This window comes from Wolffia australiana, chromosome 2, assembly GCF_029677425.1.
Source record: "Wolffia australiana isolate 7733 chromosome 2, ASM2967742v1".
Taxonomy (NCBI): Eukaryota; Viridiplantae; Streptophyta; class Magnoliopsida; order Alismatales; family Araceae; genus Wolffia; species Wolffia australiana.
In genome coordinates, this window is record NC_135836.1 from 16,110,049 (window position 1) to 16,240,632 (window position 130,584).

At 41.9% G+C, this 130,584-nt stretch overlaps 11 protein-coding genes and 1 pseudogene across 13 annotated transcripts; 4 read left to right on the forward strand and 8 right to left on the reverse strand.

Moving 5' to 3' along the window:
* Positions 1-8,968: 8,968 nt before the first annotated feature.
* Positions 8,969-10,021, reverse strand: LOC144716375 (uncharacterized). Its single transcript, XM_078591493.1, has 2 exons — positions 9,292-10,021; positions 8,969-8,997 (listed from the first exon to the last, which is right to left on the reverse strand). Exons 1-2 carry the CDS (start codon positions 10,019-10,021, stop codon positions 8,969-8,971), a joined length of 759 nt encoding a protein of 252 aa, XP_078447619.1.
* Positions 10,022-28,785: 18,764 nt separating this feature from the next.
* Positions 28,786-30,867, reverse strand: LOC144716376 (pentatricopeptide repeat-containing protein At2g17210-like). Its single transcript, XM_078591494.1, has one exon. The coding sequence runs from the start codon at positions 30,865-30,867 to the stop codon at positions 28,786-28,788; it is 2,082 nt and encodes a 693-aa protein (XP_078447620.1).
* Positions 30,868-30,922: 55 nt separating this feature from the next.
* Positions 30,923-40,801, reverse strand: LOC144716992 (putative galacturonosyltransferase 3). Its single transcript, XM_078592296.1, has 8 exons — positions 40,683-40,801; positions 38,420-38,487; positions 38,210-38,267; positions 33,563-33,700; positions 33,305-33,400; positions 32,915-33,231; positions 31,894-32,839; positions 30,923-31,201 (listed from the first exon to the last, which is right to left on the reverse strand). Exons 1-8 carry the CDS (start codon positions 40,716-40,718, stop codon positions 30,923-30,925), a joined length of 1,938 nt encoding a protein of 645 aa, XP_078448422.1. The 5' UTR covers positions 40,719-40,801.
* Positions 40,802-44,522: 3,721 nt separating this feature from the next.
* On the reverse strand, positions 44,523-48,611 carry LOC144716994 (putative serine/threonine-protein kinase PBL7). Of its 2 annotated transcripts, XM_078592300.1 has the most exons (6): positions 48,023-48,611; positions 46,357-46,554; positions 46,141-46,292; positions 45,889-46,078; positions 45,429-45,823; positions 44,523-45,359 (listed from the first exon to the last, which is right to left on the reverse strand). In XM_078592300.1, the coding sequence occupies exons 2-6, from the start codon at positions 46,472-46,474 to the stop codon at positions 45,051-45,053; spliced, it is 1,164 nt and encodes a 387-aa protein (XP_078448426.1). In that variant the 5' UTR covers positions 46,475-46,554; positions 48,023-48,611; the 3' UTR covers positions 44,523-45,050. The 2 variants fall into 2 exon arrangements, with proteins under 2 accessions (XP_078448426.1, XP_078448425.1); XM_078592299.1 differs by having other exon boundaries at positions 45,889-46,554.
* Positions 48,612-48,749: 138 nt separating this feature from the next.
* Positions 48,750-50,774, forward strand: LOC144716993 (glycosyltransferase family 92 protein At1g27200-like). Its single transcript, XM_078592297.1, has one exon. It carries the CDS (start codon positions 49,008-49,010, stop codon positions 50,691-50,693), a length of 1,686 nt encoding a protein of 561 aa, XP_078448423.1. The 5' UTR covers positions 48,750-49,007; the 3' UTR covers positions 50,694-50,774.
* Positions 50,775-61,527: 10,753 nt separating this feature from the next.
* Positions 61,528-65,933, reverse strand: LOC144716995 (uncharacterized). Its single transcript, XM_078592301.1, has 9 exons — positions 65,253-65,933; positions 64,417-64,450; positions 64,251-64,329; positions 64,076-64,121; positions 63,884-63,982; positions 63,034-63,102; positions 62,670-62,961; positions 62,435-62,583; positions 61,528-62,327 (listed from the first exon to the last, which is right to left on the reverse strand). The coding sequence occupies exons 1-9, from the start codon at positions 65,667-65,669 to the stop codon at positions 61,692-61,694; spliced, it is 1,821 nt and encodes a 606-aa protein (XP_078448427.1). The 5' UTR covers positions 65,670-65,933; the 3' UTR covers positions 61,528-61,691.
* A 1,934-nt stretch (positions 65,934-67,867) lies between these two features.
* LOC144716997 (HMG1/2-like protein) lies at positions 67,868-69,212 on the forward strand. Its single transcript, XM_078592303.1, has 8 exons — positions 67,868-68,024; positions 68,133-68,191; positions 68,271-68,375; positions 68,465-68,522; positions 68,590-68,634; positions 68,709-68,789; positions 68,864-68,950; positions 69,029-69,212. The coding sequence occupies exons 2-8, from the start codon at positions 68,142-68,144 to the stop codon at positions 69,047-69,049; spliced, it is 447 nt and encodes a 148-aa protein (XP_078448429.1). The 5' UTR covers positions 67,868-68,024; positions 68,133-68,141; the 3' UTR covers positions 69,050-69,212.
* A 106-nt stretch (positions 69,213-69,318) lies between these two features.
* Positions 69,319-69,944, forward strand: LOC144716998 (WUSCHEL-related homeobox 8-like). The gene is made up of 2 exons (XM_078592304.1): positions 69,319-69,442; positions 69,507-69,944. Exons 1-2 carry the CDS (start codon positions 69,334-69,336, stop codon positions 69,752-69,754), a joined length of 357 nt encoding a protein of 118 aa, XP_078448430.1. The 5' UTR covers positions 69,319-69,333; the 3' UTR covers positions 69,755-69,944.
* On the reverse strand, positions 69,844-87,176 carry LOC144716996 (RAD3-like DNA-binding helicase protein). The gene is made up of 28 exons (XM_078592302.1): positions 86,797-87,176; positions 86,643-86,715; positions 86,477-86,552; positions 85,490-85,554; positions 85,354-85,398; positions 85,171-85,271; positions 84,951-85,092; positions 84,683-84,744; positions 84,531-84,613; positions 84,364-84,434; positions 81,603-81,690; positions 81,440-81,512; positions 81,277-81,369; positions 77,544-77,652; positions 73,771-73,864; positions 73,607-73,690; positions 73,367-73,523; positions 72,949-73,142; positions 72,790-72,834; positions 72,640-72,668; positions 72,442-72,563; positions 72,248-72,295; positions 71,925-72,049; positions 71,717-71,835; positions 70,857-71,649; positions 70,695-70,754; positions 70,486-70,563; positions 69,844-69,970 (listed from the first exon to the last, which is right to left on the reverse strand). Exons 1-28 carry the CDS (start codon positions 87,149-87,151, stop codon positions 69,941-69,943), a joined length of 3,414 nt encoding a protein of 1,137 aa, XP_078448428.1. The 5' UTR covers positions 87,152-87,176; the 3' UTR covers positions 69,844-69,940.
* Positions 87,177-88,199: 1,023 nt separating this feature from the next.
* LOC144717001 (protein EXORDIUM-like 5 pseudogene) lies at positions 88,200-89,162 on the reverse strand (annotated as a pseudogene).
* Positions 89,163-89,467: 305 nt separating this feature from the next.
* On the forward strand, positions 89,468-98,100 carry LOC144716999 (uncharacterized). Of its 2 annotated transcripts, XM_078592307.1 has the most exons (15): positions 89,468-89,486; positions 89,603-89,726; positions 89,842-89,981; positions 91,936-92,899; positions 93,380-93,580; positions 93,674-93,903; positions 94,590-94,664; positions 94,992-95,063; positions 95,336-95,434; positions 95,546-95,617; positions 95,830-95,944; positions 96,479-96,547; positions 96,786-97,116; positions 97,385-97,502; positions 97,589-98,100. In XM_078592307.1, the coding sequence occupies exons 3-15, from the start codon at positions 89,862-89,864 to the stop codon at positions 97,985-97,987; spliced, it is 2,865 nt and encodes a 954-aa protein (XP_078448433.1). In that variant the 5' UTR covers positions 89,468-89,486; positions 89,603-89,726; positions 89,842-89,861; the 3' UTR covers positions 97,988-98,100. The 2 variants fall into 2 exon arrangements, with proteins under 2 accessions (XP_078448433.1, XP_078448431.1); XM_078592305.1 differs by lacking the exon at positions 89,468-89,486 and having other exon boundaries at positions 89,530-89,726.
* LOC144717000 (DUF1995 domain protein, putative (DUF1995)) lies at positions 98,019-100,722 on the reverse strand. The gene is made up of 9 exons (XM_078592308.1): positions 100,344-100,722; positions 100,183-100,270; positions 99,902-100,018; positions 99,410-99,492; positions 98,943-99,057; positions 98,617-98,708; positions 98,456-98,521; positions 98,281-98,374; positions 98,019-98,200 (listed from the first exon to the last, which is right to left on the reverse strand). The coding sequence occupies exons 1-9, from the start codon at positions 100,628-100,630 to the stop codon at positions 98,081-98,083; spliced, it is 1,062 nt and encodes a 353-aa protein (XP_078448434.1). The 5' UTR covers positions 100,631-100,722; the 3' UTR covers positions 98,019-98,080.
* Between the last annotated feature and the right edge of the window lie 29,862 nt (positions 100,723-130,584).

Consider the following 130,584-nt stretch of genomic DNA (forward strand, 5'->3'; position numbering starts at 1 on the left):
CCAACTTGATGACTGATTATTACAAGTACCCTCTTCGGCTTCGATCTCTTCTTACGCTCGCGACCGCAGTGTAATCAGCTGCACCATCACCTCTCCTCTACAGTTTGGAGAGAGCAGGAAGAAGGAAGAGGATGAAGACGAGAGTTCGGTACGTGGGTTCTGGTGAAAGGAGTGAGGAGAGCGGCGAGGGTAGACTTAAAGATAAGGAGGTCAAGAAGCTGAAACCAGTACCGTTGCGGAGGAGACGCAAGCCGAAGCGGGAGCGCGGACCGGAGCTGATATCAGACCCTTGCGGCGTGTGTGGGAGGAGATTTGAGTCCCAAAAAGGGCTTTGCGGACACATGAGGACGCATCCTGGAAGACCGTGGCGGGGGATCTCTCCTCCGGAGGGGATAATCCTTCCTGAGAAAGCTCCTCTTCTCGACGACGCCGGGGAAAAGTCCGTCCTAGAAGCGGCTCGCGGCCTTGTTTTGCTTCAGAGAGGGGCGCGAAGCGTCGTCGACGGCGGGTATCGGTGTTTGAAGTATAGAAACCTGAAGCTGTATCGTTGCAGCCGCTGCGATAAGGAGTTCGACTCGTCGCGCGGTCTGGGAGGGCATATGGCTGGGCACGCCAGAGAGGAGAAGGCTGCCGCTAAGAAGGCGCTCGAGGAGCAGTCACTGGGTTCGACTTCCGTTGCGGAGGTCCAGTCTCCTTCCTCGGAGGATTCTTCCGTCCTCAGTTTCGACCTCAACCTGCCGCCTCCGGTGGAGTCGCCGATGCTCTTCCAGGACGATAATCACGGCTTCCTGGACTAATTCTTGACGTTTCATTCTTTTGCGCTCCCTTCTGACTAGGTTTTTCGTGGACTGTTTTCTTTGGTTTGCTTCTTACATGCCTTCTTTAGGTTCCTTTTCATATCTCGAACAAGACGATAATTTGAGAAGCCTTACCTGAGGTAAGTTACCTCTTTCTGAGAAGAAGGATGAATAATCTTCGATAGTGGTCATCGCGAATATTGTAGTGATAGATTTTTCAGAGATTCAGTCTCCTTCCTCGGAGGCTTCTTCCGTCCTCAGTTTCGACCTCAACCTGCCGCCTCCGGTGGAGTCGTTGACGATGCTCTTCCAGGACGATAATCACGGCTTCCTGGACTAATTCTTGTCGTTTCATTCTTTGGCGCTCCCTTCTGACTAGTTCTTCGTGTACTGTTTTCTTTGTTTTGCTTCTTAGATGCCTTCTTTAGGATCCTTTTCATGGCTCGAACAAGATGATAATTTGAGAAGCCTTACCTGAGGTAAGTTACCTCTTTTTGAGAAGAAGGATGAATAATCTTCGATAGTGGTCATCGCGAATAATGTAATGATAGATTTTTCAGAGACGTCCGAATTTTAGATAAGTAACGAAGGTCATCAAGACCTTATTGTACTCTGAAAAGACAGGCAAATCAAGATCTCTGGAGGCCACGGCCGAGATGCCAATATCCGGAAATATAAATGTAAATGTAATATGTTAGAGCATTTTTTTTATTAGAGGCTTCCAATTAATATTACACTTACTGTTCCATACTTGTCTGGCCAAGTATAAACTGGGCCCAAAAGAATGCATCGCTGGGCCCAATATGAACATACTATTCACTTTAAAGTCACGAAGGGTAGAGTGCAGGTTTTTTCAGTTTACAAATTGTTCAAAACAATTTATACTATTGTAAACTTCTTATTTTTTCCACATGGGACAATAATTTCTCATTAATTAAACAGAATGTGGATATCAGATATCGTTATCTGGATACCAATTTTCAGGAAAGATTTAAATCTGTGATACCAGCCATCAGATTTTACTATCTGATATCAGCTTCGAGATCCAGTACTGGCACTTGCCATGCCAGGCCTATGATATCCATTCCAATATCTTGTATCATATGAATATTAGATATCCGTCTGACATCTGATATCTGGTATCTGAAACAACCTCAATTTATCAGATATCAGATATTGGTTGTCTGGTATCTGGATATCGGATGGGTGGTCACTATGTCTACACCAACGAAGGATGACAGAAAAAATCAGAGATTTATGAAGCTTTTACTTGAAAGAGTCGTCCTCACCCTAGCAAATTATTATGATAAATACTAGGTAAATATAAATTCATTTAGGGAATATGGAAATGAAACAAAGAATAAAAAATATGAGTGTGCGCTATTCCTTAAACCAGTATTGGGAATTCTTCAATCCTAAATCTAACCTTCTATCACACTCCAAATCCAGTGCCTAGCTACCCACATCCTATGCCAACTAAACCAGGCCATACATCCCACCAAAGTTTAATTAATTTTAACAAGTCCATCTCAGCTCTACTTCAGTCCCAATTTTTCTCTCTCCAGCCAAATATTTCTGAAAATGTATCTCTCCAACCCTATAGAGTAAACTTCAATATATATCTCTCATAATGTCATGATAAAATTTTTTGATCAACAATAAGCAGTATAAATTGATAAAATAATCCAAGCTATCTGTACTCAATAATCTATGAATCCTCTCAAACATTATTCCCTTATGAATATCTATTTTTGTCAAGTACATATATAAGTATAGATGTCAATTCCTGACTTTTACTTATGGTTTATATGATCATTCTTTCTATTTCACTACATATACTTTCCCTGTAAAATATATAGCTTCAATTACTCCAATTTAAATTTCCTATTTTATTAAATATTCCCTACTTTCAGTGTAGAATCAATCTTATTTAAATATCTGTTGAAAATTTGTGATTTTTAAATTAACTCAATGTCTAGGATTCAAATTCATCTCTCTCTACATATAATTCATAATTCCCCTTTCAAAATTCACTAAATTCCATGTAATCGTATCTTAATTTATACTTATTAGGGTTAAAATAAAATTTACCTTTGTATTTAAAGCCACTCGTAATATGAATTCAATCTATTAATACGAGCAAATAAATATTAATCTAATGTGATGCCTATGACTTATTATTTTACTCATTTTCCACTTAATATAAATGAAATCAAATGTTCCAACCTTTTTATTCCCATTTCAGATTGAAGCATGACTCTCTGCTATTATATTCTTAAATAATCATGAAATTAAAATTTATCATTTCCTTGGAGTTGATTTTCATAGAGAAATTCCCATTCATCTTTATCTTCTTCAATATTTTTGTTGACTTCAGTAATATTGCAGATTAATCTGGAAGGCATGAATTTTATTAAAAAAATAAAATAATGTCTACATTAGATTACTACAAGAAATATCTACTATTGAAATACAAATTATTGGAGCTTCACAAAGAGGACAACATCATTTATGTTGTCATCATAGCTACTTGGGCCATGGAGAAAAAAGACTTAATGATCTTGTGGAATCAGAGTTTTGCCTGGAACAAATGTTTCTAGTCAAAGGTGATACATTTATGGAGAAATCTCAAGAACTTACTTACTTGAGCTAGATAAGCATATCATTGAGATAACCACATATCCTAAAGTCATTGAAAATGCTGGGGCAATGTGTTCTCTAGATGGAAAACTCTCATAGAAGATTATTTGTCTGCCTAGAAAATCAGTGTTCATAGATAACTATCAAGAAAACATTTAAGATAAAATATAAATTATGCCATCTCCAAGTATAGATCATACAAGAGACAAAAAATGAAACGTAATTGACATTCCAGTGGCAAACCCCACTAGGAGTCAGTTTTCATTAGGCAAGAACCAAACAACTGAATGACAAAGATTCCCCTTTACAGTCACTGAAAGAGCAAATAACATTTTTTGAGATGATTCCTAATGCAACCTTGCAATTCTAATCACAATGTGTATAGTTACTTCACTGAAAATATCTTCAATCTTCATCTCGCTAAGTATGATAACAAATTTCGAAATCCTGTGATTGATCTCTAAGAAACTTCATCTAAGTGTATCTAAATTTCCATTTCCATTTTGATCATTCACTTCCTCTCAATCACCATTTAAGTTATGTTCCCACATGGTCAAACATAGTAGATATCTCAACCAATGACTACATCACAAGGTATTGGATATTAAATTCAAATATTTTTTCAGTATCAAACTATTAAAATAATTTCATTGACTTTTAAGTTTTTATCAAGTTACTCTTCAACTTATATATAATCAAATTCGTTTCTTTTATATTAGTACAATTTGAAGAAACTAGATGCCAATTACGATCGACAAAGACTGAATGATCATGGCACTCAAAGTCAATCTCCTAAAAATTCATATTTATAATATTCAAGGTATAAATACAAGAGTTTAATATCACAATGAAAAAAATTGATGAATATAATGAATAGAATGATCACTAATCAGATAAAAAATAATGACGAATCTAAAGTTAAAATCTACTCAATCATTGTTGCCAATTTTTAATGTAAGATACGTCACTTAAATTTGAAAAAATGAAATAAAAGTGGATTCAATGAAACAACTAATTATTAAATATGATTAAATCAATCTAGTTCAAGCAATAACATATCAATTTATGTAAATTAATTAATAAAAAAGTGAGACAAGTAAGACATAACTATTTTTATAACTTAATTCAGAAATTTTCTATTAAAGATATATTAATAACTAGGTTTAATAATAAAAATCTACTCCGGTTCATGTATCAGAAAACATACATGTAGTTATGCCAAGGGTGATGGAAATACATGTGGCCGACAAGCCAATCACACATTCCACATCTCATTCCATATTCATTATAGTGCGTGTGTAATGATTGTAATGAAGTCCATGAATACATGATCAGACTTAGTGGATTATGAGGAGATCATAATACGGAGATCACTAGTCTTCAAGCATGTCTTCTAAATATTCCTATTCGAAGGATACTCGAGAAGGACATCGAAGTATCCGTATAGAATAGCACGATTTAGCCTCAGTCATATGATGAGTATGGGCGTTCCCATAGCCATTAGTGTGAATAAACTAAGTATATATAGTGGGCGCTCTTTAGCTGAAAGAGTTCACTGAACAGATCCATACGAATCCCTGAATGATATTATCCTGAAGTATAAATTAGGTTGATTCACCTCATGGTTGTGTAAGTGGTCCTTAGACCTGAAACACCAAAGACAACTTGTGGATGGACAATTTTACTTTGACTATGACCTACGTGTTCCAAATCATGGGATTCTAAAGAGTCATAGTTTGGTTGCATCAAGAAGTTTGCGAGGATGATTGAATGGTCAAGATGGGATCATCTACCCTCAATATAAGGGGTGTTTGCTCAAGGAAGATGGTGCGATAAAGTCCTTGGCTAAGGTAGTGAAATATCGGAGAAGAGTTCTCCAATAATTTTTGAACTCATCAACACTAACTCAGGTAACTGATTAGGGTTTGAGAGTTGACCATACCCTAAGTCGTCCCAAGAGTGTCAAGTTGATGCGTGACTATACATACATGGTAATTTACGAAAAGTAGGTTCCATGAGCGAGTCTATACACACTCTTTTGTATATACTAGAGCACAAGGTGTAGCATGTCATGCCACGTGCTGGGGACTCAACCTATCGATTGGGTTAAATCAAACTGACATTAATTAATCTAAATGATTATGCAGTTAATTTATCTAGAAGGCCAATAAAGGTTATTGGGCCATTTGAATTGTGTCAGATCTTGAAGAGGAGTGGAAGGAGGCAGAGGAAGGGTGCTCCAGCCAGAGGCGGCGCTTGAGAGAGAGAGAGGGAGGAGAGGAGATCTCAAACTGAAAAAACAAGAAAAATGGATAACTCAACTGTGCGGCTAGGGTTTGGGGCTTTAAATGCCCCCTCCTTTAACATTCTCCCACGTGGGAGACATTTTAAGTGGCCTCCCACGTGGGAGGCTTTCATTAAATGCCCCCCCCACGTGTGACCACTTACTCACTGGTCACACGTGGGAGACAGCCTCCTTGCTCCTGCGCTGTCACCTGAAGAAATAAGGGGGAATGAGAGTAACAATGGGCCTCCTGGTGGGCCACTTATAAACTGTGGCCCACCTACACTGAGGCAGAGAGTTATTAAGGAAGAAATGGAGGATTTCAGGCTCATTCAACACCCCCCCGCAAGCTAGGCGTGGACGTTGACCATGCCGAGCTTGGACACCAATGCCTGAAATCTCGACGTTGGCAGAGCTTTAGTGAAGATGTCCGCTGTTTGCTCCATCGATGGGACAAACTGGGGCCGTATGACCCCTCTGTCAATGTTCTCGGTCAGGTAATGACGATTCAGGGCCATATGTTTTGTTCGGTCGTGTTGAACCGGATTTTTGACAATTGCAAGTGCTGACTGGTTGTCGCAGTAGAGAGTAGTGCCACTTTCATCGTAGAGCGCAAGGTCTTCAAGTAGATGTTTGAGCCATCTGCACTCGGAAACACCCCGTTTCAAAGCCCGCAATTCCGCCTCGGCACTTGACAGAGATACCTCTTTCTGCTTCTTGCTTCTCCAAGTGACCAAACTGCCTCCTAAGAAGGTGCAATAACCTGATGTGGACCGGCGATCAACCAGGGAGCCAGCCCAATCAGAGTCTGTAAACGCCTCGAGCTTAAGTCCTCCATTGCGCGTGAACAATAGACCCTGTCCGATGCTGAATTTCAGATACGCCAGGATCCCGTAAGCTGCTTGCTGGTGGATTTCATAGGGCTCACTCATAAATTGACTGAGTAGGCTGACTGCAAATGAGATATCCGGCCTGGTATGGTTGAGGTAGATCAATTTTCCTATCAACCTCTGATAGGATTGCTTGTCCACCGGCGCCCCATCATCTCCTTTCCCAATCTTCATACTCGGATCTAGTGGGGTTGCTGCTGGCTTGCATCCCAACTGTCCTGCCTCCCTGAGTAGGTCCAGGTATATTTGTGCTGACTCAGGGGAGATCCCAGTACTGAGTGAGCTACCTCAATTCCCAAAAATATTTCAACTGCCCCAACTCCTTCATTTCGAATCGAGTGGACAGCGCACCACTCAGCCGCTGAATTTCTTCTGAATCACTCCTGATGAGGATGTCATCCACATAGACCAGTAGAACAGTGATCCTTCCACCAGAACCGTGCTTGATGAAGAGTGTATGATCTGCACGAGATTGATGGTACTATAATTACAAAATAGTCCCGGTGAATCTGCCGAACCATGCTCTAGGAGACTGTTTTAGTCCATAAAGAGCCTTCTTGAGTCTGCAAACGAGATTTGCCTTGCCTGGTTGTTGATAGCCCGGAGGAGGTTGCATGTAAACTTCTTCTTCTAATTCTCCGTGAAGGAATGCGTTCTTCACGTCCGAATCGCAGGATTCCCAGTCACTTTGCTGCCACTGCAATGAGTACCCGGACTGTGTTGAACTTTGCCACTGGGGCAAAGGTTTCATCATAATCCACACCCTGTGTTTGAGTGTAGCCTTTAGCAACCAATCTGACCTTTAATCTCTCCAATGTCCTGCTACTGTTAAACTTTGGAGTGAACACCCACTTGCACCCAACTAGCCTCTTGCCCTTAGGAAGGTGAACAAGTTCCCAGGTTCCATTCTTTTGTAGGGCAGCCATCTCCTCATCCATGGCGGCTTTCCATCCCGGATCTTGAAGCGCTTCTTCAACTCGGGTTGGAATCGCGATGCCTCCCAGCATGGTGAGGAAACTTTTGTATTCTCTTCCCAACTTCTCATATTTCACATATTGCCCAATTGGGTATCTTGTGGTCGATCGACAGGCCCTCACACCTTTGCGTAGTGCAATTGGCCATCCAAGATCATCCTGGATTGGCTCGCAAGGCTGTTACAATTTCATCTTCTTCAGCTGGCACATCTTGCTCTTTGGACTCTTCGATGACGATCAGAGGATTCTCGGAATCTTCCACTTCTTCTTCCCGGGCAGTTCTCTCCGGTCTGCTATACTCTCCTTGTCGGATGTCATCTGTTCACTTGTGTTGTCGGATGGTTCGCCCCCAACATTTTCAACTCGCGTCTCGGAAGGGACAAAAATTGTAGTCCGCTTGAAATCTCAATTGCTTGTTGTTGTGGGTGAACCTTCATTTCTGAGACTAATTCTGCTTCGTTGAAGGTAACATCGGCAGACACATAGAACTTCCTGGAGGGTGGATGGTAGCATCGGTATCCCTTTTGGTACCCGAGTACCCCACAAAGACGCACTTCAAAGCTCTAGGATCTAGCTTCCCGGCAGTCTGGTGAACGAACGCGCACACCAAGATACGGGCTGGCAGTCCTGAGAAGAGTTTGAGCCTGAACTCAGCAGTTAGCAAGGCCAAAGGTGACAGATACCCAATGACTCGCATCGGAAGTCGGTTAATCAGATGAGTAGCAGTAAGCACTGCCTCTCCCCAATAGCTCTTCGGGAGACTCGCATCAATCAGCAAGGAGCGCGTCACAGCAAGAATGTACCCTGCACGCCGCTCTGCCAGTCCGTTCTGTTGGGGTGTTGACACATGATGATTCATGGATAATTCCGTGACTTGAAAAATATGATTCCACCGATGAGTTGAAGAATTCAGTCCCATTGTCGGTTCTGAATCGTCTTATCTGCTTCCCAAATTGTGTTGAAATCAGCCGGCAGAAGTTGATCAGAATTTCAGGCACCTCTGACTTTGTTCTCAACAGGTAGGTCCACGATGCCCTCGTACAATCATCCACAAAAACTACGAACCAACGACAGCCGGTAAGACTGTTCGTTGGGCACGGGCCCCATACATCACTGTGGATACGCTCAAAGGGTGACAAGCAACGGTCTTCAATCGATTTAAAAGTTGAACGACGATGTTTAGCCACATGACAGGCTTCACAAAAAAAATTGTCTTCCAAAAAACCCCGAAACAGAGTGGGGAAACAGTTTTTCAGCAACTCAAAAGGGGGGTGTCCCATCCGCCGATGTAGACGCATCACCCTCTCCTCCACGGGGCACTTTCTTCTCGCCACTAAGCACTTCTGTGGAGACGCCTCGAGGAGAAGTAGTCCACCATCTCTTCTAAAGGATGAAATCCTCCTCCCGGAAACCTTTTCACACAAAAAACAGTCGTCACTATCAAGGACGAATCTCCACTTGTAATCGTCAACTAATTTTTGTAATGAGATAAGATTTGCTTTAAGGTCTTGGACGTGTAGAGCCTTCTGCAGGGTTCCAAGAGAACCAATCACAATGTCACCGATCCCCTTAACTGGTAGTGACCTTCCCGCAGTCTGAACTCGGTGGGGCCCTCTTGTCGGCATGTAATCAGTGAATAGGGATCCCTGTAGACATGTGGTCAGTAGCCCCTGTATCCGCAACCCATTTTGGGGAAGAGGAATTACCTGACTGAACTAGTGAAGCCGAACTCAATTTTTGCTGAACTTCCTCGACTTCGGGACTCGCCACAGCTCCACTAGGGGTCTGAGGTAGTGACGAGACAGCCATAGCTCTCTTCCCGGAGTTCTGATTCTTCCAGGCAAGTTTCCAACAGTTTTCTTTGGTATGGCGCCGTTTCTTACAGTAATTGCAGAAGAGTGCATCACGGCTATCTTCTCCCTCACCCGTTGCCGATGTACTTGGCTGGAATGGGCGTGCTGTCCTGTTCCCAGCAAGGTCTGTCCGACTCTCCGGCCTCTTTGTGAGCAGTGCAGCGGAAGTCTGCCCTTGTGAGTCTGAGGTGACCCCAAATTGGCTTTCGGCTTGCAAAATGGCGCCAATTGCTTCCTCCAGCGATGGTAGCTTCTCCCTGTGAAGGAGCTGACTCCTCACAGACTCGTATACGGAATTCAGTCCCATAAGGAACGTGAAAATCCGCTGTTTTAGTATGTACTGGCGCTCCACCGACTGAGGATTCTGCGTGGGCCACAAATGATCGATTTCCCTCCATATCGCCTTCAGCCGAGAGGAGTACTGTCTAACGTTCTCACTGCCCTGTCGTGCAAGGGTTTCCTGAACCTTCAACTCATAAATCTGCCAGTCGTGTGACTGTTCAGCAGTATATCTCTGGATCTCATCCCATAATCCCTTGACTGTTTCGCAGTACAAGAAATCCCGTCTCATCTCAGGGGTCATAGACCGCAACATCCAGCCCAAGATAAGCGACTCCTCCGCTTTCTACTTCTTGAAGTCCGGATCAGTAGGGTTTCTAGGAAGATCAGTCAAGTGATCCCCCAGAAAACACCCATAGACCGTCAACGTCACCATTTTTGACCACTCGAACATATTTCCCCCGTCAAATTTCACTTCGGCTGGGGGAAATATAACTGCAGATCTTCCAATCTCTGAAACATCGGCCCCAGTTTCTGCAACTCTTGCCGCAGACCCTTCACGACTGTCTTGAATCATCTCAGGACAACTCTGGGAGGTGCTTGCATCTCCAGAACTTGACATTCTTGAAGAAAATTGAAAGAAACTTGGAGAGACTTTGGGAAGGATTCCTTCTCACTGCTGCAGATGCTGCAGATTGCTGGAAGAACCTTTCTAGGGTTAGATCCCAGGCGAGGAGGGCAGGAATTCTTCAAATATTTGCTGAAGATCACAGATCGAGCCCTTTTAGGGTTAGATCTACAGCAAATATGCTCCTTCAAAACGTTGTAGAGGTCGATCTCCACTTAGAACCTAGCTCTGATACCATGTCAGATCTTGAAGAGGAGTGGAAGGAGGCAGAGGAAGGGTGCTCCAGCCAGAGGCGGCGCCTGAGAGAGAGAGAGGGAGGAGAGGAGATCTCAAACTGAAAAAACAAGAAAAATGGATAACTCAACTGTGCGGCTAGGGTTTGGGGCTTTAAATGCCCCCTCCTTTAACATTCTCCCACGTGGGAGACATTTTAAGTGGCCTCCCACGTGGGAGGCTTTCATTAAATGCCCCCCCCACGTGTGACCACTTACTCACTGGTCACACGTGGGAGACAGCCTCCTTGCTCCTGCGCTGTCACCTGAAGAAATAAGGGGGAATGAGAGTAACAATGGGCCTCCTGGTGGGCCACTTATAAACTGTGGCCCACCTACACTGAGGCAGAGAGTTATTAAGGAAGAAATGGAGGATTTCAGGCTCATTCAACAAATTGTTAACTAGATTGATACATGGCCAAGAGGGTCACACACAGATGGTCTTTTAGACGTTGGAAGATATACTTAAGTGTCGGGGGTTTCTATAAAAAATACCCACTTTGTATAAATAGGGGAAGGCCCTGAATGAAATTCACCCAGGCCGGAATTGTTCAAGGGCCTTCCCCTTCTTCTCCCTTCTTCCCATGACTATTGTCCATTTCTGATGCGAACAGGATGGCATAACAATGACGATGGAGATTGAATGTGGCTCGTCAATGAGAAAGAGGAGATCCGACGTGTCGAGGACAGGGTGGATACTTCTTGAGGGTGCACACATGAGCCTCCACAGGACTCATTCGAGGATCAAATGTATCACGGATGCGATTAGTGCACATGGTCTTCATTTAATGATTTTATTGATGTCGTTGGATTCCGTTTGCCTTTTGTTGCTGATCGTTTGATTTGTCTAACAATATCAAGGCCTCTAGAACCCAACAAAGGGAAATGGGCAACCTCACTCCACATATTGCCTTTGATGGTGATGCAATGGCTTTTGCAAGATGAGATGCTCCCCCTAAATGGTTAGTGATCTGGACAGTTAGTAATCAGCTTGTTATTGATGCATGAAGCCCTGATGAAATTTGAATTTTATAGGGGATGAATCAAAGCACTGTCTTCATTTTAATAAGCCCTAATAGAAAATTGTTGACCTGAAAATGAAGAAATTGACTCTTACATGTGCCAACTCAACTAGGCCAATACCAACATGATTATGAAAAATACTATGACTTATCAATTAGTTAAGTTGAATAAATCAAACTTCATAAGGGAAAAAAAATCCTAAAAATAAAAACACATCCACCAATCTCTAAAAGATAGAGTATCAATTATAATGTTATGTGTTATGTCGTTGTTTACAAGTGAAATGATATATTGTTTATATCTAAAAGAAAAAAAACTTGGAAATTTGATTTACAGTTTCACTCGAGAAAAAAAAAGCAATTTTCTCATGGAAATTTATTTATAGAAGTGAAATTTTTTGAGACTTTAACGTGGAAATAATATTTACATATATGTACTTATGTCATGGCATTGAAAACATTAAAAAAAACTAGAAAAAATCCTGGAATGGGTAAGATATTTCAATGTTCTGCAGAATAAAATTATTATGAAAGTATTGCTTTGAAAAAGTGATTTCATAGAATATAATAAAATCACAATATTAAATCCTGAAAAGTAAAATTAATGAGGGGAATCAATCGGCCTTGAGTTCTAGGAAAGTGGGGAAGAGAAAAAGTTTAAGAATTTGAAAAAAAAGTGACGTAGATACTATACAAAAATTGATTACATTGTATTGGATTTTACGGTAGAGATTTGATAACAGATATGTCATGTATCTATACTACTATAATAGGAATTGGTGTACCCTTCTGGCCTCTGATTAGCTGACAAAAGAGTGAGAGAGAAGAGAGAGAGAGTGAGAGGGGCCCCTCCCTGCCACCACCCCTCCCCCGGCCTCCCGCGCCCTCCTCTCACACCCCGAGAAAGTGGTGTACCCCGCCCTCCTCCCACGGCCTCCCACGCCCCCTCCCCGCCGTCGTGCCGCCCTCCTCCCCCGGCTTCCCGCGCACCCTCCCTACCGCCGCCCCAGCCCTCCCCCCGGCGCCCACTTACTTCCCGCCACTACCCCCTTCCCCTCCCCCCTCGCCCCCTCCCCGCCGCCACTCGAGCCGGGTGGAGGTCGAGCCGCTCGAGCCAGTGGAGCCACCCCAGGGAAGCAGGGAGTGGGGGCGGTCATCAGCAAGAGAGGGCGGCAGGCCGGCTGGCGGGGGGAAGGTGGGGGCGCGACGACGGGGAGGAAGCGGGCAGCCGGGGGGAGGGGCGGGCTGGCAGCGGGGTGGGGCACGGGAGGCCGGGGGAGGAGGGCGGCGCGGTGGCAGGGAAGGGGCGCGGGTGGCCGGGGAGGGGGGGTGCGGCGGCAGGGAGGGGGCGCGGGCGGCCGTGGGAGGGGGGGCACGGCAGCGGGGAAGGAGGTTCACGGCGGCGGGTAGGGGTGTGGGCGGCCAGGGGAGTAGGGCGGGGTGGCAGGGAGGGGGCGCAGGTGGCCGGGGGAGGAGGGTGGGGCAGCAGGGAGGGGGCGTGGGCGGGCGGGTGAGGAGGGTGGGGCAGTAGGGGGGAGGGGGGGTGGGCGGCAGGGGTAAGGGTGGGGTGGCTGCTGGGAGGGGGCGCAGGCAGTGGGGAGGGGGCGTGGGCGGCCGGGGGAGGGGCGGGGCGGCGGCTGGAGGGGGCGCAGCCGGTCGAGGGAGGGGTGGGCCGGCTGCTGGGAAGGGGCGCGGGTGGTCGGGGGAGGGCCGGGCCGGCGGCTGGGAGGGGGCGGCGTTGCGGCGTGCGCACATAACCATGCCACACAGACCCGTGTACGGTGTACGAATATTCAGTGGGGTGCGATGTGTGAAATTGGTACACCCTTCTAGATGCTAATTGGCTGACACAAGAGAGAGAGAGAGAGAGAGAGAGAGAGAGAGAGTGATAGAAGCCCCTCCCTGCCGCCGCCTCGCCCTCCTCCCCCAGCCTCCCGTGCCCTGCACAAAGGCACGAAATTTGCACCACACCCCGCACAAAGACACAAAAAATTATCTAAAGTGACCATTGTGAGCAGGGCCCACTAGTATGAGTATATCTGAACAAATATGTTGGGATTAGAGGTTGGGCAACCAAGATTTATTTTTAATGGGTTTTTCCCATTAAAAATATATCTTAAACTTATTCAATAAATTTTTACCGATCTGATTGAATTAAAAAGGCCAGGTCTATGCTGGACCAAATCATGTTGGGTTAGTTTGAGATACGGAATGGCACGTCCGGAACGTGACGCCCCGGATGTGATGGGACGGATGACGGGTTCTGACGGATGGTGACGTGACGACCATTTCGTCACATCACCATCACGTCACTCGTCCAAGGTTTTTCCCAAAATTCGTCACCGACCCGTCACTCGTCCTCGCTTTCTCGTTTCGTCATGTCACCGTCACGGCGATGGCGTCACCGTCACTAGTGACGTGAATTAAAAAAATTATCATATATGTTATATGATAATTTCTCCTTCAGAAGGAGTCCTTCTCAATCGCTCCCTCTCCTTCTCACAATCTCACCTTACGATCTCTGGATCACTCCCTCTCCTCATTCCTCCCTCTCTCTGTCCCCCTCTGGATCACTCCCTCTTCCTCTTCTCTCTAGATCGCTCCATCTCCTTCTCAATACATATCTCTCTCTCTGTCTCTCTCTCGATCCCTCCCTCTCCTTCTCCCTCTCCATTTCTGGATCTCTACCTCAGTCCCTCTTCCTCTCTCTATTTCGATCGTTCCCACTCTTTCTCCATCTCTATCTGTGTAAGTAGTTTATTTTTCTTCTCTCGCGCGGACCGGGATTTCCACGTAGTGCTGGATACTAGATTGGGGGTCGCGATCAGCCTTCTGATCTCTCGGGGTATCAATCAGGTAATTTCGTTTGAATTTCATTGTCCTTTTATGCTTGAATGATTGATCGTCTCGTTTGTTCGCTGTTTGTATTTGTTTGCTCAATTGTGCTGTTTGCTGAATAACAAGATTGAATGTAGATTGAATGATTGCTCGTTTCTCGTTTCTTCATCGGGAAGATTTCCATTCTATGGTTTTCTACACCCCCTCCCCATTTGCTTCACTGATTCAAAGACAACGCACGTACATATCAGTTATTTGTTAAGTTAATTTTTTATTCTGTTGTGTGATAAACTATACTCATTTTAAAAAATGCTGGTCAACTATAATATATTACTTGATTAAAAGAACTTGGCAATATGTTGTCTCTGATAGAGTCCCAATTAAAATGAGTTTCATTTACCTTCTTCTAAATACTTCCATTGTAGGAGCTCAATTTGTTTAATATCCTGCTGATTTAGATCAAAACAAGTTCGCCAGATGTTTTCAGAGTATTTCCAAAAGAAATAAGTTCTATTTTTTTCGGACTTTTCCAATTACTGTAAAGTAAATATTATTCTTTGCCTTATTTCGTGAAGGTTGGAAATCTAAGAAAAAGGTCCACATACTTTCGCACATAGTTGATTTAGAGCAAAACTAATAGGCGGGATATTGTCAATAAACACTCCTTTAGAGGTATGTTTCATCTATCTTTCTGTGTCAATCTAACATATAGAGGTATGTTCCATGATCTCCCATAAATAGATGTGAATTATAAATAGAAAGGAGAGAAATAAATTTACTCGTTATCTATCCTTCCATATTACAAGAATAAGAAAAGAGGGTAGAGGGGAGAAAGAGAGGAGCTGTAGATTTTCAAGCTCTCTCACTCTCTTCTCTCTTCCCCTCTACTCTTTCTTGCTGTCTCACCCTCTCTACTCTCTCTTGCTCTCTCACCCTCTCTCTCACTCTGTTTTCACTCTCATTCTCTTCTCTCCTCCACTCTACTCTCTCTCACTCTGTCTTCACTCTCACCCTCTCTCTCACTCTGTTTTCACTCTCACTCTCTTCTCTCCTCCACTCTACTATCTCACTCTGTTTTCACTCTCACTCTCTTCTCTCATCCACTCTACTCTCTCTTGCTCTCTCACCCTCTCTCTCACTCTGTCTTCACTCTCACCCTCTCTCTCACTCTGTTTTCACTCTCACTCTCTTCTCTCCTCCACTCTACTATCTCACTCTGTCTTCACTCTCACCCTCTCTCTCACTCTGTTTTCACTCTCTCTTTCCTCCCTCCTCCCCCCTACTCTCTCTCTCTCTCTCTCCCTTTCTCTCACTCTGTCTACCCTCTCTCTCACTCTGTTTTCACTCTCACTCTCTTCTCTCCTCCACTCTACTCTCTCTTTCTCTCTCACCCTCTCTCTCACTCTGTCTACCCTCTCTCTCACTCTGTTTTCACTCTCTTCTCTCTTCCCCTATACTCTTTCTTGCTGTCTCACCCTCTCTACTCTCTGTTGCTCTCTCACCCTCTCTCTCACTCTGTTTTCACTCTCATTCTCTTCTCTCCTCCACTCTACTCTCTCTCACTCTGTCTTCACTCTCACCCTCTCTCTCACTCTGTTTTCACTCTCACTCTCTTCTCTCCTCCACTCTACTCTCTCTTTCTCTCTCACCCTCTCTCTCACTCTGTTTTCACTCTCACTCTCTTCTCTCATCCACTCTACTCTCTCTTGCTCTCTCACCCTCTCTCTCACTCTGTTTTCACTCTTCACTCTCTTCTCTCTTCCACTCTATTCTCTCTTGCTCTCTCACTCTCTCTCTCACTCTTTTCTCTCTTCCCCTCTTCTCTCTCTTGCTCTCTCACTTGCTCATCTAGTTAGTTGTCATTTTTCTATGGAAAACTGTTGCGAATGCCTTATAAGTACTTGTCAATTTCATTAGACGTTTGGGAAAGGAGATAAGTTTCATGGCTTTAGGTGCAAATTTTAAATCAGAGATGAAGCATCCATATCTTTGAATTATACGCTTGTGAAATGTTGAATCTTCTGTGAAGTGGTATGTTTTTATGGGTGCATAAACGAGTTCGTTCACCTGTTTCCCTAGGAAATAGTCCGCAATGAGCAATCCAAGTAGCGACGAATGCGTTGACTTGGCCGTAGAGTCCTCGGATGAGGACATACTGGAAATGACCCTACCGGTGGTACGGCCATCACATCCCAAACGTAAAGGGAAAGCTGAAATATTGCTTTACTTCACGGAGGTTGGGTCAGGCGTGTGGGCGTGCCTACTATGCCGCGACCAGAAAGTTGACCCATTGCGGAATAGATTGAAGCGGCATAAAGACGGGTCTACGAACGTCTTCTAGAGACATCTGGAATGCATTCATACCAGAATATACCACGAGATGAAGGGGACTAATCTCGATCAACGTACAATAGGTGAGGCGTACGGGAAGAATGGTGCCGTCAAGAAGACGTTGGAAAAGACTAAGGAGATTATAACGCAGTTCGTCTATCTCATAGACTCCCCATGGGCTATAGTAGACAACGTGGGATTTAAGATTATGTGGAAGTACGCCACGGAGATGACAGTTGATCCGCCGGGTTCGAAGGCAATAAAGGATGCAATGTGTAAGTTATATGGGAACATGAAGAGAAAGCTTAACAGTTATTGGAGAATGTCCCCAGGGTCTCCCTAACGGTTGATGCATGGACCGTCGAGAATTCCTGCGGTCTTCTCAGCATCACGGTTCACTAGGTGAACAACCGGTGGGAACTATGAGAACGTGTACTTGCTATACGCGAGCTAGATGGCAAACACATCGGCGAGAATATGAGCGCAATAGTGATCCAAGCGTTGGAAGACTTCGGCTTGAAGACGAAGGTCAACAGCTCCTACTCTGGCTTCAATTTAGTCTCGTACTACCGTATTGAAAGACTAACAATTTTATCATCCAGGTTAGTTCAATCACTACCGACAGTGCATCAAGCAACGGCCGGATGATAGCACTGCTCGCGAAGGAACTCAAGCCTATTAATGACATTTCACTGAGGACCGACATGTCCCTTTTGCTGCCCACGTGTTGAACATCATCGTCCAGGCTACACTGCAGTCATTACATGTATCAGTGAGCGCACATCCTCCTAAGACTGCTGATAGCAGCGCAACGGATGCAGCGTATGAACCTGATTACGACGCTGATACATACAATATGGACACCACACAGGAGCCTCTGGTCAGTCATGCAGAAATGGTCAGCTATGATAGTGGCCTCGTCCTGGGAGATGCAATTGCCCGTGTTCGGCAACTAGTGACGAGCATCTGAGCATCGACACAACGAAGACAGCAGCATGTGAAGACGTGCAACGACATGGGGAAGAATCACAACCAACTGTCGTTAGATTGCCCGACGCGGTGGAATAGTACGCATGATATGTTGCATGTTGCATTGGAGAAGAGAAAAGTCGTCAATTTTATGGCGTTACAGATCATGTCGGTGACCAATAAGGACATTAGAATCTCACGTGAGGAGTGGGAAATGTTGGCGGACTTCTACAACATTTTAGGGCCCTTTTATCGGACGACGAATTACGTGAGTGGCTCGAAGACAGTGAGAGTCGTGGAAGTGATCCGCATCTTGAAGGCGCTGATGCGACTTATCGACACAATCTTGCTGAAGTTTGATATGTCTGCAATTTTTGCATCGGGAAGAAGGATGACGGCTGCACAAATTGCATCCATCCGTAAAGCTTGTGAGAGCATGAAGTCAAAGATGTTAAAATACGAGAGGATGATTTCCAAAAACCGTGCAACGACGACAGCTGCAATTCTGGACCCTTTCAACAAGGGAGCATCGCTTGATTCTAGCGGCATTCAGGAAGCACTTGCATTTGTCCGCCGCCTTATGCCCCAAAACGGTGAGCAAGATGTAGCGACCCCGAGGATGAGGACTAGCTCGCAGAACTTATTGATGGCGTAGCACCATCTAAAGAGAAGGAACGACGAGTACCAACTCCAGCCGAGGAATTGGAGGCGTATCTGCAATCAAGGGAGAGGAAGGACAACGAGACAGCATTGGGATGGTAGGCGCATATTGGGGCACGAAACTACCCACGGCTTTCTACACTTGCGCAAGAATTCCTCTAAGTATGTGCAACCAATGCCCCAGCAGAACGTTTATTCTCCGCGGGACGTGCAGTTGTCACTTTCAAGGGAGCCCGTCTTAGTGTTGAAAGCATCGAGATCCAGGTTATATTGAAGTGTTGGTTACGTGCCGAGAATGCTCAGTTGTGCGACGGTGACAGGGTGGAAGACTTTCCTGACGATGAAGACTAGTGTAAGTCTTTACTCTTAATTTTTTTTTCAGCAATGGTCAATTTTTTTTGCGGCGTAACCAATGGTCAATTTTTTTGGAGGATCGTCGATCTTGATGGGGAAAATTGACATCGTAAGTTTCTTCTAGCCGATTACTTATTCTCGTCGAAATTGATATCAAGGAATTATGTTAATCTTATAATAATGTAGTGAACTTTGAAGTGAAATTGTTAATTATTCGTAGTGTGACGCATGATCCGAGGAATATGAAACACAGACCCTCTGTCAAACCTCATTTTATCATCTGATTAACCACAATTCTAAACATGAAACCTTCAAATCTGCGGTCACTCCACCTAATTCCTTGAACATTTGAAATTGAATTGTTGCTTCACTAAATTTCTTTCTGAAGTGTGATCTGCGTTTTTCAGGAAATATATAAATCTAAAAGTTACTCAGCTGAATGAATGAATTATGAAAGTCATCTTTTTTTTTAACTTGAGGTGTCCCTTTGAAAATTGAATAGAAAAGTTATGTATGTTGGGTATCCGCAGATTCAGTCACCAAAAAAATTAACGCTGTACATCACTCAAGACGGGATCAAGACTTCCTTTTCTGTAAAGGTACGACCGTACGATCTCTGTTCAAAGTAGAAACACCATAGACTTTTTGAATTCTCATTCAATTAATCTCTTTCATTCGTTCAATTATGCCTCCGATTGCATAGCATGTGGAGAAGCCGGTGCAAAACACTACTCTTCAAATAACAGGAGCAGTTGGTTGGAGGCTTAGAGCATGGAGGAGAGTGGGCCTTGGTTCCAAAAAAAATGGGCTGACTATATATTTTTCCAGTTTCAAACTCCTTTTGTCATTACGTTATCTTGACGAAACGTCAAAACAGATTCCTTCCTCATATTCAGTTTCTAAAATTTGGCATTTTCTCTATCGTATACCTCTCTCCCCATGATGATGATTTTGATGAAGAGAAACTCTGAACAAAGTATAGTCATGGCGAAAACCGTAAATTTTCTCTAATCATTGTCGACAAAAAAATAATACAATTTCTCCAGTCCAGTGAAGACCCGTGATTTTTACTGTTAATAGTATCTTCTCTAAAAGAAAAAAAAACTAAGTACCGGACATAATGTGATCTTGATGATGGTTTTTCTTGGAATTAGAACATATATATCTGATAGGGACGGTGATGCTGGTCTATGGCATGGGGATCTACGAGCTGTTCATCAGCAACCTCAACAAGGCAAAAATCTTCTCAAAGAGATCGAATCTGCTAGGGCTTCTCACCCTTCAGGCAAGTGAATTCTCGCCAATCATACTCTGTAGTTTGCTTTAAGCGTAGACTTCTGTAAAAGAATCCACTTGTGTCAATGCCTCAAAATATACGGTCTCTACAGTTTTTGATCCCAGAGAGTTAAACTTTTGAATCCTTGAAACAAAGTCCTAGAAATTTATCAGTAATTATGTTGACTGTTAGTCGTCCAACAAGATCAAGCCTCATAATGAATAGAGACTGTTGCCTCCTAATCTTCGGGTAATGACCTGTTGCAGATTTTTTGTTTTATTTTCTTAGGTAATAAACTATTGGTATCTGAAACCTGCTAATCCTGTTCTTTTGTTCCCACACGTTCATTGATATTAAAATATTATTCAATTTATTAAAATGTTGAATGTTTTACTTTCGCTGGTGTGTCACTAAATTATTCAATAAATTAATAAATTAATATATTAATATGACTTCTTGACGACTGCGTCAACATGTTAATTATTACATTAATTATTTCACATTTCTTAAAAAATTCAAATTAGTTGTTAACCTGCATATAAAAAATATATAAATGTCTCCCTTTTTTGTGAACAAAATTATTCATTATATTCTTTAATTTTCAATCAATAACTTAATCTACACTCGAAATTTTAGGTCAATAATTTGCATATTAAACCATATTAAACCATACATCTCATTTTAAACTTTTTTTTTATGGCAAAAATCACGGTGCCGGGTACGTCCAACCCTAGGTTTGTGCTCGTAGTCCGATCCAGTCGTGCCCTGGATGCCACCCAGGGGTTTTTATTTGTAAAGTGTAGTGTTTTTCAATGTTTCTGGGCGTGGATCGAGTATATATATCCCAATTACACTCGGATCCCACTCGTCCACGCCCATAGTTAGGGAAAAGAAAAGATACATGAGTGATACCTCGCAGATGCTCGAGGAAGTGTGTTCGTCGTCGTTTCTCCGGAGCGGTTCCACGAGGTCATTGTAGCGCTTGGTGGCGCTCTAGTCGGTGTGGTTCTTCGTCGCCGTCTTCATGTGTGCTCGGAGTGGACGGAGTGACGCTCTAGTCATGGCGGGCGTGGTCCACGCCTCGTTCGCCAGCGTTCCAGGCGATCCTCCAATCCCGCGGGCCGGGCGTCGCGAGGAGGCGGCGTATGCGGAGGGAGGGCAAGCCAAGACGATCAAGCCGATGACATCCTCGGGCCATGGGCGGAAGCTCCTGCCAAGAATAGAAAAGAGTGGAGTGGGTGGGAGCGTGTACCGCATGGTTGGCGAGGGCATCAGCTGTTTGGTTTCCCTCTCTCAGCTGATGACGAAAGCACGCGATACGCGAGCGGCACCGCATGATGTCATTCCACGCTCGACGTAGTCGCCACTGGGAGCATGTGCCTGCACGAAACATATCTACTAATATCTGTGAGTCCGATTCCACGACGATATTATGAAGGTTCCGTTCCTCACAGAGGAGGAGACCATCATGTATCGCCATAGCTTCGGCTACTGTATTAGTTTGTACGCCATAAAAAGAAGCGAAGGCAAGAAGGAGGCTCCCTGTGTGATCGCGGAGGACACCTCCGCCCCCTGCTGGCCTTGGGTTCCCTTTCGCCGCACCATCCACATTCAATTTGAGAAAGCCTACTGGCGGTGGGAGCCAATAAACTACTCGATACTGGATGCGGGTGGCGAGGGGGGTCACCGGGATGCCAATAGAGCGGAGGAGGTCGCATGCAAGTGGTGATCGGCTGTCTCACGGTGTGAGGAGAGGCTGAATGCGTCGAAGCCACAGCTGAACTCGACGCCTGATGTCCTCAGCTCGCATAGGTGTACCTGCAAAACGAGATGAATTTCGCCCTTTCCAAATCTCTCATAGAAGATAAGCTATGGTGATGGGGAGGATGGGGCTCCGTGCAGAGCGAGTCGGCGAGAGGATAAACTTGCTGAAACACTCAGACGATGTCAAAGGACGAAGACAGTCGGTGATGAGATGCCAGCAATCCACTACCGTCTCGTTATGGAAGAAAAGATGATTTATCGTCTCTGTGTGCGGGAGAGTGGGGCAGCAGTGGCAGCGCGAACTAAGAGAACAGCCTATCCGAGCCACTCGGTCGTCAGTCGGGAGGCCTCGGTGGAGGAGTCTCCAACGGAAAAAGGAGACACATGTATGGATCGCCGGATGCCAAATGCGCTGACCCCAGTGCTGTGGGGGAGATTTCACACGGAAATGCTCCCAAGAGGAACAACACATGTATGCTCCCTGGGGCGTGAGTGTCTAGATGGCACAATCAGGACTAAGGTCAAGAGGGGTAGTCTAGACCTCGGATAAAGTGGCCAAGGGAAGGTCGTGCTGCTCCCATAGGTGTGGTGTGTTGCTTCTAAGCAATCACATCGTGAGGCGCACACTGTGTGGTACGAACTGAGGATGAGAGGCGAGCGCCGCATCAGCATGCCAGGTGTCATACCAAGCGCTTATGTCGCCTCGGCCGATGTGCCAACGAGTCACGTGACTCATCTCAAGCCAGTGGCGCTGCCATGTCCGCCATCTTGGTGCCCCGAATATCAAGCTCGCGTCGGGCCCATTCTTTGTATTTAACTAAGATGAAACTCCCCAATGGGGAGTGGGTGGTACTCATACGCCATACCAGTTTCTTTTGAAGCATGTCTTGGACATCCGAGATGCGTCTGATCCCTAGACCCCCTTCGAGCGTCGGCCGACACACTTTCTCCCAAGAAACCCAATGGTGACGTCGCTCCCCCTCGAAATGACCAAACCATAGGAAGTGTGCACATAGGCGTTCGACAGAGCGGAGAACCGTAAGTGATAGTGAGTGGACCGCCAAAGTGTGTAGAGGGATACTCATGAGGACATGTTGTATTAGTTGGATGCGGCCTCCAGGGGAGAGGAAACGTAGTTTCCATCCCTCCAGTTTCTTCCTTAGCTTGCCTAGCACGGCATCAAAATAATGATGACGAGCAGGGCCAAGAAAGATAGGGCATCCAAGGTAGTCGAATGAAAGCTGTCCTCGTGAGTATCGTGTGGAGTGCTGAATGATCTCAGAGCGCCTCATAGTGGTGGAAGGGCCCACAATAAAGCTGCTCTTCGAAGCGTTGACGAGTTGGCCGGAGGCTTGCTCGTACGCTGTAAGGACACTCATAAATTCCTTGATGGATTTTTTAGATCCATTAAGGAACAGGATGGCATCATCAGCAAATAAGGAGTGAGAGATGATCGGGCAACCCCTCTTTGTAAAGTACGGTTGGATGAGGCCTTGGTTGATCGCCCGTGTGAGCGATCGGCTAAAGACCTCCTCCATCAATATAAAGAGGATGGGTGAGATAGGGTCACCCTGCCTGAGTCCCCGCGTAGCCTTGAAAAAGCTGGTGGAATTTCCATCCATCAAGAAGGAGAAGTGATTCTCCCTGATGCAAGCATCGACCAGTGCGATGAACGCATCCGTGAATCCGAAGCGGCGCAACACTTCGAGGAGGAAGTTCCACTCAACTCGATCAAAGGCTTTCTCTATATCAAGCTTGATGATGACGTTAGAGCCCAGAATATGAGTGTCTATCAACTGGGCTAGCTCGTGTACTAGTGTGATGCTGTCATGGATCTGTCGACCCTTGACAAAGCCACACTGTTCTGGCGAGATAAGTCTATCAAGGAAGCGTCCAAGTCGGTTTGTAATGATCTTTGATGCAACTTTATAGCATACATTACAAAGACTGATCGGACGAAAGTCACGGAAGGAAGTGGGGGTGTCCACTTTCGAAATAAGCGCCAAAAAAGTGGATTTTCAACTCTTTGCGAAGACTTTACGTTGGAACGCTTCCTTGATAGCTAGGACCAAGTTGGTGCCTACCACATCCCAGCACGCCGTATAGAATTCTGTAGTGAAGTCATCGGGTCCTAGGGCTTTGTTACGGCCCAAGGAGAACACTACCTCTTTGATCTCCGCGCGCGTCGGGGTAGCTAGCAAAAGTGCATTTTCCTGGTTGGTCACTAAGGGGGGGATGGAGGTGAGAATATCCTCGCTCATAACAGTGGACTGCGAGGAGAGGAGGGAGTGATAGTACTCCACGCCTGCACCTGCTAGCTGGATAGGGTCCTGGCCATGCGTCTCGAGGAGGGTCGTATAGTTTGGGCGGGCTCTGTGACGGATCGAGGCGTGAAAGAAACGTGTGTTCCTATCACCCTTCCGCAGCCATTGGATAAGCAATTTTTGGAGATAAAAAATCTCCTGTCGTCGCATAGCATCCTCCAGCTGCTCTCTAAGTCGTAGCTGTCGCTCCCCCATGTCATATGTCCAGCACTCATGTAGGTGACGGTCGACATCAACCAATTTCCGTTTAAGCTCCTCTACCGGGGAATGGACGTCTCCAAAGACATGGCGGTTCCACCATTTGAGGTGGAACTTGAGGTTGCGCAGACGGTAACTAAAGTTTTCCATAGGTGACGTAGAAATGGAACCGTGCCAATGACTACGTACATATCTATGGAAATCACTATGCTCTAACCACATGGTTTGGAAGCGGAATGGGGGGCGGCGGATCCGATGACTCGAATCCGAGAGGAGGAGAATCGGTGTGTGGTCCGAGTAAAGTCTCAAAAGGAACTCTACCGTGAGAGTGCACTGCATCAATGCGGAGCTATTCGTGAAACAACGGTCAAGCCGTTCGTATATACGCGCATCCGCTTGGCATTCATTGCACCAAGTTCACTTCTCCCCGGTGGTAGGTGGTTCCACTAATGAAGTGTTGTGAATAAAATCATTGAAGGCTTGCATAGAGCGTAGCCGAGGAGGGCGGCCCCCTTTGCGCTCGCTAATGTCCCGTATGCAATTGAAATCTCCGGCTATAAACCAAGGGAGTTCAACTAGCTGCGAGTGAGAGTGAATATGGCGGGCGAGTTCTTCCCAGAGTGTCTCCTGCTCAATGTGTCTATCCGGAGCATATACAATGGTAAGTAGATAAGGCTTTAGGGAGCACAGCACGTCAAAAGTGACGTATTGTGTTCCTTCGGCCAAAAGTGCGATCGAATAATCTCGCTTCCAAAGAAGCCAGAGTTTATTTGATGGATGGCAGTAAGTATGATCCATCCCAAGTTTCCTCGTGATGGTTGGGGACTGATCCGATGTAAGCATCGGCTCTAGTAGCCCCACGATGCCTAATCTATGCCTAGTAATAAGGGTAAGTAGATGGGTTTGGGTGAGAGGGTTACCTATCCCTCTACAGTTCCAAACAAGACTTGGAATCATAAGTCTATCGGCTCGCGTGACGCACCCGAGATCGGGTGTAGTACGTGCGGCGTGAAGGTGGGGGTGATGCATGTGAACGGCGTCTCGAGCCAGGAGGGGTATCCACATCCGAGTCCTTGGAGAGGGAGATATCATCCTCCGCCCCGGTGGAATCCCGACTGCTAGTACTACTAGCACTGTCCTCCGAGCTAGTGAAAGGGGCTTGACAGTTTGTCAAGCGTTCCACTTGTTCAGAAGGAATATGCGATGGGTGGAGGGCGGGTGTGGGGGCGGGGGAAGGACGTGGAGGGTGTGGAGGGGTGAGGGAGGGGGCGGGAGCGGGTGTGGATGGTGAGGGGGCGGGAGCGGGTGCGAGGGCGGGGGGGGGGATGGCAGGGGCGAGGGCGGGAGGGGAGGGGCGGGAGCGGGTGCGGGAGGGTGGTGGGGATGGGTGCGGGGGGTGATGGAGGGGGGGGGGGGACGGATGCGGGAGCAAGGGGGGGAGAAGAAGAGGGGTTGTGTGTAGGAGTGTAGGAAGGACGTGGTGACGGGGAGGATAGCGAGGCGATAGGTGTGGCAGAAGAAGGCGTGGGGAGCGGGGCAGGTGATCGAGGAGCGGCGGTAGATCGGGTGGGGGAAGAGGTGATGCTAGCCTCGGGGGCATCGGGGACCATCAGTAGGGCGAAAGAGTTCGAGGTACGCATGTCCTTGCTGACCTCCTTACCCTTGCTAGAGGAGGGAATTCTAGTGCATGATGGGGATTTGGGGCGCTTCTAAGTACCCTTCCTCACCCACTGGGAAGTGGCAGGGGCAGGCTTAGCCACTGGGGGCTTGGTGGGCCCGCTGGGTCGTGGGGGCGGGGGTGGTGCAACAGTGGGCTGCACCGATGTAACCACAGGTCGGGAACCGGGAGGCGGTTTCGTGCGTCGCCCCTGGGTGTCGGAGATAGCGGCTGCAATATAATCATCGTAGGCCAAGGACGGGAGGTATTCCTCCTCCGTGGTGGTTTGTGTCGCCTTTTGGTGACATGTATGTAGGGTGTGTCCTAAGACAGTGCAGTGTGTGCAAAACCGCGGGAGGTTTTCATATACTACTGTCTGTCAGATCATCTCATCCCCATTCCGGATCAGTATCATGCGGTGTAGAGGGGTGAGTAGGTCGACCTCGACACATACCGGGGCATATCCAGGACGGCTAAAAAGTTGGACATCTTTGTCCGCTCGTATGAAAGTGCCGACCGTACTAGCTAGAGATTTTAAAGTCGCGGGTGTAAACAAATGTGGTTGCAGGCCAGGAAAGCCTATCCACACCGGGATGGAATGGGGAGAAACATCACGTGAGTTCCCTGACTGCTCGGTCACCCAGCGAAAGGTATGCATCGTGGAGTCCTTGATCGTCCATGTCGTACGGCTCCAAGCCCGTCGAAAGTCATCCTCCAGCTCGAAGCGAATGAGTACACTCCGGTGATTCCGTGCTCTAATGACCACCGATCCAAGGAAGTTGCCGGGTGCTGCGTATACTCTCGTGATGTCATCGATGAGCGGCCACTTCGTCGCGAACCGCCCTATCAGCGTGTAGGCAAACGGCGCTGCCATACGTGTTACCTCCTCCTTGGAGAAGGTAACCAAGCGAACACCCTCTGTGTCAATATAACCCCTAGGGGGGATCGAGTTATCATAAAGAGGGGGAAGAGTAGGCTTTGGGAGTGAGGTAGTGGGTGGTGTATGTGTGACGCCCGCCACCCTCGCTGCCCAAGTCATACTCGGGAATGATTCTATACTGTTAGTAGTGACCGGCTTGGGGGCCTCGTTCACCGGGCTAGGGTGGACATGGTCTCTCGGGTCCGGACGATGTGAATGTATGGAGGTGAATGCGGTACTATGGTTGATCAAATCACTCTGTTGGTCAACGCCGTCCGTAGTATCAAAACGAACGTCCCGCCTCAAGTTAGTCGCATTTTTGCAACGTTAACCGAGGGGTCAACAATGATCGCTTGGTTAACGTTGACCGTTTGGTCAACATTGACTGTTTGGTCAAAGTTGACCCTTTGGTCAACGTTCCCCGGTTGGTCGACGCTGACCGTTTGGTCGACGCTGACCGTTTGGTCGACGTTGACCATTGGATCGACGTTGACCGTCTGGCCGACATTGACCGAGGGGTCGACGTTCACCGTTTGGGCCTCATTGACCATTTGGTCGACATTGACTGTTTGGTCAACGTTGACCATTGGGTCGACGTTGTCCATTTTGTCAAAGTTGACCGTTTGGTCAACGTTGACCGCATGGTCAACGTTGACCGCATGGTCAACGTGGACCATGTGGTCAGTGGTGATCGAGGGGTCGGCAGGGATCGGATGGTCGGCGGCCGACCGGTTGACTCGGTGGACGTTGGCCGAGTTGACCGGTTGACTCGGTCAACGTTGGCCGAGTTGACAGGTTGACTCGGTCGACGAGGGGCCGAGTCAACTTGGTCGATTCGGTCAATGATGACCGAGTCGACTCGGTCAGGTTTGACCGAGTCGACCTGATCGACTCGGTCCCGCGTGACCTGATCGAACGAGTCGACCGGGTCATTCCCGACCAGGTCGACTCGTTGATGAGTCACCGAGTCGACCGGGTCGAGTCAGTCGTTCGCGGCTTTACTGGAACGTTGGTCGCGTGCTGAGTCATCCCAGTCGACGTGTTAAGCACGCCAGATGTGGGGCTCCGCTTGTCCCGCTGGCTTCTCGACGTGCGTGACACGTCAGGCGGCCAGCTAGGATCCGCCGCTGACTCAGCGGCCCGCATGGGATTGTGGGCCGCGCTCTTCGTTTTTTCTGATTTTTTAGGCGAACGATGAATAAAACGAAGATTTCACATGACAAAAATATACGAAATGTAAAACTGAACGTACCTTAAGATTCTTCGTCTCGAGACGAACAATTCAAGCCCGAATTTCGCACGATTTCGTGTAGTATATCGTTCAAATTTCGAAAAATAAAAATGGGAAATGAAAAATTACCTTTGTACTTCAAATTTCTCCAGAACGAGCTATACTGATCTGTTTGAGGCGATCTTTGAGTCGATTCCAATAGATTTTAGCCTTCCGAATCCAATGGGACCAGTTTCAGCTCGATCCCAGTTCAGACGAAAAAGTTATGAGCAAATCGCCGATGTCGGTAATGAAAGCAATCATATATTCTAATCGTTGGATAGCTATTGCTTTTAGCACAATACATGAACGGCTAGTTGTGACAAGTTAAACAATTTAGTCACTACCACCTATTTAATAATAAATTATAACTGTATTAAAATTCTGTCACGGAAGGAATATTCATCACGTCACTTGTCCGGGCCACCCCGTCACCGTCACAGTTAATCCGTCACCGTCACGGCCGCTCTGATTCGTCACCGTCACCATCACATCATCCGTCACGTGACCATCACGGTGACGGGTGACGTCACGGATGACTGACGACTGCCGATCCCTAGACTTTGAGAATCGCGTTGTCTTTACTCTATCTGTCATCTCGGATCTCGTCCGGGTCTCCTCTGATAGACCGATGAAGGCCCAAGACAGCCTCTCGGATCTCCACCGAGCGAGGGTGAGACCCATCGCGGGCGGCGAACCGGTGCAGCGCCCCCTCCACGCAGACCCAGCTCAGACCCGGCTGCACCCGCAGTCCCTTCTCCCTCAGCACAGTCTTCATCCTGGCAGAGCCATCGCTGAGCCCGCCCAGCGCATACGCTTGCGCCGCGAGCACGTACCCGGCCGCCCCCTCCTCCACCTCCACCAACCCCGACAGCGCCCTCTCCCCCACCTCCCAGTCGCCGGAGCTCCTGCACGCGCTCAGCACGGCGCTCCACGCCCCCGGCCCCACCACCCCGCCCTCCTCCAACGCCTCCGCGGCCCAGAAAGCCCGGCCCACGAGCCCAGCCCGCGCCAGCATGTCCACCACGCACGACCAATGCTCCGCCGACGGCTCCACTCCCCCCTTCCCGAACACGTTAGCGAACACCGTTAGCCCCTCCTCCACCATCCCCGCGTGGCTCAGCGCGGACAGCAGCGACAGCACGGTGACCGCGTTGGGCGCCACATCTCCGCTGTCCATCTCGCGGAACAGCGCCAGCGCCGCCGCCGCCCTGCCGTTGATGCCGTGGGCTCCGATCATGGCGCTCCACGTCACCACGCTCTTCGCCGGCATCCCGCGGAAGACCTTCTCGGAGGCGCCGATCTCGCCGCACTTGGCGTAGGCGTCGAGCAGCGCCGTGCCGAGCGCGACCTGCCCGGCCAGGCCGCTTCTGTGGGCCGCGCAGTGGGCCGCGCGGACGAGCTTTGGGTCAGATAAGGCGGACCCGGCCCGCGCGAGGCCCAGCAGCACCACGGAGTTGGGCCTCCACCCCGCGAGAACCATCTCGCAGAATAGGGACACGGACTGGGCCGGCTGTCCGCAGCCCAATAGACCCAATATCATCGTGCTCCACGACACGAGGTTCTTGTTCCGAGTCCCCCGGAAGAGCCTGAACGCGAGCTGTAAGAGACCGCCAAGCCGACAGTACGCCTCCAGGATCGTGTTTACCAGCGGGGCGTTGTCGTGGAGGAGGGAACGGCGGACGGCCAGGCCGTGGATGGACCGGTACTGGGCCGGGCCCAGGCCGGGGTTCTGCAGGAGGCCCACTAGAGTGACCTCGTCTACGGCGAGGCCGGACCGCTGCATGGCCCGGTACAGCGACAGGGCCTCCGCGGGCCGCTCGCACCGAACAAGCCCGGAGAGGAGGCTGTTCCACGAGACGAGGTTCTTGACCGGCAGCTCGGCGAAGACGCCGCGCGCCGAGTCCGGGTCGCCGCGCTTGGCGTACGAGTCGACGAGGGAGTTCCCGAGGAAGGTGTCGAAAAGCCCCCGGCGGAGGGCCTGCGCGTGGACCGTGCCGGCGGGGCCGTCGTCGAGCCGGGCGTAGGCCTGGAGGAGGCTGACGAGAGTGAGCCCGTCCGGCGCCGGGCCGCTCCCCCGGGCCATGGTCCGGAAGCAGTCCACCGCGGCCGCGGGGTCGTCGCCGTGGGCGAGCCCGCCGATCAGGGCGGTCCAGGAGACCGCGTCCGGGCGGGGGATTTCGTCGAACAGCCGCCGCGCGGAGCAAGCGCGGTCCGACTTGGCGTAGCCGGTGAGCAGCGAGTTCTGCAGCGGGAGGTGACCGGAGACGCCGGTCTTCACTGTCAGCCCGTGGTAGAGTTCCAACGGGCCGCCGCCGAGCTTCCAGCAGGCTTGCAAAGCGAGGACGAGGTTGCCCAGGTTGGGCCTCTCCCCGGCGGCCCAAGCCTCGGCTAAGAGCGCCAGGCCCGAGTCGGAAGCCCCCCCGGAGAGGAACCCGTGGACCGCGGCGTTCCACGTCACCGAGTCTCGGCGGGGCATGGAGAGGAAGACCCGCCAGGAGGAGTCGAGCAGGCCGCACTTGCTGTAGAAGCTGACCAGCGCGTTGGCCGTGGAGACCCTCGCCATGTGGCCGCCTTTCACGGCCCGCGCGTGGGCCGCGGCGCCGGGCCTGGCGCACGCGGCGGCGGCGCAGGCTTTGAGCAGGCGGGGGAGCGAGGCGGAGTCCATGGCGTGGGCCGGGGGGTGGGTTCATTGAGTCGTGGGGGGGGGGGGGGTGCGGTGGTTAATCGAAGGCGGCGCGACAGGCGCGGATATGGGGGTTGGCGGGGTTCACGAACCTGGACCAGTACTTGCGGAACCGGACGATGGCCAGGTCCAGCCAGGGCTTGTAGTTGCCGTTGTAGTGAACCACCGCGGCTCCCTCAATCTCCTTGATCTCCACGCCGGAGTCGTAGCCCAGGCCCAGTACGTGCCAGCTCCGGTCGAGCGGGTACGTCAGGTTGTAAAACGTGATCAGACCCGGCGGCAGAGACCCCAGCTTCCACAGCGTGCGGTCTTCATTCTGTGTAAAACAAAGGGCCACTGTAATGGATATCCACAACTGTATAGTTCCGGATCGTCCTGGACGTGGACGATGGACGAGACGGGACGAATTTCATCCATTGTACACAGTAAGTTCAGAGGACGAAGGACGGGACGGTTTTTAGTCCAACGATTAAAAAACCATCCCGTCCAATCATACCGGGACGGTTTTTCGCCCCGTCCAGGTCTCCCGGGACGAATTTGTGTCCCAAAATTTGTCCCGGACGAAAAAAACCCATTTTATATTTTTAATATAGATTTTTTAAAGTTTTTAAAGAGAAATATGGAGGAGAGAGAATGCAAATGGACATATGTACAATTATTCTGAGCGGTGTCAGTTTGCCCATGCAAACAAACACAGGGATCTTGATGCAAATTGTCATAGTGAGGCCACGTGGTGAGATCTCAACTGGCGGATGTAAAATCCGGGCGGATTTTCGTCCACATCCATCCGTCCATCGTCCGAGACCTCCGGACGGACAGGTTTTTCACCCCACGGGACGAAAATCGTCCCGTCTGGTGGTCCCCAGGACGAATTTGTGTCCCAAAATTCGTCCGTATCCTCGCACAGGACGATTGTTTCGTCCCGGGACGATAAAATAGTCCTGTCCGCGTCCCTGAACTATATTCACGAGTCAAAGTTGCATTTGTTTTTTAAAAAAAAAAATTTACCTGATCTTGCCAGTAATGGTAGATTCCGGTGATGTTCTTTCTCCGCCAGGTCTGCAGATCGAACAAGTTCATCCCGAAAGCCCAGCCGCACGCCCTCGGACTGAAGTTCTTGGAAATCAGCGGATGGGAGAAGTTGAGATACGTGTCGAACCGGTGGAAGCTCTCCTTGCAAGTCTCCACCGCACCGTTGACCAGCCCTTTCATATCCACGGACCAGAGAGGGGACAGATCCTTCTGGACGACCACGTCGTCGTCCAAGAACAGAATCTTGTCCAGCTTCGGGTAGACTTCGGGGAGATAGAAGCGGAGGTGGTTAAGCATGGAGAGATACTTGGGATTCCTGTACTTGAGATTGTCGTGGCCGTCGGAGAGAGACGACGGCCGGTCCGATTTGAAGTAGTATTCTTTGATCCGGGAAGATTCAAGCTGCCGAAGAACAGAGCAGTAGGACGCGTTCAGCCACTTGAAGGTGTCGATGTTCTCAACGCTGACGGTCACGCGCGGGGGCGCGTTGACCAAGAACCACATCCGCATGGCTGCGAAGTTCAATCCGTCGGTGACGATGTGAAACACGTGTTTCTCGGGCTGCTCGGCGTGTGATGCGGTTGAGTTGACGACGACTGATGTGGCCAGCACGTTGTCGGAGAAAATTGCGTAGTGGTAGAGGCTGCGATCTTCGAGTTTCTTGGAGTTTGGCATTTCCTTGGCCGCGTAGCCTTGAGAGTAATAATCCGTCGTCAGCCGCAGAGAGAGGCAGTGCAAAGGCTTAGGAACTGTCTTTGCAGCGAGTTGGGTCAAGAATGAGCTACGCCTTTTGACCGCGATCACGTTTTCTTCCTGGTATTGGAGCATCGCTCTTAATTTTCTTCCCACTGTTGAGCAACTGTACAGCTTGTCTTTGGCGATTAGGAGAATACTCCCCATCTTTTTCGCCTGTTCTAGAAATCTGTCCAAGATGGATAAAAATGGGTTATCTTGAGAGGCGATTCGGTGATGAGTTTGAGTATCGTGAGAGGATTACCCGGGTTTTAAGTCTGCGTCGGAATTGGCTTCTCCGATTGAGTTTCTGCTGGCCTTGATGTGTTTTAACAGAGACTTGTACAGATCGGGGTCATTTTTTGAATGGGCGATGCTGGCATACGCCTTTGCCATTATAATCTGATCCTTCATTAGTTTCAGAGTGGCGTCTGGTTTCTGGTTCTCGTACTCCCTCCGCCACACGCTGTATCTCCCCCCCAACCTCTTGTCGAGGTCTTTAGAATGGGCGACTGCCGGGGATTCTCTTCCATGCGCAGCCAGATCAGCTGCCCTCTCGATTTTCCTTGCTTCCCGTAATTTCTGCGCATGAGGATAATAATTTGTCATACCATTTTCTATTTGCCTAAGTTCCAGGATGAGGAGTGCAATCTACCAGTCGGAGATGCTTCTGTGGACTCAAATCTTGCGTCGCGTGTCCATCACCATCCTCTGAACTTCCCATAGTGGATGGCGACGACCATTTTATCTTCTGGGATTTCAAGATTAATCAACAGCGTCAAAGATAGAGTCAGCTTGAATTAGCAATAAGTACTCCAAAGTTGACTACAGAAAGACATGGTTATAAAATCGAGGACAGAAAAATAGCCACGAAAATGTCAGTTTTTATTCTGACTACACAGAATCATATTACCTCATCCTCGTCTTTCGTTTCATGCCTTACATCTGAAGAACTCTTCCAGACCCAAGAGCTAGACAAGTCCTTGGACTTTATGGTGTACATCCTGTATGCGCCGGACGTGTCCGTATATGTTGCTGTTATCACTTTATCCTGCACGATACCAGATGAAAGACGGCGGCCAGTGAGATAAATAACGAAACAAGGACTCTGGACGGCTGTGAAACTAATTTTTCTCAAGTATTTTCTGATAAAGAAAGATGACAGAATTTTGTTGTTGATCGTCGGGGAAGAAAAGGAATAATATTGAGAAAAAAATACTAAAAGCAAAGACGAAAATTTATCCCAACGGCGGGTTTGCTGTTCAGGGCAGAGTTCAGAGATGTGGAATCTAATTGTGCAGTAATACGTAATTACTGCTGTAAAAATGATCGTGCTCAAATTCCTCATCTAATCTTTAAGTGGCTCCACGTACTTCACGAGAATCACGCTAAATGTACCAGGTTCAGAGAACCAATTGATTGCAACACACTACAATTAGCCAATGAGAGATCTTGTTCCAAACGAGAGGCAAAATGCGTTGAAGGACAGAATGAACTAGCTTTTTGCAGGCATGAATTCTCAGATCAAAAGACTCAAGACGATGTAGCACATACTCCAACACGTAATTTCATCCAACATTCGACCATTTTTCTTATTGATTGGTGACTAGTGACGGAGAAGAGTTGGCGTCTATCAACAGGTCAAGCTGTCTAGCCTGAACCTTATTCTATCACTCGGGTGCGATTGTTTCATTCTCTCCATTAGAAAAGGTGGAACGGGTCTTTGTTTGTTTATCAAGCAGCGAACTCTATGGCCAAAGAAGAAGTTATAAGGATTGGCGACCCTGGTCCCATGACAAGGGCCATGTATCTAGGAGAACGGTGGTACCGGCATCTTTTTCCCCAAATTGCATCACGAAATCTGTTTACGGGTCACAATATATACCAGTGGATGTGCTATGTACAGAGCATCCACAGATAAATCTTACCTAAAATGGAGGTCTGACGAAGATATCCGTTTCCCTGGCTCTTAGATTCCATGCTTCCTGAACTGAGTCAGTCCTATATGGACTATGATTCGGTAAATGAAATATGGGATATTGTACATAAACGATTTTCCAAGCGTGAAGATGAATCCAAGATGCCCGTTCTGGTGGATAGGTCAATCTGTCTCCTCCAGGGGCAGAGGACGGTTATGGAGTATGCAAATAAGCTTGAAATTCTTCAGAAAGAAATAGATTTCTGTCTCCTTTTCAAAATAACTCCGTAGAAAGAGAATACATACTATGAGATCGACTGTACAACTAGTTTAAGGGACTACATCTGGAGTTTAGACAAATCTAGCTCAACTATTCAACCATGAAAACACAAGCTCAACTTTCAGGACACTGTAATTAAAGTCAGAAATTACATACATCAATGGTAATTTTGGGTTGACCACCAAGTTCGGGTGCTCTTCCCTCTTTTCATTCAAAAAAAAAAAAATTAAAGTCAGAAATAAAGAGCACAGAATAGGAATCACCTCTAACGTTGATCAGAAAGTTGAGGTCCAAAATACTGCCTATGTACTCAAACCTCAACAAGGAAATCTCAGTTTTTCCAAGAATCCTCATGGTCATGAACCGAACAATTCAACTCGAGGACAGAAGTTACCACATAATAACAAGGATGATGAGAAAGACCCAAGGTTCTGCTCACATTGCAAGAAACCACGTCAAACCAGGGATACGGGTTGGAATCTTCATGACCGAACTCCTCAAGCAAACAGAGGGAACCATGTTACATAAGTCCCTATGCCTACCACTGAAGAGGATCAACAGTCTGACCAATCATACCAACCCAGTGATGTGGAGAGGCTTAAGGAAGAGCTTCACCAAATTCGGACTATGCTGAAGAATCATTCTGATATAGTTGGCCACTACGTCTATGGTCCATTCTGATATGCATCAATTTCCACAAATCTATGTCATCAAACTGCACTCTGGATCTTTGATTCAGCTCCTACCGATCATATGACACTAAATACATCAGCCAGCAATCATACAGTATGAACCATGTCCTAGCAATAGAAAAGTTCAAACTGTTGATAGCAACTTACTTTCAGTTACAGGAATTGGTACTGAGGATATTACACATGTTTTGCACGCTCCAAAACTATGTCTTAGATTAATCTACGTACAAAGTTTTGCACAGATTTCATCTTATATGATAATTTTTGATGGATTGATGCATTTCTCTCTGACAAGGTCAGGGACAGACGCATAGGCTAGCTAGACACTTCTCATGTTCAATGAAGCTAAGTTTTACTCCACCAAGGTACCAGCAGGCCCTGTGCCACACTCTCTTAGAGAAGTTCAAGAGTTGGGACCCCATGTTCTTCCTCATACATTGGATTCTTTTCCTATTTCTCTATCTGACAGGTCAGAATCAGGATCTTCTTCTCAATTGGTGCAACCTATAGTAGCTTCTACATCAATAGACCTATCTTCTAACCGCAAGATTAATACTAGTGTCCAACGAGCTCCTCAGGATGGCCAATTCCCTCGACACTTCACCAAACTACAGGCTTTCCGATAAGCGTCCATCTACTGATCTCATTCATCAGGAGACAATTCCATTTCTTCTTAGTCATATCTTAACTTATCAGCACATGTTCCTTGATCATAAAACGTTTTTAATGAATCTTCCCCAGGTCAACATTCATAAGTCACTTCATGAAGCTATTGCTCATCCTCAGTGGCAGCAAGCCATGGGTGAAGAAATGGAAACACTAGATGCAAACCAGACATGGGATGTGACCTTATTTCCTAACAGAAAGAAAGCTATTGGATGTAGGTGGGTCTATGCAATTAAATATCACGCTGATGGACAACTCGAAATGTATAAAGTCAAACCAGTTGCCCAGGGATATACTCAGAAATTTGGGAGTGATTAGATGGAGACTTTTGCACCTGTTGAAAAAATGAACATTGGCTGAATGCTGATATACCTTGAAACTAACTAAAATTGGGAGTTATTTCAGTATGATGTAAAAATGTATTTTTACAAGGAATTCTTAAAATGGAAGTTTATACAAATCCTTCTCCGGATATCCTATTCTCGTTGGACAAGTCTGTCATGTCAAGAATGCCTCGACGAACTCAAATAGTCACCTAGGGCATGATTTGAACAATTGACTTCAACTATTTGAAGTACCACCAAAGTAATGGTGATCACTCTCTCTTTTATCAACATACATCACCTAAGAATTTTGTAATCTTACTGGTGTACGTTGCTGAGATTCTAATAACTGGGAATGGTTCTGCTGGGATTACTCTCCTAGGAAATCAGCTTAATGATAAATTTGATATGAAAAATCTGGGTATCCAAAAATAGATTCTTGGCATTGAAGTGGCGCATACTCAGGGTATTATTCTCTCACAGCAGAAATATATCTATGATTTTATCCATGAGTCCAGTCGTCTTCAATGTCAACCACTCTCCACTCCAATGGAACTAGACTTAAAACCAAGATAAGATGAGAATGAACCTTATACTGACGAATCAACAGCTTATACAGTGACTTAAAACTGATATTTCTCTCCCATACCTGACCTGACATTTCTTATGACATTAATGTCCCCAGTCAATTTACAACGTGACCTAAACTCTCTCAATTGCAAGCTGCACACAGTATTCTATGGTATCTTAAGGGGTTATTGGGGTTAGCCTCTTAAAATGGAAGTTTACACAGTGACTAGGTTCTTTCAATTGCATGCTGCACAAAGTATTCTCCAGTATCTTATGGAGTTATTGATATGCTGTTAACGTTCCCACAAAGGGATAATCCTCTTTCCCCAGAAGTTTACATTGATTCTGATTACACAGGCTCACTGGTTGATCTTCGATCTACTACAGAATATTGTTCCCTCCTTTGTGGCAATGTTAGCACCTATATTATTCCCTCCTTTGTGGGAACATTCACACCTATATTGTTCCCTCCTTTGTGAGAACGTTCGCACCTATATTGTTCCCTCTGTTGTGGAAACATTCTCACCTGGCATAGCAAGAAGCAAAAAGTCATTTCTCTCTCCGCCGAAGCTGAATTTTGATCACTTGTAAAAGGGATTTGCGAAGCTATTTGGATAAAGGGGATCCTTTGTGAACTTCGGCTTTCACCAGCCCAACCTATTACCCTTTATTGTGACAATAAATCGGCCACCATTTTGACCCATAATACTGTCCAATATGACCGGACTAAACACTTTGAGATTAATAATTACTTCATCAAAGAAAAACTGGACTACAAGATTTAGTGCTTCCCTAAACTGGACCCCCATTGGTTGACCCAGGTAATGTTTGACTGATTCAGTGCTTCCGCAAATTTATTTCTTTTACGGTGCCATGTTAATATTACAAACATAAAATAAATATCTTATAGATTTACACAAAAATCTATATCTCGCCATACACTGCATTCAGCCCCCGAGAGATTTGGATAGCAAAAAAATATAAGTAAACAATCCCTAAAATCGAAAAAGTTCATGAAATAAGAAAACCAAGATTTTTTAATTGCAGAGGCATGAATTTTCAATCGTATAAGCATTGAAGAAATAGAATGAATGACAACATTCATATGAACCTCTTCATCTGTACAATCTTGACATGCGTGGCGACCACGATCATCATTCTGAGTTTCTCTGGAAAATATCAACATGATTTTAAAACAATTGGATATTCTTGTCAAAAAATTTCATAAGATAAAATCAGGTCAACTTATACAGCGGTTTATGACGCATCAGATGCCGATGAAAAATTCACATTCATTCCCCACCACAATTAAAAATCTTACATTTTCTGCGCTGAAGCCACTGCACGGAAACTGTATGATACGTCGCTTTGACTTGATAAGAAAAGGCCCTGAATGTTTTGGTATGAGTTAAAGTTGTGAAAAAATAAACAAGTCCCCTAGTTGGAAATAATCAAAATAAAAATGGGAAGCATAACAAAAAATTCAACGTTAACAAAATAGATGCCTTTGAAGATGAAAAAAAAAGAAGAGATAAGCACAAATCCAATAATGTTTGAAGTTTCTTCTAAATGCTAGTAGAATTATAGCGCCGGAGGTCGCTTTAATTACTCCCACTGACACTCATTTAACTTGGCCATTACGAGACTAAATCTACACCATATATCAAGATTTTTATAATAAGCTTCAAACTCGCATGTGGGATCTTCAAGAGTAATTTTCCTTCCATTGAGAGCATACGGGACCATCCGGATGAAATATATGAAGAACAAGTAAACCAAACAGCCAGGATTTTCATACGATTGGTTCACAGAGATGAAGACACCTAAAATAATTTAGAAGTCAGGAAACATTGATGACAAGCATGAGAGAAATTTTGTAGGCTTAACCGACCACGTCTATCTAATTTTCTCAATGAAACTTTTCTTCCATCAAGAGAGTGATTTTAGGAGCAAAAGGACGACATTGGTCACGAACAAGCAAACCCAACATCCATGTCTTCGAAGTGACAGATACCGTTTTCATATCATAAATTGATGTCAGGATAGGTTGACGAAGAGAATATGAGAAGTCCTTTGTTTTGGGGAAAATATATTTTGGGTGTGAGATTTAAGTTATATATAAAATCATTAACCAAGTTGATCGATGCAAATTCTTTGTGAGCTAATCATACCCCTTCGTGCACTTACCGTTAACTGCTCGAAGGCGTTTCGAACATAGAAAAGTCTCTCATACCAAAGCCTATAATTTTTTTCGGCTAAACAATATGATACGAATCTTCCTAAAGTTTACAAGAGACGAAATAAATCGATATTGACTATTACAGACAACAGTTATGACAGTTATTCACAGAAATCGTTGGAATCTTATTGGGTATCAAAACAGCTCAACAACACAACTGAAGTACCTGAAGAAGCACATGCAATTGAGGCATCCTTTCATGAAGAATCCAAGGGTGGCATCCAACAGACACCACCCTTGGATATGTTCGAAGAAGCAAATGAAGAATAACTGCTTAAATTGTGTAGTATAAATATGTGTAAGATATCTATGTATGAATTAGGAAAAGAAACTCTCAAGAAGAAGTGGGAGAATTTCCTAAGGCTCTTAAGATATCCTTAAGAGAGTGGGGGGGCGAGCCTTCACCTTGTGAGTTAACTTTGTAATTACTGTCTTGTATACTTGTAACAAGAGAGATAATATATTGTTGTATCTACTTGTTCTATTCTGAGATTGTTCATCGGAGAAGACTGTATCACAATACTAGCTTTCTGGCACTGTTCCTTGTTTAAGGCTAAATGCTCTTATACTCACCATCTGCATGGTCCCCGAAAAGAGAAATGCTAATTAAAATGGGTTGACGGCGACATCATTAACACTCACTAGTCTATCCAAGATTCAAAGAAGGAAGATCTTAATACAACCAAAGTAGCGTCCCCCATTTGAAACACATCCTATTACATTTGATTGAAAATTCTATCCTGAAGAGAAGCCATACAGTTCTGGTGAGTCGTCTCAAAAACTTGGATTGCATCAGCAGGACGTAAAACGTATTTAGAAGAATTTAGGTTCCACTGAATTGAATTGCCGAGGTATTTATGAAATAGGTAAACATCATGGTCTCCCCCTCGGGAGGATCATAAACGGGAAATCTTCCCCAGCAACTTGTTCCAAGAAGAGCATCTAACAAAAATAGGATGACGCGAAACAGAAATGGGCCAGATCAACGAGAAGCCCAACGGTGCTAGGGATCCAACTCAAAAACTCGGATCGCACCAGCACAGTCTTCAACAAGCAGGACTCAAAACTTCAGGAGACGAATAAAGATTCTAATAAATTGAATAAGTGAGATACATCGGAAAGAGGCAAATTTCAAATTCTTCCCATCGGGAGGATCATACACGGAAATATCCATAGAAATCAGTTCAAACAAGAGTACTTAACATAATTGGTTGATGCAAAAACAGAAAACGACTAGATCAACGAGAGACAAGATCCGGAAAAGGCACCGAACCTAGGCAAAAATTAATCATAGAACTAAATCCAGATAGGCCAAAAGAAAGATTATCGTCAGAAACAAACCGACCAGCAAGAGCAGAATCTCTCCTATTCTGATCTCCATCAAAACCAGATGCTCCTTGTCGGAGCTCGCGGGAAGCGACCGATTCGCGCGACAACTAAGTCAGCTCTGTCCCGACTTCCTGTCTCTTCAGCGCGATATCAGCACATCCGAATTAAAGGTCTATTCAATGGACGGCCAGGATTGTCCGCCAGGATCGGAGACCATCGTCTTTTAAATTCCTACATTCGGTTTTTTCCCGCGCTATTCATAACGGCTGTTCATTAAGTCTCGAGCCAAATCATAAGTTTCACCATCCTAAACGCACTGAACCCTTCAAATCAAGAAGATCAAGGAGAAAGAGGATATGGAAAGAGTGAAGAAAGAGAAGGTAGAACAGTGGAAAGAGAACTAGCCAGTGGCCTTTAGAATTGTTGTTATTCTGCACAATTATGGTTACATAGTATTTAAAGGGTAGTTTGTGATAAGTAATAATAGAAAATTACCTAATTTAATATCTATCATTATACCTGTCCTTCTATGTTCAATCCTATCTCTCTATATTTTACCCTATTTAGTTGAGTATAAGGTACTTGTTGATTTCGTACTAGTCTAATCCTATTGCCCAGAATAGAGCTTAAGTGTTGAGTTGAACTCCTATTCGATCCTATACTCCCCTTGAAGCTCATCAGCAGCGGCTGTGATGTAGAGCTTGTCCATGAGTCTAGTGAACTGAGACTTGGAGAGTGGTTCGTGAGAGCATTGGTTAACTACTGTTCACTGTCAGTGAAGTTGATCCAAAGTGTCTTGGCGGCTACTTGTTCTCAATCGAAGCAAACATTAATTTCTATGTGCTTCATTCTCGCACCAAACACTACATTTTCTGCCAGATTGGTGCCAATGTTGCCACACTAGAGAATCCCATGATGAATCAGTCGAGATTAAGAGTTCTTTGCACAAAGACTGAATCCACAAAACTTGAGCTATGGGATTCACCAGAGCTTTGTGTTCAACTCTGGTGCTTGATCGTCCAATAATTGATTGGTTTTTATAGCTAACGATACTGAGTTTCTTCCGGTACAAATCAAATTTGCTCCATCTGAAGATCGATCAGTTTGATCATCCGCCCGATCTACATCATGGGATTTTAATGACCTTTTCATGAATAATTAAAGCGTGAGGAATGCATCCTTTTGGATAGTGAATTAAATCTTAAAGTGCTTCCCAACAATAACAGCTGGGTGAATGCATCTTCTAGCAGGATTTTTCATTGCGATTGCTATATATTTTCCTGGTGAGACTAAAGTATTGAAGGGCACCAATGATTTTCCTATAGCGAGAATCATCAACTTCCTCATTTTTACTAGTGGAGGATGATGACAGTAAAATTGGGGTGGGCAATGATTTTTACTATGTTCCATATTAGAGAGTTGGGGTAATGATGATATTCTACAACAGAGACAAACTGTATCCGTTAGGGCGACAAATTAATTATGCCTAGAAACCATTTTACTACACCAAGGTTCTATATGGAAAATTTAACATGTAGATGCATTGGTAGTTTTTCAATCTCACTTAAATGGGAAATACATTATCAGCATGTCATCTACATAATTTAAAATAAAAATAGGCTTGGTTTCTATTTTTGAACCAGTGGAACCACTGAATTAAAGACACTGAACCACATTCTAGGTAATTATTTGAGAAAGTAAACTGACTTCTTTAGATAAAAGGTACTCTGGATAAATGGAATTTATAAAACCTGGTGGCTGTTCTATGTAGATAGTTTCTTGCAAATCTTAGTGTAAGAAAGCATTAGTTGATGAATCTTCCAATTACTCACTGTTATAGATATTCATAATGTAATTATGGTATGTTTGCTCGCAGGAAAAATGTTTCAGTGAAATTGAAACCATCTCGTTGATTAAATCCCCTCGCCACCAGTCTGGACTTGTGTCAATAAATATCATCATTCAGTCAACATTTCAATACAAACCCACTAGCAACCAATGACATGAGGATTTTTGTTTCTAGTGTCATTTTTTTAAGGTTTCAAATTATGTGGACGTAGCGTGCATCCAGTTGTTATCTCTATCTGCTTTTGTGAAGGATGCGGCTTATACTTATTTTTATATGGTTAAAACTAGACACTATAGCATTGGATTGTCTAATGGCTGAAAATTTCAGGTGTTTTTTGCGTTGTCTTATTATGTAATTCCCATATATTTCTAGATTTGGCTTCATATTGCAAGTATACTTCCATAAGATTTCATAGTCTAAGTTTAACTCCTGGCTGAGTCTTATCCAGGGTGCTAGATATGTCTGCAAGTTGTCTTTCCATAAATATTGATGGATGATTTTTTGTCCTTTTAGGATCAATTTGATCTTTGGCCATTTAACGAGTCATAAGCAATGATGGGATTACTAGGTGATTTTTCTAAGTTTTATGATGGTTATTCTTTTGAGTTATGAGTCTCTGTAACATCATATATTTTCCTTCTCGTTGACGAGCCTCGTTCAACCTCCGTCGTTGTCGTTATGTCGTCCCGATCGCATCCAGAGTGAAGAGAAGTCATGGGGAGAGGGGAGAAGAAGGGGAAGGCCCCTGAACAATTCTGGCCTGCGTGAACTTAGTTCAGGGTCTTCCCCTAGTTATACTAAGTGGGTAATTTTCATAAAAACTCAAAACTTAAGTATATCTTCCGACGTTCAAAATATCATTTGTGTGCGACCCTCTAGGCCCATGTATCAGGCTAGTAAATGATGCTAGTGGGTCAATAACCTTTATTGGCCTTCCAACTAAATTAACTATATCATCATATAGATTAGATAACGTCAGATTGATTTTACCCAATCATCTGAATTAGTATTGATGCATTCGGAAATGATTGGAGAACTCTTCTCTGATATTTCACTGCCTTGCTTAAGGACTTCATTGCATCGTCTTTCTTGTGTTGTCACCTCTTATACCGAGGGTGGACGATTCCATCTTCACCACTCAATCATCTTCGTGAACTTCTTGATGTACTTGAATTAATACCGTTTAGAATCCCATGATTAGAGACTCGTTGGCCAAAGTCAAAGTACAACCATCCGTCCACAAGACGTCTTTGGTGTCTCATAACCACTTACACAACCTTGACGTGAATCGACCCGATTAACAATTTGATATAATACCATTCTTGTTCTTCTTCTTCTTCTTCTTCTTCTTCTTCTTCTTCTTCTTCTTCTTCTTCTTCTTCTTTTCTTCTTCTTCTTCTTCTTCTTCTTCTTCTTCTTCTTCCTCTTCTTCTTCTTCCTCTTCCTCCTCTTCTTCTTCCTCTTCTTCTTTTTCCTCCTCTTCTTCTTCTTCCTCTTCTTCTTCTTCCTCTTCCTCCTCTTCTTCTTCCTCTTCTTCTTTTTCCTCCTCTTCTTCCTCTTCCTCTTCTCCTTCTTCTTCTTCTTCTTCTCCCTCTTCCTCTTCTTCTTCTCCCTCTTCCTCTTCTTCTTCTTCTTCTTCTTCCTCTTCCTCCTCTTCTTCTTCTTCTTCTTCCTCTTCTTCTTATTCTTCTTCTTCTTCCTCTTCTCCTTCTTCTTCTTCCTCTTCTTCTTCTTCTTCTTCTTCTTCTTCTTCTTCTTCTCCTTCTTCTTCTTCTTCCAACGAGAGAAAGGTGATGCGCGTTCAGGAGAGAGAATAACGGCGCGAATAGGGTTTGATTTGATATTCTCATGCTATTTATACCCGCCAGGAGAGAGGATGTGGAAGGTTGACCGCTGACTGTCGATTTTTCGACGGCGGAGGAAGAGGGGCGGCGTTGACGGCGGAGGAAGAGGGGCGGCGTCGACGGCGGAGGAAGAGGGGCGGCGTCGACGGCGGAGGAAGAGGGGCGGCGTCGACGGCGGAGGAAGAGAGGCGGCGTCGACGGCGAATGCCGGCGGGCGGCGTCTGCGGCGTCCGGAGACGGGCGGCGTCGGCGGCGGCCGGAGGCGGGCGGCGGCGGGGGACGGAGTCGGGCGGCGGCGGGAGACGGAGACGGGCGTCGGCGTGGGCGGACGGAGCCCCGCGTCGTCGGCGGTCACCCGGTGACGTGGATGCCACCGTGGAGTCCACCTGGGTGCCACGGTGGCATCCACGTCACCCTTTGACCAGCGGTGACGAAAATGGACGCCAAGTGGCGACGTCTCATTCGTCCGGGCTATTTTTTTTACAAATGTGAAAGTTTGTGCTATTTTCTTTACAAAACGGGACGTTCGTGCTTCCTCGTAGTACTTTCCCAAATATATATAGAGATAGATAGATATATATATAGAGAGAGAGAGAGAGAACGAAACACTGACAATCAAAATCGTTGTTAATCCTCCCTACGTTCTTCAGCTAGAAACTTCCCGAGACCGACAAGCGTTCGTCTGCATTTCTCAGGTAGAAGAGACCATTTCCTTGTCCCTCCCGCTTCCCGCTGCCCCAGAACAAGAACGACAGCCGCGCGAGATCGAAAGAGACGAACCAGCCTCGTCCTCGGCATCCTCCCCCACACCGTCTGACGCAGAAGAGACCAACTCCAGCAACGCGACCACCTCTAACATCGTCGGCCGGAAACGGGGATCCTCGCGCACCATCTTCATCGCCGTTATCGCCATCCGGCTCAACCCCCTCTTCGAAAACCGTCCCTGAAGCGCCGGATCAGCCATCGCCGCGAACCATCCGCTCCTCTGAAACTGCTTCGCCTGCCAAAACCATCCATCTATCATCCTCCACCAGTCATCATCAGCACCAGAGATCGGTCAAGAACATACCCATGGAACGAGAGCGGAGTCTCGTCTTCTGGAAGAGGCCGGCTCGTAGGCCTTGCGACCGGTGATCAGCTCCAGCAGGACGACTCCGAAGCTGTAAACGTCGGACTTGGTCGTCAGCTGCCCGGTCATGGCGTACTCTGGAGCGCAGTAGCCGTAGGTACCCATGACCCTGGTAGAAACGTGGGTCTGATTTCCGACTGGGCCAATCTTAGCAATTCCAAAGTCGGAGAGCTTCGGGTTGAAGTTCTCGTCTAGTAGAATGTTTCCCGACTTCATATCCCGGTGAATAACGCAGGGATCCGCGGAATGGTGCAAGTACGCGAGCCCTTTCGCTGCGCCCGTGGCTATCTTCACCCTCGATTCCCAGTCCAGCGAGTCCCTTCCTGGACCAATATCTGCCATAACAACGCCAACTACGTCAAATTGTAGAACGGGAGACGACGATATTGCCCGTATTTACCATGGATGTGGTTCTCTAAGCTGCCGTTCGACAAGTACTCGTAAACGAGCACTCGCTGGTCGCCGTCCGCGCAGTACCCAATCAGCTTAACGAGGTTCGGATGATTGAGAAGGACTAGTAGGAGCGCCTCCGTGATGAACTCTCTATGCCCCTGCACTCCATGGAGATTGAGCACCTTGACGGCCACGATCTGTCGATCAAGAATGTTATCTTTTCTGGATGAATTATCGCTGAAGGTTAACGGAAGCTTGCCTCGCCAGTCGGAAGGCGGCCCTTGTACACTTTGCCGAATCCTCCTTCTCCGAGACAGTCCACTTCTCTGAAGTTGTTCGTGGCGGAGGCGAGCTCGCGGAAGGAGAAGTTCCGGGCCGCTGTTCTTGCGGAGGACGTCGTTTCGCGCCCGTCTGATCAAAGGGGAAAGATCAGACGAACGATAACGCGGAGACATGATCAGATCATTAGCGGAACCTGGAACAGAAGAGGAGCGCTGCTGTTCTTGTGCCGGAGGAGGAGACTCGACCTTGCTGCCGCGTCTCGATCCTCTCCCGATGTACCATCTCCCCAAGAACGCGAAGCACTTCACCATGGCATGGGATTGAACGGTTGGATTGGGCCCGATGAGGGGATGATCGAGGGCGGAGGATTCTTGATCTAGCGGGCGAGCATCTGCTAAGGAAGAGGAGAAGGGTTGGCTTCTTGGGAGGGTATCTCGGCGGTGTTGGCCGGAAGAAGAAGCAAGAGAGAGCGTGGTTGATGAGGTTAGAGCGGGAAAAGAGAATCAAGATGGAGAGAGATAGCCGTTCGGAACGTTGCGGCCGAGCGAACCACCTGGCCATGCAGTCTCGCTTTCTCTCTCTATGTGGCCGAGGGAAATGCAGCCCATGAAGCTTTTCGCTGGGTAGTGGGGGCGTTTACGAAGATGGGTGCGCACTGGGCAGTGCGTAGGTGTGGTTCTGTGGTAATTTTTTTTAAAAAAATATAAAAACAAAAAATATTGACTCTCTCGCTCCCAACTCCCAAGTCTCTCTTTATCTCTGTCTCGCTTGCTCGCTTTACTCTTTCTCTCGTTCGATTGCTCTTCTCACTCTCCCTCATCTCGCTCGCTGGTTTACTCTCTTTCTCTCAGTCTCACTAGTTCTTGTCTCTCTATCTCGCACGCTCCTCTCTCTATCTCGCTCGGTCCTCCTCTCTCTATTGGTCTCTTTTCTTCCTCTATCTCTCTCTCTCTCTCTCTCTCTCTCTCTCTCTCTCTCTCTCTCTCTTTCTTGGTCGTCTCTATCTCTATTTTGGCCTCTTCTCTCCCTTTCTCTTTATTTTGGTCGCACCGCTCTCCTCTCTTGGTCATCTCTCTCTCGCTCACTCTTGGCCTCTTCTCTCCCTCTCTCTATTTTGCGAACTCCGTTCTATCTCTCTTGCTTGGTCGTCTCTCTCTCTCGCTACCTTTTGGCCTCTTCTCTCCCTCTCTCTATTTTGCTCCCTCCCCTCTCTCTCTCTCTGGCTCGTCTTTCTCTCTCGCTCTTTCTTCTTTCTCTCTCCATCTCGCTCGCTCCTCTCCCCCTCTCTATCTCTCTGTCTCTCTAGCTCGCTCCTCCCTCTCTCTCTCTATCTCACTCCCTACTCTCCCTCTCACTGTTGACTTATCGAGGAAGAGGATTCAGCAACTCGCCGCCCGACTGGCAGCCTAGAAAGCAGTAATGCTGAGCAATAGGGACTTAAATAGTAGCTCATTAAGAGAAATAGCTGTCACGGTAAAATCTAAGTTTAAACATAGATAGGATCAAAGATAGAGGGCTAGGATTAACCCGTATGCAGGAAATCGATCGACGGGTATGATTTATCTTGGTCTAGCCGTTGTAGTGTGCTATGACGGCTAAGATTGAAACAGAGTAACTTTATCTTATCCACACTATTATAATGTATTAGAAGAATACGAACCAATGTAGAAGATAATACGGGCTAGAATTAAACAACAGGTATAAAATCTATCAACGGTTAGAGCTTATCTTGACCTAGCCGTTAAAATATTGTATAGTTGCTAAAATTAATAGAGACTAACTTCGTACTATCCAGACTATTATAATGCATTATAAACATACGAACCCATGAAAAAGATAATGTCAACGATCATCATCACCTATCTCATCTGTGTCATCTCTCCTCTCTCTCCCTCTTTCTCCTACGCTTCGATCTCCCTTCTTGTTCTTGCTCTTGCTCTCGCCTTGCTGAATCTTTACACTCTCCCTATGTCGCTGTCTTCTCTCTCTCTCTCACAGATACACGGTAACACAGTTACACATCTCTCTTTCTTTGAATCCCTCTACGTATCGTGCAATGTTGTGCGGTACGCGCATATTTCTCAAGAATCTTGCACAGGGGGTTTGGTGCGACCGAATTTTCGCAAACTTGGTGCCAAACTTCGCAATGACCAACTATCGTTGAAATAGCCAAAGAAAACCAGAAATTGAAGTCCTTTGCAGCGGCATGGACACGGCGACAACCACTGACGTGACAGACTGGGCCGTCCCCAGGAGAAAACATCCGCCGGGCATGCATTCCCTTGTTACATGCGACCTGCTGGCGTAACACGATAATCAACTATTATTCGCAACTCGTTCCACATAAACACACCGACGCCGTAGCTGGCGGCTGCTAACAAGTCGACATCGATATCGTTTTATTTATTATTGTCTCCTCTTCCCTCCCGCGTTAACCCACGCGCGTCTCTCTCCAGTGCCCTCATGTGCGGTAATATCTTCGCAGAGAAGTCAATAGATGCAAACCAACCACCGACGAGACCTTGTTCCAGCGAAACCCATTCAACTTATCCCGCTCTCTCCTTTTTCTTTGACCTCCGTAATCCAAATCAAGTTGGTTCTTCCGGTTCTAAACGCTCCGGGTTAAAAGACAGCACGGAGGAGGTGGGTTCGGCGTAGTCCTGGTCGGGGCCGATTCGATCTTTAAAAGGATTCCGCGGTTTGACGCCCAGACTTGGCCTCCCGGGCTATCATAATTTATGATCGAAGCAGAGGAATCTCAGCTTTTAAGGGTAGACATTCGTTCTCCCATCTCCATCGTTGTTCCGGTTCTCTCGCCGGCCGCGTAAGTCGTTGTTCTCTTCCATGGAGAAGAAGAGGAAACTGAAGCCGACCCAGTTCGTAGTGCAGTTTTTCGGCGTTTTGATACTTATCTTCATCGCTTTCCAAGCTCTCTTGTTTTCTTCTTCCATAAGAAGGCCCAGCGGCGATGGCGCTACCGCAATCCTCCACAGCTTACAACATCACCAAAGTGCCGTGGCAGAAAATCAAACGGCCACCAGCTTACAATCAACACGTCCCGTCTCAATTTCACCAGAGACAGACGCAATTCTCTTCCCGGACTTTGAAGTACTCGTCCTCCTCCGCGTCAACGATGGCCATCCCTCCCCTTCCGATCGTCCTCTTTGCTTGTTCCAGGAAGGCTACACGTCTCCCGCAAACTTCTCCGGCGAGCTCCCGTCATCCGGCCGCGTCGCCTTCCGCTGCGTCGTCCCGAACCCCCTCCGCGGCCTCCCCCGCATACTCGCGCCGCGCGTCGTCTTCTCCGACGTCGTCCGCTACCCCGCCAAAGAACTCGCCCGCTGGACTTTCCTCGCCTACGAGTCCCTCTCCACGCGCGACGACGTCATCGTCTTCGTCAAGGGCGTCAACCGCCGCAGCAACCGAGCCGCGGAAGACTTACGCTGCGTCTTCCACGTTCCGGGCGCGGCCCCGCTGCGCACGCGGGTGACGAAATCAAGCCAGGAGGTCTTCCGCTGCGCCCACCCCGGCGCCGCCAAGCTCGGCCCGCTTCTAGATTCGTCATCCAGGCTCGGACAAGGCATCGGAATCTCTCTCGAGGTCCGCGGCAAGAAGAAGGCGATTCCTTCGGTGGCAGAGTACCGCCCCGCCGAGAAACAAAGCCCGGACGAAGAGAAGTCGACGGTCTGCGCCTGCACGATGGTTCTCAACGTCGCCAAGTTCCTACGCGAGTGGGTTATCTACCACGCGCGTATCGGCGTCGAGAGGTTCGTCCTCTACGATAACGGAAGCGAAGACGGGCTTAGCGCGGTCGTCGACGAGCTAAACCATGGAGGGTATAACGTGAGCGCGGTGCTCTGGCCGTGGCCCAAGACTCAGGAAGCCGGCTTCTCTCACTGCGCTGCTGCTTCCAAAGACACCTGCCGATGGATGATGTTCCTCGACGTGGACGAGTTCGTCTTCTCCCCGGCGTGGTCCGAGGCGGCTGGGGGGCGGCTCGAGTCGGTCCTGCCGCCGCCCGAGTCGCGGCTCGGGCAGCTGTCGATGGACTGTTTAGAGTTCGGGCCGTCGAACCGAACGGCTCACCCGGAAGAAGGCGTGACGCAGGGCTACACCTGCCGCCGGCGCCCGCCGGAGAGACACAAGTCGGTCGTCCGGCTCGAGGCCGTGGACCCTTCTTTGCGCAACGTGATACACCATTTTGCGCTTCGGGAAGGGTTCGTGGGGGCAAAGCCGCCGACGGAGAGCCGCGTGGTGGTGAACCACTACAAGTACCAGGCTTGGCCGGAGTTTAAGGCTAAGTTCCGGAGGCGGGCGTCGGCCTTCGTCGCGGACTGGACCCAGGAGGCCAGCGCTGGGTCCAAGGACCGGACCCCCGGGTTAGGATTCTCAGCCGTCGAGCCGCCTGATTGGTCCGGAAGGTTCTGCGAGGTCCTCGACCACCGGCTGAGGGACCTGGTTAGGCGGTGGTTCTGTAGTCCCGAGGAAGAGTGCCGGTTGCCCTGGGAGACTGATTTACGTGAAGGGTGAATTGTTTCTTCTTTCTGTACAAAGCGTAAAGTATATACCAAGATGCAAAGATAATTAATATTTTTGTTAATTCCTTATTGAGGATATTGTTCATGCCAAGCTTTGAGGCCAAAGTCGAGAAGGGTGAGAGTTCGGAGATCATTGGCGAAGATATCACCAGTTTGGGCAGATGAGCTGAAAAAGTGGATGGCAATCAAGCTGTTATCCACTTTCAAATTGATTAACTGGCGGTCATTAAAGATGGTTTGGAGGTCTTGTAGGATGCCAAAGAAAGAAGGCACCGTTCAGCGCTGGAGCTGGAAACCACGTCTTGCTTCTTATATTTTTCGACGGACGACGCTCCCATAAACAATGACACAGTTCACAGGAGTAGACTTCCCATCCACAATTGAACCAGCCTAGTCTGCATCTGTGTAGATTAGCTTCCCATTCAGTCATCGGTAGAAGTCATGATGCCCCCAGTTTCATATTGGGGGTCAATGGGACTGATAATGGGCTTGCATGAGAGTCGTCCAACATCTTGCTACAAGTCTAGCACATATTTATGTTTTGACACAAAGATACCTTCGCGTGATGTCACCTCCATACCCAGAAAATATATCAGTCTGCCCATGGATTTGAAATCAAACTCGGTAGCTAAGTACATGCTTAGATGTTTGGCCTTCACGGATCTCTTCTAATGATAATGATATCGTCAACATAAACGATCAAAACCGTCACCCATGGCTCTCCAGGTTTGATTAAAAAGAGTGTGATCCCTGTGGCTCTGCTTGTCGCGTTCTTGCTTCATAACTTAAGTGAATACCCCAAACCACATTTGACGTGAAGAACACAACTAAACTGATGGGTTTATTGGCCGGAGGTGCAGTCACGTCGACCTTTTCATCCAGGTTGTCATGAAGAAATGCAGTATTCACCTCACATTGTTTTATCTCCCAACCCATATTTTCTGACAAATGTTCAATATTGGCCTAAGGAGAAGAGGTTTTATATTGGTCTTCGCCATAAGGTTGTGTCGTCAGTTAATGCAAGTGCTTCTTCAACTGTACTGGGAATTGAGACAGACCCTCTTCTAGAGAGAAACATCTGATAATAGCGATGGTCCCAGATAACTTCTCTTCAGTTTCTGGGGTCCATTTTGGTCCAGGGACCAATCTCAGACCAGACTGTAACTCTCGGTGCCCCATTTCAGGGTGGACCGGGTGGTCGGTCCGGACCCGGTCCGAGAGTCAAACCGAACCGGGATCTAATAGTATTGATTTCTGGTAAACCATGGCCCCCCCCCCCCCCACTCCAGTCATGCTTTGCCATTGATCTTCCTTCTCTTCTTCTTCCTTTCTTCTTATTTTATTATTTTTCTCTTTTCATTTCCTATTCTCTTCTTCTTCTTTTATTCTCCCCTTATTCTTATTTTGTAATTCTTCTCTTCTTCTTTTTATTCTTCCTTTATTATTCTTCTTTTTATTCTTCCTTTATTATTCTTTTTTTGTCTCTTCTTCTTCTCATCTTCCTCTCTTCTTATCTTCTTCTTATTTTATTAATCTTTTCATTTTCTCTTCTTTTCTTTTATTTTGTTCTTCTTTTAGTCTTCATTTTCGTTTTGTTCTTTTTTCCTCCATTCCTCTTTTCATCTTCCTTCAGTCTTCTTTTATTTTTCTTCTTTTCTTCTTAATCTTTGTTCTTTCTGTCTTCATTTATTATTATTTTCTTCTTCTTTTATTACCTTTTTCATCTCTTTTCAAATACATTCTTTGAATTTGACATCGACTAGTCAACATGATGGGATCGGATCTGAACCAGACCAAACTCTAGGAATAGATGGGAGTTGAGGCCAGCTGACCATGGTACATGATATGGTATGACAATCTGAAAGTCATCTTCTATAGAGTGAATATAAATACTAGTATATTTTAAAATTAAAAAGGGGAATTCTAGAAATACCCTTCTAGATAAATTTCTCAATTCCAAGACATAAATCGATGAATAAATTTATAAATTGTTGGGTTTTGGACCTTGGTTCATTTATGGTAAACATGATTCCATGGATGTGAAAGCTTGTTAATTCAATACATCAAATGTACCTTGTGGGGAATTTATTTCACCATTGATGTGCTCACTTTGAGATCGTTCCAAAGCCATTAACGTGCCCGACCTCTAGAAGTATCCACGCGATCACTCGGCGCTTGGATCTCCACTTCTTCTTCTTCTTCAGCTCTCCTTGGAGACTCTCTCCTTGGTTGAGAAGAGATGAAAGTGGAGAAAGGGGGGGCTCTCAAATATGGCTGGCCTAGGTGCTTGAAATGAGTGCCCCTTCCCTATTAAATTTTATTTTTTTCTCAAAAACCCTAAAAAGTAAAATATATCCACCAACGCCCTTATGACCTTATGCTTGTGACCGTCTAGGCCATGTATCATTCTAGTTAAAAACTTTAGTGACCCAATAACAATTATTGGCCAACTTTATTAATTAACTATATCAACATATAGATTAATTAACTAAGGATCGATTTAATTCAATTGATAGGTTAAGTTTCTAGCCTGTGGGTTGCCAAGCTAAACCTTGTGCTCTAGAAGATACCAAAAAGTTTTTGAACTCTCTCATGGAATCTTGCCGCAATCGATTACCATATATGTATAATCCATCATCGGCGCGAGACTCTTGAACAATTTAGGGTATGGTTTATTGTCAAACTCTAATCCGTCATTCGATTAGTACTAATACGTAACGAGGGTCATTCGTACTAATATTGTTGGAGAACTCCTCCAACAATATCCTCACTACCCTTTTCACGGATTTTCTGCATCATCTTCTTTGAGTCAATTTCCTCTTATACCGACGGCGAATGATCCCATCTTGGTCACTCAATCATCTCCATGAGCTTCTTATTACATTGGAACTATGCCTTCTTTGAATCTCATGATTAGAGGCTCATAAGTTATAGTCAAAATGTAGTCATCCATTCAAGAGATGTCCTTGGTGTTTCTGGTGAGTGGATCACTAATACCATTCAGGTATTCATATGGATCAATTCAATGAACTCTTTCTCCGAAGAGCACCCACTATCTTTCATTAATGTTTCCACACTAATAGCCACAATATCAACTATATTTATCTTATAAGTAGGATTAGTTAGTGCTATTCTATCCAAATAATTTGATGTCCATCTCGACTATCCATCAAATATGAATACTTAGAATACATGTTTAAAGACAAGTGATTGTTGTATTATGATCTCATCATGATTCACTAGGTCATTGCACGTATTCATGGACTTCATTATAAACATCACACTAGAGTAATAATGAACATAATATTTTGTTCAATGAACTCACGGTGGTGTGATTGACTTGACGGCCACATAATATCCATCATAAATATCATATGAGTGCATGATTAATATGTAATTTTACATGTGCTTGGATTGGCAATAAAGTAAGATAAACCTAAACTTATCTTATTGGTAATATTATCTTCTATGTGTAACTATCGTTTTGAATTAATTATAGCATTTAAATATTGTTTTATACAGTGATGAGTTTAATTCATTGGTGTTATTTACTCCAAATATCATGTTTTTAATTACAGAACCATAGGTATAACTAATGAGCAGATGGTACTGGAAATTGGAATATAGTAACTGATAGTATTAGGTGATCTCCTAATGGGATCTTAATGTTACAAAGTTAGAGACCTAGAAGTGGGTCTCTAACTTTTCATTAGTTCATGAGTTCATTCAATTCAAAATAGAGACATTAATTCATTCAATTCAAGAAGACCAGCGAGGAATCTGGAAATTTTCTATGAGATCATCTATTTATGGGAAGGCATCTAACAAAAATGATGAGATGACTGAGGTGATAGATGGCTGAGGTGAGTGGTATAGGGCATGTGATCCACTTTCTCGAGCATGAAAGATGCTACATGTGGAACTCTTTAGTAAAGTTTCTTTTGTATATTTATTATGGATATTGAATATCTAATTAGACGATCTTACATAAATTTGAGGCAAAGTTCAAGATGTCCAAGGAAAAGCATGACAAAAACCTCATTCTGGGTTAGTCCTAGGTTGAGTGATGTCCAACCTAAGAATGTTTGATCAGTCGCTTGGAAATCCTTAATAAAAAAGTATTGGATGATAATGTATTAGGTCAAGTGTTTTTCACAATGATGGGCACTACTTGGGCAAGATAAATAGTATATTTTACAACAAATAGGAGATAAAATAGAAGTATGAAATGCTCAAAATTACTCCTGATTTGACGCACTACAAAATGGATGGTCAGAATGTTGGTTTCTAGAGGCCTTGACATGGATGAAGAGGATGATTCCACGCAACATAAGACATGTAACAGAGTCATAACGACATAATTAAAACCATGAAACAAAGTACATTTACACGGATCACATCCGTGATTTCTTGGATCCTAGAATAAGCCGAGTCGAGCTACTCAAATGTGCAGCCTCTAGATGTATATGTGTCATCTTCATCACGTCGGATCTCCTCCTTCTTGTTGACGAGCCCCGTTCTTTCTCCGTCGCCATCGTTACGCCGTTCCGATTGCATCGGGCATGGAGAGGGGGTTTGGGGAGAAGGAAGAAGAATGAGAAAGGGCCCTGAACAATTCTGGTATGGGTGAATTTCGTTCAGGGCCTTTCCCTATTTATACTAAGTGTATATTTTTCATAAAAACTTTCAAAACTTAAGTATATTTTTCACAAAATACTATTTGCAGTTAACAATTCAAGTAGCCCAATAACCTTTATTGGCCTTCCAGATAAATTAGCTATATCATCATTTAGATTAATTAATGTCTATTCGATTTAACTCAATCGATAGGTTGAGTCTCCAACACGTGGCGTGACAAGCTACACCTCGTGCTCTAGAAGATACAAAAGAGTGTGTATCGACTCGCTCATGGAACCTATTTTTTGTCAATCACCATGTATGTATACTCACTCATCAACTTGACACTTCTAGGACGACTTACGGTATGGTCAACTATCAAACCCTAATCGTTCATTCGAGTTAGTACTGATGCATTTGGAAATCATCAGAGAACTCTTCTCCGATATTTCACTGGCTTGCCCAAGAACTTCAGTGCATCGTCTTCCTTGAGATGTCAACTCTTATACCAAGGGTGAACGATCTCATCTTGACCACTCCAGTTGCTCTGCATCTCCACATCCTTCCTTGGTCAAGATATAAATAATAGGTAACACATTTGAGCTAGGTCATATCCATAAAATGTGAAACTGTTTTGGCCAAGGATTAGTGCTTCATTTAATGTGGTTTGAGCCTTGAATGCTACTTTTATGGAATGGGCTTACTCCAATGGTCTAGATCATGATTTGGAGTACTCATCTCCTTATTGACTCTGTAAATGTTAATTGACCATAATTGAAGATGAGGTATGTGCATTTTAGTAAAATGCCTAAATTTTGTGTTTTGATGAATGTTGAAAGTGTATTATGCTAAGTTGACCCTCAATTAATGGGTTACATAATATTATAATTTTTTTTCATATCAGGAATTATGCATATGAATCAGACACCACTTGGCCAATGAAATATCATATCCAACATGTACTTGTATCTGTCTACCTTAGATATTTGTATCTGAATTTATGGATTATTTTAGAAGAGCTTAACTATAGAACAAGAAAAGTAATTATATCTGATGTTTTGATGAATATGATTCCAGATACCTAAAAGAACTTTTTAATCTTAATTCATGGAGAAAATGAAATTATTTGTTTTAAATGTCAAAGTTATAAATTTTGTCAATTATAAATTAAATCACTTATTATGTCATTGTTCTCTCTCATATTCAATAAATTTTATTTTAGATATGTAAAATTAAAGAATTATCCTTTTGATTTTTAAGTCCATATAGGCAGATATAGCCCTAATTTTAAATCACATCTTCCCTCTCTCTCTCTCTCTCTTGGTGATAATTACTCTACAAAGAACAAACATTTGAAATTTAAAGGCTGTTTTGAAGAATTAAAAAATGGCCTTCGCATTACAAAGAAAACCATTTTTTTTCTAAAATCATCCCCTATCCATCAGATTTGGAAGCATTTTTTGGTGCAGGTTTGAAAAAATTACAAGGAGAAAAAGTCTCTGCCTTAGAATTCATGCCATCAGCAAACTTAGTTTCAAGATCACCATTTTATTTAACATAGAGGTTATTTATAACATCCCTAAAAATCTATATGCTATACTCTCCTACCATTTGATGCATATTGTAGAAATTACAAAGACAACAATGTAGCGACTCATGATTTTACATCTTTAGTGACCTTAATCTAAATATCATTATTTGGATATGGCTGCTATCTTTTTTTTATTTTTATTAAAAATAAGATTTATCTCTAACACATACAATTTTATATCATGATATTTGATGCAAAATTGAAGAAGTTACAAGGGAACATAGTAGAGCTTCGCAAAATCACATAGGAAAAAAGTAGCCAACTTGAGAGATGATTTACAGGATTTTCACTCAAAGATCAGCTCTCCTTATTCTTTGGATATATATACACACACAACAATATATATATATATTGTTGCTATAGGACCACAATGACTTGCAGATGCACATGAACTCCTCGTCAATTAGGAAGGACATCTAAAACACCTTTACTGATCTCCAATTAATCGCTTTCAGTAAGTCTAAAAATGTGGGAGAAAAGTTCAATGATTATTTTTATATCATTTAAGGGAGGAGGAAAATATATCATCACAATTTCAGCTCGATTGGTCTTTCAGACCCTCACATATCAGAATTTGAAGTTTGTGCAATCTGAGACATTGATTTTCTGTATTACTCTTTTTTTGTCAGTATTGTTGCTTCATTGAATTAGGCGTTAATGTACACATTTTCCCCAAAGATTCTCTCTATTTATTTGTCTTCATTTTCTGCATCATCCCTGTGAAAAAATATTTTTTTCCATATCGAAGTTTGACATGGAGAGGGAACTTGTGAAAGCCATGTGGATGGCTTTATTTTTTCCGATCAATTAAAACAGCAACTTCTCCCCGTATAGTTTTTGGGATTTTTGGAGTTTTCTTGGTAAATAAACTGGAAAATTACTTCATCATCCCATGTGTCATTCCTTTAAAATTATTTTATAATCGTATGAATCATGAAATATCAAGATACCAAAAAAATACCAAAAAAAACTATAAAAATGGAAATTCAAGATACTAATCTAATAACTATCATGTTATCAGTATATATTGGACATATTTCATGACTTATGGTAAGCAAAAAAAGAGTAAATGTTAAATATGCTGAAATTATTTATAACCCTTTTAATTTACTTCTACATAATTTTCTAAACATATATCTATATAACAATAATTTAGGGGAGATATTACTGAGTAAACTTGGGTCTCATGTCATGCATGATATTATTAAAATATTATATCAGAATGATGTAATTATATTAAATCATATATTCATGTATGAACAATTCATATATATATATATATAAATTAAATGATAATATGATTTCTTCAATCCCTGAAAGAATGAAATGAATCATGCATGGAATATGAATGCTCCACATCAAAACATATAATAGGAAGGAAGGAAAAAGATGTTAATCTTTATTTTGAGACAACATGAGCCTCAGTTGAGTTTAACAAAACTTTCAGTTTATCATTAAATTAGAATTGAAAATTATAAATTGAAAGAAGTAACATTCTAATTTAAGTAGAATACATTTGTACGATATAAATTAGACTTTGATGGAAAATTTTGAATGAGAATCAAAATTTGATTAAAGCTCATTCCTTCATAAAGTTACGAAATAGGATCACTTTTTTGTTAAATAAAGGAGCTTGAAGCATAAAACACTAGGTTGAAAAATAACGTGAAATGGAAACAAGATTAATAACCCTCCAGCAGAGAAAATTATATTTAAAATATATAGAAGGAATTAGAACGCCTTGAATGTTATACAAATTGTGAAAAATCAAAATATAAGATGATATGGGGCTATGAGATATCTTCCTTACTAAAACATTACTATATGATCTCTCTCTCTCTATTGATAATATATTGTTTAAACCTCTGAAATTGTGAATATGGTGGAGATGAAGGTTTCATTTTATCGCTAAATAAGGAAAATGCGTCAATGTTGCACAACAAAAATGCCACATCCCAGGTGAGGATGGAGCATATGCTCAAAATACAGAGGCTCAACAGATCTAGGTCCCAATTTAAAATGTTGAATAGCTGATAAAGACTTCTAGGAAAACCACACCAATTCATATAAAAAAATGGAATCGTATTGAAATGGATTTATTCATTATGCAGTATTCAATTTTGTTGATATCGTATTGAATTGATTCTTTCCATGTACTGCATTGACTTCAGACTGTAATGTGTAATTAATATTTGATCCAAATTGTTACACATGAATTTTAAGTGAATTGAAAATTCCACTGTGCTATATTTGTCAACTGAGATTACTTACACTACTGTACCATGAATTATCCTAATTGATAGCTATGTATAATATCAGTTAGGGATTCTTGTGCATGAGTTCAGTGAACTCTTTGCCCAAAGATCATCCACTGTTTATACTTCGTGTCTCTACACTAATAGCTATGGGATCAGCTACTCTCAACTTATGAGTGGTACTATACAACACTATACTTATAGATATTTTGATGTGCTTCTTGAGTATCATTTGAAGAAGAATATTTAAAACACATTTTCATATACTAGCTCATTATGTCATGATTTCATCATAATTCACTTAGCAATGACATTTATTCATGGATTTCACTATAAGCATTGTACACGAGTAAGATGATTCTATTGTACCAATGAATATTGAACGAGATGTAGAATGTGGAATCATCAGGGTTCCACATGTGGAATCAAATGTCTTTTTTTGGCAATGACGATGATGATGACTGTCGATGTGATGACATTATCAATAGAAGCTTCATCAGGGGGGATGATGACTTTCATTTTTACCAAATAGGACAACTTCTGTTGATAAGGACCTCATACCTTTGTCAATGACAGTGATGACATGTGTCATTATGAGGACATTAACGGAAGCTTCATTGGGGGCGGATAACTGTCATCGACGAAGAGGGAAACTGTTGTTGATGAGGATGACAACTGTTGCCGACAATAAATTTTTGTTGTAGAGGATGATGATGACTATCGATAAGACAAATGGGGTCGATGGAAGCATTGTCAGCAGGGAGGATGACTGTCATTAACAAAGATGATGGCTATCATTGACGATGACATCATCAACGGAGAATTGTTGTTAGGAATGATGAATGTCATCGCCTAAGAAGATGATTGTCATTGACCAAGATGACATCTACTGTTGATAAGGATGACAACTATTGTTGAAGATGATGATGGCAGCTATTCCCGATGGTGAATTTTTGTCAATGATGATGATGATGATTATTTTGTTACGGTTGACAGAAGTGTTCCCAACAAGGACTTCGGCCATCATCGTCAATGTGTATGGCTATCATCGGCGAGGATAATGACTACCATATTTGATGATTACCCTGATGTCATCAGCAAGTTCATGTCTCTCTCCCTTTCTTGCTCTTTCAATATCTCTCTCTCTTTTGTCATCCATAATCTGTCAACCATGGATCAATTGAAGGAGTTTCGCCCAGTCTGCAACACAGAGAGCAGACAAAGAACCCAAGAAAGACAGAGGTGGAGAGCGAGAGAAGAGAGAATGAACAACCGCACCCAAATCTATTCACTCAGAACATACATATAGTCTTTTCAGTATGAACCAAGTCACACGTAAAGAGAGAAACTTGGATCTCAACTTTCACAAAGAAAGACTAATTCAAAGAGAGAGAAAACGAGCCTTCAAGATTCCACGATTCCCATTTATTCAGCTACGTCCTTTATTTTAAACTGAACAGGATTAACCCCCAACACGAATGTCTGACGGCACTGATGACGAAATTGTGAAGATGATGAACTTGGACTGATGATGGTGGGGACAAAGCTTACCCCATGAACGGATAACTGAATAGACAGCTGTTCAGTACTGTCCCATCTGTCACCGTCACTTCTGTTTGTATGTGCATATCAGACAGCTAAGTCTTCGAACTCAATATTTAGCAACGTAAAGGCCGGGTAGAAGCACTAGGTATCAATGAAATCAGACTTTGCAATGCTACGCGCTGAGTTGGCAAGGAGTTCTTTAGGTTTCAGGAGGGAATTCCCAAATGAATTTCTGGATGGATCAACTCAAATGCGAATCAGGAGATACAGTTGTTATCGAGAGAGGGTGTTCTATTGTTTGATGAGAGAAAGCTTAGTTTCGCAAGGAGAGAAAGAAAAAGAGGTCCACCATGTCGCTTTGAAGCCATAAAATCCATTAAGGCGACGTGTTTAAAAAAATACAGAAAATGCAAGTTGTTTGGATCTAGAATTTGAGCATACTGTTCAGAGAATTTGATTAAAATAGATGTACAAATATATTTTTTAATGATGGATACATTTTTTTAACGCATGGACTCCCCGGGATAAATTGATTGACCAGCCGGAAATTAGGGAAGGTGAAACACAGAATATATGTACCCATCTTGTTATAAACGTAGAATATATGTAATTAGGGTTTAGGATGTCTTTTTCTGTAAAACATTCTCCACCCTTAATCATTCTAATTACATTCTCCAGCATCAACTGAACGCAAATCTTGTGAAACATCCTTTAAAACCTTCAGCCTCATTCACTTGAATAACACGAAGAACATAAGGATGCTTAATCGAGGAACAACATTTCAACTAGTCACTAACATGATTCAGCATCATCATACATGAATTTGAACCTGCGAGAGGATCTGATATTTCCTATGACGTAAAAAAATCTGTACACTGTTCGAAGATATGATAGTTGACAACAGAGAATCGAAGCTATAGTGGCCTCATCTTCTTCCTCCCCTCTCTCATGAAAAATGACGGGGCAGAACAAAGCGACAAACTTACAACTGCAATGCGAGGTCCGGCTGCTGTGAATCAGCCACTCCAATCGCCGGCGGCGAGCCCGGTGATTGGAATCTGACGTTGAGATCGGGCGGCGGCGTTGACTCCGGCGCAGCTCGCAACGACAGACCCCTCCAGTTGGCGCTGCCAATTTGCCTCTCCCCTGTTTCAATTGGCGAGGAATCTTTTGCAGCGTAAAGAACGCCACCACCGCCTCCGCCAGCCCTGGAAACCATCTCCAGGGCGCCCGTGTGTGTAACTGGCTGCGCCGTTGCCTGTACTATTCTCCCAAATTGTACCATGCTGGAAGTAACCCCGGAGTTGAACCCATTGATCACAGGGTTGCCATGCTGCAGCTGGAACGGAGGCTTTGGCGTCGGATCCACCACCCCGCCGCCATAACCAGGCCGGGCAGAGAACACCGCATTCGGACTCGCTGTATCCGATGACGGTGGTGGCGGTGGCTGGACTTGCCGCTGCGGCACCGGTTCGCCGACCCAGCCACGACCAAACTTGGCACCCGGGGGCAGAGACTTCTCGATCAGCCTTGAGGCAATTTCCCATCCCACCGGCCCGAGGTTAGCAGCGAACCTTGCCAGGCTCCTGGCATAAGCGTGCTCACCGTGGAGCCCAACCTGAGAATCACCCATCACAATATGAGAGGGAAGAGCTTCACTTTTGATGTTTACATGGAGAAAAGCGATTGCCCATGTTGAGACAAGGCAAGAGCAGGGAAACTTACGGGCACCAGCTGCCTCCTCTCGCCATCAAGAACAGCAAGTACTGGTGGCTCTTCCCAGCCTTTAGAATGAATGGGCTGATTGTAGGTGTGCCGCCTGTTCTCGTCTGAGACAGCAACTTTTTTCCCTATCTTCATCCTCCATGATGAACCTGACAGAAAACGAGAAGTATAATAACTACAATGGCCTGTAACCGGTTAATCAGCATAATAAAATCACATAGGTCGTTGGGCGGACCAGGGTCATCGGCTGATTTGTCTCCAGTCCAGAGAGATGCTTCGCTGTTGAGGAAGCGATGGCTGTTGTCGTGGGAGGAGTTTGACCATGTCAACATATTGTCTCCAGCATTGGCAAGAGTCGCGTCAGAGAAGTCAACACTGGCGCGGTCGCCCGGTGATCTACCGGCTAGCTTCTTAGCCACACTCTTGCCTGGCGGCCTACCCCTTCGTGGAATCTTGGGCTCATCATCTTCGCTGTCTTGCCTGAGATTCTCAAAATCTTTTTTTGCAAGCTCTTGTATAGATCTCGCCTGATAAAATTGAAAGGATAATATTATTAAGCCCACAAAAGGATAATAAAGGGGGAATGCAGGTCATCTCACCTGACGAAAGTAGATGGTGTCAGGGGCATTGTAGCTCATAGCATTTGAGCAGATTAGGAAAATGTCTTTCTGCATACGACAGTCTTGTTATCAGAAAGTGAACTGAATGTTTGTCAGATGGGATCATCGTTCATCCCTTTTGAATATAAAGTAACCCATGTCAATGCCACAGGCATTCATTCCGTCAGGATTAGTCATTGATTTTTGAAGATTTTGGTGAATACGAATGCCCACATACAAAATACATGAATATGGACTAAACACAACGTCTTCTAGATCAGGATTGATTATATCGCCACCAATACGACAAATCACAATTTGTCGACAGACACATATCAAGATATATATGTATATAGGTAGGTAGATGGATATATCTAGATAGATATATAGATACATAGACAAACATAGATAGACAGATAGGCAGATCGACAAATGGATAAAAAATCATAACTCTAAAATTAGAAGATCATAGCATATCGAAGGATAAAAACATACTTTAACGACACCAAAACACCTCTCAACATTCGAGATAGGACAAATATCTAATTCTGATGGGTAAAGATTTGTTCCGCTTTTCGGCTTTAAATGGTTCTTTACTGACCCACCTGTTGGTTCATAGTTCATAAGGTTTCATATTTTAAGGTTCTTGGCATTAATTTTTTTTTTCATTGCACAGAGCATTTGACTCACTTGGGCAGCCAAAACATGGTCTTTGATGACATGCCAAGAAAGACAGTTAGGGGGGAAATGAGAGTAGACACGACAAAAAATCTCTCATCGAAGGAAATTAAACATAACGAAAAAATTCTGACAAAAAAAACGATCAAGTATAAATAAAAAGGACTCCAACCTCGAACATTTCAAGGTTTTTGTAGAATCCGTCAGTGAGCCTCTTTCTCACTGTGCCAAAATCCATAGGATGCTTAATCACATCGTGGTAATCTGGTAGCTGAAAGAAGAATACAACTCTTAAATGACATGAGAGAGAACCAGAATACGTATTTTCTTCCTGGGTTTTCAAGGCAGGGAAAAATGATCACACCTCGTCGGGATCGACCGGCTCCGAGAAAACAGCGTAGGTATCCTTTCTGCGAGTAAATGATGAAACCATCATGAAACTAAATTTGAAATTATTCTCATAAAAGGACAAAAAGTAATTAAAAAGAACACTTTTTTGTCCAGTGAACTAATCCAGAGAGATTATAATTCTCACTCACTTTTGGAGCCTGTCAAGGATGAAGACTAACAGCTTTTTGTCTGGCAAAGGCGTTATGACCGGTGGATCTGATTGGTCACCTGATTGGAAAATGTGTCAAGATCAGAAACGTTTAAGCAGAAGTTTTTTTTGCAGGGTCATTAACAACATATGCGTGAGGAACTGACCTTCCACGGCTTGCGGGTTAGCGCTGCACAACTCCTGCAATTTCAGAAGCTAATGTCTCAACAAGAAATAAAAGTCTTCGACAAGGAAAACAGTTGAAAAAGTTCAAGGCAAATCACGTAGATTAAATGATGGTAGAAAAAAGATAGTCAGAACCTTAGTCGGGGATAGATATTTGAAAACATCAGCACTAATGAAACATAAAGATTTGGTAGATAAGATTCAATGCACCGGCAATCTTTTCTCAAAATCAGCGGACGATCCGGAGTCTTAGCGATGACCATACCCTTTTGAAAAAAAAAAAAGAAAAGAAAACTTTCCTTCAAATTGAGCGGAATCCAAAGTCGGTCAAAGCAGAAATAATCGAAAATCAGAAAAATTCGCGCAGGTTGACGCAAGATTCAACTTTCCACCGCCCCAGATAATTTTTTGACATATGCGGTTCAACCCATAGACGATCTACTCTCATAATCACCGGAAAACAGATGATCGCGGCAGAAAAGCCAAAATCAAAGCGATCCGGCAACGATGACCATTTTCCTAATACAATGCCGATCAAAGACGGTCAAACGTTTGAAAATCTGAGAAAATTGAACCAAGCTTCATCCTTTCCCGACCGCCGATACATAACTGATAGATGAGGCTCAATCCACAGACTTTCGTCACTCAAATGCAGCGCACGGTCGCCGCAACGGAAGTGATCTATCTAGAAAACAATAAAAAAAAAGAACCCTTCTCTCAAAATCCTTCTGAATCGAATAGGCAACGCCGCGATCAAACAAAATTCAAACGCTCGAAAACCCCGCAGAATTCGCGCAAGTTTCAGAGAAAGCCCGACCTTTCCCGGATCAGATCCAGGAGGGGCACCACCGTCTTGCTTCTTCTCGTTCTTCGATTCGGGGCTTCCATCGTTCTTCGATTCGGGGGCAGACGAGTCGGAATCGGAACGGGTTTCCACGGACCTGGCGGCGCCGTTGGCGTGGTGCAGGCGGAGAACGAGCTTGAGCTTCTTCTCCCGCCTTCTGCCGCTGCCCTCTTCTTCTTCCTCTTCGTCGTCGTCGTCGTCTTCGTTGGGCGGGCGGGCGGAGCGGCGATTGGGAAATCTGAGGTAGGGATTGGGGCTAGGGTTCTTCCTGCCGGGGTAGTCGTGGTTTTCTTCCTGCTGCTGCTTCTGAAGGCGAAGGCTGCGCTTCTGCAGATCTAAGAGAGAAGGTCGGCCCTTCTTCTTCCTCTTCTTCTCTGCCGGCTTTCCCATCTCGTTGTTCCCCTTCTCTCCCTCCTCGGCCCCCCCTTTCTCTCTCTCTCTCTCTCTAGTCTCTCTATACAATATACCGCTTTTTTCCTTCTTTCCCCGGTTTTCTTCTTCTTCTTCTCTCTCTTCGCTCTCCTTACACTCTCTGTCTAGTTTCTGTTCCCTTTTTCTCTGTATCCTCTCTCTATTCTATTTTTTCTTTCCCCCTCTCTCTCTCTCTTCAACCTTTTTCTCCCTGTTCTCTATTCTCTCTCTTCCCCCTCTCTCTGCCCTCTCTAGTCTCTCTATCTATTCTAATTTCTATCTCTTTCTCTATCTATTCTATCTCTCTCTCTCTATCCTAAATTTCTATTCTATCCCTCTCTCTCTCTATCTATTCTAAATTTCTCTCTGTTCTATCTCTTTCTCTCGCTATTCTCTCTTTCTCTATCTATTCTAAATTTCTCTCTATCCATTCTTTCTGTCTCAATCTATTCTAAATTTCTCTCCCTATTCTCTCCGTCTCTATCTACTCTAAATTTCTCTCTATCCATTCTTTCTGTCTCAATCTATTCTAAATTTCTCTCCCTATTCTCTCCGTCTCTATCTACTCTAAATTTTTCTATCTATTCTCTCTTTCTCTAATCTCTATCTGTTCTAAATTTCTCTCTCTACTCTCTCTGTCTCAATCTATTCTAAATTTCTCTCTCTACTCTCTCTGTCTCAATCTATTCTAAATTTCTCTCTCTACTCTCTCTGTCTCAATCTTTTCTAAATTTCTCTCTCTACTCTCTCGGTCTCAGTCTATTCTAAATTTTTCTCTATTCTCTGTCTCAATCTATTATAAATTTCTCTCTCTACTCTCTCGGTCTCAATCTATTCTAAATTTCTCTCTCTATTCTATGTCTTAAATCTCAATCTATTCTAAATTTCTCTCTATTCTCTCTGTGTCAATCTATTCTAAATTTTTCTCTGTTCTCTCCGTCTCAAATCTCAATCTATTCTAAATTTCTCTCTCTCTCTATTCTCTCTGTTCTCTCCGTCTCAAATCTCAATCTATTCTAAAATTTTCTCTCTATATTCTCTCTGTCTCTATCTACTCTAAATTTTTCTCTGTTCTCCCTTCCTCTAATCTCAATCTATTCTAAATTTCTCTCTATTCTCTCTGTCTCAATCTATTCTAAATTTCTCTATCTATTCTCTGTCTCAAATCCCAATCTATTCTAAATTTCAATCTATTCTATCAGTCTCAATCTATTCTAAATTTCTCTCTCTATTCTCTCTGTCTCAAATCTCAATTTATTCTAATTTCTCACCCTTTTCTCTCTGTCTCAATCTATTCCAAATTTCTCTCTCAATTCCCTCTTTCTCTACCTAGAATAAATATCTGTCTCTATTCTATCTTTCTCTATCTACTCTCTCTTTCTATATCTATTCTAAATATCTGTCTTTTTTCCCTCTTTCTCTATCTATTCAAAATTCTCTCTCTACCATCTCTCTTTCTCTCTCTCCCTATTATCTCTACCATCTCTCTCTCTCTATTACTACTCTCTTCTCTCTCCACCATCTCTCCACTCTCACTCTCTCTCTATTCTCACTCTATTCTCTCTTTACCATCTCTCTTTTCTCACTCTTTACCGGGTAAAGAGGGTAAAGTTTACCCTCTCTCTATCTCTCTACCATCTATCTTTCTCTCTCTAAATTCTCTCTCTTTTTGTCGCCCCACCCACTCCCGTGCAGTCACGTGATATGTGGGCCCTGGTCTAACAGACACGTGGCGGATGACGTCCGCCCCTACGTCGAACCTACATTTCAAAAAAGAGTAAAAAATTAAAATTTCCTCCGTCTACCTCATTTATTGCATTAAAACAGAGCTGCTCCATTTTCTAAAATATCGGATAATAATCCTGCTCGGAAATTTCCACGTCATTCTTTTTAAACTCCCCTAAGTACAACAGTTGAAATCTTGGCTTAAATGTGGTTAATGCGGGCATAGAGATCCGCAGAGCATCCGAGCCGTTGATTCGGTGTTCCCGGAGGCGAGAAGATCGGACGTCTCTGAGCGGAGGTCTGCCGCGGAGAGAGAGAGACGGAGGTGAACGTTCGAAAGCACATTAGAAACACAAGAGGAGAGTGAGAGAGGAGAGAGAGCGGAGGGCCAATAGGAGGCGAGTACGAAGATCGATGACGTGGCGTATTTTAGATCCCGCTCAAAACTCCGGATTTCATCTTGGACGATCGTTTGGATTTTAATTTCCCTCGCGTCCCTTCTCTGTCGCCCTTCATATCGCCCTCTTCGCCTCTCGCGACTCATCTCACCGTCTCCCTTCCCGTCTCCAACCACTCCCCGCGACATCTGATCGCCTTGTTCTTCATCAGGTGATGCCTCGTTCTTCCTCGATTTCTTCCTATTTGTTTGTTTTTGTCCGCTTTTTTTTGTTTTGTCACTTTGTTTTACCGTCTGAAGATGTTCGAATGTCTTTGTAGATCGCAGCGATGAAAGGCGGTGCGAAATCGAAGGCTGAGACAACCAAGGCGGATAGCAGGTTTGCGATTTGATTTCTTCTTCTGCGATCTCCTGCCAGGGAAGATTGATGTTCTTAACGATCGAGGTTAACTGTGCAGGCTTTCAGTAAAGAAGAAGGCTCCTGTGAGAGCCGCTAGGACTGCGAAGAAGGCCAAGGATCCGAACAAACCGAAGAGAGCGCCGAGCGCTTTCTTTGTTTTTCTGTACGATCTCTCGTTCAGAATACGATTTATTCCTCTCTCGTGCTGTTTATATATAGCTAATATTAATCCTTCTCAATTGGTTCCTCTAGTGAGGAATTCAGGAAAGAATACAAGGAGAAGCATCCGGAGAACAAGTCCGTCGCCGCTGTAAGTTCCAAGTCAATTAACATCAACTAGAACTCAAATCTTTAATTTTAATTTTAATCATAATCAGGTTGGGAAGGCGGCCGGTGCGAAATGGAAGACCATGTCCGAAGCTGTAAGAAATCCCTTCGACTCAGTATTAAAATTCAATTATGTATGCTCAATATTCATCACACTGATTGATTTCAGGACAAAGCTCCTTACGTGAACAAGTCAAACAAGAGGAAGGCGGAAGTTCAGAAGACAGCAGCTGCATCTGCGAAGAAACAAGTTCGTTTCTTCCGTTCAGAGATCATCTACTTCTGATGATTATTTCCAACTAAAATAATCTTTGATTAATTTAGGAGACATCCAGTAGGGCTGCGGCGGATGACGACTCCGATAAATCAAAATCCGAGGTGAACGACGAAGGCGATGATGAAAGCGAGGAGGTAAGTTCAAATTTAGGACATTAAGTTCATTTGGGATCTAGATTAACGAAGTTTTACTATGAAAACTTACTTGCACAGGAAGATGAAGACGATGAGTGAAGATGCGCCGGCGCGGGAGGATCATACACGTCTGCACTCGTCTCCTTCCTCTTTATAATCTTTGTTCATCCAAGTGCTGCTTTTGACAGGTCTGTGTGGATCTTGTACTATCCCGGACTGCTCCTGCCCACCATTTCAGTCTAGTCAATGCAACTTTATCATCTCTCTCATTTTCTTTCATTAAAAATATATATAAAAAACGGAAATCGATCACTTTCCTAAAAAGAGGAGAAACTTTCTCGCGACTACAAATTCAAAAAAAAACGATTGAAAACGCGAAGAAGATGATTACCGAAGAACAGATTGAAATCCTTCGTCATCAGATCGCCATTTACGGCGGAATCAGCGAGCAACTTGCAGATATGTACAGAGTATTGTTAATTCGCCGTGAAGGTGGTGCAGATCTATCTTGATCAGGTTCGTCTTCTTTTTCTTGAGCGATCTGACGGTGATGCAGAGAGCGAGGTGTGGGATCCGACGGCGGAGACAATTCCGGTGAGGGGGCGGTGGACGCCGACGGCGACGCAGCTTAGCGTTCTTGAAGGGGTGTTCGAGCGGGGAGAGGGAACGCCGAGTAAGCAGAAGATTCGGGAGATCACCTCTGCGCTGACGTTGCACGGCGACGTGTCCGAGAAGAACGTTTACAACTGGTTCCAGAATAGGCGAGCGCGTTCCAAGAGGAAAGCGGAGGTTCCTCTTGGATGATCTTCGATGATCTTGAAACCCAAAGTTGGTTTTTGATTCTGTCTCGGAGGATTTTTTGCTCTGTTTCTGGTCGTCTGTTCTTAGATTGATGATGATGATGATGATCATGGTGGGTTTAGAATTAATAATAAATTTGTTTGCTACCCGAATAAGAGCACAATGAAGGTTTTGTTGTGATTGCGTTGATCAATCTCGTCCCTTCCTTGGTAGTCTCAGCTGCATTCAGAATCAAATATTATTTCTCAAAAACAATTCTGAAATTGAATGAAGAATGTTAAGAAAGGGAAATTAGTTGGATTTTTTCGTTTGATTCGCGAGAAAAAAGGAGAATTCTAAAAAGGGAAACTGAATATTTCTCTCTCCCTGTTTCTCACTTGCTGGGTGGAGTGTCAAAAAAGGCAACGAAAAGTTTCTTATAAACAACCTTTGACTTACTACTCTTCGAGCATGCAGAGAAAATAAGAATGAAAAAAAAAAAAATATTCTCTCTACTTTGACTGGCCAAGAAGAAAAGCGAATCTGAAAAGTAATTTTTTTGTAATGAGGGGGTATTTTCATTTTTTTGTAGGTGCGACTTATTTCTAGTTTGACCACGATGGAAAAAACAAAAAGTCTTTATATGGCAGTCAACAGATTTCTAATTGACTGATTTCTGTTTTTTGGTTTGCTGGGACAAGGGAAAAAATTCTAAGAAAGAAAATCAAAAGGAATAAAAACGAAACATGTCTCACCCTTGATTTACTTCTGGTTTGACTCGGCGGGCTCTTGGACTGTCCGAGAAATGAGCGTCGGTCAATCTCCATGGGTTCCTGACGAGGGCACAAAGTAATAATTCAATAGTTAATTCTACCAAATAAAAAAAATAAGACACTGAAATAATCCAAGATAAATGTAATTTCAACAATTTCTAATCCATGGAAGAGACAATAAAGACGGAAACCTCATTTTCAGACGAGACAACATCCTCCTTGACGTGCAGCCGTTCCCGGAAGAAAAGAACCTGCATCGCAATAAATTCAAGGAGGGTCAACTGTGCCCGTGTCATTCGTTGACTTAAAAGTCAACTATCAAGTCAGCAAGACCGGCAAGCCATCCAATTTACCTTGTTCAACAAGTGTGCCGTCGACGCGTCGGTGGACAGGATTTGAAGACCCAGGCAGTTAGCTGGAATGGCAGAACAGAAAGGGCAGCCAACGGGCCTGAACACGCATCCGCCTTCGTCGCTCCACACATCCCGGCGCTGAGAATCTCCAAACGTCTGGCCACTGAGAACGCGCCGGTCAACGTTCCACATGTCAACGACGACGACGACGACTGAAACCAGCTCCATTCTGGAGAGAGCATTCTCGAGAAAAAGTGACAAGCAAGGATTTGAAGATGCCATCACCAAACACGGGACGAGGAAGCGGCTTTCGGTGAGGCCAAGCGAGTTCCAGCAAGCGCAGCAGGATAAATGCAATTTCTGCACTTTGACTTCCGTTGACTCGGTCAATATTTTGACTCCGTCTTCATCTTCTTCAGTCTGAAGCGTTTCATTTGGCTTTAGCTCTTGAGACTTGTCAACAGGGTCTTGGAAAGATGGCCGGACTGCCCTATCATCATCATCAACAGAATTGGAGGAGAAATTCAGCTGATTTTTTCTTTTGTGGCATTTTGAGTTGATGCCGAGAGATTCTTGCTCGAGTTCTGGATTGTGGCCGGGGGTGTTTAATTGTTCAACCTCCGAATCTATGGCGAAGCATGGGGCCTCGAGAGGAATTTCTTCAGGCATGGATGCTGAATATGAAGCAAAAGACGGTTCTAGAACATCTCGAGAAATATAGTCTTCCGACAGTATCCTGAGATGATCATCATTCTCTTCTGACAAGAACAACGGAGAAGGGCTTGCTGTTAGCCTGAAAAAGAGGGCTTGTTCAAATTTTGACATAATTGACTAATAAAATATAGTTTCGGGATTTTTACCTTTTATCATGCTCAGTGTCTTGGGTGAGCTTCTTTTTCTGTCTTGAATTTGGTGCAACATTCCCATATTTGAGAAGATTTTGGGATTCAACTTTTATCTTTTCCGGGGGCTTCGATTCCTGGTAGTTAAATTACAGCTAATTGCCATGGTAGAAAGAACATTTGAAATTCAGGAATGACATAAGTGTGAGTAAGTCAATTGTCGGACCTTGGCATTCTGGAAAAATGATACTAATTCCTCCAGCACCAATTGAAATGACTCAGACTGCTTGAGGGAAGTTCCAATCCATTTAGATATATAGGCTCGGTTCCTTTCCTCCTTGAAACGTTCATCTGGACCATCAACCAAACTAAAATTTCATAAAAATAAAATGCTTAACTAAGAAAAGTTACGAGGCTTCGCAAGAAACTTTTTTTTTGAAGAAAGAGGGAAGATCAGACGAGATCTGTGATCAACCCGTTCACTGAAACATTTTAAGCCACAATCTACTGTGATCTACTGAGGCTGAAGCTTATAAAGAAAGAAAATACCTAGGAATATCACGGCGCCATAGTCAGATCTGTGCCTGATGCAACGACCTGATGACAAGAGAAAAAAATGAATCCCATAATTTCTGAGGAAATTTATGAAATAAGATAATATGTGAAAAGTATGAAAAGTTAAAAGTTTGAATGAGAAAAAATTTAAGGGAGGCGGAAGGGCAAGGAGAAAAGAAGCAAATAACCAGCAGCCTGATTGAGGGCACGGAATGCTTGATGACAGTACCACACATTTCCACCGAGGAGATTCTTAGTTGACCTGAAAGTATCATTATATTTCTTCTTCAACGCCACTTGAAGATCATTTCTGCAGGATCAAACGGTCACAAATAGAGGCACACGGAAGAGATTTACAGAAAAACGAAGTTGAGATAGATGCTCACATGTTGGGAAACGGAATGCCAACAATCACCTAATTTTTTTCATTATCAGAAAAGTCAAGGAATAAACGATGTTCAGCGGACTAATGTAAAATCAAAAGAAAAGATTCACATATACAATCAAAACGGGCGCATCTCATGAATAAAGGATACCACAGCTCGAGCATCATCATCAGAAAAGTTAACTCCCTCTGACACCTACCACAGCAATGCACACGATCAACTTCCCTTTAGAAAGGTATGAACACATGTATTTTATTTAGACAAATGATTTCTATATGTCCAGCACAAAAAAAGGAGAAAGAAATAGACCTTTCCACGACACACAGCAAGAAGAGCACCCCCTTGCCTCTCTGTAGAATTTTTTGGCTGAATTCCGGGAAATCTCTTCATTTGCCGTTTCTGCATCTCATTCATCTTTCTCGGGCCATTAGTTTTACTAACGCGGACTGATTTGAAGTAGGCCTTCAAAGTACGGTCAAAATCACCAGTATTGCCTCTTGGCTCTGCAAAGGACCAAAAAAAAGGTTACCTCAAGCCGTTCATCAAAAGTCTTTCTAGGCGCAAGTAACAGTTGAATTGAAGCCACTTGACTAGCACAACAGTAATATAAGAGAGATATCAAACATAGTTTAAAATCATGTGGGTAAGAAAGGCTTTGAATGTACACATTCGAAAGTTATCTACTGGAAAAGTTAAACAAAAAATTATCTCATTTCATAGGACGTACCGACAAAAAGGTGTTTCACTGCATTCAGCTGAGACCACCTGCCAGTCTGCTGCCACCGGATATGGAGCTTTTCCAAAAATTTATAACTTGGAAAGAATACTAGTATCCCTCCTGGTACAGCCTTAAAAATCTCTTCCAGCGAAGACCCAAGTTCATCCTTTCGAGACATTATTCATTTCATGTATATTCCATTAATTGTCACAATATCACAAAATAATGTCAACGATAACCAAAAAATACCTGGAAGGTGTAACCTTCTGATGTTTTAAAGCTGGCATTGAGACAATAATTTTGAGGGCCTTTAGAAAGCACATTAGCATAGAGCTGCAACGATAAGAGCACAGAAAGACAAACATAAAACAGAAAGCATGAAGAATACATAGACACCCTTGCCAAGAACAAACCTGTGATTCTGCGTCTATAACATGTGGGGCTTCCATGCAAACATCAAACTCTACCCCCAACTCAGATGAAAAAGAACCCATAGGGGACAATGTTCTGGTCATAAAAACTGAGGTAAATCGCAGACTGAGGATGTAAAAGCAGGCACCCCTAATAAGGTACTTTAAAAGGTAAACATTTAACATACACAGGTCTAGAGGTTAAGAGCAAAAGTGCATTACGTGTATACTTGTCGCACCATTACTAGACTATGTATTTTATTTACAACCCAATTGGTTATTGGAAAGGGAATGAAAACTCCAGTACATTCAAGACACAAAGCAATAACAAAATAAAGAATGTGAAGCAAAGAGTAGAAAGAGACAAAGATTAGAAGGAGAAGACAGGAGAGATAGGTATGTATGCCTAGGTTAGGTCAGTTTATTATGTTCTGTCCACAGCAATATGTTAGAGTCCTGACAATGACAACCAGAACCGGTCAACAAGGCTCGGTCAACAACTGAGCCTCAGGTGAGAAAATAACCAATCCTTGAGAGTCTAACGCTTAGAAATACCCCCTTGTAAGGTCATTTGGGACACCTCTTGATGAATAATCATTTTGTGGCTTCTCAGCAAGAACTTCCAATTTGGAAGTTTTTGAGGGTTTGTTCACTTATCATTCTCTTTTTCTCTCTTTTGCTGTTTTTTTTTAAGACAATAAGGAGGACCACCCAGTACTGGCGATCAACCTGATGCTATTAAACTACATAAACAATTCATACAAATAGTGACCAAATTGATCCTCTCTTCACCCAGTCTAACCAGTACGATATTAGCATCTTCACATCGTGAATGACACTATCCATTGATGCCATCCTCCCCCTAAAAATCAACTTTGTGTGGTGCAGCCAGATTGCCCATAGCACCTCAAGAAGCCTGCCCCATTCCTGCGTGCTCCTGTATCTGCCGTCCTGATAGAGTCCCAAAAGGCCTTGTCAGAAGAGACATCCACCCCTATGATCTGCTGCAATGTCCATAGTCGTGGGCAAACTGACATGTGAAAAAGAAGGGAGAAAAATCTTTGTCATCCCTTGAACACATAATGCATTCTGCTGAGGACGTGGGGACCAGTCTTTTCCGGAAGACTTGTGTCACCAGACGCCGTCTCCTCATCAGCCAACTGAAGATCTGCACCTTAAAAGGAACTTTCTGTTTCCACAGCAAGGTGGATGTGGTGATGATTGACGAATCTTCCTTAGCTCCACCTCTGATCGTCATATATGCATCCCTAACCAAAAATGATGTGCCACACCGTTCCCAACCATCTCACGACTTGCTTGAAGGGCTGAGTTGTATAAGTGTATGTCGCATACCCAACAGCTCTTCAAACTGTAGCTCTGACAAGGGCCCCACCAATATTGGATTCCATGCTTGGTCCCAGCATGCTCTGACTCTCCTGCAAGTTACGCGCAAGGGAGAAAAATCCTTGGGAACTCCACCTTTAGAATACTTTCGACCAATTACCAATTAAGAATTGGAAAGCAGATCCATCTCCAAGTTTGTCATCCAAGAACTCTCGGATACGGGGGAAGACTTGTCGCATACCACGCCAGAATGGCGACTCCCCTTGACTTTTAACCAAGCGCCTCTCGCAATCAAGCTCCAAGTCATACCTGTCCTTCAGGACATTCAAAACAATAATGGCCAGGTTCATAGACTGTAGAGGAAAAACCCCAACCCTCCCTGCTTCAGGGGTCTACACACTATGTCTCAGGAGACCAGAGACATCCCCTTTAGGCCTCAGATCCAGCTCCTCCCCAAAAAAACCTTCTCATTAATCCTTCAAAATGTTTTCCCACGCCTGTGGGTATCTTAAAGACCGCGATATAGAAAACTGGGATTTCTGACAGAACAAATCTCAGTAATACAAAACAGACTGCTTTTCTTCCACCAATACAATCCCCATTCCACCTTTTCTATCATTGGTTTCCACTCTGCCTCTCCAATCTCTTTTGATAATACACTCCTCTCTCTCTCTCTCTCTCCCCCTCATCCTATTTCTTGATTTTGTTAGATCTACATGGGGATCATAACACAATACAAGCCATCACAAACTGTACTCCCCCGAGAGACATCAAAGAATTATGAGACTTTGTTGGGCTAGCAGGATAATACAGAATTTCATCCACTGATTTGAAGCCATCGAACTTCCAAGGACAAATCTACTAAAAAGGATAAGTGTTAGGTAGATTGAGAGGCACAAAGAGCAATCATGAAGATGAAGACAGCACAATATCTTTTGTTATCAAGATTGAGGCCATGGGAGATGGAGTATAGGGTGGCATCTTTTAAATGGTCGTATGTGTTAGGGAAACCAATTGAATATTTTGCTTGACATAAGCCGGCATGAAGAATCCGAAGGCTCACATAGTAGAGATGGGGGAGCAACTTGCACTGCAGTTTTAGGCTGTTATCAGCCAATTGCATCAATCAGCATATTCAATTAAAGGCTTGATTTCATTGCCACCATGATGACCCAGACAATATTGATACTCAAACTTTGAGTCCAATCTATAATTGTTGTCAAGGTATTTTATTCATACTTGTCCCCTCTTTGTCTATGGTTTGACTGGAGAGAGGGATAAGACGGACATGGACTGATGATAGGGATACAGATACTATTTAATGTAATGATGGGTAAAAGAGAAATATTTTGTTAAGAGTTCTCGTTTCTACAGTTTTACTTTCTCTTCCTGATCTTTGTATTTACTGTTGACGAAGGCTTCAGGTTTCTGGAACCGACTTTCAAGGGTAAAATATAGTGACACGCTAATCTCCTTCATATCCAAAGTTGCAACAAAAACGGGAAGTTGAGAGACTTGTGAAGATAGCAGCAGGAAAAATAGATAAATCCACTCCTCAAACAAACCAGTTTGTCGACCCCGAAGGGAGTATGTCGGGAACAGACAAGAAGAGGAAAATAACCAAAAGGAAATAGACTACGGATGTGGCTGAATCCACAGACGGACCGCGTGGAGAAGAATCGGATTGATCCTCCCCTCAGTCTTGGAGGATCTCCTCGACTGGTCGACTGAACTCCAATTCTCCAAAACCCAAAGAGTAGCTTTCATGAAGGTGCACCATCTTATTTAACATATCGAGTGTCTCTATTTTTACAAAGGATCTAAGCGAGCCTTTCAACCTGCCTTTTACATTTATATTTCCTGATTTGGCTCATATCATATAGCAACCTAACTCCAAATTTTTTTTTATAGCCTGGCTTTGAAGCCAACGATTGCCAACCTAGCCACGCAGTAGTCAATAATGGGACACACAGATACTTAAAACATGTAAAAATATCATTACAGTAGAATCTCTCATGTAACCCAAATACACTTTATAAGTCAAAACACCGAGGTGAAGAAACAAAGCATTGTAGGTCAAATTTTATTTACAGCAAAAATCCACACATTGCAGTGGACTGGGTAGAGAGCTGCTATGTGAAGCAGAGCATTCAGTGTGAGGAGGAAGTAGTATGCACCTATATTTGGTGGCCCATCTCTAACTTAATTATGAACCTAATTATGAAATAAATCCTATTATGAACCTAATCAGCTGTTTAAGCTGTCTTATAAATGTAAAAGGACATATTAGTTCACATAGATGATTATTTTAACCATGACAACAAAGTAAAGATACAATAAGTAAATAAATATTTATTGATAGAATCACCCAGATTCCGAATGAAAAACTGTCACCAGATTTGGGGCTCAGAAGAACAAATGAGTGTACTAACCCTGATGTCAGAATTACTGATAGAGAAAGATTAGCCATTTCTCTGAAAAAAATCCCCGGATTCATGCACCAAAGGCTCAGCGTATGAGCCCATATTTTGGCCTTATTACCTGCGTATAATTTTAAAGAAACATACATAGAAATGGCAGTCAAAAAATAATCCAAAGGTTAATGAACCGTTTAATGCAAAGTATTGAGGGAAAAAACTAATTGGTGAAAAGCTATAAATAATGCAGAATACAAAATAATTGAAGAAATTAAGAATAAAAAAGAGACTCAGCCCTCATAATAAAATTTACAGTTCATTACAAGTTTTTTATAATGGGGGAGGGGAGAGAATCTGAAATGGGCTCATGCTAATGGGCTACTTCATAGAGGCTTAAGAGAAATAGAGAAAGAACTCCATTCAACACTCCCCCTCAAGCGGTGACTAGATATCATTCATTCCCAGTTTGTGATACGTTCTTGAACTATCTATGTAATTTGACAACTGAAAGATGATCTTGAAACGTCCCTTTGACAGTTCTTGAATATGTAACTGTCTCCAAGATTGTTCGCTATGATAGAATTGAAAGAGAGGTCGAGAGAGAGGGAAAGTGATCACAACTCCAGCGTGGTTGATTGCCTCCCTTGGAGCAGCAGCTTCGATTCCACGGGACAGAGTTGTGATGCCTGGGGAGAGACGTGAGAGGACGGGGAACAAGAAGAGGTAGGGTTAGTGCGAGAGATGGCAGGGAGAAGGAAGTAAGAGAAGTTTAGGGAAGAAGAGAGTGGCTTACGATGGAAATTCTTCATGCCCCCATCTTTCTTCCCTGTATGTATATATATACGGGAGGAAGCCCAACGGTTTGGGCCTAGTTGGGCCGATAGAATGGCTTGGATGACTTACCGGACCCCCGTTTGGCATAACAACGGCCCGGTATCATATCAGTTTGCCACACAACCCTTGGAAGCAGGGCTATCAGACTGCCTAAGGATTTGCAAACGAGCTTCAGTGTTTGTGGAAGGAAATCTGTTTTTACTGGCCACCCCTTAACAACTCCATGGATTGTGGTTATATTCTACGTGACAGTGTATCGTTATCTGAAGGGAGTACGATTGGAAAGCGAATCTACTTTAACTCAATTATTCAATCGTGAACATAAACTGAACATTGAAGATACCATAGTACAAGTGTGTAAAAAAGAAATTTGCCTGTCTATTCCGTGAGGATAATGCAGAGAGTACAGCATATGTAGTTGAAACGCATACCCCCAGATCTAAACCTTCATCACAAACACAACCAGGACAACGTCAATGAAAACAATTTTCTCCATTGACAGTAAGGGCATCCATCATTTTCCATGATGAAAAACACGTTTCCAGATTTATGTATCCATTTGAATATGGATACTTTTGTGTGTAACATATGTCAACTGGCTAAGCATAAATGTACTACTTATCCTCTTTCCTTAAATTGAGCAACACATTTGTTAGAGCTCGTACCCATTGATGTTTGGCGTCCTGGTCTTTCTGACTTACTTGGCATCAATTTGTTTTTAGTTCTTCTAGGCGATATGAGTTGCTCTTGTTGGATCCATCTTATGAAGCATAAATCTGATGTTACCACTATTATCTAAGGGTTTCTGAGTATGATTTACTGCCAGTTTGAGGTAGCAGTTAAGAGATTCTGCCCTGACAATGGACATGAGTTACCGAATTCGGACACTGAGAATATCTTTATGAACCAGGGCATTATACGTGAAACTTCATATCCCTACACTCCTCAATAAAATGGGTTGCCTAAGCAAAGCTTAGACTGTTAGGCTGTCAATGTTATGTCCATCTACACTCACACCAAGCCAACAAATAGGCTCCACGAGCCACTGTCTGTGTTTATTGGATATTTGAATACTCAGAAGGGAAAGTGCTATCACCCTCCTATGAGGCATACCTTATTCCTACAGATGTCATATTCAACGAACAGAAACTCTATTTTGGACAAGCTCCAGAAAATGACAATATCACTTACCCCAGAATATTATCTTCTTCACCTACTTATCTACCTTTGAACCAGCCTAGTGAGGGGCAGCTAAGTCATGGTCCCCTGCCTACTCACAAACCACCACTTCACACGGGGACTAATCCGTTGTGTTACGCACTTGGAGACTCTAACTGTGGCGAGCATGCGCCATAATCCTCAGTCAAGCGAGTCCCCAATTACTAGGGTACAACCCTATCTCTCATGTTAAACATGCCAAAGGTCAGGTCAATTCCACTAGTACAACAACCAAGTTCCCAAAGCCCTGAATCTTTACCAAAAGACCCGTGATTGCAACCGATACGCCTATGCCTCTTCAAGATAGTACCCACATCTGTCATACTACTTCCTATTGATTCAGTGATATTCTCACATATCAGAATGGCACACCCGCTCCTAGAGCTTTTTTATTGGATCTTCAACAAGTCATTATTCCCAAGCCTATCCATGAAGTTATCACTCACCCTCAATGGTGAACTGTTATAGAGGCTGCGGCAAAAGCGCTTTATTCTGATCACACTTGAGATCTAACTTCCTTACCAGTAGGAAGAGTGCCATAGGCTGTCAATGGTTAAACAATGTGAAGTACAGAACGGATGGTCAACATGTGCACTACAAAGCATGGCTAGTTGCCCAACGATGTACCCAACAGTATGGTGTGGACTACAAAGAAACCTTTGCCCCGGTGGCAAAAATGAATACTATATAAAATTCTAATTTCCTTCATGGCGTGTCACAATGGGGAACATACTCAATATGATGCAAAGGTTTCTATGTGAAGCCCCCTTCAGAAGGAGCTGTATGGATTGCCGATTACTGCTCCTTCCTATGTGGGAATCTATTCACAAGGTGCAGAAAGAAGCAAAGAGGCATCTCTCGCTCAGGCATTGAAACCAAATTTCGTGCCTTAGTCAAAGGCATCTGTGAAAATCTTTGGATTTTGAATCTTCTCCACGAATTGGAGCTACCTCTCGACCAACCCACTACACTCCTTTGTGGCAATCAATCTGTTATTCGTCTTGCTCATGATCCCATCCAACATGAAAGCGCCAAACACATGTGCCTCTGCTGCCACTTCATCACGGAGCAGCTGGAACAGCAGATTCTACACATTCACTATGTGCTTTGAAAGCACCAACTGGCTGATTTCTTGACCAAGGGATTGACCAGGATTCAGCATGATTATCTTGTGTCCAAGATGGGTATGGATAGTATCCACTCTCCAGATTGCAGGGGGGTGTTGTGATGTAGCACATGATACTCATGTGCTATGTTGCACTAACCACAAACTAGCCGTTGTAACTGCCATGTATTTTTCTGGGTCAGTATATGTAAGTTATACCATCACAGAACTTAATTCTGTCTTCTTATTCTTCTTCATCGTCCCCACGCTTCTGCTGCGGCTGAAGTTTTTTTATATCTCTTCCTCTCTGTCTGTGTGATCTCATCTACTCAACCCCATAAACTTGGCAAACACTAATAGTTGAAGCTTTTGATAAGTCTTAAAAAAGTTTCCAGGACAAAATTTGCATTCTGAAATTATAGTAAAACATACAATGTGCTAATTTGAATGCACATGAAAAAGATTCAATCAAACACTAAATTCATTAATATTTTCAAAAATTCGATTGAGCACTAGAGTTGCATAAACAGTGGTGCTGTAAGCATAACAATCCATACAAATTCATGAAGATGCCAAACCAAAACGCCTTACCTTTGGTTTTACCAAGGCGTTGTAGTACTAACTGGTAATCAATTGCATAATGACAACCCTCAACGAAAATATAATATAGTGAACAGAAAAGACCTGCAACATCAAGCAGTACTCATCCGGCATCAAAAAATTCTTTCCCCAAAACTAAACACACAGATTATACCCTCGAGTATTGTTGCAGACATCCCGCTTAGACACCCTTGCTCTGACACCCCCTCTGAATAATCCTTGATAGCCTGCACTAAGTTTAATATGTTACCATGAGACATGATGAAAGAGATAAATAAGAATGTCAACAAATGACAAGAATACAATTATTATATTACCTTTTTAGCACATCCCTCCAGTACTAGAAAGCTCTGAGGACAAATACCAGAATCAGCAAGTTCTCTGAGAGCACCATCCCCAGTCCAGCTGTTAGAATAAATGTGAAAATTTGTAAAATGGTACATCCTTAGGCAGCTAAGATAAAGAACTTTCGTATGGATTGGTTATCAGCAGTTGGAATTTGAGAAAAATACGAAAAGGTGAAGGATAAAATATAATCAATAAATTTCCAAAATTTGAATGATAAATAAACTCATGTCAACTGGAGAATAATAATTTCAATCTAAGTGCTTTCACGATGAGCAAAGTATACAAGAAACGACTTGCTTTTGATAACTCATGAAAATGTTAGGAACAAAGAATGTGAACCTTTCGAGGTCATGTATAACTTCTCAAATAACTGTTTTCTATCAATGGTACTTCTTAAAGCAAGCCTTTACACTCTGATGGAATCATACCTGTTTAGTAAAAATTGATGTATTTGAAATGATAATCCCGTCCATTTTTTGTTTGCAGAAAGATTTCACTAACCCTTATAAGAAATCATCTAAATAAATGACTAGTTCCCGTCAAAATTGCCAATCATGGGAAATCAAATTTGAATTTACTTTCACATCAATCGAGATTCATCTTCCTGCATTTAATTCACATCATTATAATGGTTGAATATCCTTGAAGGAAATGTTGTGGAGAGATACTAATGTTGGCCTCTAGCTTGGCTGAGTTCACTGAATAACTCTACCAGATATGCAGAGCCATACCATTTCTCATCAAACACAAATAAAAGTCCCAAGACAGTATTTTCAATTACATTATGTTACGGCCTTGTAATTCCAAAACTTGATTGAATTTACTAATGTCAACAATCCACTTGTCTGAAAGAAGGAAACGTAGACAAAGATAGGGGGATAGGTTGAAAATGTGGAAGGTTGGCGGAATTGATGACGCCTCCAAGCAGACGGGTTGGACAACGCCAAGACTCGACCTGGGATGCCACCCTCGAGCAGGACTGATCGTCTCAACGAGGAAGGTCAGAGAAGGAGCCTTCGAAGTGGGGGGCGCAGTGGCGCTTACCAGAGTCAAAAGCAACCATCTCCCTCCACCGGTTGGATGAAATAGTTTCTGCTAATGGGCCCCCCCGCGAGGGCCTGGGCCGACGTTCGTAGATGTGGTGTCGGATCGCATCACGTTAAGAATCTTAACTCTAGAATCCCCATCACAAACCATAGAAACCTTTTGAACATAAATAAGAAGTCATTGTCGATTGTGGTTTCATGTCCCCTAATTCAAGTCTTTTCCATTGATTGAGGTTTCATCTTATGATTGTAACAAAACAATTGATTCAGAAAAACAAGACACCTGTTGACAGTTTAGGGCGTCGTGTTCATTAAGGTACAATCCAAGTAAGTCATGAGCCAAAGTATACCATGTGGAACTAAGAAGATTGGGAAGCCATGAAACCTTTGTATGTTTTATTAGTTATATATTGCGCTGACTCTTTTTCGTTATATATTTCTTTCTCTCACTCTCTCTATATTATGATCGTACCACCCCAACGGTATATGTGACATTTTTTGTCATTAGGGGCATTTTAGTCATTTCACACTATGTTCGTATTGCCTTTCCTTTTATCTAGGACATCCCTCCCAATAGGAGGTCAGACAAGGAATATAATCAAGTGATTCCTTTCCCTCCCCTATGTTACATCCATCTTGCCAATAATCCATCTCTGTGCGACGTCCATCCCCCTAGGGCCTCTCCTCTCACCAAAGTCCTCTACAGCATCTCCTGTCCCTTTATCGACAAGCATTTCCGTGTCTTCCCCCTTCCTTCCGTCCTATCCCCGATCAGAACTCACAAGTTCTTATCACTCTCTCTCTCCTCCCTTTTTATCCCTTTGTATAGTCAACAATCATACATAGTTGGCGTTTCTATATGTCAATTGTCACAATGAAAATAAGCTCCACACAAGCTGCATACTTTGCAGTGTAAAGGATCACATTCTCCTTGATTTTCCTACTCTGGGACTACTGCTCTCAGCATGATTCTTATTTTTAGAACATTTGCAGATCCATTTCTTGTGAACGATTATTGAAATATTGATCGAGTATTGCATTGGGTATTGGATGACAGTCCTGCTACCTGTATTTCTTGGAGTTATTCTATCCAAGTATTAGCAATATCCTCTGGTCACAGATCCTTCCGCTCGAGCCTTTCTGCCTCAGCAGCCCGTTGCATAAGCGTTTCTTGAACAGGGAAAGAATATCCTTCACTCCCGCTGCTTCCCTCTTATTTATAGGTCACTGGTCTTTTAAACTCACATGTATGACCCCTCCACACGTGTGAGCCGATTTATTTTATTTGCTTGTTGAAGCGTCTTCGATACATTTTTTGAAAATAATGTATCAGATTCACCAAGGCATCAAAGCTTCAAGACAAATCTTATTTAATTTTGTGTTTCTTATTTCAAGGTAAAAAACCTAATAACGTTGATCTTTGCGGGATCTCATGTCATGTAACTAAAAATGAGCCATAGAACAACTTCCTAAATGGATACTAATGACTAACAGCATCATGTGCAGTATTATTAAAGAATTTAGGAGGAATTCAACAGAACAGGAACAAACCAAATGCTAGAGAATTTTCTTCTTTCATTTACCCCCAATGGCTTAGTCATAAGGAATGCATGCAAATTGGAATATTACAGAGCAAAATATTGAGAATCATAGACTTTGTAAAGAATTGAAAAAGGTCACTGACCAAGAAGAATAATGTTCAAAATCATGATATCCAAGATCATCTGTCCTCCGGCCTATCCAACTTATCATCCCCTGATCAAAATGCAGAAATGTTGAATCAGTAGTTCTCTTCCCTCTTTTATACCAATTTCCGTGCCCATTGAGCACATTGATGGAATTTAAAGGTACCTGAACCATGTCATGCAGCGGCTGATATGTTGAAGAATTCCCAGAATGACCATAACAGAGTTCCCCAAGCTCATGCTGCAGTCCTTAAAGTAATGGAAATTGAGAAGAAATATTAGCAATGAAAAATGATGATGGAGGTTGAAATGCCATACTGTGCAGAGTATCCTCATCAATATCAATGCTTCCAGCTTCTCTTGCCATGTCCTCGATGTTGCTGCGGAGAAATACCAACCTCAATACACATTAATACATCTAAAAATGCGAAGGAAATGAACTTATACAAAGTTACGAGAACAAGGAACATTTTGAAGAAAAAATTGAATTAGGTTGTTTGAGAGTTCCATTATTGAAGACGAGTCAGCGGACAAGTTTCTAGAACATGCAAGATTAATATCACTAACCAAAAGGTACAGAACTTACTGGGCTTCATCAAGAATTAAGATGCTCCCTTTAAGATCAACTTCCATTGCCTTGCGAATGATTGGATTTATGACATAGTTGTAAGGGCAGAAAACCAGATGAGCATCGACAGCCAGAGAACGAGCACCAAAATAAGAACAACCTACAGTATAAAATTTAAAATGAAAGCGGGAAAATTAGGGAAAATATGTCCTCAAATATATTAAGTGGAAGATCAAACCTTTTACGCTTCGACCAATTTTTGCAAGATCTTCAATATCGTGGACTTCATGGCTACCACCCCTCTTAATGGAAGGATGATCTTTCACTCTATTTGCATTTCTGGAAGTCAGATAGTAATTTTATGATCAGTTACCACAAATACAGATAGTTCAAATCTTCATCATGAAAATAGGCAACTCACTTGAATTCCGCGCACCCCATTTTTTCATCTTTTAAAAGCTTCTTACTGAAATTAAAAAAGAAAATAAGTTATATAGCATAACACAAAAGGGTAGAAGCTAGGAAGTATGTAGTTCTGTCTTATTCCATAGCCAAACCAGTTTTCATTCACTTCGTCGGATTTACATATGACTGGGTTAGTGCAGTAATGCTTTCGTGATGCCTGCAAAAAAAAATTGTTGAAGGAAAATAACATTAAAGAAAATATTATTAAGGTAAATTCTTAGTGCTGAAAGAATGTTTGTCAGGAAACACTACCAAACCAGATAAATTCAAAAATGATCATGAGAGGAAAGCTTGCAATTGGGAAGAGGTTGTTACAGAGTAAAAAGGAAAAACAAAAAGGTTTTACTCCCTCTTTCTATTTCTTCTAAGCATAGTATATACACGATGGAGTACAGCGGTCGTTTAACAATGGCTAGAATAGCCTTAAACAATGTGCAGAAAATGGGCCCCACGTGCTGTGTAGTAGTGCCATTAACAGATCAAAACACGCATCCACGAGATTTGATGAGAATTATATTTTGAAAGCTTAGATACTAAATTAGGACGATAAGGTGCAAGAGTGGAACTAAGCGCTGACGAGATATGAATCCCCGCCATAAAATCAGGGATACTTCATCTATATAACATCTAATAAATTTCTCCTTTTAAAGGGAAAAAATTTGGGTCTGGCACAAGAGTGAATGATTTGCTTCATTTAGGCAAAACTGAGAAATCAGGTGAGCTCCTGCGATGTATACCTTCACAAGTATGTCGAATGGTAAATTTCTAACTAAACTATGATATATTATTATTTCCATTTATCAACACTGTCAGCGAGACAGATGATATAACGAAACAACGCAACATTTATATAATTATCGATTCTCACTCAAAAGAAAAAAACGGATAACAGGTTTCAACATCATATGAAACCCCGCATAAAAAACCAAAATAATTAACCGTGAGAGGTGATGAATTATATAAAGACATCAACTTTATACAAAGAAAAAATTATAGAAACTTCTACACGCACTATTGATCTATATACACATATTCTAGACCCCAGCGTCCCACATGTTCCCCAAGAAACAAGCACATACCAAAACGGCCATAGGCACGCGGTATGATGTTTTGCGGTACTCATTGATGACCTGAGTAATTTGAGTATGTGTCCTCCTGCAGCCAAGTCCAACAGACAATGATTGAGTTCCACAGGAAAAAAACTGATCGGTTTCGCGTTATTTGATAGGAGAACACTATACTCACGAAGTGTAGTATATCCTTGGGGGGGCTCGTTCGCGCTTTTCACCGCTATTGCCGTGTTGGACAGTCGGTCTTTCTGAATAAAATTATGCGTCAGTAGAGAATAAATTCATCGCCGACAGATAAACACGCATAAGAGAATTTCATAAATTCTCACGAGATTCAGATTCTGGAATGAATCCGCCTCCATCGACAAACGGATCGGAACCTTTAGTTGCATTGCCGATTGGGGACGACGGCGAAGGTTTGGAGTACCTCGGAGAATAGTTCTTCTGCCATGACAGAGTAGAGCAGAGGAGAGACAATGTTTTCCCGGTACCGGTTGGAGATTCTAACAAGGCATGGCAGTGACCTTGCTTCTGCGCCCGATCTAGCGTAGATATAACTCTTCCCATGAACGCAAGCTGAGATCCGTATGCTTTGTGAGGGAAATCCACCGATATTCCGCCGATCCGGTAAGCATTGCGCTTCGACTTCGCATCGCCTTTCCGGCCGGTTGTCGACGCTTCCATCTCTCCTCGCTTGCCCCGCTTCTTCTTCAGATGAAGTGAAAGAACTGTTCCTTGTTTTGGCGGGTGTTTTATAAGTTTCTTTTCAAAAAAAAGTCTGTTTAGATCTGCATTTTGCATTTATACCCAGAACTTTATAGAAATACGTTTTAATCTCGTTTGTAGTATGACGTCACGACAAATCTACAAAGCGCTTTGCACCGTTCTTCGTACAAAGCGCTTTGCACCGTTCGCCTCTGCCACGTCGGATTGGTCGTTAGACCCCCGCAAAAAATTAAAAATTAAATGCGGAAAATATAAAAACTAGGAGCAAAGGAGCGGAGACTAGTGTCCCCCACCCCTCTCTTCGTTCTGCCGTTGATCTCTGTGGAATTTGATGGAACGAAAACCCTAACGTGCGCCTACGCCACGGCCGTACGATAATCTCGAGGAGCGCGGCCTGCGACGTCGCAGGTATTTCAATTGAGCGAATCTACGAAACAGGACCGAGGTTTTTCGGTTGTCTAATCCGAACAAGTATGGTTTCCGATTCTCGCCGACGTTTTCAAATTCGAATTCACGAGTGTTTCTTGATCGAACGGCGTCGGTTGCAGGTCCCGGATGTAGCAAATCGGAGAAGAATTCTTGAGAGAATTTCAAGATCCGAGCTCCTTTCAACGATAAATCTATGGGGAGCGAGTCAGCTCAGGCGGATGCTGCTGATTGCAAGTCTTTGCTCCCTCCGCGTAAGCGCCTTCTCGCCGGCCTGAAGAAACAAGACGCCGATTGTTCAAAACCTGCCTCCAAAGACCTCATGAGACGATTTCGCTGTCTCTTAAACTCCGAAGACTTAGCGCCGGAGGAGATCATCGAGAGATTACGCTCTGCGGCTGTGTCTGCCGCTAAGGACGCGGCCGCCGCCAGGGCGATCGCCACAGAGAAAGCCGCTGCCGCAGCGAATGCGAAAGAATTTGCAAGGAGCGTCCTCGAACTAGTTTCTGATCTCTCTGCGGATGAACATCGCAGAAAAACGTGCAGAAGAAGGAAAACTCTCCGTCAGACGCGCACAGAGAATTTGGATGCCAAGATCGGTAGCATCGTATCCACATTTTCCGGTGATTTACAAGATTAAACCTGCGCCTCTGGAATTACATCTTTGCAAAATTTCAAAATTTTCACCCCCCGTTTTCGTTCTTGTTCGCCGAGGTTGATGTATTGCGCTGAAGAAAACGACCTGGTTTTCTACTCATGAGTCAAGCGACGGGAGTTGACTTAGTCAACGGAGGTGGGGCCGGCGCAGCGGTTCAAGTCAACGCGCCATAACCTCGGCACGGGGAACGTCCTCCCGGCCCGGCCGTTGGCCCGGTACGAACCGCGGCAGAGGTCCGCGATCTCCGTCGGCGCCGCCTGGTCCGGACCGGCGTACCACGCGTTGGCGAGCGGGTTCGTCGCCAGGTCCGCCAGCTCGCGCCCGACTCGGCCCACCACCTCGCCGGCGTCCCCGTGGCTCGCCCAAGCGTACGGCACCGTGTCCCCCGCGATGGACCGGAAGGTGAAAAAGTGGCCCCCCTTGGCCACGCCTTCCACGGCGACCTCCGCCCCCGTCAGCAGGAGGTAAACGTTGACCGTCGGAGCGGTGACGCTGACTCCGGCGATCACTCGCTGAATGGCGAAGCGGGTGAGGGAGACGCCGTGGGAGCACCGCGGGTCGGAGGTCTCGCCCGCGATGGAGAGGGATCGCGTGACGTTAGCTCCCGTCTGGTCAACGTACAGGGTTGCCGTTGACCACCACTCCTTGACGGAAGGGGTGGCGGCGCCGCCGTCGGAGACGGAGAGGAGGAAGTCGCGGACGGCTGACACGTGCGCCGGCGACCAGCTCCCGTACCAGATGATCCACACTCTCATCGGAGAAGACATCACTGGGCCCATGTGGTACACCACGTGGGTGTCCTCCACGGCCGCCACGTGTCCCCGCCGGAGCAGAAGCACCGCTGCGAGGAGCAGAGCGGGAGAGACGGCGCTGGTCGGCGGCATCTCGGCGGGTTTCTGAGCGACGGACGGAAGGCGGCGGGGGTTTTATAAAAGCGCGGGCTGACGTGGCTTGAGAGGAGCCAGCTGGATACAACCCCCCTGGTGGGGCCAAGCAGACGAGCGTTGACTTATACGGGCCCTCTTATAGGGCCGACAGCGGAGTGCCTTGCTGACGTTGACATTTGACACGTGGCTGACGTGACGGGGTGCCAGCTAATCACTCTTCCGGAAACGGGCCTTGGTGGCTATTGGGCTGATTTATCGGACCGGGAAGGCCCATTGAAAGTTGGAGGGATCGTCGCTCCTGAGACAGTCGCCGACGTTTCCGGTAATAAACCTTTTTTTTTATTGAATTACGAGAGAGACATAAATCCACGACGCCTTTTTGCCATTCCCGATCTCGCCTGTTCTTCGTCTCCTGCTCCATTTCTCGACGTCCTGCAGGAAGGAATGGTGGCTTCATCGTCTATGCAGTGAGCTCAGTCGCATTTGGCTGTTCCCTTGCTGTGCGGGTGTACGAAAGCCGTTCTTGGTCGTCTGCCGATTGGAGATGGTTCTTTGAGCTCCGGTAATGGCTCAGCCCGCGGTCTTTTGGCCCCTCTCGTTGGGCATCGATTGTTCCGAATGATCTGAATCTTTGATTTACATGATTCTGGAATTTCGTTGTTTCTTTGTCGCGGCAGGATCAGGAAATTCGATCGACATGGAGGCCTTCGAAGCGTTTTTTCGGCTCGCGGACTTGGATTCGGACGGTCGAATCAGCGGGGCGGAAGCTGTGAACTTCTTTCAGGGGTCTGGCTTGCCTAAACACGTTTTGGCTCAGGTGCGCTGATGCTATTTTCTGTCCGATGTCTGCGCTGTCAATTTTATCTCGGTGCAGAAGATCCAACTAAAAGTGATTTCTAGTGTTTTTCATTGGCCGGTGTTTGGGTCGATTTATATTTTTTGATTCAGAAACTTCCTTCTTCAATTACTTGATTTCTCAGAGAGGTTTTCACTGCTTATAACGTGTGCCACGAGATGCCCGCGTGAATCCTAGGTTATTAAGCTAAATGACGAAACCTGAAGTATCGCCTGCCATTGAATCGTGCATAGCTGCAAAAATTTGTTAAAATTTTCGGGAATTGAGGGGTAATTTTTTTGTCACTGAGTAAAATACAATTCTCTCATGGTCAGTTTGATTGTCTGGAAACCGTTCTTTGAGAGTGCTTTCATCTGTTAATCTGCACTTCTTATTAAGGATCTTATGAAGGACACGCAATTGATGAGGCCTCCAGCTTCTCCATTTTAGTTTCTCTACGTAGAGTGAAGACATCCTTCAATATATTTTATCTGATTATGCTGAAATTAACGCAAATGATGCGGCCTATTTCTTGCGCGGTGCCTCGAAATACGTTTTTTGGAGCGAGAGCGTGAATCAATCGTATGCTCCTCTCTTTACCGTGTTTTAACAGCTTGATGAACCATTGGTTGTCTTTCAGTCAATCAAAAACCCAGCGTGGTAAGAACTTGTGTTGATTTTAAAGATGAAGTTCACGTGATTGAACGTGATACGTGAGATCATCTTTACCGTCTCGATATCGGAAGACTCAATCGGCAACATATAGATGAAATTCTGAAGGTTATGTCGTGAAAAGGCTCATTTTCCTACTTGCAAATGAGAAATCAGATCTGGTAGATAAGACATAAATAATTTGCTTACTCATAGTTTTTTGTACCTAACTCTCGGATCCGGCGTCTTCAATATTCTGTAGTTAATAAATTACTTGAATTGGAGTATCACCTTGTTGAAAAATTATAAATATACCCTCATTCGTAGGGCCCGATTTCTAGTTTTGTTGCGATCATAAAACACACCAACTATTGGCCTGCCTCTGTTTTATTAAGTGGATTGATGGCAGTTCTAAAAGTGTACTATGAATGTATAACGTTATAGTCCTATTAGAAGTAGTACTCCATGAATGCTAGCAGGAGAAGGAGGTTGATCCATTTGTAGAATCATAATAAAAAATAATCCGCTCTGTGCTCACCACGCGGCTGCTACAACTAGATGTACTTACATATGAAAGATAATAGCCTTCTACAACTAGAAGTACTTTCAACTCAAATGAGATATCACCAGACTGTTTTTTTGTGTATCTGACTAATTCAAGCAACAAACACAAACATGTTAAGCTCAATGGTTACTAATGTGCCAAAGAGGAAGTGTTCGTATAAGTTTTTATCTAACCGTCAGATTCAAACGGATTTTCAACAGTGATGACTTTCAATAAGCTGCTTAGCAGATTTTGGCGTCTCCAAAGCATTCTGAATTGATTGATAAATGTAGACACCCATCATTATCAAAGTATTTAGTCATCTTTCATATTTAGATGGCGTACACAACATTAGGTTAAATGCTTGTACAGTTGTATAGGACTTCGGTCTATAATAAATTTGTAATTACCTCACTTATGTGTTTGACACAACCAAGGAACCCTATTTCCTAAGATTTACATTTTTCTCTTTATTGAAATGCGTCAGCTCTGTGCCATACAAAATACACAGTTTTCCTTTTTCTCGGGGATCTCTGTCTTCTTTTTTTATGCTTACGTAAGTGGCAGAAGTGCAAAAACTTTTCGTTGGTTATTTTCAGCTTAAGTTTTCATTTGTCGAGTCCTGCTTTATTCATCAATGATTTAAACCACTGTTGGGTTATTTCACTTTTCATCACAATCTTTACGTAAATGTATCAACGTGTGTCATCCTCAATCTTTGGTTTTTTCCTTGTAATGCAGATATGGATGTATAGTGATACAAAGAAAGCAGGTTTTCTTAGTAGAGAGCAATTCTACAATGCGCTGAAGCTGGTAACTGTTGCCCAGAGAGGGCGAGAACTGACCCCAGAAATCGTCAAGGCAGCTTTAGAAGGCCCTGCTTCAGCTAAAATCCCACCCCCACAGATAACTACAGTTGCTCGTCCATCTTCAGTGAATCCGGTGTCTGGGCCAAGACCCCCAGTTATGCCTACAGCTCTAGCACCGACACCATCACCGTCAGTATCCACTCCCACTAATCAAGTTTTCACTCCAATTAGTCAGCATTTGACTTCAAATCAAGCGTTGTTTACTGGGCAAGGTGCACCTGGAACTTTTAATGCTGCTCCCATCCCAAAACCAAGCCCTAATAACCCAAGCCTATCTGCTGATTGGCGAGTTGGGGCATTGGGTGTGGCATCACAAGCTGTCAGCGGGCCTCTCTCGGTTCCCCTGGAGAGTGTGCCAAGAAACTCCGTGGGTCAAACAGTACAGGCAGTATCTGCTAACTCCTCTGTTCCGTCAACAAAACCAGTGGATCATTTTTCATCTCTTCAAATGCAGAAGAAAGATCCCAATGAATTGTCTTCTGATTCAGGTTTCGGAGGTGGCTTATTTTCTGCATCGTCTCAATCTAAAGAGACTTCAGCGACTAGTGTTGGCATAATCCCCACGTCTTCCACTGGGCAGGCTTTCATTAGACCGGTAATGAATTCTCAGGTTCAGAGTAATTCATCGTTGACTGGGTCAGTCCCTACGCAGAGTCAGAAGGATATGGGCCAGGGCAGAGTGACATCTGTACCTTCTGAGCGTTCATGGCCGAAATTTTCAACATCTGATATTCTGAAGTATACAAAAGTTTTTGCTGAAGTAGACAAGGACAGAGATGGAAAAATCACTGGAGAAGAAGCAAGAACTTTGTTCCTTAGTTGGAAGCTTCCAAGAGGTGGTTATTTATATACAAGTTTCATCTCTGACATGAAAAAGAAATAACTGTGGTTGCTTAATTTCCTGAAACATTATTTGCGCGAACTTAATTCCTTACTTGGAAGTTTGCATGAGGTGGTTGTTCGTTATTTCATGCAACTTTCATCCCTCTCATGAAAAAAAAGAACCGTGGTTGCCCATTTCCTGGAAATATTTGAAGCACGACCTTTATTCCTTGGGAGTTATCTTCCTTGTCACGTAAAATAAATAAATATGGTGACGGTCTCCCTAGAAATGTTTTAGACCTTTTTTTTCCAAGACAAATAATTAATTTCATTTAGGTTTTTTTTTTGAAGAAAAGTTCATTTAGCTTATGCTCCAAAATAAACATTTTGCTCAAGTCTTGATTGGTAAAATTGTAGTGTAGCATTTAATCCCTTAGAAATTTTTCCTTTTTCAATTCAAACCTCACAGTTTCTCTCTTTTGGCTCTCTGACAGAGGTCTTAAAGCAAGTGTGGGACTTATCTGATCAGGACAATGATAGCATGCTTTCCCATAGAGAATTCGTCACAGCTTTATATCTAATGGAACGCTTCAGGGAAGGATACACTCTTCCTCCAGTCCTTCCAAACAGCGTTAAGTTTGATGAGACACTGATACAGGCGACTTCTCATCCTTCGATACCTTATATGAGTCAAGGTTGGCTTCAGTATAGCTGGGATGGACCGCACTCCAATTTTAGGAGTATCTTTTTTTTTTTTTCTCATCTCACATATTTGGTCTTCTATCCAGGAGGCTTTCCTCAGGCAAGGATGCCCGGGCCTCAGGCTGTAATTCCTTCTTCTGGGGTGAAACCACAGTCTCTAGCTCGAGAGATTGAGAAGATTGACGTTCAAGAGAAGCCAGTCCCACAAAAGAAAAGTATACCAGTTCTAGAGAGTCATCTTGTTTATCAGCTAAGTAAAGGTGAACAAGATGCTTTAAACTCCAAGTTTCAAGAGGCCACTGATGCTGACAAGAAGGTTTGATTTTTCTTCTTGAATTGACATACTCTGACTAGTTGGGAATCTTCAGCCCAAAAGTATCATCCAATTTCTTGGTTGGCCAAAGGATTCTCTTTGGCGACAAGCAGCATTCTGCCTCTACGCATGATTTCTGAAGTATTTGATGATTTAGATCAGTTTTCTGAACAATCAATCTACCGATGCCACTCGCTAATTATGAATTAAGAGTGACTTCTAATTTTAACTCGGTGCGAGTAAGAACTCTTCCTTTTCGCTCTAATTTTTTTCTGTACAACTTCTTTTATACGTTTAGAAAATTAAAAAGGAGAAAAATTAAGGTGGTTTCAGTTTTTTTTTTCCCGATCTTCTTCAAGGAAAGGCTTGCAAGCTTTGGGAAAAGCTTGTATGGTTACACATGTTCATCAAGGCCACCCAGAATTGTAGATGTAATATTTTTATCTATCACAAAATGCCGGTTAATGCCTGTTACGAATTTCAGGGCTAGGAACTCCTAAGTAAAAAGAAGTGCTCATTTGAGAGTTCTATGATTGAACCATATTATGACTATTTTAATATTTCTTACTTTTTCTCTGTTGGGTTGATTTTTTCTCTTGTCGTCTTTATGATATTATTTAATGGTTTTTCTTTTTGCTGACGAGTTTGTTAATGGTTGTTCTTAATTTCTCGCTGTTGTCTTATGAAAGGTGCAAGAACTGGAAAAGGAAATACTGGATTCAAAAGAAAAGATAGAGTTCTACCGCACTAAGATGCAAGAACTGGTTAGCTGCCTCTTTTTCCCGTTTGCCTTTCGATCTTACGTTGCCTCAAGAAACCAATCTCTTTTTTCCTCAAAACGATGTAAAAATTATGAAATTCGGCCACATGAAGTCTTGAGATTAAAAATTATGGCGGCCATGACGAGTGTGATAACATTTTGAAAAACTTTTTGAATCCGTGATATTATGCCAAACCTTTATTCTTAGACACCTGAAATCAACATATTATGTAACTTATTAATAAAGGGGATCCTCCTGTGATATTGAAAATACTATTCATGCGTCTTAAACGGTTATTTGGTTCTCCTAATACAGTACATTTTTTACTAGGTTCTTTATAAAAGCAGATGTGACAGCCGGTTGAACGAGATTACTGAGAAGACAGCAGCTGATAAACGTGAGGTAATGTTAATCTTGAATAGCAATACTGGGCGTTCCGTTTCTGTTATCTGTATGATTTTTGTCTCTTTTTGTCAAATTAGATTTGACATTATACCCTTTCTTGTATTTATCGCCTTTTTCTCATTTCAGAGATTTGGATGTTCTTTTCCCTTTTTGTCTGGCAGTAATAATTCGCAGAAACGTACTTTAGTGATCTTCGCAGTTCACTATTGGAATTGTGTGCCTGTGAGACAATTTACATGTACTGACAGAAAGTCTCCCTCGTGTTTTAGGTTGATCTGCTGACAAAGAAGTACGAGGAGAAATTTAGGAATGTTGGGGATGTGGCTTCTAAGCTGACGGTTGAAGAAGCAACTTTCCGTGATATCCAAGTACATCCTTAGCAAATGAAAATCCTCCTTTCTACGTACATTTATGAAGTTGATTTGTTTGTAAAATGCCACATATTTGGTAATCATACCAACCATCGTTTCATTCTGCAGGAAAAAAAGTTGGAATTATATAATGCCATTGTAAAGATGGAGCAGGGTGGAAGTGCAGATGGGGTGCTTCAGGTAAAGTTAACTTTTCCTGACCATTTCATGAAGAAATTCCCTTCATTTGTGTTTCTATTTTCTGAATGGAAACATGTAATCTCCTATATTTTTTGTGAAAAAAGTAAGGAAAATCACATACGAGCAGTGATCAACCTGATGCTATTAAAATATTTTTATGTTCCATTAGAGGATCACTTTCAATAATTTTATTTATTATTCTTCTTTCTCAGGTTCGCGCTGAGCGCATTCAGGCAGACATAGACGAGCTCATTAAATCGTTGAACTTGCGCTGCAAGAAATATGGTTTGCATGTGAAGCCAACGACACTCATAGAACTTCCTTTTGGTATGTATTGAAGTAATTTTTCCTTGCCTTCTTCAGATTTACCTTTTGGGCGGGTTTCTGGGGTGTTTTAACATGCAAGTGATATACATTTGGCATATATTGAAAAAGGGAGTAAAGCACGGTTCTTTTTACAAATGAATATTGATCTATCTCCTTTTTTGACGATATGCAGTTCTGTCTTCGTCGTTTCAAAATTCTTTTATTTTTATCATCTTATTCATGCATTTTAGGAATCTTCATAATCACAACTGTAGTAAAGTGGTGTTATTTGAATATGGATGCCGATTTTGCGGGCTCATCTCAATGGTTGCTGGGCCATGGAAAATAAGTAACGTGTGAAGCAAGAGATTAAGCTCTGGGGATCTGTCTAAATTAAAAGTTGACATCATTGTATATTATCTGTGCAGAGGGAACACGAGCTGCTCTATAAAGCTTTATGTTCTACATTTTTATTTTTGCACCGTGATTTACATCGCGTGGCCATCAAATACTGTCGTAGCTTCTTTATGTTCTCTTTTTTCTTTTTTCCATTAGGATGGCAACCTAAAATACAAGAAAGCGCGGCAGATTGGGATGAAGACTGGGATAAATATGCAGATGAGGGTAAGATACCGCAACTCGGCCATCTATTAATCCCATGTTTTCCTCGTTTTTTTCACTTCTGCAAATATTAAGTGCTGGATATTTTTCATCTGCTCGTTCACTCAGTTTTCACTAAAAAACCATTATTGAGGTCTCCTTCAAGTTGTACTCTTGTGAAACGTTTTAAAAGTTTAACATTTTTTTTATAGAAAAAGTTCTGTGCCAGTCCTTATTTCAATCTCTTGGTTTCAAATTCCAGGTTTTTCCCTAGTCAAGGAGCTCACGGTAGACGTGAAGAATATCATAGCTCCACCAAAACCAAAGCCCTCATTGCCTGCAAAGGAGAAACCCGATCAAGATGAGATTTCTTCACCTGTTTCCCCTGTTAATGAGGATAAGTTGAAGAATGGCAGCGCAATCGAGTCCAAAGTTGAGACTGAAACAAGTAAAGATCAAAGCGAGGATGGATCAGTGAGAAGCCCCACTGATAGTCCTGCTGCGAGAAGTTCATTGGACAACGCTTCTCAGCTGTTCCATTCCCCCCGGTTTAGTCAAAATGGTAACTCTCCACGGCCTAAAGAGAGCCTCAGGTATTTATCCTTCTTTCATTGTTTTCAATTTTCACTTTCATCAGACTTTGTGATTCCTGTGTATCAAAATGGCAAGAACCGATATAGAGAATTGTACTCACAGTATGGAATTGTACTTAACCTTTCAAGTGGTACACTCCTATTCTTCGTCTTCGTCTTCGTCTTTGCCTTCCGCGCATTTATATCTATGTTTCTCTTCGTCTTCCTTTATATGTTTTTATTGTCTCCATCCTAAGAAAATTGAAATTAAATCTGTAAATCTTGGCAGTGATCACGGAGGCGGCGAGTCGACCTTCTCTGGGGAAAGATTTGGGGATGAAATGCCGTGGGGCGCGAACTTTGACTCGCACGACGATGCCGACTCATTGTGGGACTTCAATTCCAAGGTAAATAGAAATATCTCCTCTTACTGCTCCAAAATACCAGTGAGAAAAATAAAAGATAAAATAAACGAAATTCATTTGTTCTGCAGGACCCCTTCCAGCAACCGAGCTTCTTCGAAGCAGGGGAATTGGGCCTGAACCCAATAAGAACCGGCTCCCCCAGCGCCCGTAGCACGGCATCCGGCCCATTATTCGCAGAATCCATACCCAGCACGTCGCAATTCTACCCGGGATTTTCTCCCCGGTTCAATGACGGACCGGACGACAACGCCAGTTCCTTTGACGCCTTCAGCCGATTCGACTCGTTCTCCAACTCGGACGCCCGCTTCGACTCGTTCTCCCGCCGCGAGAGCCTCTCCAGGTCCGACTCCGTCCGCTCCACCGCCGACCAGGTCCAGCCTGCTGGCTTCTTCTCCTTCGACGACCCCGACCCGTTCCGGTCCACCGGCCCATTTAAGCCCACTTCCGACCGCTGGAATGCCTTCTAGTCTCCCCCTCAATCTCCCCCAATAAAAAAAAAAATTTAAAAAACTTCTTTTATTTCCATGATTCTTTTTTTAAACGATTGATTTTGTAATTTGCTACTTGGAGATGACCCTCATGAACCGGCTCAGCGAAGAGAGCACTCCCAGGGCTGGTCCGAAGATGGAGGGCTTCTTGTTCTCCTCCTCGCCCTTCTCGCCGAGCTCGCCGAATATCGTCTTTAAACAGAAATTCCAGAATTTATTATTTAACTGAACTTTTGAGGGTAGCTTCGGCAAAGAAGAAGAAGAAGGCTGACCTCAAGGTCCGAGGCGTCTGGAGCCATGGCCTGTTCTTTGGCGAGCCGGTATCTGTTCGGTCTGTCCTTGTCGTCGTAGAACACCTTCCACTTTCTGTGCAAAGATCAACCATCATGCCTGTTAGCCATTAAGATTTGATCGGACGGTTCGGAAAATCCGTGATTGATCAATCACCCTGGGTAGCATCTAAAGACGGCTCCCTCTGGCATTGGCCTCATCGAGTACACCGTTGTGAATGTGCTGCAGAAGTGAATTATCTCATTTTAATTTCACCTTTTGTTTTACTCAAAATCAAATATGTTTTTTACTCAAAGCAATAAAGGTATAATTAATACCTGAGGAAGAATTTTCTTAATTTTCGAACGTTGAAGCCAACACCGACGTCTTCGCTGATGAGGCGTGGATTCCACATGATGAGGGGTCTTGGCTGGTAGAGATCAAAATAACGAGGGTTTTTCTGAGATGTTGCATTACAGAATCTCAACTCATTTTTACTGCTTCATGGACGCAAAGAATCGATAATTATTTAAAAACGGTTAGTTGACAGGAAGCGAAAAAATTAATAAAGTTGAGTCTTTTGATGAGCAAAATCAAGAGATCGCACAGGTAGAGTATGAATGGTAGGGTAAGAAAGTGAAATAGATTTGGCATGAGGAATTACTGGATCGTCGGATAATCTTGACGCGATCTTCTCAACATAGTCCAACATTTGGTAGTCTGGTAATATCATGACCACGATATCATCTCCGTCTTCGACAGGCTTACGGTCACTTAAGCTGCATTAAAAAATGTCTGATATTGAGTAAAACATTTGTCAGCGCAAGTCTGCTAGGTCTGATAAAAAGTGAGTAGAGTTTCTATATTGAGTAAAAATCCATCGTAACATTTTCAACAGATTGGTACCCATAATATGTCGGATAATTCGTGACTCCTAAGAGGCTCATAGAATTAATACAGACGCATAAAATGAGTGAAAATCTCGTTTTAGAGGTATCTTAAAATTAAAATTTTCGCCTTAGATCCCAAAAAGAGCACATTAGGAAGTTGTTTTCACGGTTTTCCACACCTATAAAAGAGATATCAATATGACTAATCTTTTTTACAACGAACATGACCGATTTCTGTTACCTAGCGAATCCAAATTCTGCATCTTTCCATGAATATCGAAGAAGAGCAGCAGCCCCCGTGTCTGGAAATATGGCTTTCACCCTCTAAAAGTGAAGTATTCATTAGTAAAATAAGTAATATTTCGTCGTCTAGCCTTATCTCAAAAGGAAAACTTACATAAAATGCACACCTACATTGCAAACAAACATGAGAAAGAAACATTAATGCATTCTAAGATAATCAGTTCAGCGAAGAGTTGGTTATAAAAGGCATAAATTGGGGAGGAAATTGACTAAACATCTCTTTTGATGCGCTAGTATATAGATATCAGAGCATTGTTACTTTCTAAAGTTGTTCAGAAGAGAAGAACAATCTTATATTCTTCCTAATGAGAAGGAAAAGACGGGGATCGGGATCTCTACCAGCCAAATTACGTAATGCAGTGAAAATTTCGGAAAAATGAAATTTAGAGAATGATAACCCGATTAGAACTGGAATCATTTCATTGAGAACCTGATTTCCTCCGGTTTCTTGGATAATTGTATCAAGAAAAACCCTCGACAACGCCCAAAGCTCCTCCTGCGCGCCTTCAGAATCCAGAAACTGCAGCTGAGGGATCAGCAGCTCCACCTACGATTTATCAAATCCATCAGACGTTGGAAGATTCCTTCAGTCGAGGCAAAGAATGTAAGAATTCAAACAAAAAATCGAGAAAATCGATGAAAAAATTACCAAACACAAAGCCACGGATTTCGCATTTAAACACGCAAATTCATGAAAGAATGACGACGTACGATGGCACGCATCCCTCCAGAAGAGGCAAACAGCGCCGCCGCCCGGCCAGACTGCCGGATGGCGTCTTCCATGTCGGAGGGCAGATCGCTGCACCATTACAACAATCAAATTAGAGTAAAATTCACAAAGAACACAACCCAAATCAGCTTTCGAGAAGAACCTGTCCTCTTCTTCGACAGATTGAGCGACCGAGCTTCCCTCGGAGATTTGAGATGCTCCGTCGGCTTCAAAAGTGTCGAATTTGGCGCGAAGCACCGTTCCGCGATGGGATTTCGCGTTGAAGATCGTTGCCCTACGAACAGGAAGAGACGGGTCGGTGAAGGATAATCCGCTGGGGATGGAGAAGCAAGCGGAGAACTTCGAGGAGGGGGCGATGGAGGCGATCATCTCTCGACCACCACCGGAGATGGAGAGAGGAAGAAGACGATTGCCGCCGCCGGCGATCATCTCTCTGCTTCTCGTTGCGAGGAAGGAACTCGCGTTATCTCCTGCAACCTTCCGATTGATTCTGACTGAGCTCCGAGTTCGATCGAGTCTAAAATCTAGACTGTAAATACCAACCACTGATTCGGCACCAGCGATGACGAGGTTGATGACGGTTCTTCTTCAGATTTCAATAGCCTGCATCGTCATCCATGATTATAATATTTAAATTGTGAATTGTGGGTTGATGATGAATTTTTGTAAATTGTGGATGGTGATTGTATCAGGTTATAATATTTAAAATTTTGGATGATGGACATGAATTTTCCAGATTCTGATATCTAAGATAGTTTTGTGTCGAAAGATGTATGATCGTCACGGACGGGATAGTAAGATGGTTCTGGATGGTTTTCGTCTCGTCTCGCTTCCCATTTTTTTGGGTTGTCTGGAACTGTCCAGTCACGAAACCATCCCATCAACAACTGTCTCGTCCACGAACCGTCCCATCCAAAACCGTTCACGCCAGGAACCATTCCCTCCTGAAACCTGCCCACCCCTGGCGTCTCGATTCTGTCTGACTTCGGGGATGGAAAATGATAGAAGTTCTGAATCATAAAAGCTCTAAAATTTGATAAAATACGAAAAAATCAGTCATGTCCTTTATCTGTAGGTCAAACTTGTGTCGTGTTCATAACTCTGAGGCCTTGGATGAGGCAGTTTTTTGGTCCCAGGATGAGGAAACCGTCCCATACTTGTCTGTGCACCTTAGTTTGTGGATGAATAATGCATCATTATTTATCTTCATCAATCACCTAGTGCAGGGTACTCAACAAAGGTTTGTATGGTTGTGGATGATGAACAAAAAACATATTATTTTATAAAATTGAAAAAGTCAATATAAAAGTTATATGAACATTTTGTAATGCATCTAATTGTTTATTTTTATGTATGTGTTAAGTGTTTTATGTGTGTCAAATTCTACACATACACCTGTGTGTTTGTGTATAGGAATATATACAGTGTTTTATATCTACGCCTTGTTTGTAAACAAACCAGATTTGTAATTGTCTTTCATTTTTATTGAAGAACATTTGATTGTTTAAGTAAAGAAAGCTCACAGCTCACAACTCCATGAACCTTTTATCCATTCTCATTCCCATTCACGTCCCGACTCCCATACCTCCTTTTCCTCCTTTTTCTGGTGAGGTATCCTCCCTTATTCCTCTGAGTTCCTCGAGTCCTTAAAACATTAAACAATACATGTGCTTACAACCAATACCCCTTCTCAATCACACCATAGACAATATATTCCACACATGGTGAATTCTACTTTGAATATCCAACTGGGATGATGATTCCAGTCTTCCACCCACCTCAATCCTTGCTTTTCTACGTTCGTATGTATATGTGTGTATATCTATTTATATGTAATTCATATTTATCTCCATATCTATGTCTACATCTATATGTTTATGATTTTTATTTATATCTATTTGTATGTTTCTATATCAATAGCGACATCTAATAGCATAGTGTATATTAACTTATATGTTTCTATATCTACAAACCCATATTTTTATGGATATCTATATTTATTTTCTGGATCTGCCATGATAACTCTCAATCAAGCTCGTTAAGCAAATTGAAAAAAAAAACGAGTCAAATTCATGAAAGAGATAAACCAAAACAAAATCTTGATAATCGTATCACATTGCAACGAGTGGGATTGTTATCATTTGATTGCAAAATGAATTGATTTCTATCATTTGGTTCTTTGATCTAGTTATCCCCAAGGGCTCATGTGTGGGATCTCTATAAATCAACACAATCCTGAAGATATCCAATATCATGTTCTTCCCACCATTCCAAGTCACACAAGGAGGAGAGGGCCCCAAGAGAAGGTGGTAGCCAAGGGGAAGGCTACACTTTACATATATCCCCCAATGTCTCATGGACATTGTCTATGTGACCCTCTATGCCCATAGACTTGATGAATTATGACACCATTGGCCAATAAATTTTTCTGTAATAGATGATTAATTAAGAATATCAGACATGTAGATGAATCAATCCCAGATCAAGGTTCCAAGATTCATTGCACATCTTAAAAGATACAAGGCAAATCAATTCCTTCATCGAGCATATCTATCTGTGACCATAGAGCAAGTATTATCAAACATCAGATCGACACATTTAGAATTGCACCGTGAAAGGTTAGCTTTCAAACCCCAATAAATCATCTCAACTGAGACAGATAATTTTTAAATCATGGATTTTCAATGATATTTCAGCTGGTTGGACAAGAACTTCACTACAATAACTTACCAGACTTTGTCTCTTCTCATACCAAGGTAAAACAACTACATCTTGATCACAATAAACTTTATTGACTGGTTAATTTCTTCACAAAATGACTGTTTGATGTCCCAATATTAAGGACTCATAGGTCTTAGTCAAAACTCAAGCATCTATACACAAGATGCCTTGGTGTCCTCAATCAAAGGACCACTTGCACACTTGTCTCTTGAATCAACATGGATGATTATTAGGTACTATACAATCTATATATTAATATATATCTCTTCAATCAACTATTTTCTTGGATAGATCCAACTATCCATGAGTATCTCCCCATATATGGTTATCTGATTGCCCATTCCCATCACATGAGAAGTATACAATACTATTTGATATTTTCATTTTTATGTAGTTCTCAAAATATCATATGATTGGTAACATTTAGGATCTTTCATTTAAAAATAAGCAATCATCGATGTATAATATCATTATAATATAGTAGTTTTCAGCATATCCTTGGGGTTCATTTTTAGCATCACTCATAAAAATAATGAATAAAAATTATATTAATCAACTTGAATGATAGGATCAATTGTGAGATTGGCTTGCAGGCTGTATGTCTTTATCAGTTTTATATTTAGGTAGCATATATTACATATGAGTGTATAAATATTAAAATTTTAATGTATGAATATAAATAACTAAATGATTGAAATTGGGTAAGTCATGATGTCACAGAAAATTGACACGAATAAAAATTCCAAAACATATCCACATCTATATCTATAACTATATAGGTCTATGAAAACCTATTTATGTATGTATATCTAAAATTAAATATACATATGGTGTCTTTATATGAATATCTATAGTTTTGCATGTTTATGCATATTTATCTCTCTATATGTCTAATTATCTACATAACTATAGATATCTTGACATCTAATGCCAACCCTAAATTTGTAATAACACCATCAATTCCATACAGGAAAAATATACTATAATGTCAACATCAATGACAACGATGATGGTGATTGGCAGCTTCATGTTCATGGTTGAAAATTAGTGGTATCGATCATGATAATTTCTCAAACACAACCATTGGCATTATAGTGGGATGTGCCTTCTGCCACTCTTTGGTAGTCCACCCCCATGGGACACTATTATTTGTCATCATAAGTCTATTCTCTTATATATCTCATCCTATCTCTCTCCTTACATATACTTAATTTTTTTATTTTTCCCTTTATGCCTTCTAGTATTTATCCTATATTTATTCAAAAGATAGTGTAAGCACTAAATAGTCCTCGTCATTAAAAGCACAAGGAAGAGCCTCCACCCATTATGTAGGAGAGGTCACGGTTGATGGAATTTTATATGGCATGCAAGCCAATCACATATTTCATGTATTGTTCAAAACTCATCCATATATATTTATTCATATATTGCACTCACAACACTAACAATAAAGAAAAATGATATATGTATTGATTAGTGAATTATGACAAAATGATAACATTTAATGATCACTCATCTTAATATATGTATTCTAAACATTCCGATTTTTCAGATATTTGAAAGGGACATCAAAATATCCAGAAACAATAACAATATCTAGTCTCACTAATATGATGAATAAGACTGATACTATGGTCTTTACTATAAAGATACAAAAGATATCTAGTGGATGATCTTTAGACAAAGATCACTGAATTGATTTGTATGAATCTATGGATGCTTAATGATACACAAATTAAGGGTTTAGTTCTGTGATATTTACATGTTTGTATGCATTTAAATAATTTAAGTATATGTCTTATCAAGCTTAAGAGGCTTAAATATAATTTAAGATTGATATTCTGATTTTTGTAGATTTATGAGAATTTTTTAGGACTTTCCCAACATCATATTCCAAAAGAAATTAACTATAAGATTCAGAGTATATTTTTTACAAATATCTTGTATTTATATTCAAAGAGATTTGAATTTTCTATGTCAAAACATATACTTATTATATTTTATGACTTAGAATTTATTTTGAAATAATTTATCAAACCTTTTTTGGATTTAAAAAAGGTCTGCCATGTGTTGCCATTTGATTCGTGGAATGGTGACCAATCACACACACCCACAATGATTAGCTGCACTAATCATTGTGAAAAGGAACAATTATGACATCTCAAGTTGCCATGCGGTAATGCGCCAATCATTATTTGACATGCTGACATATTTTTTCGCATGAGGCAACGTGGACCATTGAAAAAAAAGAATCAAATTTCATTATAAATGTAATCGAGAATAGAGAAAATAAAAATATAAAAAGAAGGAAAATAAAGTCAAAAGTTGTGGCGGTCCACGTGGAATGCTCATGTAACTCTACAAATCATTGAAAAAGGGAAGAAGAAGAAAACATGTGTGGCATCAGACACTGACAAGGGAATATTCCCTTTTCCTTTACTTGAATGATGCGTGTCAGTGCACTTAAAAAGAGAGAAAATGAAGAATATTCTATGGCTTGGGCCACGGTGATGCAATGCCACGTCATGGAATAATATATTAATCAAAATGGTGAATTTTTTCCTTTTCCCTTCCAGGCACACATGGCGGCTTTGATGATTTGAAAGCTCAACCGAAACAGAAAAAGAGGAAGCATCAGCGCCAATGTGTAGGAGAGAGAAAATAAGGACTAAGATTGTTCAAAATTCAAACGGCGATATCTTACAATCCACAAGTCCAATTGAGCTGAAATTTTTAGGGTTTCTTGATCTCCCCCTCCATACTATCTGAACTATTAATAGAGGTGGGATCACTGTCAAAATCATCTGTAAGCTTGCTTCCTACTCATGTGGGCTGATTGAAAGATATTGAGTTTTTAGATCCATCAAGTGTGTTATTGGTGCCCTAGTTGTGTGGGAAGAAGCATTTGAGAAGAGGGGGATCTTATAGACAATCATAAATTACCGTGATCGTGGCCGAATGGAAGGATCTATGGTAATTGTCTTCGCCTTATGTTGCTCTTTCTCGACATCATCAATAGCATAATTTGATTCCACGATCATCTTTCACTATCGCACCACCTCCATATGTCCGCATACTCTCGTAACTCCATCATCGTATCGTTCACTTACTCATTACATATCCAACATGTTCTCTACCTAACGTCATGCCTCTCATCATTCTCTTTTCATTTCCGCTTTTATTTTTTCATTTCAAGTTTGAACTATAACTATCTACAATCTTTGACTCCATATTACTATGTCACCTACTACCTTCTCATCATTTCATACTAAGAATTATATATTCTCATCTCGATAATCACTGTAGTAAGAACATTGAATACTTAATCAACGTTCCTTGTGGAGACAATTTGTACTCATCACTAGCTAAATATTACTAAATAAGTACATTTTTATGTATTTATTGAATAATCTCAATTACCGACGATGATTTAAAAACCTGAATTTTTGGATTATCAATGCTATTATACTTAAAATTTAAATCATGTTGATGCATGTCACACTTTTTAAGTGGTCCTTAGATCTGACACATTAAAGTTATTGATGGATGACCCTATTTTGACTAGGACCTATGAGTTCCTAATCAAAGGATTCCAAATAGTCTTAAGTTGCAAGCAGCAAGAAGTCCATGGAGATGATTGTATGATCAAGATGATATTGTACGTCTTCGGTATAAAAGGAGACATGTCAAGAAAGATGATCTAATGAAGTCATTTTCCATGAAAATAAAAATATCAAAGTATTTATCCAGTTATAGGAATTAACAGGATGATTGATTAGGGTTTGATAGTTAACCGTACTCTCCGTCATCTTAAGAGTGTTATTCTTATGATAGATAATACATATATTGTAACTAATAACAAAAATTAACTTGAAAGATTTGATAAAATCATTCTACCATTTAGAGAATGAGATGTATCTTGGCACCTCAGAGACAAGCAACTTGACCTATCGATTAGGATAAATTGATCCACAATAATTAAACTAACATGTTATACATAGTTCATTAATCCGGTTTTCCCATAAAATATTATTAGGCTGTTGGAGTTATTAACTAGACTGGTACACGGGCCTATAGGTCCATGCAGAAAGGTTGATTGGACCATCCATAAAAGGTTCATGAGATCTTGAAAAGGTTGATTATGAAAAAAATACATCAAGTGTAAATAGGAGAAATTGTGGGGTCTATAGGCTTTATTGATTGTCCGAAGATGATATAAATCAAATCAAATTGAAAACATAGAATGATAGATGATCATATCACTTTTTGTGGAGCTGGTTCCACTCTCAACTTGCTCCCAAAAGAGTACCTTCAAATGCTTTACATGTTTTGAACAATAGATCTCCTCTTGAACTTCTTGAATCTTGCATAAAGATCTAGTTTATATTCTCATCACCTTGTCACATCTGGGGGAGAGAAGTTTTGAGAAGGGGAGAAGACAGGGAGAGCCAATATATGGCTAGCATGGGAACCTAAAGTGGGTGCCGCCTATTTATACTTGTTCTAGACATTTTCATAAAAGTCCTTACTAATAGGTGCATCCTTTAAGGTCTATAGATCTTGGTAGTGTAACCATCTAGGCTCATGTATCAATCTCATCTAGGCTCATCTAGACTATATAATATTTATTTACCAACCTTATTAATTAATATTATTGGCATATAGAATTATTAATGAAGCCTCAATGTAACCCAATTGATAGGTTCAGTTTCCACCCCAAGAGGTTTGATAAACTCAAGTTTTGGTTATTAATTTACGACATTGTTAGCTTTGAGTTTAATAAAAAAATATAAAAACCTGTACTCCCTGAAATAAATCTAGCTAATGATGAGTATGGGTCATCTACATGAGGAATAGCGATTATGATTTCATATTCTTTGAGAGGTAATTAAAAGATGAGAAAAGATATCAATAAAAAAATACATAGAGAGATGAGGAAAATGTGAGGTAAAAAGGTGATGGTTAAGCATTCATAGGATTAAGGAAATTAATGTAACGATAATGTATAAGATACTATGATATGAGCAAGATAATAAAAAGAGTAAGAGTCATGGTTGTTAATAATTTCTCGTTGGTCATTATGGCATCATGATTTGCGATGACATGATGGCATCTTTCCATAATGGTTAGCTATGATAATCCTTGTTAAGAGTGATGATTGGTCGCTATTTGATCAAATAAAATGGTGACACATTGCTGGTTAGGAAATAATACATAGCAAGCCTTAAATAAATTTCATAAAAGAATAAAATCATAAAATATAAATACTATAGATTATGACTTAGAAAATAATATACCCATTACTGTGAAGTCTTAATAATCAAATAAAATAGTTTCTTTAAGGATATGATGTTTTAAAAATCAATAAAATAATAATAATAATAGTAATTAAAATATCACTCTAAAAATAGACCTAATCCTTGTTTACATGTACATATACTAATATAAATGCAAAAACGCATATAAATTTCATGATATTGACCTAATAGGTAGCATCTTTTCGTGAGCAGCTCAACTCAACTCACTCCGGGATCCAGGAAATCACGAATGCGATCCGTTGAAAGGTACTCATTTTAATGTTCTTGTTGATGTTGTTCGATTCGTTTAAGTCTTCCACTGCGAATCGTTTTGTATTGTTCATCTGTGTCAAGGCCTCTAGAACCCAACAGATCCTACTTATACGATAAGTATAGCTGGTCATGTGGCTATTAATGTGGCAACATTGATGACAGATAGTGGGTGCTCTTTGGAGAAAGAGTTCAATAAATTGATCTGTATGACTCCCTGAAATGTATTATACCTGAACATCAATCAGGTTCATTCATGTCACAGATGTATAAGTGATCCATTGACCTGAGACACCAAGGACATCTCATGAATGGACAACTACATTTTGACTACAACTTACGAACCTCTAATCATGGGATTCAAACAAGCCATAGATTGGATGTAATGAGAAGCTCACGGAGGTGATTGAGAGGTCAAGACGGGATCATCCGTCCTCGATATAAGAGGAGATTGACTTAAGGAAGACGATGCAGCAAATCCCTGGCCAGGGCAGTGAGGATATTGGAGAAGTTCTCCAGTGATCCCCCTTACGCATTAGTACGAATCGAATGATGGATTAGGGTTTGACGATCAACCATACCCTAAGTCATTCAAGAGTCTCGCGCGGATGATGGATTATACATAAATGGTAATCGATGACGGTAAAGGTTCCATGAGAGAGTTCAACACTACTTGGTATCTTCTAGAGCATGAAGTGTAGCTTGGGACCCAACAGGCTGGAAAGTTAACCTATCAATTAGGTTAGATCAATCCTTAGTTAATTAATCTATATGTTAATATAGTTAATTAATAAGGTTTACTCAAAATTGTTACTCGGCCACTAAAGTTATTGACTAGAATGATTCATGGGCCTAGAGGGTCACAAACATAAGATCATAAGGGCATTAGTGAATATATTTTACTTTATGTGTTTTTGAGAAAAACTTAATTAAGATATAAATTGGGACAGGGCACTCATTTCAAGCACCCAGGCCAGGCATACTTGAGAGCTCCCCTTTATCCTTTCTACTCTCTTCTGCACTCAACCAGGAGAGTGTCTTCATGGTGAGAATATCTTCAAGAATTTCAAGAAGAATCGAAGAAGAAGACGTTCAAATCCAAGCGCCAAGTGATCACCTGGATACTTGTAGAGGCAGGACGTGTGAATGGCTTCAAAACAATCTTAGAGTGGCAAATTCAAGGGTGGAATGATTTCCCCACAAGGTACATTCAATGTTTTTCTGTAAAGATGGATTGTGAGTTGATCGACACGCTTCCGCATCCATGGAAGCGTGTTTTCCATGGACGAACCAAGGCACCAAACCCGACAGATAGTACCCCTAATCTCGAGGAAATGGATGGATAAAGGCCGGCCAGGTAAACACCAGAAATAAGTTCCTGGCGATAATGCTTGAACATGTGCAGATCTATTGTCAGTGGCTGATAAATAGCAAACTCTTGGACTAACGCCTGGAGTCTCACATAATGAGCTTGGAGTGTAGAATCTTCTTACTTGTAGGAACGTAGGGATTTGAATATTTCCACCGTGGGACTGATGTTGGTCCAATTGGCGTACAAATTCTCAAGCGTTGTCTAGAGCTGCTTGGCAATGGACTGTTCAATGCTCTTAAGAAATCATGTTAGAACTGTTGAGTCAAGCTGATTCCTTCCAAAAAAAGCAGGTGACATGATGGTGGGCATCTCCTCCATTAAATGATGACTCAAATTATGGGAGGGGAAATGCCCATGACCCATAATTCTATCCATTGAAGACATATGTTGGACGAGTAAGTTGTGCCATGATCGAGTGTCTGGGATTCGCTGATTCAAGGGGAGATGTTGCCCCTGTTAATGGAATGGAGTTATCACCAATTTTTTCCATACCTAAAGATCAGGAGTTGCTGATCTGATCAATTGAAGGTTGGAGAGCAATCAGTTGAAGAGTGACCAAGATGGCAATTGGTGATGGTAGATTAGGCAATTAATCTATTGGAGAGAGTTGTGTCGTCTGAAGCATATAGGCTGGAGAGGAAAATAATGCAGCCCACTGGCTGGAGATGGCAAACCGGCTGGGGATGGCAGACCGGCTGGAGAGGAAAATAATGCAGCCCACTGGCTGGAGATGGCAAACCGGCTGGGGATGGCAGACCGGCTGGAGATGGTAGACTGGCAGAAGCAGGTCAAGAATGCAGATTGGAGGGTGATTGGACGGTGGATGGCACATCGATCCGCTAGAGAATGCAGACCTCTGAAAACACAGATGATCTGATTGAACGCAGCTCGTTGGAAATGTACAATGTCAAAAAAAGGCCAGAAAATTGTCAGTTGTTGGATTGGAGATCGGGTGACCAGGCAACGGCAAATCGGAATGGATGGCGCCGGTTGTAGACTCCTAGAAACGCTGATTGCCACTGAAAGACAGATCGCCGGGGAGAATGCAGATTTGCCAAAAATGCCAGAAAATCACTAGAAACGTAGATCGGTAGATCTCGATAGATTGGAAGGATGCAGATCGTCGGTCTGGTGCTCGGGCTATCGAGCGGAAAATGGTGGGGACGTCCGGTGGCGACGGATGGTCGGCAGTAGTTGGAGGGCAGCTGACAATGGAAAGCGATTGGCTGAGACTGGCGACAATGGGAGGGCAGCCGACGACGAAGAGCGGTTAGCTGAGACTGATGGCAGAGGATGACGATGGCTGGTTCACTAGCGGATCGCTGAAAGGAAGACTACCGGAGGATAGCCAAGGGTAACTTAGGACTACAGAAGATCACCGAAAACCATTATTGATTTTGGGATCAACCTTGCTCTGATACAATGTGGAAAGGAGAGTGATTGTATTCCCATTACTCAAAACATGAGGAATACATGTCTTAATATAGGCTTTAGAGGATTAGAGGTGTTTAGATTAACCCATATGGGACAAATCACCTAGGAGAGAGAGAGAGAGCTATTAGGGCCCAATTTTCCTTATTTAACAAATACAGTTTCTAGTGCTTCAGCAACACTTCTTAATGGTTGATAGCAGTGGCATGAGAGGAGTGGAGCCGATGAATCAAATATCATTGGTTGAAGCAACAAAGATGGCAGTTTATATGCACCAATGAGCCACGAAGTATAGTGGAGGTAGGTAGTGTCGCTAATGATGACATATATGAGGCAGATATGCACTAAATATCTTCATATTTTGATGGAGGCATGTAGGATGGTGAAAGTCTCGAGACATATATGAGGTAGGTAGTCTCGACGATGGTAACCTAGGAAAAGGACAAAGACATAATTTAAAAAAACCATAAATATCATACTTAAGTTGGTTCCACGTGTCCAATGAACCAACTGGTATTTTTTGTCTTGATTACAACATCACTTCTTCAAACATTCACTATGGGATTCTAAGGACAGACCCAAACTAGATTCTGAATGAGGAAATCACTCTTTTCAATATTAGGAACAAAATCTAAGGGTGCCTTTTTTTAAAGTATGGAGGATATATTTATAGATACAAGATGATAAATATATAAAGGATGTAAAGATATAACCACCCTCTAAAGTTTAGCGTAAATGTTTTTCGGGATAATTAGATGCCATCATTTGAGGTTAAAGGAATCAAAGCCATTCATTTTTGTCTCTCATCTGATCCATGTGATGGATTGCCAGCATGGCAAAAAAATTTAGGAACACCTGAAGATGTAAAAAAATAGGAAGACCTATAAAGATAAAATATTTAGATAAATTCAAATATATATTTTCTGAGTTATAAAATTTTTTTTATGAATATAATATTAGAAAATTCCATAAAAGACCAAAATCAGAAAAAAATCAGATTTTCATTCTAAAAATATAATAAAGTCCTAAAAATATTTAAATAGATCCAAAAAATATTCTGAGTGATAAGTTTTTTTTAAAAAATAAATATATATATTCTGAGTTATAAATTATTTTAATATAAAATAAATGTCAACATGTTATGTTAAAATACCATAATAAAAAAATAGAACCTCATTCTAAAATTCTACAAAATCATTATAAGCAATAATAACATGCATTTATGATGTTTTAAATGAGAATTCACACATAATAATAGATGAAATAGTGGGTTATTTTTAGTTTTCAATCGTATAAGTGATGTGTTAACCTGAGATACGGAGGACATATTTTGCATTGATTGGCACATTAACGTCATCAGTACTAACTCAATGATGTGTCACAGTTTAACGGATAACCATCAGTACTAACATCAGTACTAACTCTAAGACACTTGATAATCTTATGTGGACAAATGATTATATATATATATATGGTAACTGATAATGATAAAGGTTCTATGAAAGAGTTCAGTTAATACTATGTATCTCCTAGAGAATGAGGTGTAGTTTGTAACCCAATGGCCTGAAACTAAGTCTATCTATTGGGTTAAATTCATCATTAACTAATTAATATCAATGTTGATATACATAATTAATATGGTTGCTCAATAAATGTTATTAGGTCATTTAAATTACTGAATATGATGATAGATGGACCTTGGTATTCACACACATAAAACTAATGGAATGTTGTGGATGTACTTAAATTTGGCTTTTATGAAATGTACCTTAAATAAAAGGTGCACCCATTTTATTTGCCAATGCCAATCAGATATTGTTCCCCCTTTGTTCTATCTTTTAATACACTCACTCTAATGATAACTCGGATTTTGGGGTGTATTAGTGATAAAATAATCACTAAGTATAGTCGTTTAGGTAATCTGAATTAAAAAAATAATATTTATGAACCTTACTAGCCTAGGGAGAGTAAGGGTCAATCCTTACTGAATTTTCAGTTTAAAATATTTTTTTCGATGATTTGTATAAGTTTGTTTCATTCTTATAATTCATCATCTATAAAGCAAAAGTAACTAGATTTACTAGATTTATAATTAATAAATTTTTCCATATGAAAATTAATGCTAGAAGGAAATATTAGACAAATATGATTTTTGGGCATTTTTAAGATTTTATTTTGGAAATTATTTTAAATTTAAAATAAATTTAACCGTCTAGATGTTGGAGGCATTGGAACCGTCTGGATGTTGGCTAGCTGCTCTAAGACTAACCTGCAAACAAAGGTGAACAGATAGGGATGAGGGGAGGAAATAGTGATCAAACAACTTTGTCACAATCGCCGAGGCCCAAGGTGATAAAAGACTCTTCCACTTCTCCAACAGCTCTTGCTCTAGAACGCCCCTGATCTACCCAACTCTCACTAAAGGTAAGAGGACTCAAGAACAACTACATATAGGCCACTGAATCTTGGATTTGGATTGAAACAAGAGTGAGTATTACATTTGATTGTGAGGGGTTTAAATAGGAAAGAGAGAGAAATGATGACCCTTGGATCTCCCAAGGCCTTGAATGGTCCAGATCTTTTCTGCAGCCTCAATCCTGGTGAAGAGGTGTCCTCCAATCAGTTTTGAGTCCTCTAATTGCTCCTCATTATGATCGCTCACTTGGCTTGCCTTTTTTTGAAGATTTGGCCTTAATGAGATTAAAGGATCATTAAAGGCTCATTAAAATCATGCAGGTTGTAACTCTGGGCCACTCCTAGAGCTCTGAATGTTGTTTGGCCTTCTTAAAACTCTTTTCCTTAGCCCAATAACCCTCAAATGAGACCTAAACCTTAAAATATCAAAAATTGTAAAAGAGAAGTGAGATTAGTTCCACGTGACTCATAGAGTCCAGTGGGGTTAGACTAAAAGGATACTTATAAATACTCAATTACTAATTTAGGCCAACTTCATGAATTAAGTGATAAATGATGTTTAAATGAAAATTTTGAATATTTATTGTCATTAAACAGTTCACTCAAGCATGTCATTTAGCATCTACTATTTGATTCATCATCTAGTTGAGAATTCATGATGAGAAGATCCACTAGATCATTAAGAAGAGTTAGACAATAACAAGAGGAGATCCAACATTCTATTGATCACATTGGTACAACTACATACTGGGATGTGGAGAAATTGAAGAGGCTCTAATGGGGGACCATCGCGCCAACCTCGACAGAGGATGACGTCAACCACGCCGAGCAGCTCAAGCCAACGTTCGTGACCCCAATGTCAATCAAATACTCGGCATAGCTGATCTTAGTAAGTATAGAATTTTATTTCTTGTATTTTTATTTTCTGGATATTTTCAAAATTGGGCCACCGTGTTTTGGGCCTTATCTAGTGTTTTCATTCATTTTCCTCTTCATTGTACGTTAAGGGGATTCTCATCTTGTGACGGTTTTCCCCTTTGTTAGCCCACTTAGGCATCCTCCCTCTCTATATAACGGGATGGTATGCCCAAGGATTGCTCAGGTTGTCATTTGAAAATTGAAAGTATCATTTATTTAGAGTTCTCAGTTTCCCTTCTAGAGAGAGTAAAGTTATAGATCTAGAGTGAGACAAGATCGTGGTTTTCCCTTGCCGCACGCATTAGCTTCACCACGTCGAGACCACTCCATGGAAGAATGATAAGCTAAAAAGAGAGGTGAATTTTATGCAATTTTAAACCCTTGTGTTTGTCAATTTTGGCTTATACAATAAAATTTATAAAAACCCTACTTAAGATGTGTAGTGATAAGTAAAGGCTAGCGTCCAAGAGAAGCTAGTACGTTAATTCAATTGATGATACACTTGAATAATTTGACAGTAATTAGAGTTAACTTGATCTTCAATGAAGATCAAATCACCCTAATTAGATGAGAAATGTAGAAAGGGGGGCAGAAGAGATGAGATGAGTAGAAGAAATAAGGGGCTCTAATTTGAATTAATTGATCCAATTGAAAGGATCAAGGAGTTCAATGAGAGAGATTGAGAAGAAGATTTTGATTTGTTTTGGTTGATTCTGGAGATTTGATTATTCAGGGAAAAAAAGAACTACTCTACTGAATATTGGAATGGGAAATTCAATCTCCTAGAAAGTTAACCCTTTTTATGTTGTTTTTTTATAGTTTTCTTAAAATGCACTTGAATAACCAGTTAAATCTCTCAATTACTCCTCTCAATCCTAGTCAGGGCTTGTACATGCTGCTCAAGCCAAGCGATTTAGAAGTTCAGACAGAAATTAAGAAGAACGACTAAGAGATTCAACTAATAACATCCAAAATACACCAAAAAATTCAAATACGATGAAGGAAAAAGTACCAAACAATATGATCCAAGCTGGAGCTCCTCTTTGTCTTGCAGTTGTTATAGAGAACCATCAAGAATGACCCCCTCCTCTCGAAATTCAGCTTTTATACTTAGGTTACATGGTAAAAATTACCATTTTACCCCTTATTAGTAATTGATTTTTATCCATCAATGTAGGCCTGATCTGAATGGAGAGTTTTGAATGCCAAACATCATCAATGGTAACATAGTATAAAATCTTCTTGAATTTTGACAATGATAGTTGTCATATTCTCGCCATCTTACTCGCTCCTAGTACACCCAATTATTGTCCACCCAATAAAATGTAGTCAAAACTTCTTTCATGAGGCCGTACATTTGGATCGTCCATTGCTTGACGACCTTCGTGCTTGGGGGGTACATAAATTTAAATATAAATATATAAGAATATGCACAAATACAGTTTCGCCTTTGGTTCTTTACGTAATTCATGGAAAAGTGGAATCCTTATGCTGTCTAGTTGTCTATCAACTCTTTTAATTAGTGTACATAAAAGTTTGACTCTGATTTTAATACTTTCACTATGACATTTTCAGAGGCATGTGACCGAACATATAGCTTTTACAAAACCGAGCCTGACCTCTAACCGTATAGATAGAAAGAGGGGATCAAGGCGAGAAAATCCATAAAAAATCATCTCAATCGGACTTCGGGATCAAAAGTTATTAATAAATGAATTTTAAACCAATTTTAGCCATTGGATTTAAATTCATTTATTTATTCATTTCTTTTTTAACACGCCATGATGTGTCGTCCTCTCATTGGCGGGCACATTTTGAATTTCCTTTTTCGGGTTTCATCTCTGAGCGCCACGTACCCCCTGGCGAAAAATAAAAACAAAGGGAAAGGTAAGAAAAATGAGCGCGGTACAATTTGCAATGCACCTAAGGTGCATTCTTTTAACATCGGTAACCACTCGCAGATAGCCACGTCACCTCTCGTGCATGCGTATTGCACGCACAACACGGGAGGTGAGCTTACCTCCCGGAGAGAGACTGGCCTAAAATTTATTAATAAAGTCCCTCATAAAATGGACGTGTGCAAATGGACGGCGCTCAAAAACTATTTGTGTATATATCCTTTTTTCTTTCTCTCTCCTCCTTCTCACAAAAACCATTAAAAAATTGCTGATTAATTGCAATAAAACCCTGTAACTATTTTAATTGCTTATAACCACAACCGAGAGCTGTTTTGAGGGCATAATTGCAATGAAACTTTAAGAAAAACCCCTTTTACCTTTGAAATTGCTTAAAAACTCATATTTTCCATATAAATATATCCTTTTCCTAGTTAAAATTCATTTCTTCCTTGAACAAATTCCCTAAAATTCCAATAAAATTCCAGAAAATTCTAGGAAAATCAGAAATTCGTCCCCACATTAATTAACATAAAATAAAATTTTAAACCTGCCATTTTCATTTTAAAATAATTATTTCAAGCTCAGATAAATCCCTTAAAATTCATAATATTAACAGAAAATTAGGGAAAAATCAGAAATCGCTTGAAAACATTATTTTCATGTAAATATATGATAACAGCCCTTTTTAATCTCATTAAATGCATAAAATTGTGCTAAATTGCTTGAAATAAAGACCGAAATTAGGGTGTTATCAAAGAACCGCCGTCGTCGATGCCCAATTCTACATCTAGTTGAGTTCTTGGATCATTCCAAGAATGTGTTTGCTCAAATCATAGGCCTGCAAGAAGCCCTCCTTGGATCGTTTTCCAGCACGTGTTACCCTTTGCCATTCAAGATCGACATCATTGTTCTGTATTTCGTCCAAGAAATTATTTTCTTGGGTGGTTGTTCAAGCCAAGAATCATCCCAGAAGTCTTCTATCAGCACCACGTCCAGGAAAGGATTCAACACCCCAGCCGCACCCGTGCTCCGCCATCATTGCCGAGACCATGCTAAGCCGATGCAGTTGATTTTGCACGCCACCACACAACCCGCTTGTACTCATTGCATGCGCTGGGGCATCGTCGTGCTTGCGCCTCACACTCGTCACCACACCTGGGGGCTGCTCGCAAATCCTGTCAACGCGCCCACGTGCCACCATGCCTGCGTCACGCCGGCATGTCCACGCTGAGTGCAACCTGCATTATCCATTGTGTGCACCGCTAGAGCAACTACTGCCCACACCGCGAGCCAGTCCAACGTGCGCCACTAGCGCCTTCACGCCTGCAACTCTTAAGCGTTGTTGCCCCGAGGGGCCGCCGCATCGACTCCGTTCACCAATCGTCATTGAAGCCTCCCCTGCCCAATCAGACTGTCGATTACAACACTACTAACTGCTTAAAAATTGACCCAACTCAATTCCGCTCCGACGATCCTCCACTCGTCCACAGATTGCATATTCATTCAGGCACTATTGCTCCCTCACCACTGAGTATTATTACCTTTTGTAGTGCCGCCTCCCACTGTGTGTTCCTCTGCTAGATTAAAATATGAATCATAGGCTAGCCACCTACGTCGATAGTTAGGATAATCTTTGTGGTTAAGGTCTGGTTACTTGACATAGGAAGTCGTGGACGCCATTGGGCTATCGAGTTCCTCACGTCATAGGTGTTATTGTGATCATAACGGGTCATTGGGAGTCTAATCGAGATAATTCCCCTCCCATAAATCAATTGAATCATAATTCTAGGTCTATAGCTTGCCACTGTCTTCTCATCAAGAGTTATTTCTTAATGTGCATTCATATCTTCCCGTGCATTCCTTCATTTCCCTGTGTTGTAACATGTGATGTACGATCCCGGCGTCTACATGTTACATCAGACTCTCCCAAGGACCAAATCAAGGGTATAATTAATTCCCCATAAGACTAATGGCAATATCTTGTTCCATGTTCATTAATAGAACACATTCATTATAGTTCATGTGTGATGCTTATAATGAAACCCCTGAATACATGATCGGACATAGTGAATTATGATGAGATTGTAATATGAAGATAACTAATCTTTAAGTGTGTGTTCTAAACATTCCTATTCGACGGATACACGAGAAAGACATCCAAATATCCAGATAGAATAGTACTATCTAGCCTCACTCATATGATGAGTAGGCCGCTCACGTAGCCATTAGTGTGGAGACACTAAGGATAGATAGTGGCTACTCTTTAGTGGAAAGAGTTCACTAAATTTATCTATATGAATCCCTGAATGGTATTGATACCCAGCTACCAATCAGCTTGATTTATGTCATGATTGTGTAAGTGTTCCATAGACCTGAGAAACCAAAAACACATTGCGGATTGACACTTGCACTTTGACTATGACCTACGGGTCTCTAATCATGGGATTCCAAATAATCTTAGTGTAGGTGCGTCAAGAAGTTCACAAAGATGATTTAATGGTCGAGATGGGATTGTCCATCCTCGGTATAAGAGGTTATAGCTGAAGTAAGATGATGTTATGAAGTCCATGAACAAGGCAGTGGAATATCGCATAAAAGTTATCCAATGATTTCCGAATGCATTAGTACAAACTCAGATGAACAATGAGGTTTTGACAGTTGACTATACCCTAAGTCCTCCTCGGAGCGTCAAGCAGATGAGGGACTATACACACATTGTAACCAATGATGAACAAGTTCCATGAATGAGTCGATACACACTCTCTATTGTATCTTCTAGAGCACAAGGTATAGTTTGGCATTCCATGCATACAAGATTCAATCTATCAATTGGGTTAAATCAATGAGACATTAAATAATCTATATGATGATATACTTAATTAATTTTGAAGTCCAATAAATGTTATTAGGTCACTCGAGTCATTAACTGGACGAATACATGGGCCTAGAGGGTCACACGCAAATGGTCCTTGGACGTTTGAAGATATACTTAAGTTTATGGGGTCCTTATGAAAGTTACCCACTTAATTTAAATAGGGGAAGGCATGAATGAAATTCACCGAAGCCATAATTGTTCAGAGGACTTCCCCTTCTTCTTCCTTCTCTCCATGGCTCCTCTCCATTCCCGATTCAATCAGGATGACGTAATGATGGTGACGGAGGTTTAATGGATCTCATTAATGTGAAGGAGAAAATTTGGCGTGCCAAGGACAACGTGGATACTTCAAGAGGCTGCACACATGAGCTGCTCCACGTGACTCATTCAAGGATCAAAGGAATCACGGATGTGATCCATGCATAGGTTCTTTGTTTCAATGTTTTGTTGATACCATTATAATTCATTAAGGTCTTCCGTTACGTACCTTTTTGAATTTCAATCCATATAAAGGCCTCTAGAGCCCAACACTTCAGTGATACAATGTTGATATTATCTGATTAAACAAGAGACGAAGAATGTTCATCTTTTACTTCAAGTAGGAGGAAGGCTAGTGGGAATGTCAAAGGTTAAAGTAGCCATTTCAAGTGAGAGAGTGTCCTAGATTGGAAGGAAAGAGAGAGCATAACTTTGATTATAGTCTCATACCCGGAGAGAACTAAGTTTTCCTCCTCATGACCACCAGTTCTTTAGAAACCACGAGGGAGTTCATCATTTGTAATCTAGCAATGCATGGAGATATTCCTACGTAGAGGTTTAGTTGATATTCTAAACACTTCATCCCCAAGTTTCTAGTATCACAAGGTGAGTGAAGAATTTGAGGATTATTCAAATTTAAATTCTAAGGGACAAGCAATGAACCAATTTGGGGAATCTGATAACATGTAAATTAAGGGGTTAATCATGGGAAAGTTGCACTTGTTTATCCATTAAAACAAATATAATGGCGTGTTACCAACCCTTAAATGGCTAACCTATTTTTAGATTGATATTCTGGTTCTTTATGAATTTAATCAGAGTTTTAAGATTTTTCTGACATTGTATCCTTACATAATTTAATTTTTAATCAAGAATATATTTCTTTCAAATTTTTTAACTAACATTTAGAGAGATGAATTTTTGATGTCAAAACATCTATTTATTATATTTTTATGACTTAGCACTTATTTTATAAAGATTTATTAATATATTTGTTTACTTCATTATGCGCACACAATGTGTCTCCAATCACAAGCATCCATAATGATAAGTTGTGCTAAGCATAGCTAAAAGGATAAATTATGGCATCACAAATTGTGATGCAATAATGCGCCAATTATTTTCTAACACTCTCTTTCTTTTTACATTCATTGGACCAATAGAAAAAAATAGGTGATTTAAATTGCAATATATGTGATACGAGAACCGATAGAGAGAAATGAAAAAGGGGAAAAATAAATCAACAATTGTAGTGGTACGTGTGGCACAAATGCATAGTCCCGCAATTGATTAAAAAGCAAAAAGAATCATAAAGGTAATAAAAAGGGAATATTCCCTCTTTTCTGACGTGATTGACATGCGTCAGTGTGTCATTCATGAGAAAAGAGGAAAAGGGGTTATCTCATGATGTGGCATGCGGTGGCGCAGTGCTACATCACCCAATGATAAAAATAATAATGACAATAATATCTACCATGTTTTTTGTCTTTTCCTCTGCACAAGTACACATGGCATTCTTCGAGCATGCCATCGCCAAAGATGAGGTGACCATGCCAATTATTAAAAGCTGATAATTGGATGGCTTAATCGAGAATGGAAATGGAGGAAGCATTAATGCCAATGACGAGGAGATAAAAAAGGAACAACTAGGATTGTTCCAATTTCAAATTGCAAAATTTGGAAATCTAGAGGTCTGATTAAGCTGAAATTTTCAGTGATTTTTTGTTATCAAACCCTCTTTCCATCTATACCCTCTGATCTACGAATAGAGGTGTGGATCACTGTCAAAATAAACCTTGAAACTGCTTTGTACTCATGTAAGTTGATTGAAATATAATGAGTTTTTGAGATCCATGAAGTGTGTCTTGGTGCCCTTGGTGTGCGGGAAGAAGCAACGGAGAAGAGGGTCTTACCTGCACTTGTAAATTGCCATGATCTTGGTGGAACATAAGGATCTACAATAAGCATCTTTGTCTTAGGTTGCTCTTTCTCGACATCGTTGGTGGCTTGGTTCGTTTCCACTATCATATTCCACCATTGCCTCACCACCATGTGTTCTCCCAATCACATCTTACCATGTTCGCATCATCGTCTTATCATTAACTTGGATTGCCATGTTCTCCCAATTATTGAATTTGACTAGCCTCTACCCCATTCATGTCACACTTCGTGTCATCATTATTTCATTCTGGGATTCCTTCAGCTATTCTCAAACCTGACTTATCATTGTCTACTAACTCCTCTCTTTAACTTAATATCACTATCTCGCCTCATAATTTTTTTTCATTTGATTTTATATTTAATACGTATTTATTCTCATCTTAATAATCACCATTTTAAGAATATCAAATCCTTAATCACCATTCCCTATGGGGATGACTTGTAATCATCACTAGATGAGATTACTAAGTGAGTACAGTTTTATCTTTTTATTAATGATCTCAAGAATATCAACGACAAGTTAAAACCCTAAAATTGAGATTATAAGAGGGTCATCTCCATAGGGAGCAGATCTTAGGGTTACATACTCTTTTAATGAGAAGGAAGAGAGGAGATAAAATTATAATAAGAGATTGTGTTGTGATGAATATGAGGTGGTGAGAGGGTGATTATAATTTAATGAAAATATGCACGTTAATATTGTCAATTAACCCACTAAAATGGGTGTTATCAGAGGACTGAGAATGATCCAAGTTCAAATCTTGATACATGAGAAGAACCAAAAGGAGTTTTGGGCTGAAATTTTGGGCAAATATTCCTTTTCTTGGCTGTTTCCATACATGAAGTTATATATATATAAATAGAGCCTCAGATTTTTGTAAAAACCATATTTAAACTCACTTCCTCCTAGAGTGATTGATTGAAAGAGAATTAGGGTTTTGAAGTTCCATCAAGGTGTTTTGAGTGATTGGGGAAGATGAACAGAGAATTCAAGAGGATAATCTGCATTAGAAAAGTGTGTTGATCTTGGCAGAACTTAGGGATCTAAGGTTAGTATCTTGCCTTTCATTGCTTTCTCTCCTTCACGTATCTTTAGTTAGATCTAGGTCCTTATTTTCAACATCATCTCATTCTCATCACCATCTTCCATCATCTCACCTTACCACAGCCATCTCTGATTACAATCTCATCACCTTTAGCTCATATAAAAATCTAAATCATCTAGTCCATCATCCTCTTCTCTGTCTCACAGCCACCTATACAGTATTACATTACATTCATTAGTTAGATCATTATCATCTATTAGTCAACCATTATATTTCACCATCATCCATTGACATCCATTCACCCATTTCATCATCCTATTTTATCATTCATCCTCTGCATCCATCATCACTTCACGTCTTCATCTATCTCATACTCTTGTTTCCATTTGATCTATCCACATCCTCCTCCCTATTCCTCATATTATTATTCATATATTCCTTGTTAAATAGTTATTGTCACCCTCTCACCACCTCATATTCCTCACAACATGATCTCTTATTTTATATGTATCTCGTCTCATCCCTCTTGAGTCATAGTTAAAGAGTATTTAAACCCTAATATCTCTTCGACCTTTGCTCATCAATAACCAGTCAAATTATTTTATGAGTAAAGCTTTATAAATTTTATTAATTAAACTAAATTTCACAACAATGTAATTGAGCTTATCACCCGCTGATTTTCTCTCTCCTATAATTTTGGAAACTCTAAGATCCATTAAATAATTTCAAAAAATAGATATTAAATTCATAAAATGTTATAAAACTATATTTTGAATTTAAAAAATAATATAATGCCAATAAATGTATGTTCCAACTAAAAAGTTGTGTTCTTTCAAAATTTGACGTCAGAAAAATCATTAAAAATACTTAAAGCTCATACCTTTCAAATATCATTCTAAAAATAAATGTAATCATTTTAGGCTTGATAAAATGCATAGGTGATCAATTTAATGCAAATAAACATGTAAATATGGTCATATTTTAACCTACTAAAATGTGTGTTATTAGCGCCACGACTGAGGGTACGCTTAGAGTGTTGGAGCTTACACGTGCACACAGGGATGTGGGCCTTGAGGCCCTAGACTGCCATTACCCAACAGCGCAGAATGCACCTCATCTCTACATTCCTGCATGGGCCCTTAGCCTAATGTAATGGCTACGACCACTAAAGTATTTTTACTTGTGTGGTAATGAAGCATCTCGATGTTCTGTTAAGGGCCTAGCCCTACCTCCTTTATAACCTCAAGAAATTTCAAGGATTCCGAAGAGACTTCTGTTGCCCAATTGAATGCTGCTCAATGTTCTTGCTCAGGCATTGAGGCCGACGAGCGTTAAATCCGAGAATTGTTCTTAGCTACAGATTTAACTGCGTGACAGCCAGACATACAAAGTTATTATGTGTACATATAAAAATGGTAAGTACTAAGTACTCATCCAATGAGGTTATGAAGGTTTTTGATGGAAGCTAAGAGGGGGGGGGGGTGAATTAGCTTATCTAATTTTAATTTGCCTAAATTACTTTTAAAATTCCTTGGATTGTCGCTCACCTTCTTTCTCTCGAACACAAGATTTACTTGGTTCCTCGATCCGCTAGTGATCGAGTCAATCCAAGGCCCCCCTTCGAGTCCTAATTAGGACTCAGGATAACCTTACTAAGGATCCTCCCTTGTAAGGCACCCCAACCCAACTCACCGAATTGCCTCTGCAGAGGAGTCTTCTGATGGTACGTCACGTCCTTGGGTGCACGAGCTTCACCCCCGAATCGCCTTAGGGTAGACCGTCACGAGCTCTTCCTCGTACGTCCACTTCCCTCATCACCGTCACATCCTTGGTGCCACCAACGTCACCTCCCTGCCTTCTCGATCTTCAACACCTGTTCAAATTAGTGGAAGAAACGATATACCGCTCCCCGTGATTGATCAAAGGTCAATCACCGCTCTCAATGATGTATGAATGATCAAATGCACTAAGATTCAAAATGTGATATCAAGATCAATTTTGAAAATGTGTCTCAGAAGTACTTTCAAGATCAACAAATCAATTCCTCTTAATCGCTTTCAAAAATAATATCAATCCCTTCACTATCCTTCACAAAATCTCATAAAAATCACCACTAACTCAATGATTGTGGAGGAAACTATTACCCTATTCAGTAAATGAATGAGTGATAAAAATGAAAAAATTCCCTTGAGAGTAGAGAAGCACAAGCACACTGATTGCAGGGGAAGAACTTCACAAGAGGGAGCACTTTCTTCTTCAAAGAGGAGCTCAAGAGAGATGGTTTTCCCAGACCGATCACTCGACCCTTGCTCTGAAGGGGTATTTATAGTGCTAGAGGGGTAGATTGTAATTTTCTGAGAATTTCAAAAAAATTCGAGCTCAAAAGGAGCTGTAATTAATTTTTTATGATTTTTCAAAGTTTTATAGAAAGTTTCCTTAATTAAAAAATTAATTATAGTAATTAGTGCTAATTAAAGTAGTTAGGTTTAATATAGGAATTCCAAAAGTTGGAAAAAAATATGATTTTTAGAAATAAAAAATGAATTTTGGAAAGTCAACCGTCGGACCCGACCTTTGGAATAAATCGAATTTCCTAATTCGATTTATCGGGTCCAAGGTAAGTTAAATATAGAAATTTTATTTCTATATTAAAGTGCACACATGGCGCACTGGTAAAGCGCCATGTTGCCGGTGCGGAGGTCGCAGGTTCGACTCCTGCCCGCCCCGTTTTTTTTTTTATTTTATTTAAACTTTCTACTGCGGACCCGACCGCGAACTTAACTGGTTAAGTCCGCCCGTCTGGTCCGCCACTAAGGCTAATGGGCTCCGCCCATTTAGGCCTTATTGGGCCCTTTATAACCCAAAATAAATCCAAAAAAATGATTAAAAAAACATTTCTCATTCAATAAAAATTCTTTTAATTTCTTTATTTTTTGACATTTTAAAATATAAATCAATGTTTTAAAGACACTTTAAAACCTAAAACGCCCTTTATATTATTTAAAACATTTTAAAAACATCTAAAAACATTTTAAGAATATTTAAAAAGCATTTTTAATTATACAGAATATTTTAACAACTTTTATTAAAAATTATATTAATAGCTCTTAATATTTTAAAAAAAAATTTTTGTTTTTTTTAAAGCATTCAAAAACCTTTAAAAACCTTTAACTTCAAAGAACTTATTAATTTATAAAGTCATGATTACTATTGTAATTTAATGTACATTAAAACACAAAAACCTCAACAGTTTTATGTCTAGAAGTTCTTCCATTACTATTTTTCTCCCACTATCTTCTCATACAAAACAAATGTTTTCCAATAATACAACCTCTTTTCTACAAAAAAAGGTTTTCTCCCTTATGATGGTAAAATTAGTATCCCTAAACTTTCTATTTTGGACATCCATAAAATCCATACATCAGTATCCTCGACTCTAGCTTATTTGGAACATGCATCATATCATGGGCTACACTTCCCATACTTTGTCATATTTGGGTTTCCTTTTTTTTCAGAACTCGTATGGATTAGAATTAACATATTTGATAGGTAAAAAGGTCAGAAAGTATGTAGCTACACTAAGTGCATATACCCTTAGAAATATTAAGGATCACAAGTCATTCATCTTGGATTACACTATGCCAAATATATGGTAATTTCACCTCTTCGATGAAACATTCTATTTTGGATACTCCTTTGATGTATGTACGTGAATCAATTGATTGAGGATAGCATTATCCTTTTGTGAACCATTTGAATTCTAAGTAATATTATCCTTAATCTCATCAGAAATTTTTAATACTCTTTTTTGTGGCTGCATATATCAACATGTATCGGCTCAAACATGTCCTTGGCATATTTTTAATTTCTAAGATTGGAGACATGGGTTCTTTTCCCATAATTTATGACCATAAAGTTCCATATGATTCAATATCAAATTCAATAAGCATCCGCATTCATCTTACATACCCTACCTTTGACAGTGTCTCATAAGCTCATGAAGATGACAGTATGAAACATCTAATAGATTTATTATCGATATAAGTTCTTCCATTTATTACCCATATCACAGTATAAAATCTAAGTCAATTCATTACTGGTGTGATGTTCTTTATTGTGCTAGAAACATAATAATCTTCTTAAGATACCATATATCTCAAGAAAAGATTGAGATTCACTTAAAGTATTTCCTAGCCTCAACTTTGATGAAGACAAACTACGTTGATATTTTTTCACTCGTTCTAAATTTATTTTATTAAATCAAATAAACTTATAATTATGTAAACTCACTCAAATATGTGTATAATGGGAGTGAGGTCGTCTCCACTAGGACTGGCCTTTAGAAGTTGATCCAATAATTGAATTATTAGATAGTATTTAGAGAACTAATAATAATAATGAAGATATTTAGGGAGAATTTATGACGAGAATAAGGTTAATTAAATAGGTTACTTATAATTTGAGTAAGAGAAATAATATTAAATACAGTGAAAGGTGAAGTTAGGAAGTAAAAAAAAGAGGTAGATAAAGACGTGGAGAAATTAGGAGTGTATATGATATTTAGTAATAATATGTAATGATATATAGTAGTAGCGAAAGGAAAAGGTAAGATATTTATAACATAGGATGTTATGTATATCATTTAATAGGATTAGTATTTTTATACATATTTGATATAGTAAGGAATTAAGATGATGAAATTTATTTATAATATTATAATTAAGGGATATATTAAGATAGGTAGTGGAAGTGGTGTATAAGAGAATAATAATATACTATTATTAGTAGAAGATAGGAATATTATTTATTTAATTGATAGTAAGTTATGTACAAGATAAGAGATAGATATAGTAATGATGGGTTATTTATTTATATGTAGATTAATGAGATATAAATATTTATATATAATGATATCTTAAAGGAGATAGTTGAGAAAACAAATGTTTAATTTTAGAAGAATTAAGTAGGTACAGAGGATATCTTTTAATATTTAAAATAGTTTAATAAGCTAGAGCGAAAGAGTTAAATAGAAGATAAAAGGATTAAGAAGATTAATTAAGAGGTGATTATTTATAATATGTAATAACGGTTTATATATGTATAATATTTAATATATTTTTTGTATATTTGAATAAGATAAAATTTGGAAGAAAATACTTAAAATCAAGTGAAATGCCTGATGTGCAGAATATGCTCTACAAAATGCCTCAAAGAAGACGTAATGGTAGAATAAATAAGATGAAATATGATGCCTATGTTGATTGGGGCTAGATCTGTGTATCCAAATATGTTGGTAAACACATTATCGAGTAGGTTAGGTTAAGAAACACACATGCAATTTGGAAAGGAGACTGGAGCTAATCACATATGGAAGAACTTTAAAACATGCATATCTGTATAATTTCCTTCCAATTATCTTTACTCAATTCATTTCTCCCTTCCCAGCATGTGTGTGGGGGCATTGGTGTACGTCTATTGGGCCTCTATGTGCTTGGGCTTTATGTGGCCCAAATTCTGGATATTTATGTTGTGTTGTCCACCTTGGTGATTGCGCCCGGTGCTTGCTAGTTGCATGTGATGGAAATATATGTGGTCGTCAAGCCAATCACACATTCCACATTTCATTTCATACTCGTTAATAGAACATATTCTTTCTATTGCACGTGTGATATTTAAAATCAAGTCCTTAAATATATGATCGAACATAGTGAATTATGATGAGATCGTAATAAGGAGATCACTAGTCTTTAAGTGTGTGTTCTAAACATTACTATTCAAAGGATCCAGATAGAATAATACTATCTAGCCTCACTCATATGATGAGTATGGCCGCTCCCGTAGCCATTAGTGTGGAGACACTAAGGATAGATAGTAGGTGCTCTTTAGTGGAAAGACTTTAGTGCATTGATTCGTACGAATCCTTAAATGGTATTATACCAAGCTGTTAATCAGGTTGATTCAATTCACGATTTTATTAGTGGTCCTTAGACCTGAGACACCAAAGATGTTTTGTGCACGGACGGTTGTACTTTGACTGTGGCCAATGATTATCTAATCATGGGATTCTAAAGGTCTTAGTTCGGGTGCATCAAGAAGTTCATGAAGATGATTGAGTTTTCAAGATGGGGTCATTCACCCTTGGTATAAGAGGTGATAGCTCAAGGAAGACGATGTGATGAAGTTCTTGGCCAAGGTAGTGAAATTTTGGAGAAGAGTTCTCACATGATTTCCGAATGCATCGGTACTAACTTGGAGGACCGATTAGGGTTTGACAGTTGACCATGCCCTAAGTCATCCTTGGAACGTCAAGTGGATGAAGGACTATACATACATGGCAACCGATGACGAACATGTTCCATGAGTGAGTCGATAAACACTCCTTTGTATCTTCTAGAACACGAGGTGTAGCTTGGCACCCCACGTGTTGGAGACTCGACCTATCTATTGTCTTAAATCGATCTGACATTAATTAATCTATATGATGATATAGTTAATTAATTTGGAAGGTCAATAAAGGTAATTGGGCTGCTGGAATCATTAACTAGACTAGTACATGGGCCTAGAGGGTCACACGCAAATAGTCTTTTGGACGTTGGAAGATATACTTAAGTTTTGGGGGGTTTTATGAAAAATACCCGCTTAGTATAAATAGGGGAAGGCCCTGAACTAAATTCACCTAGAATTGTTCAGGGGCGTTCCCCTTCTTCTCCCTTCTTCCCACAACCCCTCTCCACTCCCAATGTAATCGTGACGACGTAACGATGACGACAGAGATTGAACGGGGCTCGTCAATGAGAAGTAGGAGATTCGATGTGCTGATGATTGCACGGATACATCTAGAGGCTGCACACTTGAGCAGCTTGACTCGTCTCGCTTTGGGATCCAAGAAATCATGGATGTGATACGTGAAAAGGTACTTCGTTTCAATAGTTTCAATAGTTTTATCGATGTCATTATATTTGCAAAAGTCTTCAGATGCCTATCGTTTTGATTTTTTCATCCAGATCTAGGCATATAGAACCCAACAGTATGTAGGCTAGAGCACCTTGTGCACGCCTGCCTATGGCTGGCTTTAGTTGTCGCTTGGCTCACTAAAAACCCATTTTTTATTTATTTTTAGTTATTTAATTTATGCCCTAGAAAATATAGAATAACCACTAGAGAGAATTTATAAAACTCAATTATAACTAACAATTTTAAAAACTCACTTTGCACGAAAAATAATTGAACTTGTAAATTATGCAAAATTTTACATTAAAATCTATTATGTCAACCAAATGCTCCATTTAATGTATGAGATGAAATCATAAAAATATGAAGGTAACTTTAGTAAAATGATGCCAAAATGGCCTTAAAATATGTATTATTTTATGTCTCATTTTGTTTTCTTCAAACTTCATAATTTATTTTCCTTGACTTTATTCTAATTTTTAGCAATTTAAACATCCTCAGGCTTTAACTTACTTTGAGTATCTCAGCATGATATTTCATGTAGTTCCTGTGCTACTGACCTTTCTAACCATAGTGAGAGTATTTATATTGTCAATATCCTTTTGGGATAGAGCTACCTAAACTTGCATCATTATCTTGTCTACTTCAAGCTCATACAACACCTTCTCATTGATCATACAAGCTAAGAGGACTAGGAATTTTTTCTCCAAAATGTTTAGGATTGATATGTTTGACCGAGTTAAGAAGTTCAACCAAATTTCCAGGAAACTTGTTCATATTAATATTAATATAAATATGAATCCTTAAGAAATTGAATTACAAGCTCAATGTTAATTTAAAGGGAGAATCATTTTCCAATAAGATACTACCTCTTAGTCCATGCAATCATCATCAGCACATCATCATGTGTTGAAAATCCCTCGACCATGTGTGCCTTTAATAGATTGTACATCTATAAGTCTTATTCTACTTTTCAAAAGACTTTCATGT

Excerpts from the sequence above, each read along its gene's own strand:
- LOC144716996 (XM_078592302.1), bottom strand. The coding sequence starts at position 87,151 with ATGGAAGCGTCGACAACCGGCCGGAAAGGCGATGCGAAGTCGAAGCGC. Across the intron at positions 85,399-85,489 it reads GACGAAGTGAATGAAAACTG|TAAGAAGCTTTTAAAAGATG; the intron begins GTTTGGCTATGG and ends TTTTAATTTCAG. Across the intron at positions 81,370-81,439 it reads GTCTGCAACAATACTCGAGG|GTCTTTTCTGTTCACTATAT; the intron begins GTATAATCTGTG and ends TTGATGTTGCAG.
- LOC144716994 (XM_078592299.1), bottom strand. The coding sequence starts at position 46,474 with ATGGTGAAGTGCTTCGCGTTCTTGGGGAGATGGTACATCGGGAGAGGA. Across the intron at positions 45,824-45,888 it reads CTTAGAGAACCACATCCATG|ATATTGGTCCAGGAAGGGAC; the intron begins GTAAATACGGGC and ends TTGTTATGGCAG. Across the intron at positions 45,360-45,428 it reads ACTCCGCTCTCGTTCCATGG|GCGAAGCAGTTTCAGAGGAG; the intron begins GTATGTTCTTGA and ends TGGTTTTGGCAG.
- LOC144716993 (XM_078592297.1), top strand. The coding sequence starts at position 49,008 with ATGGAGAAGAAGAGGAAACTGAAGCCGACCCAGTTCGTAGTGCAGTTT.
- LOC144716376 (XM_078591494.1), bottom strand. The coding sequence starts at position 30,867 with ATGGACTCCGCCTCGCTCCCCCGCCTGCTCAAAGCCTGCGCCGCCGCC.
- LOC144716997 (XM_078592303.1), top strand. The coding sequence starts at position 68,142 with ATGAAAGGCGGTGCGAAATCGAAGGCTGAGACAACCAAGGCGGATAGC. Across the intron at positions 68,635-68,708 it reads GGAAGACCATGTCCGAAGCT|GACAAAGCTCCTTACGTGAA; the intron begins GTAAGAAATCCC and ends GATTGATTTCAG. Across the intron at positions 68,790-68,863 it reads CTGCATCTGCGAAGAAACAA|GAGACATCCAGTAGGGCTGC; the intron begins GTTCGTTTCTTC and ends TGATTAATTTAG.
- LOC144716375 (XM_078591493.1), bottom strand. The coding sequence starts at position 10,021 with ATGACCCCTGAGATGAGACGGGATTTCTTGTACTGCGAAACAGTCAAG. Across the intron at positions 8,998-9,291 it reads GGCTTCACTAGTTCAGTCAG|GTTTCCGGGAGGAGGATTTC; the intron begins GTAATTCCTCTT and ends TTGTGTGAAAAG.
- LOC144716999 (XM_078592307.1), top strand. The coding sequence starts at position 89,862 with ATGGAGGCCTTCGAAGCGTTTTTTCGGCTCGCGGACTTGGATTCGGAC. Across the intron at positions 95,618-95,829 it reads GTGCAGATGGGGTGCTTCAG|GTTCGCGCTGAGCGCATTCA; the intron begins GTAAAGTTAACT and ends CTTCTTTCTCAG. Across the intron at positions 97,503-97,588 it reads TGTGGGACTTCAATTCCAAG|GACCCCTTCCAGCAACCGAG; the intron begins GTAAATAGAAAT and ends TTTGTTCTGCAG.
- LOC144716992 (XM_078592296.1), bottom strand. The coding sequence starts at position 40,718 with ATGGAGATCAGAATAGGAGAGATTCTGCTCTTGCTG. Across the intron at positions 38,268-38,419 it reads GTGGCTTCAGCGCAGAAAAT|AGAAACTCAGAATGATGATC; the intron begins GTAAGATTTTTA and ends GATATTTTCCAG. Across the intron at positions 33,232-33,304 it reads CACAGAAGCATCTCCGACTG|AAATTACGGGAAGCAAGGAA; the intron begins GTAGATTGCACT and ends CCTCATGCGCAG.
- LOC144716998 (XM_078592304.1), top strand. The coding sequence starts at position 69,334 with ATGATTACCGAAGAACAGATTGAAATCCTTCGTCATCAGATCGCCATT. Across the intron at positions 69,443-69,506 it reads ATTGTTAATTCGCCGTGAAG|AGAGCGAGGTGTGGGATCCG; the intron begins GTGGTGCAGATC and ends ACGGTGATGCAG.
- LOC144716995 (XM_078592301.1), bottom strand. The coding sequence starts at position 65,669 with ATGGGAAAGCCGGCAGAGAAGAAGAGGAAGAAGAAGGGCCGACCTTCT. Across the intron at positions 64,122-64,250 it reads ATCCTTGACAGGCTCCAAAA|AAAGGATACCTACGCTGTTT; the intron begins GTGAGTGAGAAT and ends ATTTACTCGCAG. Across the intron at positions 63,983-64,075 it reads AGCCGGTCGATCCCGACGAG|CTACCAGATTACCACGATGT; the intron begins GTGTGATCATTT and ends TTCTTCTTTCAG.
- LOC144717000 (XM_078592308.1), bottom strand. The coding sequence starts at position 100,630 with ATGATCGCCGGCGGCGGCAATCGTCTTCTTCCTCTCTCCATCTCCGGT. Across the intron at positions 98,709-98,942 it reads CAAGATTATCCGACGATCCA|CCAAGACCCCTCATCATGTG; the intron begins GTAATTCCTCAT and ends GATCTCTACCAG. Across the intron at positions 98,522-98,616 it reads TTAAGAAAATTCTTCCTCAG|CACATTCACAACGGTGTACT; the intron begins GTATTAATTATA and ends TCACTTCTGCAG.